The sequence below is a fragment of the Ananas comosus genome, unplaced genomic scaffold (assembly GCF_001540865.1).
Source record: "Ananas comosus cultivar F153 unplaced genomic scaffold, ASM154086v1, whole genome shotgun sequence".
Lineage (NCBI taxonomy): Eukaryota > Viridiplantae > Streptophyta > Magnoliopsida > Poales > Bromeliaceae > Ananas > Ananas comosus.
The window spans coordinates 1-105,977 of record NW_017893350.1 but is presented as its reverse complement, the minus strand read 5'-3'; the positions used below and the strand labels follow the sequence as shown (position 1 = coordinate 105,977).

General features: G+C 42.8%; 1 protein-coding gene and 1 long non-coding RNA gene across 4 annotated transcripts; one reads left to right on the top strand and one right to left on the bottom strand.

The window, feature by feature from the left end:
* Positions 1 to 8,720: 8,720 nt before the first annotated feature.
* Positions 8,721 to 54,609, bottom strand: LOC109705743 (monocopper oxidase-like protein SKU5). 3 transcript variants are annotated; one of them, XM_020226520.1, is made up of 9 exons: positions 54,162 to 54,609; positions 39,243 to 39,352; positions 38,898 to 39,168; positions 38,679 to 38,817; positions 12,760 to 13,123; positions 12,225 to 12,275; positions 11,740 to 11,818; positions 9,385 to 9,584; positions 8,721 to 9,108 (listed from the first exon to the last, which is right to left on the bottom strand). In XM_020226520.1, the coding sequence occupies exons 1-9, from the start codon at positions 54,315 to 54,317 to the stop codon at positions 8,991 to 8,993; spliced, it is 1,488 nt and encodes a 495-aa protein (XP_020082109.1). In that variant the 5' UTR covers positions 54,318 to 54,609; the 3' UTR covers positions 8,721 to 8,990. The 3 variants fall into 3 exon arrangements, with proteins under 3 accessions (XP_020082109.1, XP_020082106.1, XP_020082108.1); XM_020226517.1 differs by having other exon boundaries at positions 11,910 to 12,275; positions 54,162 to 54,607; XM_020226519.1 differs by having other exon boundaries at positions 9,030 to 9,263; positions 11,910 to 12,275; positions 54,162 to 54,605.
* Positions 54,610 to 61,576: 6,967 nt separating this feature from the next.
* LOC109705742 lies at positions 61,577 to 70,252 on the top strand. The gene is made up of 4 exons (XR_002214862.1): positions 61,577 to 61,613; positions 61,708 to 61,868; positions 69,931 to 69,985; positions 70,074 to 70,252. It is a non-coding gene; the product is annotated as an uncharacterized LOC109705742 (long non-coding RNA).
* Positions 70,253 to 105,977: the final 35,725 nt, after the last annotated feature.

The following is a 105,977-nucleotide window of genomic DNA, read 5'->3' as shown; positions in this document are numbered from 1 at the left end:
CCGATCCTCCTCCGGATGTGTGATTTGTGGCGGTTCCCACCAGGCGCGGCGATGTGCGCTGCGTGATGGACGGTGTATCCGTTGTGGACAGCCAGGCCATATGCGGGACGAGTGCCCGCGAGGTGAGAGTCAGGCCTTGATGCTGGCGACGGCCCATTCCTCTCTGGGACAGCCTGCAGGTGTGCCACCTGCGGCATGGTCGGGGGAGCGGCCGTTGAGGACAATGCGACCGGAGGGTTCGCGGCGAGCGCCAAGTGGCCATGGATATGCGACCCAGGTTGATGAACCTACTGCCATCGATGATGCCGTTGCAGGTATGAGTTAATTACATAAGCATATGCTTTTGCATAATCTCAAATTGATGCATTGCATGCATTTATCATACGATCAGCACCTACTAATTACATATTGCATAGTAGGGACCGAGTGGTCGGGTAGGTAAGCACCCGAGCATGCTTGTATCGTAAGAGTGTGGCGCCTGCTGGAGCAGGTAGCCAAATGGGACTAGCAAATCGCTAGCGATGGTTCTTGGACGAAGAATGGGACTCGTGGTGAACGTGAAATGGTGGAGCGACTCTCAAGGCAATGGGTGTCGAATTGCGAGAGTTGCGTCGTGACATTGCGAATACCCGAGTGGCTTGAGCATCTCGGATGTTGTTTCGATAGATCGAACAGTGAAAGTAGAATCACTGTTGAGAGAGCGGTTGATTGTGGCCAAGTTTGGCCTGTGGGCCTAGTAGTACCTCGAATTGAGGCGGACGAGTTGTTGCTCGTGTGGCCGGTGCGCATGGGCTAAGCTCCCTGATGCTGGACTTTGTGTCAGACGTCGTAGAGGCATAGAGCGCTCGAGTATAGATACTCGTGGAGTGCAGTTTCGATTCAGCCGGTCGAGTGAATTGGCAGTAGCACTTCAGCAGGGCTAAGTGTGAAGCGGGCCATGGATCACTCGTGAGGGCTGGTGGCTCGCACTAGGTACTTAGGAGCCGGTAGAGTGTGTAGCTCTATAGAGCATGTCGTATAGGACGACGTTGACGGGTAGTGCTTGGGGACGATCCGTGCCCGGACCATTCGTGGACTGTGGAGCCTGGGCCCGTTTGGCAGGCGCAGTCAGCTGTGAGAGACAGCGGCCCGATACCTATAGGTAGGGCGGAGAGTTTTGGTCAGGATGGTAGTCCGAGCTTAGATCCGAGTACGTGGAATGTCACGTGTTAGATCGTGAGATCGATGACACACCGAGTGTGTGGTGACCCAACCCGAGGACATAATGTGGTTTGGGGTCTTGGTTGCTCCTGGTTGGAGTGTGTGCGTGTAAGGAAGTGAATTCTCGAAACTCGAGGATTAGACTTCGACCAGAATCGACTAGTTGTCGAGTGCGTAGGCTTCGGAAAGTCCGAAGGTGTTTATAATGCGTAAAGTGCATTAAGGAAGGGCCCGCGAGAGCACCAAGTGCAAAACTTGCACTGGAGCAGAAATGCTCTCGGGGACCGGTCCCTGGCAGGGAGGGACCGGTTCCATCAGGCCGGGTTGCGGAGGTCTCTGATGAGACCGGTCCCTGGTGGGCAGGGACCGGTTCCCGAACGTTGGCCTGGCGAGACTTAGCCAAATTTGGCTAAGTCCCGAGAATGCAGCTCTCGGGAACCGGTCTCTCGGACAAAGACCGGTCTCCCGGGGACCGGTCTCTCAGGGCAAGGACCGGTTCCCGAACGCGAAATCCCCTCTGCTCGAAATGGCAGCTTTCGGGGACCGGTCTCCCCGAGCTGGGACCGGTCCCTCGCTGCGAAAATGCCCAGAGAGGGCTGATCATAAAGGTGAAAAGTTGAGGGGGCTATTTGCAAAATGGCCTTTATTAGAGGTGGGGGACCCCTCTCACTCTCTCTCAGCTGCTCTCCCTCTCTCTCTCTCACACTCTTTCCCTTTCTCTCTCTAGGAAAGAAAAGAAAAGAAAGAGAAGAAGAAGAAGAAGAAGAAGAGGAAGGAGAAGAAGGGAAGAAAGAAGAAGAAAGAGAAGGAGAAGACTAAGAAGAAGAAGACATCTTCTTCTCTCCCTCTCCCTCAAGCTTGAAGAAACCTTGTAAAGGGGTAAGCTCTAAACCCTTTAATGGTGTTTCTAGGGTTTTGGGTTTTAGGGTTTAGAATTGGTTCAAATGGAACCTATTAGGGATAAATGGAAGGTTCGAGCTCGCAATCGAAGCTCGCACCGTGGATTTCCCTCTCGTTGCCATTCTAGGGCACGGATTGGGGTTTTGGGAAATTTAGGGTTTTGATCTATTTTAATAGGTCGTAAACCAAATTGCTAGGTCTCAAAACGCGTCGGCGAAGACGGTTTGCCGATCCGACAAGCGGGTGCGGAGTTATCGCCGAATCGGGTACTCGAGGGCTCGCTTTGCCCCGAGGAGTTTAGGCGGCGTGCAAGAACCGCGACGTCGGGTTTTCTATCATCGCGGCGTCGCCAAGAGGTGGGTGGTGTCCATCCCGAAGCAATCGGGCTCCCTCCTATGTCTTAGTACATTTCGACCTTGCATCTTGTGTTATTGCATTATAGGATTAGTATGCATTGCCTTTCCTTATGTTTTTCCTTGATGGTATCGTAGCGTACATTGGATATTTGATATATTGGATTGATAAGGATTGGGTCGAGATTGTGAATCCTATAATGTAGAGAAAATGATGAACTATGAACGAGTGGCATCTAGTCAATAGTAAACAAATAAACGAGTGGCATTTGGTTGATAGTAAGCAAAAGAACAATGATACCTATGAGTCATAGTGTATGCGAAACCTATGGACTATGTGATGGTTGTGACCCTAGAGGACAGGGTATCCTCGAGCTTAGAGGATTGGATCATGCTCACGGTCTGTTAAATCTTGTGATGGAAGCCCCACACAAGTAGTGCGCTCCGGATGTTGGTCACGCCAGGGATTGCCTATATGGCCCCGCCAGACGGTCTCGGGTCCGTAGTGTGAGTTGATTCTCCCTACGTGTCGAGATGGCTAGTGAGCTGTAGGCGAGCCTTCGGGTAAGCCATGAGATTAATGAACAAGTAAATGAGGTTAATGAACGAGTGAATAGCTTCACCTTTGGACATGATGACAGGATAGTTGCGTACCAATTCATTGGACATGCATTCATATATCTATGATTGGGCATAGTAGAATAGCTTCATTTCCGTCATTTACAGCTTCCTTATCTATCTATCCATCTATTGGTATATCTACTTGTGCCCGCTTGGACCTAGTGGGGAGATCGGCGGAGTCGGCGGCCGAACCCACTGGGAACTAAGGAAGTTAGTTCTCACCCCCATTTTTACCACAGGTTCCAGTTCGGGTATCCCCGGTGAGCGTGAGGATCGCGGTAAGGGCCCGGCGTTCTAGTCGCATTAGCTACCTCCTTTTCTTGCATTAGCCGTCACCCCTTTTGTATTTGAGAGTAGATGTTGTATAGGGTGAGGGTTGAGTGCTTGTATTTATATTTTGGAAGAATGTAAAAGATGTATCTAAATGTAGTAAATCAAATGAATGTAATAGATAGTCTCTTCTCTCTTATGTACTTGTATATGTTTCTATACTTATATCTTGCTCTTGTTTATAGCACTAGTGGTGCTTACTGATCGTGTATTTATGAATTGATTCCTGGGTAAATTCTTATGCACGATCTGTTGGTTAGCCTTGGACGGACAGGGGAAGTCCTATCCGTTCGGCGTCTGTTTGACGCGCCCGGGCCGAGCCAAATTGGTAGCGGTCTCGGGGCGTGACAGTGCGAATTCTCCAATGAGAATGTCGCCTGATGATGATTAGGTCTACGATGCGAGCGAGAGACGCTATGCGTAGTTGCGACGGGTTTTGGCAGTAGGCCTACGTGGTGTTGGTGACCGTTGGTCCACCTGTGGAAGCCGACGTAATCGGTTTAGCCCAAGGATTTAAGTGCCGTGGCACGGGGTCGTGTCGGAAACTTGCCGGCACGGTATGGCACGGTGCGTGCCGAGCCGTGCCGATGCGTGCCGGTCAAAAATAATCTTGTGTGCCGACACATAATAGCATGAAATATTTATTTTCTTTAGCAACAAAATATTCTAACTATTTATTATGTCTTTTTATCACATCTTTTGAACTTTATTGAGGAAATTACTTACTAATTTAAAAAATAGAGGGTTTTGAGCTGTGCCATTGGCACGGGGTCTGTATCGTGCCGTTATCTTGTTGGCACGGTACGGTACGGTGGATACGGTGCGTGCCGATAGGCACTTAAAACCTTGGTTTAGCCGATAACTCCGTGGAGGAGTTGGAATAGAGAAGTGAATTCTCAAAATGCGGGAGTTGGACTTCGCTCAAGATCAACTAATTGTCGAGTGGGAGTGCTTCGTAAAAGCCGAGGAAGTCGAATGCACCAAAAGTGCATTGCAAAGGAGTCCGCGAGAGCAAATGGTGCAAGAATCTGCACTTGGCAGATTTGCTCTCGGGGACCGGTCCCAGGAGGGAAGGACCGGTTCCCGAACGTTGTCTACGCGAGCTTGCTCTCGGGGACCGGTCCCAGGAGGGAGGGACCGGTTGCCCCGAGGCTGAGGGCTGTGGCAAGCGCGAGGCAACCGGTCCCTAGGCCAGAGGGACCGGTTCCCGAACACGTGAGATTGAGGAGGTCCCTCTGGGACCGGTCCCAGGCAGGGAGAGACCGGTCCCCGAGCATGAAACTTGCCCAGGCAGGCTGGGTTATGTTGGAAAACTTGGAGATAACGCTCTTTCGTGGATTGAAGTTCGAGAGATGTGCCGCGGTAGGCCATCTCGTGGTTGAGCGATTTGAGATTAGAAGTGGCCATTGAGAGATAAGGGAAAGTGGTCTCCTGGAGACACTTGAATACCGAATAGCCACATGGAGTTGTGGACAATGCTCTCTTGTGGATTAAGAATCGAGATATGCCGGGGTAGGCCATCTCGCGGTAGAGCAAGGTCCAAATGTGATTGGAGCACTCGCGATGGGTCAATGCACCAATGATATTGCTTCTAAGCAATGCCGGTAATTTAATCGGAGTGTGTTCCCTGACAAGGTGTGGGATGCAGAGAAGAGTTCTTGCATGCCAGATGGTGAATGGTGTTGGAGCGCGTAGAGTCGTTGAGCTTCGACTTGCGCACCACCAAGGATGACGGAGACTCGTAATGCACTTTCGGAGTTTCGCTTAGCAAATGTGAGTGAATCTAGTCTCACATCCTTCGTAGTGGGCCATTGGGTGATTCTAATGAGTAAAAGGCCACTCCGAGATGGAAAAGTGCATTGGAATCTTCGATCGCTCGATAAAGCGAATTGGAGTATTAATTGGGTTGAAGTGAGTTAGTTTCGGAGACGAAACTCTTCTAAGGAGGGGAGGATGTAAGGTACCGGACTTCTAAAACTATTAAGTTACGGTGTACATTCGATTGGAGAGCTATTTGAATGGTTCCGGTGAAGTTCGGTGAAGTTCGGGAGCTATCGGGCGTTTCGGTGCGCGTAGGTGCGGAAACGGAACCCAAAAGGCTAGGTTGGGCCATGAGCTAAATCCGGCATAGCAAGGATGGAAAGATGATGAAAACATGTTTGAAAACATGTTTGGAGAGTCTCGGTTCGATTTGAGACGAATCGGAGGTCAAACGAACGAAAACGAGCGAAAATGGAGCGAAAACGGACGAAGCTGAAAATTGGCTAAGTCTGGGCTGGAGGTCTCTCTGGGACCGGTCCCAGGCAAAGAGACCGGTCTCTCAGAGACCGGTCCCTCATGCAGAGACCGATCCCCGAACCCCGAAAATGCCCAGTTCGGGCTGTTGCAAGAGAGGCTTTGTTGAGGGGTTTTCTTGCAAATGTTACATGGGTTAAGTGTATAGAGAGGAGTAGAACCTCTCTCTCTCTCTTTCCCTCACCGTTTCAACCCCAAAACCCTCCCTCTCTCTCTCTAGAAAGAAAAGAAGGGGAAGAAGAAGAAGAAGAAGGAGGAGAAGGAGATGGTGGAGAAGAAGAAGAGCAAGGTGGAGCTTCATCTTCTCATCTTCTTCCTCTCCATTGGGCTAGCTTGAGAGGTAAGCTTGCTACTCCCTCTCATGGTAGATCTCTAGAAATAGGTCTAAATGCTCTAGAAATGGTTTGATTAGTGTTCTAGCAAGCTTAATAGACGTTTAATGCTTGAATCTAGAGTTCGAATGGTGGTTTTTGCCGTAGTCGCAAACTAGGGCTCAAAAATGAGATTTTTGTAAATAGATGGGTTTGATCTCAAATAACCCCCTGGAAACCTAATTGATAGGTAACGAAACACGTTGGCGAAGACGGTTCGGCAATCCGACGAGCCGTTACAAAGATATTGAAGAAACGGACGCTTGGAGCTTCGTTTCCGCCTGGAGGGCCGAGGCGACGTCCATAAATCGTGAAATTGGGTCCCGAGCATCGTAACGGCGAGGCGAAGATCGTTAGCACTTGAAACGGCAAAGCGACGCGCTCTTGGAGAGCAACTGTGAGATCGGGCCCAAACGGGTGCCGAGTGCCGCGGGAGGCCGATTGCAAGTGACGACGAGCAATCGGAACGCGAGTTAAGGTGGGTTGTGTTTACCGAAGCGACTAGGTCGCCCTTTATGTCTAAGATGATTAAGAATCCACGTTGATGCATATGAATGTAAATGAGGCATATAGATGATGCATATAAATGTAAATAATGCATGTTAATAATATGATGTAGAATACATGCTAGTGATAACGCAAGTGATATGTATGTGTGCATTGGAATGTATGCTAGGTGCATGTAACATCATGTGAGCATGTTAGATAAGATGCATGTGCATATGGACTCGATATGACAAATAGGATATCAAGTAGATCGAGTGGCATTAACCTAGTGTTAATAAACATAGGTCGAACATAGATGACATTGAACCTAGTGTTGTTGAACCTAGGATAAATAACGAGTGGCATCTAACCTAGTGTTAAAGAACATAGGTTGAGTATGAACCTAGAGTCGGGATCTAGGTGTGTGGCATCTAACCTAGTGTTAAAGAACATAGGTTGAGAACTGAACCTAGAGTTAAGGTAAACCTAGGTTGTGAAATTGAGGCATTAGACCTAGAGTCAGTTGGACCTAGGGTGGAAAGTGCATTGGACCTAGATAGGTCAATAGTATAGGGTTGGATATGGACCCTTGACTTGTGAAGTCGATTCCGGAATCCCAGTACTTGTGAACTCAATAGTTCTTGGACCGCGGGTGTATGCGGCGATGTTCCTCTCCCACCGGAAAGAACTTTGAGGATTATGACTAAGCAAGAACAAAGAGCGCTAGGGTGTACGGCATGTTCCTCTCCCTATCGGGGATCTTGGCTATGGGTGTACGCGGCTATGTTTCCTCTCCCACTAGCGGATCCCTGACCACGGTGCACGGACCTTCGGGCGGACCGTTGGGCGATGTGGTTCTTGGCTTGCAGGCTGAGGTGCATGCGACAGGATCCTTCACCTCGAGCCGGGCAGAGCGCGGATTATCCGCTGTTGATTGACTCGAGGCCGAGTCGGGTGGCTAGCTGGAATAAGGTAGATAGAACCTTGAGGGCTAGTGGTAAATGTGATAACCTAAGGTAGTAGAACCTTAGAGTTGGATGACATAAGCTAAGATTAGCGAGAGTGATTGTAGAATCAATAATTCTACTAGTTGTTGCATATATTCATGTTGCATATATTCCTGTTGCATATAGCATAGCATCGTTGCAGTCGTGAGGCAAAGCAAGGTAAAGTTAGTTGCATGTTTATGATATACACATCTATCTGTTTATTGGACTAACTTGTATTTGTCTCCCTTGGATCTGTTGGTCGAGCTCCTCCCTTGGGTGGCCGTACCCACTGGGAACCATGGAGTTGGTTCTCACCCCACGTTGTTTTGGGGTTTTACAGGTTCGCACGTGAGCGGCGCGGCGGCGCGAGGCAAGGGCGTAGCTCCATAGATAGCGCCCTACCCCCAGAGACTAGAGCTAGCAGTATCCCGTCGACGTAGCTTAGGGGTATAGAAAATGAAAGCAAGCAATTGTATCAAATTGTAATCAATAAATGTTGTAAAAACTTAATTGTATTGGAAGTTGAATGTAATGGAATTGTGATGTAAAATGAATGGATGTAATATTATAGGATATGTTTATGTTGATTGATACCTTCCTGATGCAATTCTGTTTGCTGAGTACTGTTCCTGATTGGAACCTTTGTATTGTACTTGTTGCGACGCCTAGGACGTACAGGAAAAACTGTCTGTTTGGCGGTCTGTTGGCGTGCCCGAACCGGACCAAATCTGGGAGCGGTCGCGGGGCATGACAGTACCTCTCATCAAAATTTTATGAAATTCAACACATAAAATGTCGCATTTTTTTTGCAAAAAAAACCCATAACTAATCAGTTGCCCTCTTGTGGTTTCTCTCCAAACCACGCTTTTCCAACGCAAAATTGCAGTAAGATTTCTCCCACCACTTGCGGCGCTATTAGATCTTAAAAGTGGCAATTTAGTTTCATTCAAAACCGTCCATTTAGACAGAAATAATCCAACTTTTTCATAATTTATATTTAAAATCTCAATTTCTACATTGACCTTCAAATAAAATGATTAATAACTCAGGTAGATTCATTTCTCTAGACAACAAGTGACCGATGTTGACGTTCAACCTAAGTGGTTCATAATTGTATCTCAAATATTTTAGAAACCTTCAACCCATTGAAAATAAGAAAGGAATTTATGAAGGAATTTGCTCTCAATTAACAAATAACCTATGCACCCACACCAAAAATATTAGATAATGCAAATCGTACAGGAAATGACCTGATGAGATTACTCCCATCAGTACCAAATTCCGAGATACAGTCGAACAAGAGTGAATGCAGAGCAAGGCCTAGACAAAGTTCTTAATTTAGAACTATACAACAAAAGTTATATGTTAAATCTATTCTGTGTATCTTCGACCGGCCCCCTACAGTATATTGCCGTATACAACCTCATCAGGTGCATTTTCGCCTGTTAAGAATTCAGTGAGGGAGAGATGAAGAGACTTGATGATAATCTCATCTTTATGAACCTCTTGACAGAAATGGAACCAACTTCAATGTCATTTTTTTTTTCCCCCGATATTGTTTTTCTGCATGTTGTGCCATTCATAAATTAATCACACAAAAGTCTCGAAAATCTTACAACCAAATGCTAAACCAAGCTATAAGCAGCGGAATCGAAATCATTCTGCATGAGTTTGCAAATGGCGATGCTTCGGAGAACCTAAATTTGTGGGATTGCTCTCTGCAATGGAGAACACAAAATACTAACTATAACAGAGCTTTTAATAGAAGTATTGCAACAATTTTCAATTAAAAAATTGATCTTATATAAGAACGTCCATAAGGATAAATTAGAAACTCACTTCTGTAAACTTGAGAGCGCACCGCAGAAGATAGCATTGTCGGGCAAAGGAAGCTCAGTCTTATTGCTAATCTCCGGGTTGACCACACTTATATATACTTCCTGTCCCAGGTACCAAGTGTTGAGATTCTCGGCTCTTAAATTCCATATCCCCACATTGTCAAGATACACTAGAATGGCGGTCCATGCTCCGGGAAATACCTGCACTTTGAATATGTGCTTCATTCACATAATGAAATGAAACTATTGAGAATGCTAGAATGTTAAGAAAATAAAAATAGAATTCAAAAATTATTAATTCCTTAAAAAGTTCTATGAATTATATGATCTTTTTTGTGAAAGAAGACAACATTAGATTAGTTACGTGAAGACAATTAAAATAACACTAGAATTAGAATTGAAAACAAGTGGATGTCTGAACAGGAATAAGTAAATATATGAATGAATATGCTCAGGTTCTAGCAGCCTGATTTTCATATTAGATATGGTTTTCATATTTAGATATGAGAACTACTCCCCCCCCACCCCCCCACCCACCACCAAAAAAAAAGAAAAGAAAGAGTCAATAGCAGTGAACAAGCTTAGCTTAAAGAAATACCAGTACTAATGCTGATTCGGACTGTCTGGCGTTAAAACCTGGTCGAAATTTAGTTAAGGTCCATTGAAACAATTTGGACTTGGATTCAGTAAAACAACTATAACTAGGTGCTCTGGCATCCGTTTTGGATGTGCAGCCCCAATCCGGAAAGAACTTTTCAAGCCCAACGCCCCAGGGTAAATTACTTCACAATTGTTAGTGCTAGTAGGCTAGGTCGTTACATGTACCACCTCTATATGCTTTAGATCACAACATATCCAAGTCCACCTGTTTCTTAGATGAAACCTTAATCAGCCTTCCACCTTCTATTGACTCTTTTTAACTAAGCAAATAACCTGGAGCAGGAAAAATAGAGAGTGGCTACATAAAATTGGGACTGATAAATTACTTGTTAGAAACTGAAACGTAACTAGAGAGCTCATATGAGAAATTTAAGTTTTAAAATTTATTAAAATAGCACGAAATAGAGCTTATCAAGTATGAAAGGTCTTTGGAGCCATTAATAATGACATTTGATGAAGGCACATATAAGTGGGGCTGACCATCCATAGTGACCCTAATTGTGGGTTTTAAGGTTGCTCAGCCTCTTTTCCTCTGTCTTGATCATAGGCATGTCAATGGGTATAGATAACCAAGATTTTATCTGAACCCAAACCCGAATGGGGCGGGTTTAACCGAAGCTAAATGGGTATATTGAGGTTTTTTATTCGGGTTCTATTTCAGGTTTGAATTTTTACACCTCGTCAAGTTTGGGTGCAGTTTCAGGTTTCAATTTTTTCTTGAGGGTTTTGGGTTTTGCAAAAACCACCCCCATACCAACCCATCCCTACTTGATCAAATTACAACCGTGCCCATTAGCAATTACATAACCTCACAATGATGTCATCAGAATTCTCAAAATCCCGCTCATCTAGTAGGGTAAGCCATTTAGAATCTTCTCCTAGAAGATGGAAAGTAGCCTTGAATAGCTACATGTTAACGAAATCATGTGCTTATTGATGATGTAGTAATGTTTGCAATTCACAGGGCTTGAGAAGTTGGCAAAAACTCCAAGAAACATGTAGTAAAAGCCTAAAAGGGATTATAGGTTGATCCACAATAAACAAAGGCTTTAGTCAAACTATATCAACACCAAGATATAATATAGGCAAAACCCTAAGATATACATATTATATAGAGCCTACTTAAAGACATAATTAGTGGCAAGTTCACTGAAAACAACACAAAAGTCAAAGCTGATCCCTGAAAAATATTATTAGGGAAATTCTGTTTTAAGTTTTAAAAAAACCACATATTTTAACGTCCAAGCAACTGAAGGCAACATTTTAACTCATATATTTAGAAGGAGACCAAAATTGAAACTAATTTCCAAGTCATATAATTAGGGAAACATTCAACACACTTACAAAATTAGAGTAAACAGCTCAAACATTAAATTGATGGCCATTCCATCCAACTCTTTATAGTGCCTTATCCATGTACATTGCACATATGCCACTAGTTATACAGTGTAAAATTTAAAGCAACCTGTAAAATGCAATGGTTTACAGGAAATCTTTTTTTATCCCAATTTCTTTTATCACACTCAGATCTTTTAGTCGATGGTGTCCAGAGAGTAATTAATGTAGATTTTAGAGTCAGAGGAAGTTTAGTCCCCTGAAAAATGAGAGGCCTAGCCAAACACATTCTCCTAAGCTCTTGGCCATCACCACAAGCATTACATAAGAAAATCAAGTTCAATGAATACCAACTGAATACCTGCACTGTGCTTCGAGCAACCCCATCCCATTTGTTGTATGTACCTCGGCTATTCTCCGTCCAGGTTCCAAAATCCATTCTGTAACAAATTCCAAATTATGCAAAAAGGAAAAAGGATCAAATTCTCCTTAAATACAGGCTGCGAGTGTGCTCAGTAGTTTGAATATTACCCCACAACAAAGAAGGCGTAGCCATCCAAGTGGTAGCTTTGAATAGTACTCCCATTGTTCTGGAATATAATTTCCATAAAACCCTTGTAAGTGCCATTTATAATGGATGTGTCAACTTTTGCAGGTCTATTCATCATATGGTTTGGGAAATCCAACTTATACACTCCAGGCACATTAAATAGCTGTGCAAGCTTTAAGGGTGTCTGAGGGGCAATATAGGAAATACCATTCAAAGTAGTTCGTAACTGCCCATTTATAAGCTCAGGAGGCCTATTCAGTAGTGCATACACATCAGTGACAGTGATCTGACCATACCGAAATGATCCCTGTGGATTGGGTCGTGCAGCACTCGCTGAGACATTCCATCTGAAATTGATTAGACAAGGAATTACAAACTGAAACTATCTTCACTGAGGATACGAATAAACATTTGCCAATGAAATCAAGTTAATGTAGCATTTAGAAACTCAAAGAAAACAAAAATAGAAAAGAGGCGTTACACATGAATCCCTGGAAAATCAATTTTCGTATATACCCTAAAAGAAAAACTATATACCCCTTGATGAGCACTTTCCTACAAAAACATCCTTAAGTTGGGATCTCGTGCAATTTATGGGGGAAGCCGGTTTTGCATCAAAAAATGCTTTTCAAATAGGGCATTTTGAATAAAAGGGTGAATATATGTTTTCTCCAGAGAAGTATGGAAAAGTCATATTCTGCAAGAATATATATATGTAATTAATTAATTTTATAAGGGTATATACCTATGTAATTAGGTAATTTTATTTGTACATGCATAAATTTATTGAATAGACAAAATTGAATGCATATAAACCAAAATCCAGCATACCTGATAGACCTTGCTTGATTCATTGAGAAGTAGGTATCACCCTCGTTCGGTCCATCAGGAAGTGGACCTGAAGCAGGACTAATGGAATTAGAGTAGTGTAAAATACCAACCCCAGTCAGTTTGTCTCGGGTGCTTGCATCAACAAATCGGGCACTTGCCACTATGTAGTAATCATTGCTAGCATTTTGATCCATCGTGACCAAGAAAGAGAACGATTGACCCACATGGATATCCATGTTAGTATAGTTCTGTTGAACAGTGTACGACCCTTCCGTCTCCACAAGGAGCAGGTTGTGATTTTGGATTCTGAAATTTAGACTGGTTGAGATGCCCACATTGTGGACTCTGATCCGGTATGTCTTTCCTGGAATGTAAAAGTAATTTTAGTAAGCTATTCTAGAGAAAAATAATAAAGCTTATAAACTTACAATAGGAAATCGTAATAAAAAAATTAATATAATAGTTTTCAGTAATCATTATTCTCTAAGGCCCCATTTGGTTTGGAGGATAAGCGGGGATAACGAAAGTTATCCCCGCTATTCCGTTTGCGTTATCCCCGCTATTCCGCCAAACGGGGTGATGTTTTACAGGGATATTTTATCCCGGTCAAACATTGCTACTCCCGGTTATCCTAGAATAGCAAAGGATTTGCTATTCCACCATTTTGGTGGAATAGTGCTATTCCAATGCTTAATTTCAAACTTAATTAAAATTACAAATTGCATTAAAACTAAATTATATAAATATAATATGTTATATATTATAATACATTATTTTTATTATAAAATTATTAATTATACTATATTAATACATATTATTTATATTTAAATATTATAATAAATTTTATAATAAATTATATTTAAATATTATAATAAATTCTTTTTATTAAATTTAAGTTTAAGTAGAATTTTAAAAAAATTTATAAATTTATTATAATAAATTATTTTTATTAATTGTTCCCACCCCTATTCTTATTTTAAAAATTTTAAATTTTTGAAATTTATAATTTGTAATTTCAAAATTAAAGTTTATAATTTTAAATTTTAAATTTAAATTTTGATATTTTAAATATTTGAAATTTAAAATTTTATATTTTATATTTTTCAAACTTAAATTTGATCTTACATTTAAAGTTTGAAATTTAAAATTTTGAATTTAAAATTTGAGATTTTAAATTTAAAATATTAATTTCAAATTTTAAAGTTTCAAAGTTAAAATTTTAAATTTTAAAAATTTAAATTCAAATATAATAAGAGGGTAATATGATTATTTTTTATTTATAAAACCCACTATCCTTCTTATTCCATCTAACCTAACGAAACACAATTCTTTTTATTCCCAGGAATAACCTAATTTTCATCCAAACGCAAAATTGATCTAATCTCCGCTTATACCTCAATTTATACATACCTATCCCTAGAATAGCCACTTTTTGCATATCCCCGAACCAAACGATACCTAAAAGCTTAAGCTGGCAAAGAACGGTGTTTATATATTTTCATAGTTAACAGTGAGTAATTTGTGCTAGACCTATATAAGGATCTGAACCATGTCTGAACAGATCGATTTGTTTTGGCTGCAATAGTTCGATTAAAGCAGCTAGACAGAAAGTAGCAACAAAAACAACAAGAGGAAAAGTAAAATTGCCTCTAAATGCTGTAAGACAATCATAGCCCACGATATACTAAGTAGAAAATGATGACAACATCCAAATTTCCAATGTTACGGGAGGTGGTTGGTGCTTTGTTGGCAGTCAAGGTACTGCATAGCGCTGGTACATAAGCCATCTACATATGATAGATATACAATAAAAAGCTATCAAATATAGTAAATACAAAGATACGCGCCAAATAAGAAAAATGAATGACAAATTATTGCACCTTTCACTTGAAATACATATTTATTGTAGTACTAGAAAACTATTTACTATTTACATTAGTAAATTTAGTAACATGGTCCCTATACTTTTCGTTTCGGGCAGTTAACAAATAGTTTTTTTGGGTAAAATGACAGTTCAATCCTGAATGAAGTAGACTGAAATCAGTTAGTCATTTTACAGCTGAAGAATAAAATGATCATTTACACCAGAAGACTTCTTTGGTGGTTAGGGCTATACATCAAAATATGTGAAAGTTCTGAGACTATAGTTGACCAAGTTGTTGGGATAGTACAAGGACTATCCGGACATTATACACATAAAAAATGACTGATCATTTAGCGCCAATGCTCTCTTTAGAGCTACAAAGTACAAGGTATTCATCTATTCTTAACAACACTTCTTGTGCATGATTTACAGGGTTAAACTTTTCTCCCATACAAATTATACAACAAATGTTTTGCATGCAAATATAGAAGAGATAAAATAATGGAAAATTTAGTAACAAAATCTCATTTGGTTATACTTAGTAGTGTTGATGGCACAAGGTGTGTCACTCTGCCACTAGCACAGCACAACATGGCGTGCCGCTATTTGCCAAGCACGGTACAGCATCGGCATGCTTTCGTGCCAACACATGATACGCTTATGTGCCGAAAGATACGCATGACCTCCTACTAGCACGCTTTGGCACGAACTTATTTTAGTTTTTTTTTTGTTCCAATAAACTCTTATAACATTATTTTGAAAATTTTAATCAAATAATTATGAATATTTGCTATATATAGCTTACTATACAATCAATTAACATATTTGTAAGTTTTTTTCGATATAAAGTACAACTATACTTGATGAAGAATAGAAATTATTACAGCTTGGAATCTTTTGACCATATTATAATCTTTCTTTTATAAAATACAAAAAAGATAATTTTAAAATTATTTTAAAAATTATTTGAAAAATTATTTTAAAAAGTATTTGAAAAAATAATTTTTAATTAATTTTTTAAAAAATTATTAGATCTATCAAAAAAATTAAACAATAAATTATATGACAAATAAATTAAATAAATTTAAGTATTAATTGATTTAATTTAGCTTTTAATTTTATCAGTATTTTCAATCTTCTAGCACAAAAATAAATTTTCATGTTTGATGTGCCTCAAAATTTGTTTATTTAGTTCAATTTTGTTCCCCTAATTTGTCAAAAAGTTTTGCAGTACGACAAATTTTGATAAAATAATTTGTGAAGAAAAAATGGATGTCTATAGTGGAGCGGAGAGCTCGAGCCAATAGATCGGGCTTGGGGCAAAGCCCCTTGCGGTATGGATCGAATATATAAATTAAAATTTTGTCCGTATATTGATAAACGACAAAATTAAATTATAATTTTTTGACTTACCAAACCGGTAGATCTTCGATTTGCAATATCTTTAGGGGATGTAGTGTACCAAAGATGCTTCGGATACCTCAAAAGAAAAAAAAAAGCAAATGCCAAAAAAAAGCAAAAAAGCGAAAAAAAAAAAAAGGAGTGCCGCGGCACCCACCCGGGTATTGCGTTGTTTCGCATGATACCCTGGTGTGTGCCGCGGCACCGTAGGGGGGGTCCGAGACCCCCCTAAACTGTGCCCCCTTCTTGGGGGCACGGTACGTGCCGCCTCGTGCCGTACAACACGAGGCGGCACTTTAAACCTTGATTAATATAACAAAATTATAATCTAATTTGATAAATGCAACTTATAATATTTAAAAAGCCAAAATACAATTTATTTGATTTCTACTTTTATAATAAAATTCTATAAATACAGTGCAAAAAAAAATAGTTATACACCTGATATATAAGATAATCTCTCCCTTACAACTTATTGATTATTAGTGATAGGACATCTGATATATATATATATATATATATAGAATTGAGATCCTATGCTTTTAAAAGTACCAAGTTATTGGTGCTTGTAGATTTTTTGCCATTGGATTAAGAGATGTGCGGTTAGGATGACGTGGGCCCCCTAGGATTGAGAGGGTGGTTGGTTGAATAGTATAATCTAACGGATGAAAATGATCAAAGGTGTAGATCTAACGGTAAAAAATTTACAAGTACCAAATGCTTGGTGCTTTTACAAGCACCATAACCGGACTCTATTTTATATATATATATATATATATATATATATATATATATATATATACACACACACACACACACAGAGAGAAAGAGAGAGAGAGAGAGAGAGAGAGAGAGAAGGGCTACTATACTATTATCAGTATAGAGCTCTTAGTACTCATAAGTTGTTTCAATGATGGAGATTCTGAATTGATGATTCACACCGTTAAATATGACATTTTAAACTTCTAGAAAATTAATTTCGTAATTTTTGAAATTATAATAAAGTCTATCAACCGGGCATAAAATGAACAGTCAAAATTGAACGGCATCCTAAAAATGGATGATCGAATCCATCAATTTAAGATCGGAGTTATTGATCTTTATCTAGATAGTAAGTAGAATTTTTTTATCAAAAAATCAACCAATTCTGATTCTTTTACACCGTTAAACTAGCATGTATCCCATACTGGCCGTTAAAAGTTATCAATTTTGAAATCTAAATAGTGTCGGAAAATTATGAAATTTGATTTCTAGAAGTTTCAAATACTCTAAATCATGTTTAACGGTATTGATCGTTAATCTGAAAGTTCTAGCATTGAAATTGACTTATGAGTAGAAAGGCGATCGTACTCATATATACACACACACACACACACATATATATATATATAATTGAGCTAGAATACACCTAGAAGCACCAACACCTTGGTGCTTCTAGGTTTCTAACCCTTAGATCTACCCTTTGACTATTAATAGCTTTTAGATCAAACACTATTCCACCTATCACCATCATCCTACCCCTACATTACTCCATCCATGTAATACACCGGACCTTTGCAAATTACGAGGTTCGAATGTTTGATCTGAGTTCTGACCTATGGCTCGTATTGTAAGGAAGTGAATTCTCGAAATCCGAGGATTGTACTTCATCCAGGACCGACTAATTGTCCAAAGTATACCCTTTGTGGGAGTTGAGAATGTCCAAAACACAAAAAGTGCTTTGGAGTTGAGTCCGCGAGAGCAAATGGTGCAAACCGCATCATTGGGCTGATGATACTCTCGGGGACCGGTCTCTGGAGGTGAGAGACCGGTTCCACTGGCTGGTTGTAGCGGGGTTGCATGATGCAACCGGTCCCTGGTAGGGAGGAACCGGTTCCCGAACGTGGTCCCAGCGGGAATTGCCAAAAATTGGCTAAGTCCTGAAAATTGAGCTCTCGGGGACCGGTCTCTCAGGTGAGGACCGGTCTCCCGGGGAGAGACCGATTCCCGAACGCGTGCGCCCGAGGGAAGCTCTCGGGGAGACCGGTCCCTCCGCGCGAGAACTGCCCAGTGAGGGCAGTGCACAGAAGTGAAAGTTGAGGGACTTTTATGCAAAATGGCTTTTATTTGAATGGGCTGAGCCCTCTCTCTCCCTCACACCCATCTCATTTCACTCTCTCTCACTCTCTTTCTCTCTTGCTCTCTCTCTCTCTCTAGAAAAGAAAGGAGAAGAAGAAGAACAAGAAGGAAAGGAAGGAAAAGAAGAGGAAGATAAGGAAAGAGAAGAAGAAGGAGATCAAGAGGAAGGCTTTGAGCACCTCCATCTCCCTCTCCTCTTCCCATTGGTGTAGTTCAAGAGGTAAGCTACAAACCCTAGCTTTGTATACTTAGGGTTTTTGGGTTTTTATGCTTTGGAATGGGTCAAATGGACCCCAAGCATACTTCTAAGTAGATCAATCCCATGAATCTAGGGTTTTATTAGTGGGTTGCTATATGTGCAACCTAGGGCTCCAAATGGGGGCATTTTGTAAAGTATGAGATTGATCTCATTTGAGGCCTTGTAAACCTAATCGATAGGTGCCCAAACGCGGGGGCGAAGCCGATTTCGCAATTCGTCAAGAGGGCTTGGAGCTATCGGCGAATTACGGTCGTTTCGGCACTATCTTGGACCAAGGAAGGCTAAAGCCTTTTCGTAAAGCTCACTGAGGAGCGTTTTTGGGGCCTCTACGTTGATTAAAAATGGGGGGTGCCATCCCGAAGCTTTCGAACTCCTTTCTATGTCTTAGATTGCATTTAATCTCATCTCTTCATGTTACATTGTAGGATTGCATAGTAGCACCATTCCTTATGCTTTCTAAATGATAATCTAGTGTACTTGGAACGCTTGGTACTAATAGGTGAGGATGGTCGGAATGTGTGAATCCTATGATGCTAAAGATAGAATGAACCGATCGGGTGGTTGATGACATAGAAAGTAGTTTAATGTTAAAGAACAAACGAGTGACATTCAAACATTGAATGATAATGAGTGGTATTAATGTAGTGTAAATGCACTAGAGGTCGATGGACCTAGGGATAGGTGGATCCCTTAGAAAATGCCTAGTGAACAATGAATTTAGAAACGGCTAAATAGCTTGCATGAATGTTAGGAACAAAGGTGTGGAGAGGATTTGATTAGGTTGTTGACCCTAGTTGTAGGGGGTATCTCACTTGGAAAAGGATTAGATCTAGCTCACAGTCTGCGTTTGGGATGGATATAGCCATCCAAATCCCCACATGGAGGGATTGCGTTGAGTACTCCGGAGTGTCGCGCGACTAGGACCACTTGGAGGTCCGGACCACATGGAGTCCGCAGCGTCCCGGGCTTGGGTGCCACTTGGGAGCTCCCTCCCCACTTGGGATTGAAAGGTGAGTTATGGCGAGCCCTAGGGCTGCCACAGATTGGGTAATGGAAAGATTAAAGGTTTTAACAATTATTATACATAGGCTATTCGAACTTGGATCGAATTTGTTAGCATGTAGAAAACCTTCATTATATGATGCATGCATTCATATTCATGATTATGGGCATAGTAGCCAAGTTTCCTACTATCGCATCATTACAGCGTTTTCGGATCATCTATCATCTATCTATCTGTTGTTACTTGTCCCAGTTGGACCTTAGTGGGAGCATCGGCCAGGAGTCGGCGGCCGAGCCCACTGGGAACTATGGAAGATAGTTCTCACCCCACTCTATATCTAGTGGTAGGTACAGGATTGCCGAGAGAGGACCGCGGCAAGGGCATCGCGCCCGATCAGTGAGACCGTGGTAGTGTAGTAGCTTTCCTTTTTGCATTAGTCACCTATGTATTGAGAGAGATCATTGTAGGTGAGGATTTGAGAGCTATGTATTTTGGATGAAAAATGTAATCATTTAAAGATAATGATGGAAATGAGAATGACGGAACTATTGTAATAGTTAGCAGAGTACTCTTTTTATTTCACTTGTTTATCTTGTGGATCGCTTGCTCTTTGTATTTGTTGGCACTGTTTGTGCCCTTGTGAATGTGTATGCTTAGAATTTAATTTCCTGGGTAAATTCTTGTACACATTCTTGTTGTTAAGCCTTGGGCGGACAGGGGAGGTGCTGTCCGTTCGGCGGCCCGTCGCCGCGACCGAACCGTGCCAAATTGGTAGTGGTTTCGGGGCGGGGCTTGACACGTATCCCGAGATTTATGGTATTTTAAGTAGCGCTAAGGCCACCAAAGAGAAGGACTTAGGCTGCTCTCGGGTTGCCTCTGCAGGGCTGTGTACCGGTACAGCCTTGATGGTTGTACCGGTACAGCCTTAATTGTTGTACCGGTAGTCCGGTACAGCCTTGATTGTTGTACCGGTACAGAAAGTGTACCGGTACACCTTGATGGTTGTACCGGTACAGATGTGGTGAACTGCCAACCCGAGGCTCGGGTTTGCATTTTCGCAAGATTTGTACCGGTACACTTTCTCGTGTACCGGTACACTTTGGCAGATTCTGAACAGTTTGAACTGCAGGGGTGTTTTTGCAATTGTAGCACTTCTATATCATCACCCACGCCCCTTTGCTACTTCCGTGAGCTTGGGAACAGAGGAAAGAAGGTAGGGGAGCCCTCCACTCCAGCTCTTTCATTTTCTTTTGATTTTTAGCTTGGGTTTTTGAAGTTAATCTCATCTTTTTGCTTCTTTTCTCCTTCTTGGTGCTATTTCCACCATGGGAGAAGCCCTAGCTTGGTGTTTGGAGCTTGTGGCAAGGAAGAACTTCAACCCTAGCTTGCTTGGAGCCCTGTCTTGGAGCACTTGAGAGGTTAGTATCTTGTTTCTAGCCTTTGTTTCATGTTTTGGTAGATTTTACCCTTGGGAACCCTAGATGTGAGACTTAGGGTTTATTATGGGGATTTTGGATTTGTAGCTTCTTGAACCTAATTGATGAGTTTAGAACTTTTTTTAGGTTAGATTAGAAGGCCTCTAACTCCCTTTTGGAGATCGAGAGAGCTATCTTCGCTTTCGGTGAGTTTTCTTCACCTTAGCTTGTGTTGTTTAATGATCGAGCTTACGATTGTTCGTAACGTTAGTGTATCCCTCCTTTTGTGACCTTTAGGGTACTAAGAGAGTGGTGGACACCTTCGTCAGAGCAAACAAAAGGTTTCGAGAAGTTTCGGTGGGTTTGACTTCATGAAACCGGGGCAAATTGCCCCCTATGAGTGTTATACTCGTCGTAACGTTAATATTCATGCATATTCATGCTAGATAGAATTTCTATGAATTTTAGAATACTTAAAATGCATGCCTTATGTATTACAAAAATTTCACTCTATATAGTAGAGCATTCTGGGGGTTTTTGCATGCAAGTGAGAGTATTCATGTTAGCAATGGGGAAACTTGTCTCCTATGTTCAAAATGACTTAAATTATGTATTCATGATCACCAAAATCATGCTTGGACTTGTTGGACAAAAGTGCCATGAAGGGGCACTTGAGCTAGTAAACTATGAAACTGCAACATAGAGACATAGTGATAGGCCATTGGACATCGACTATATTCCGTGTTTTAGACATGATGACATAGTGATAGGCCATCGACACAGTTGCTATATTCTATGTTTTAGACATGATGACTTGAGACTTGAGACTTGAGACAGACATATATGCTTACTTGCCTTTGTGCTCATTCGCACATGCTTGTGAGGGTCACTCCCTACAAGCCGGCACTCCGAAGATAACCATCGCGATACATACTCGCCGTCCGGGATTGGGTGCCGAAGTGGATTGCCGTGGACAAGACTCATTCCTAAAGTGGGGATGTTGACTACCACGTGGCTATTAGGCACGGCACCGGCCAGACAGCCTACGGGTGGGTCTTCAAGCCAGACAGCCTTCGGGTGGGTCTTACAAGATTTAAACTTTAAGTAGTTAACATGCCAAGTAGATATTGACTAGAATAGTAAACAATGACATTGTACTATTTAGCTCGTAGACATTATGTTAGTTACACTCATGTAATTACATGTTACAGTAGCTTCATTACTTATGCAAATTCATGCTAAGTAGAGACATCTTGTGGTAGCTAGTTCACATGTTTATTTACATGTCGTTCATATCGCTATTACTTGTTTACTTACCTTTAGCTCTTTTGGGCCTAGTGGTGCTTTTCACTGAAGTCAGTAATTGCCCACTGGGAACTATTAATTAATAGTTCTCACGCCCCCTGTTTTATGGTTTTATTTCAGAGCCTTCAGCACCGGCGGAGGCACGGGATCGCGGCAAGGGTGTCGACCAGCTAGATAGCAGGGAGCTACTTGCTCTTAGGTGGTTTACTCTTTCTTTTGTTGTAGTAGAGAAAATTTTGTACCATGTATAGAGACCACCTATGTACTCTTTTAGCACTTATTCTGTGACATCTCTTGTATTACTTATGACTTCTATTTAGTGGTTTTGGACTTCTTTTACCTTATCATGTTGTAGAAATCTAGATGTACTTTGCTCTGATATCGCTAGATCTCTTCGTATTATTATTTTATTTATTGCTTTATCGTAGACGCCTTATATATTTTAGACATATGGCGGGTCTGGACACGTGCCGGGCGGGCTTCCGCTGGGTCCCGGGGCGTGACAGATTAATTTGGTATCAGAGCCTAGGGTTGAGTCTTAGGGGACCTAGCAAATCTTAGGCTGGTTGGACTATAGGAAATAGGCTCGTGAGGGACGAGGTCTATTTGACTTGTAAGCGAAAATATCTTGATTGGGTATCCTTGATAACTCTAGAAAGTGGAGTTAAATCGAAGTGTATAGCTTCTAACTTCGCGGAGGGTTACGTGGGCGGTCGACAACGTAATATCGGGAGTTAGTAAAGAGCACTTCCTTACTTTCGCATGATTTGGGTATTATCTACTTGAGCGGGGACTCGATAGCGTGAGTTTTACTAACTTGCGCTTTTATGATGTTGTAGTGCGATGCCGATCACTCGCTCTCAATCTGCTGGAGCGGATAATGCGGCACACTTGGAGAAGGTTGAGACCTCCGCTACTTCCAGATCCGGCAAGGTCCGTGAGTTGAGGGGCCAGCTTGCGGCCCTCACTGATATGGTGGCACAGCAGACGGAGGCAGCGCGCCGACAGGAAGCGCAGATGAAGCGTCTGGAGGACCTCCTACTACAGCAGGCGGAGGCTCGAGAGACACAGGCTCCTACGCCACCCGCACCGGTGGAGGTAGTTGCACCCCGAGGGTCGTTCCCTGCACTCGACACATCTCGGACGGCGCCTGTGGCAGCACCACAGGAGGAGGCGATTGCGGCACCACCAACTCAGGTGCCTCCGGCGGTGGCAATTTTTCCCATGACGGTTTCTGCAGAGGAGAGGGACAGATTGATGGAGCGCCTCAACGAGTTCAAGAGGTGCAGTCCCCGGATCTTCGACGGAGAAAAGGTCGACCACTGGATCGTGGAGAAGTGGTTGATGCATATGGAGAAATTCTTCCGCGACACCTTCGTGGAGGAGAGGGATCGAGTTTGGCTCGCCACTCACCACCTGGACGGCGAGGCCTATCGCTAGTGGTTGGATCTTCAGGAGAACCCCCGCACCGACTTGGCGGCTATTATTTGGAAGAAGTTCAATGAGCTTCTTTTGGCAAACTACTTCCCGACCAGCGTCAAGAGGAAGATGGAGCAGAACTTACGCAATTTGCGCCAGGGAGACCGGACTGTAGCCGAGTATGAGAGGGAGTTTTCTCGGCTTCTGCATTGCGTGCCTTTCGTCGTGCGGGACAACGAGCACAAGGCCCGCATTTTCGAGCGGGGGTTGCGACCGTCGATTTTCCGGTTTGTGCAATCCTCTAACCTCCAAACCTACCGGGAGGTGGTGGATCACGCGCTCATTGTGGAGAGCAGCGCGGCGGATGTTCAGAAGAGGCGAGAGGCCTTGGATAAAGGCAAGGGTAAGAGGCCCGCGGCTGAGGGTGCGAGCCAGACGCACTTTAGAAGGCCGCCGAAGCACCCTCGGAGCCAGCAGCGTCGGCGCCGCTCGGCAGCGCAGCGAGGAGGTTCTGATCGTCGCCTGCCTTCCCAGTGTGTGATCTGCGGTGGTCCTCACTACCCACCGCAGTGTCCACAGCGGGCGGGCAGGTGCTACCAGTGTGGCTAGGAGGGCCACATACGGACTGAGAGCCCAAGAGGTTCGTCACCGGCACCGTCGACTGTATCGACACCGGCCCTACCAGCCACCAGCCAGGGGACTCCATCGGCGCAGTACCAACCTGGGCGGCCATCCGTCCAGCGTCAAACCGAGGGATCTCGACAGGCCCGAGTGGGCGTTTGTATGCCGCTCAGATCGAGGAGGCGGCAGCAGCCGAGGATGTGATTGCAAGTATCATTTTACTTGATGGCATTAGAGTTCGTACATTATTTGATACCGGTGCATCGCATTCATTCATAGATCGGCTGTTTGCCGAGTTACATGGCATCCCATTGATTTCTTTGTTGCATCCGGGACATGTTGTTGTACCCGACCACATTTTGGATATTAGAGAATATTGCCCCAGTTGCCCTGTTCAGGTAGGAGACTGGATTATGCCCGTGGATTTGCTAGCTTTGCGCAAGCTGGGGGATTTCGATGTGGTTTTGGGCATGGATTAGCTAACTAAGTATTATGCCACAATCGATTGTAAGAATCGCACGGTTACTTTTAGAGAACCGGGGCAGACTGAGGTGGTGTTTAGTGGATGCCGGAGTTCGCTTTTTGCGATGACGATCAGCTCGTCTCGAGCAAGACAGCTAATCAGCAGAGGTTGCGTAGCCTATTTGGCTAGTGTTGTGCTGAGGGGCGATGATGACACCCCTAGGATTGAGAATATCCTGGTGGTGCGGCAGTTTCAGAACGTGTTTCCAGCTGAGCTACCGTGTAAGGAAGTGAATTTTCGAAATCGGAGAGTTGTACTTCGTCCAGGATCGACTGCTTGTCGAGTATTCTTCGGGAAAGCTAAAGTTGTCCAAAACACAAAGTGCATTGGAAACGTGTCCGCGAGAGCAAACAGTGCAAAAACCTGCACTTGGCAGATTTACTCTCGGGGACGGGTCCCTAGTAGGAAGAGACCGGTGCCATCGGCTGGTGGTTGCAGGGTTGCTTATGCAACCGGTCCCTGGCAGGAAGGGACCGGTTCCCGAACGCGGCACCAGCGAGAAAAGCCAAAATTTGGCTAACCCGAAAATCCAGCTCTCGGGAACCGGTCTCTCAGGTAGGAACCGGTTTCCCGAGGACCGGTCTCTCAGGGAGAAACCGGTTTCCGAACGCGTGATAGCTGGGGAGGCTCTCGAGGACCGGTCCCAGGTCGGGGGACTGGTCCCTCTGGGCGAAAAATGCCCAGTGAGGGCTGTGTACAGGGTAAATAGTTGAGGGGCTAAAATGAATTTTGTTACATTTGAGAGGCATATGGGCTCTTTCTCTCTCTCTCCCTCAGCCTCTCATTCCACCCTCTCTTGCTCCCTCTCTCTTTCTCTAGAAAGAAAAGGAGAAGAAAGAAAAGAGAAAGAGAAGAGGAAAGAAAGGAAGGAGGAGAAGAAGGAGAAGAAGGAGATCAAGCTAGAGAAGGCTTGGAGCATCTTTCTCTCTTCCTCTCTTCTCCATTGGTGTAGCTCAAGAGGTAAGTTACAAACCCTAGCTTGTAGAACTTAGGGTTTTTAGGTTTTGAGCTTTTGAAATGAGGTCAAATGAACTTCTAGCACCATTGTTGGTGGATTAGAGCTAGAGGCTAGGGTTCATGGTGCAAATAGCAAGATGGAACTCTAAGGCACCCAAAAAGGGGTTTTTGGTAAAGTATGAGATTGATCTCATTTGAGGCCTTATAAACCTAATTGCTAGGTGTCTAAACGCGGGGGCGAACTCGGAATTTCGATTCGTCGACCGGGAGAAAAACTATCGGCAAAATAAGGCCGATTGAGCATTGTTTTGGACCAAGGAGGCCAAGACCTCATCGTAATGTTCGGCGAGAGGCATTTCTAGAACCTCTACAGCGAGAAAAGGTGGGGGGTGTCATCCCGAAACAACCGAGCTCTTTTCTATGTCTTAGAATAGCATAATCTCATCTCTTGCATGTTGTATTGTAGGATTGCATTTTAATGCCTTTTCCTTATGCTTCTAAATGTTAACCTAGTGTACATGGAATACTTGGTGAAAATGGATAGGTAAGGATTGGGTCGGAACGTAGATCCTATAGTGCTAAAGGAAAGAGATGGACACGATGGTTGTTTGGTGACATAGAAAATGGCATCTAAGTGTTTAAAGAACATATTGAGTGGCATTAAAGTAGTGTACTTGACACTAGAGGGTTTGAGAACCTAGGGATAGGTGGATCCTTTAGAAAATGCCTTGTGAACAATGAATTTAGTAAAGCTAAATGCAATTTCATGATGGTCGGATTAAATAAGTTCCGAGCGATGTTGGCCCTAATTCGTAGGGTATCCTCACATGGAGAGGACATAGACGAGTTTGGATTGTGATGTTGGCCCTAGATGGTAGAGTATCCTCACGTGAAGGATAGATCAAGCTCACGGTCTGTTATTTGGGGTGGTATAGCCATCCATATCCTCACATAGAGAGGATTGTCGTCGAGTACTCCGAAGTGTCGGGCGATAGGGACCACATGGAGGTCCACAGACATCCCGGATTTGGGGGCACATGGAGCTCCCCTACCCAATTGGGATGGAAAAATGAGTTGAGGGCGAACCCAAGGGTCTCGCCATAGATTGGTTAAATGGAAAACAAGTACTGTCATTGAACATTATTATTCGAACATGGATCGAACTTGTTAGCATGGTAGTAAAACCTTACTATATGATGCATGCATTCATTACACATGATTATGGGCATAGTAGCATAGATTTCCTATTATGTCATTTACAGCTTTCAGATATCTATCTATCTACTTGTTGTTACTTGTGCCCACTTAGACCTAGTAGGAAGACCGGCGGAGTCGGCGGCCAAGCCCACTGGGAACTATGGAAGATAGTTCTCACCCCACTCTATTTCCAGTGGTAGGTATAGGGTTGCCGAGAGAGGACCGCGGCAAGGGCATCGCCCCCGAGCAGTGAGACCGTGGTAGTATAGTTGCTTTCCTTTTTGCATTAGCACACCTATGTATTTGAGAGTTTCATGTAGGTGAGGTTGGAGAGCTATATATTTTGGATGATCAAATGTAATCATTGTGAGAAAAGATGTAAATGTAAAAGAATGCAAAACTATTGCAATAGTTAGTAAAATACTCTCTTTATTTCACTTGTATATCCCGTGGATTGCTTGCTCTTAGTTGTTGGCACTATTTGTGCCTCGTTGAATGTGTATGCTTAGAATTTGAATTCCTGGGTAAATTCTTATACACATTCCTGTTGTTGAGCCTTGGGCGGACAGGGGAGGTGCTGTCCGTTCGGCGTCCGCTCGCCGCGCCTGAATCGCGCCAAATTGGTAGGGGTTTCGGGGTGGGGGCGTGACATACCGGGTATGCCCCCTAATAGGGAGATTGAGTGTGCTGGATCTCGTCCCTGGGACTACCCCAATCTCAAGGGCACCCTATAGGATGGCATCGGCAGAGCTGAAGGAGCTGAGGGCACAGCTGCAGGATTTGTTGGATAAAGGCTTCATTAGACCGAGCGTCTCGCCTTGGGAAGCGCCAGTTTTGTTCGTCAAGAAGAAGGACGGATCTTTACGCCTATGTGTGGATTATCGTGAAATTAATAAAGTCACGATCACGAACAAGTATCCGTTGCCAAGGATCGACGACTTGTTTGATCAGCTTCAGGGATCGTGTGTGTATTCCAAGATAGACTTGCAGTCGGAATACCACCAATTAAAGATCAAACCCGAGGATGTATCGAAGACGGCTTTTAGAACACGGTATGGACATTATGAGTTCACTGTTATACCGTTCGGGCTTACTAACGCCCCGGCAGCTTTTATGGATCTAATGAACCGTGTTTTCAAGCCTTATCTAGACAGGTTCGTCGTGGTGTTCATCGATGGCATCTTGGTTTATTCCCGAAGTGATGCAGATCATGAGGAACATTTGAGGCTTGTACTTTAAATACTTCGAGAAAAGGATCTCTATGCCAAGTTGAAAAAGTGTGAATTTTGGCTCCGTGAGGTAGCTTTCCGTGGACATCTGATTTCGGGATCGGGCATTGCAGTGGATCCTAAGAAGATTGAGGCTATCAAGGATTGATCGAGACCTACGAGCGTCACGGAGATACGGAGCTTTCTTGGATTGGCCAGTTACTACCGAAGATTTGTCGAGGGGTTCGCTAAGTTATCTACTCCCCTCATGAGACTCACGCATAAAGGTGTCAAGTTCATTTGGAACGATGCGTTTGAAAAGAGCTTTCAAGAGTTGAATTGGAGATTGACGACCGCCCCGATCCTAACCCTGCCGGTTGCTGGAGCAGGGTATGTGGTTTATAGTGATGCTTCACTCAATGGATTAGGTTGTGTATTGATGCAGAATGGCAAGGTGATCGCGTATGCTTCTCGCCAACTGAAGGAGTATGAACGGAGCTATCCTACACATGATCTTGAGTTGGCGGCCGTAGTCTTTGCGTTGAAGCTATGACGCCACTACCTCTATGGCGAGCGATGTGAAGTATACACGGATCACAAGAGCTTGAAGTATTTATTCACTCAAAAGGAGTTGAACTTGAGACAGCGCAGATGGTTGGAGCTGCTTAAAGATTATGATCTAACGATTCTCTACTACCCGGGCAAGGCTAATGTGGTGGCGGATGCGCTAAGTAGGAAGTCAACGGAGAACTTAGCGATGTATGTTGTTACTCAACTGCAGTTGATCGAGCAAATGAAGCGGTTGGAGTTAGAGGTGGTGACTCCAGACACACCTTTGAGGTTGATGACCATGGCAGTGCAACCTACACTATTGGATAGAATTAAAGAAAAGCAAACTTCCGATGTGGAGTTGCAAAAGATTCGAGAGAAAATGGTTGAAGGTTGCACCGGCGACTTCCTTGTAGATGATCAAGGATTGATGCGTTTTCGTAAACGGTTGTGTGCCTGCGAATTCGGAAATCAAAGAGGACATTCTTCGAGAAGCACACCGGGCACCGTATGCTATACATCCGGGAGGCACTAAAATGTATAAGGATTTGAAATTGCTCTATTGATGGCCCGGAATGAAAAAGGACGTTGGCGAGTTCGTAGCTCGCTGTCTAACTTGCCAACAAGTAAAGGCAGAGCATCGATTACCCGCTAGGAAACTTCAAAGTTTGCCTATCCTCGTGTGGAAGTGGGAGAAGATCACCATAGACTTCGTGACAGGATTGCCTCGCTCTTAGGTCGGGCATGACGTTATTTGGGTGATCGTGGATAGGTTGACGAAGCCGGCTGTAAGGAAGTGAATTCTCGAAATACGAGAGTTGGACTTCGTTTAGAATCGACCAAGGGTCGTGTTGGTGAGCTTCGGAAAGGCCGAAGATGTCTAAATCACCAAAAGGGCCTTAGAGGTGAGTCCACGAGAGCAAATAGTGCAAAACCTGCACTGGGTAGAAATTGCTCTCTGGGACCGGTCCCTGGCAGGGAGAGACCGGTCCCATCGGCTGATGGTTGCGAGGATCCTTGAGACAACCGGTCCCTGGCAGGAAGGGACCAGTCCCCGAACGCGACGCCGGCGAGAGAAAACCAAAATTGGCTAAGTCCCGAAGTCCCCACTCTCGGGAACCGGTCTCTCAGAAGGAACCGGTCTCCCGGGGACCAATCTCTCTGGGAGAGACCGGTTCCCGAACGCGCACCCCAGCCTGAGGGCTCTCGGGGACCGGTCCCAGGTCGGGGAAACCGGTCCCTCCACGCGCAGACTGCCCAGTGAGGGCTGTGCAGAGGATTAAAAGTTGAGGAAGCCAGCTGGATATTGTTACATTAGAGGGCTTATAGGTCCCTCTCTCCCCCTTATTCTCTCATTCCACTCTCTCCCTCACATACTCCTCTCTTTCTTTCTCTAGAAAGGAAAGAACAAAGGAGAGGAAGAAGAAGAAAGGAGAAGGAAAAGAAAGAAGAAAAGAAAGGAGAAGAAGAAGGAGATCAAGCTAAGAAGGCTTTTGGACCTCTCCCTCTTCCTCTCTTTCTCTCTTTGGAGCTAACCTAGAGGTAAGCTTCCAACCCTAGCTTGTGAAACTTAGGGTTTGGGTTTTGGCTTTTGGGATGAGGCCAAATGGACCTCTAGCACCATGAATGGTGAGATTGAAGCTAGAAACCTAGGGTTTTGAGATGGGTTTAGCTTGGTGCTAACCCTAGGGCACCCAAATTAGGGTTTTTGGAAAAGTAAAGGATTGATCTCATTTGACCCTCCTCTAACCTAATTGCTAGGTGTCTAAACGCAAGGGCGAAGTCGGATTTTTGATTCGTCAAGCGGGCGAAAAGATATCGGCGAAACAAAGACAACCAAGCTTCATTTCGACCTAAGAGGTCGAGACGTCGTCGTAACGTTCGTTGGAGAGCATTTCTAGAGCCTCCATATCCTCAAAAGGTGGGGGGTGTCTACCCGAAGCATCCGGGTTTCTTTTTATGTCTAAGTTATATATATGCTTGATCATATTGCATTATAAGATTAGTAGATAGTTGCAAATTCTAATTCGTTGCATGCTTCTTAGTAGTGTAACTATGAGTTGGACACATGGACTAGGGTAGCATGAGGATTGGATCTTGTGACATGGGAATCCTATAATGGCATAAAGAGCCGAACTTGGACATATGATAGCCTAGTAGAGTGGCATTGAACTAGTGTAGTTGGAACACTAATTGGACGAGTGGCATGTCAACTAGTTAAACAACATTACTACAATGACTGAACGAGTGGCATCGAGTCTAGTGTAGTAAACATGACATGGTCCTTAGGATAGTAGAGATCCCGGCATCTAGGATGCATTGTATATGGTGCAGCAGAGACACTCTGACCCTTGTAGATAGGGTGTCCTCTTATGAGGATTAGATCATACTCACTAGTCTGTTTTCACTGTCGGTGGTCACTCCACTATGGCACGAATCTCCGAAGTACTCCACTAGGGGCAGACGTAATTGTCCCGCAGACGGTCTCGGTGTGCGAGTGCAGCTTCTCCTCACCTATGAGATTGAGAGTGAGTCGAGGGCATAACCTACGGATTAGCCAAGTAGATTGGATAATAAATATGAAATGCATAGTAGACTTGCATTATTACCTTGAGTAGACAGCGTATGTTGTAGTTTGCATTGCTATGTACTTTTCTATACTCATGACATGATACTAGCATAATAGTAGTTGTTGCATGCATCGTTATCATTGGTGGCATGATAGAGTAGTTGCAGTTTATTTCTCTATCTATCTATCTATCTCTCTATCTGTGCCAGCTTAGACCTAGTGGAAAAACCGGCGGAGTCGCCGGACGAACCCACTAGGAACTATATTTATATAGTTCTCACCCCGTGTGGTTTTGGAGTACAGGTACACACAGGGGCTAGCCGAGCGAGGATCGCGGCAAGGGCATAGCGCCCTGAGTGAGTAGTTAGTAGCTTTCCTTTTGCATATAGAATACCCTCGTGTACTAGAAGATGTATATTTTGGATAGGCATTGGAGAGCTATGATGTTTTTTGGGAAAAACATGTATTTACATTTTGGAAGATGAAAATATAATGTAACCAAATGATGTAACTATTGAATTGTTGTAATAGTTAGACTATCTCTCTTTATACACTTGTACATTTACTTGTGGTTCTTGCTCTTAGTTGTATTGCACTTGTGTGCATCGTATTGATCATGTATATTATTTAAACATTTCCTGGGCGCTTAATTATACTTGATCTAGTTGTTTAGCCTTGGGCGGACAGGGGAGGTCCTGTCCGTTCGGCGTCCGTCCGCCGCACCCGGACCGGACCAAATTGGTAGCGGTTTCGGGGCGGGGGCGTGACATCGGCGCACTTCGTACCTATTCATACGACTTGGTCTGGGGAGAAGCTCGCACAAGTGTACCTTGATGAGATTGTGCGACTTCACGGAGTGCCTACTTCGATTGTATCTGATCGAGACACTTGGTTTGTGTCTCACTTTTGGAGGAGTCTGCAGGACGCCTTAGGCACCCGATTAGATTTCAGCACTGCTTTCCACCCTCAGAGTGATGGGCAGTCGGAGCGCACTATTCAGACCTTAGAGGATATGCTCCGGGCTTATGTGATTGACTTCCAGGGAGGATGGACGCGGCATCTACCGATGGCGGAGTTTGCTTACAACAAAAGTTATCAAGCAAGCATCAAGATGGTGCCCTTCGAAGCACTTTATGGACCGAAGTGTAGATCGCCACTTCATTAGAGTAAAGTTGGCGAGAGATTGGTTTTAGGCCCTGATGTGCTCTAGGAAGCTGAGGATAAGGTTCGAATTGCTCGGGAGCGACTTTTGACGGCACAGAGTAGACAGAGGAGCTAGCGTATCGACTTGCTCTACCACCAAACCTATCGGGCGTGCACAACGTCTTTCAGGTATCGGTCCTTCGGAAGTACGTCTTCGACCCGACTCATGTGTTGGATGCTACACCTGTGGAGTTGGGGGATGATCTGAGCTTCGAGGAGCAACCAATGAAGATCTTGGCTTGCGAGGTGCGTAAACTGCGGAATCGGGACATTCCGTATGTGAAGGTTCTTTGGAGCAACCACGGGGAGCGAGAGGCCACGTGGGAGCTTGAGAGCGCCTTGCAGGAGCGCTATCCCCATCTCTTTCAGATGGAGTCTTGAGGTATGTTGCTTTCGAGTTTCGCAGACGAAACTTCCTTTTAGGAGGGGTGAATGTAACACACTGGACCTTTGCAAATTGCAAAGTTCGAGTGTTTGATCTGAGTTCTGAACTTTTCCGGGTATTCTGGAGGGTCGTTGACAGTGTTCCAACCTATGGCTCGTATCCCGAGATTTATGGTATTTTAAGTAGCGCTAAGGCCACCAAAGAGGAGGACTTAGGCTGCTCTCGGATTGCCTCTGCAGGGCTGTGTACCGATACAGCCTTGACGGTTGTACCGATACAAAGTATACCGGTACACCTTGATGGTTGTACCGGTACAGATGTGGTGAAGTGCCAACCCGAGGCTCGGGTTTGCATTTTTGCGGGATTTGTACCGGTACACTTTTCCGTGTACCGGTACACTTTGGCAAATTCTGAGCAGTTTGAACTGTAGGGGTGTTTTTGCAATTGTAGCACTTCTATATCATCACCCACGCCCGCTGCTTCCCTGAGCTTGGGAACAGAGGAAAGAAGGTAGGGGAGCCCTCCACTCCATCTCTTTCATTTCCTTTTGATTTTTAGCTTAGGTTTTTGAAGTTAATCTCATCTTTTTGCTTCTTTTCTCCTTCTTAGTGCTATTTCCACCATGGGAGAAGCCCTAGCTTGGTGTTTAGAGCTTGTGGCAAGGAAGAACTTTAACCCTAGCTTGCTTGGAGCCTTGTCTTGGAGTTCTTGAGAGGTTAGTATCTTGTTTCTAACCTTTGATTCATGTTTTGGTAGATTTTACCCTTGGGAACCCTAGATGTGAGACTTAGGGTTTATTATGGGGATTTTGGATTTGTAGCTTCTTGAACCTAATTGATGGGTTTAGAACCTTTGTTTAGGTTGGATTAGAAGGCCTCTAACTCCCTTTTGGAGATCGAGAGAGCTATCTTCGCTTTCGGTGAGTTTTCTTCACCTTAGCTTGTGTTGTTTAATGATCGAGCTTACGATTGTTCGTAACGTTCGTGTATCCCTCCTTTTGTGACCCTTAGGGTACTAGAAGAGTGGTGGACACCTTCGTCGAAGCAAACAAAGGGTTTCGAGAAGTTTCGGTGGGTTTGACTTCATGAAACCGGGGCAAATTGCCCCCTATGGGTTTTATACTCGTCGTAACGTTAATATTTATGCATATTCATACTAGATAGAATTTCTATGAATTTTAGAATACTTAAAATGCATGCCTTATGTATTATGAAAATTTCACTCTATATAGTAGAGCATTCTGGGTGTTTTCGCATGCAAGCGAGAGTATTCATGTTAGCAATGGAGAAACTTGTCTCCTATGTTCAAAATGACTTAAATTATGTATTCATGATCACCAAAATCATGCTTGGACTTGTTGGACAAAAGTGCCATGAAGGGGCACTTGAGCTAGTAAACTATGAAACTGCAACATAGAGACATAGTGATAGGCCATTGGACATCGACTATATTCCGTGTTTTAGACATGATGACATAGTGATAGGCCATCGACACAGTTGCTATATTCTATGTTTTAGGCATGATGACTTGAGACTTGAGACAGACATATATGCTTACTTGCCTTTGTGCTCATTCGCACATGCTTGTGAGGGTCGCTCCCTACAAGCCGACACTCCGGAGATAGCCATCGCGATACATACTTGCCATGCGGGATTGGACGCCGAAGTAGATTGCCGTGGGCAAGGCTCATTCCTAGAGTGGCGATGTTAACTACCACAGGGCCATTAGGCACGGCACCGGCCAGACAGCCTACGGGTGGGTCTTCAGGTCAGACAACCTTCGGATAGGTCTTACAAGATTTAAACTTTAAGTAATTAACATGCCAAGTGGACATTAACTAGAATAGTAAATAATGACATTGTACTATTTAGCTCGTGGATATTATGTTAGTTACACTCATGTATTTACATGTTACAGTGGCTTCATTACTTATGCAAATTCATGCTAAGTAGAGACATCTTGTGGTAGCTAGTTCATATGTTTATTTACATGTCGTTTATATCACTTTTACTTGTTTACTTACCTTTAGCTCTTTTGCGCCAAGTGGTGTTTTTCACTTAAGTTAGTAATTGCCTACTGGGAACTATTAATTAATAGTTCTCACGCCCCCTATTTTATGGTTTTATTTCAGAGACTTCAACACCGGCGGAGGCACTGGATCGTGGCAAGGGTGTCGCCTAGCTAGATAGCAGGGAGCTACTTGCTCTTAGGTGGTTTACTCTTTCTTTTGTTGTAGTAGAGAGATGTTTGTACCATGTATAGAGACCACCTATATACTCTTTTAGCACTTGTTCTCGGACATCTCTTGTATTACTTATGACTTCTATTTAGTGGTTTTTTACTTCTTTTACCTTATCATGCTGTAGAAATCTAGATGTACTTTGCTCTGATATCGCTAGATCTCTTCGTATTATTGTTTTATTTATTGCTTTATCGTAGACGCCTTATATGTTTTAGACATATGGCGGGTCTGGACACGTGCCGGGCGGGCTTCCGCTAGGTCCCGGGGCGTGACAATCCAAGGGCTACAACGGGAGTATTCTAGCTCAACTCTATATATATATAGAGAGAGAGAGAGAAAGAGAGAGAGACTACTATGCTTCAGGAAGAGCGCAGCCTTCCGTGTTTTCAGGTTGTTTTCCATGTTGCGACTTTCGAATCATTGATTGGCTCTGTTAAACTTAATCTAGAGTATTTGAAGTACCTAGAAAATAAATTTTATAATTTTTCAATATCATTTGCCTAGTGATCGAAAGGGCTCAAAATCAATAATTTTAATGGCCGTAGTGAGTCGTTTGCAAGTTTAACGGTGCAGAAATATCCAAATCACGTGAAATTTTGATAGAAAATTCTTTATACTATATAAAACAAGATCAATATCTTTGATCTAAAATTTTAATGTCATATTATCACGTTTTTAAGATTTTTATTTTCAGCCGTTGATTTTGAGCCCCTTCGTTCACTAGGCAAATAATATCGAAAAATCGCATAATTTATTTGCTAGGTATTTCAAATACACTAGATCAAGTTTAACGGAGCCGATCGACGATTCGAAAGTCGCAACATGGAAAACAACCTAGAAGCACGAAAGGCTCCGTGCTTTTCCAGAAGCATAGTAGCCTCACTATATATATATATATATATATATATATATATATAGAGAACTAGGCTAGAATACTATTAACAGCACAAATGACTTAGTGCTATTAAGTTTTCTACCTTTGGATTAAAAGATGTGCGGTTAGGATGATGTGAGCCCCCTAGGGTTGAGTGGGTGGTTGGTTGAATAGTATAATCGAACGGATGAAAATGATAAAAGAGGTAAATCTAACGGCAGAAAACTTGATAACACCAAATGCTTCGTGCTATCGATAGCATCCCAGTCGGACTCTATATATATATATATATAGATATATATAGGCTAAATTACAGAAAACTCCCCTGTAATAACCCCTTTTTCACTTTCCCCCCCTGCACTTTAAAAACCTACACTTTGCCCCCTTGTAAAATGAAAAATGTTCATAGGGGGGTCACGGTGTGTAAAATGATCATTTTGCCCCTCGCCATTTTCGTCTTCTTCCTCATCTTCCTCAACCGCCCCTTCGATCGGTCGCGATTCCTACCTCAATCGGCCGCGATTTCTCTCCATTTCTTTCTCCACCTACTCCCCTTCTCCTCCTGCACCCTCGCCGCCCCTCGATTTCGACAATAGTAAAGAGGAAATCGAGGTGAGTGTTGATGGAGAGGTAGGAAAGGGCAACGAGGACGAAGGCGAGGCGGCGGAGGAGGGCGAAGGGGATGTGGGCGAGGGCGAGGTAGTGGAGGACGGCAAGGCGGCGAGGCAGCAAGCCGGAGGGAGGCGAAGCAACAATGAAGAGGGTGGAGGGGTATTTTCGGCATAAAAAAATATTTTATAACGGAACCTAACGGTAGGGGGTGAAGTGCACATTTTTCATTTTACAAAGGGGCAAAGTGTAGGTTTTTAAATGTCAGGGGGGGAAAGTGAAAAAGCGGGTTATTACAAGGAGGTTTTCTGTAATTTAGCCATATATATATATATAACTAGGCTGGAATGCTATCAATAGCACCAAGTTGTTGGTGCTATTAGGTTTTCTGCCCTTGGATGAAGAAATGTACGGTTAATATGATGTGGGCCCCCTAGGGTTGAGTGAGTTGTTGGTTGAATAATATAATCAAACGGGTGAAAATAGTCAAAGTGTTAAATCTAACGGCGAAAAACTCGATAGCACCAAGTGCTTGATGCTATCGATAGTATTCCAGCCGGACTCTATATATATATATATAGAATTATGCTACTATACTATCAATAGTACCAAGCACCTTGGTACTATTGAGTTTTCGGCCGTTGGATGAAAAGATGTAGGGTTAGGATGATAGTAGTCCCCGGTTAAATTAATAATGGTCCCCTAGGGTTGAGTGAGTGGTAGGTTTAATAGTATAATCTAACGAGTGGAAATGATCAAAGGGTAGATCTAACGGTAGAAAACTCAATAGTACCAAGGACTTGGTACTATCGATAGTATAGTAGCCGGACTCTATATATATATATATATATATATATACTAGTTGAGTGTACGTGCAAATACACGTAATAATTATTTTAATTTATTTCAAATCAATATAAATTTGTACATTATACTTATCCGAATATTTACAATAAAAATTATATTGTATAAATTCATATGTTATATTTTATTAGAAAATATTTGCAATATTTTACAACATTTTTTTTTTATATACATCGAATATTTTTATATATTTTTCTATTTTTGATTAATCTAAAATTTAAGTATGTGTTTTAAACTAAAAGCGTCGAAATTTAATTAACATTTACTTTAAATTTTAAAATTAAATTTTGATCTACTGTAATTAAAAAAATTTAATTATTAATTCAAATTTGATATCAAAAATTAAATTTAATTCACGATTTAAACTCAATTTTTAATTTTAATATAAAATAGATGGATAGGAATGTTATTTTTTAGCAAATTGATCATAATCATTTATTTTTATTTGAGATATTTTTTAATAAATTGATTATAACTGTTCGTAGGATTGGATTTATAGATGGATAGGAATGCTATCTTTTAGTAGATTGATCATAATTGTTCATTCTTATTTGAGATTTGAGATATTTTTTAACAAATTGATCATAATCATTCGTAGAGAATATATTTTTATTCCTTTTTTCAATAACGCCTGTCATTGTAAGAATTTCTATACGCTTTTATATATATATATATATATATATATATATATATATGGTAATTCGTATTAGATGTAAGGCATGAACCAATGGGAGCTTGCCGCATGTCCCATAAAAATTTTTGATGCTTCCATTGCACCGTAAATCAACTCTAAAATGTGCATCAAAAATAAATTTCTCCAATACAATAAATTATTTAAATATTTTATATTATATTATATTTTATAGTATTAATAAATACTATCTACCCGCCGCGAAGCGCGGGCCCTTCACTAGTAGAATCAAAAATTCAGGAAACCAATCCTAAGTTCACTTGTACAGTCCAGTATAGGCACTATCACTCGTTTCTTTAATCTGGTTGCTATAATAGTACAAATAAAACAAAAACTAATGGATTCCTTTACCTCCCCACTCATCGTACAAATCCCAGTCATAGTACTAATCAATCATAGCTAGAGAAAATATTCCAGCAGAAATCATGCAGTGTTTGGCTGGATCTCTCAAATCAATTGTTCTATCCAAAATGCAACCTAAATGGTACACTATTACAAGCTGAAGTTATGCAAAAGTATATTCAAGAAAAGTCTTTCTGGTATGTTAACCAACTGACAACAAAGAAAAACCTGATTTCCAATTAAAAACACCTTTTCCAAATTGCTACACGGTGCTATGATAAAGATAGTTGAAGTAGCTCACCTGGATCAACATTTATTCTCTCAAAACTGATGCCATCTTGAACAACCGAATCATTGTAACGATATGGACCAAACCCATTTATAAGGACGCCATCAGGAATGCCAAGATCATTCCCATCGTCAAGGATTTTCCTTAGGTTCTGAAAACCAATGTTAGAAAAATTGAGTTATTCATAAAAACTAAGCATACTACCCATTTCAGAAGAAAATTTCATCTGACCTTGTAGTCTTTACTGTACCAATCGCTGATAAAGATTGTGATATCGCCATCAGGTGTCCCAAAGGGTAAGGGAATCACATCTCTGTTGTTTATAATAATTCCACCATAACCACCCGCAGCTCTCTGAAAATTGATAGAAGGGAAATAAAAGAAGCTCCCAATCTGATCTTTGACCTGGAACTCATATGTCCAATTCCAACCAGAAGGGATGGGGCAATTTGTTCCCAAAACACCATCCTGCCAAGAGTTCTTTCTTTGTTGCAACCCATTCCTAAGCCAAAAAATGAGATATTATTCAATAACAGCATCAAAGAGGAACAAAGAAGAGAAAATCCAAGCACATACCAGGTGACAAGAAAAGGCTCATCTAAGTTGTTTTTGATATTTACAACAACATTCCAGTTTGTTGTGACACTCACAATCGGTCCTGGATACTGCCCATTGATGGCAATGACCTGCACTTTTACCATAAGGTCAATCAATTGCTATGGTCAACCAATAAATTTCAGCGATAGAAGTTTGAAGCAAAGTTTAGAAGCAAGAGAAAACTAGGAAAGCTTCAGTAATTACAAAAGTTGTGGCCTTGTGAATAATATTCTGTCAAACATAAAGTACAACGGTCTTGTGTATTGGACGTATCTCAAGCTCATTTTGACTTCTCTGACTTCTCTGAGAATGTGTATCTAGGGACAGCCATTCATCACAAAAGACCAGAGTAAACTCTCTGAACTTCGGAGCACAAAATACATCAAAGTAAATTTAAAAAATATAAGGTACAGCATACTGGCATTAGCACCCTGGCTTCTAAGCCATTTGAGCTTTGTGGTCAAATACTCACATTATCAAGTTAGCTGACAGGTTCTTTACATTTTAGTAAAACACATCACAACTATTATAAAAAACAGGGCCCAACAAACAACATTAATGAAACTTGTGGTGACTCCCTTTGCTAGTATAATAGGATGTGATGAAAAGTACTAAATGCTTGTCTGGTGACCAAACAAATTATCCAATGATAAATTGTGCACTATGGGGATTTCATTATGTGATATGATATAGGAGTATGCTTTTAGTCCCTCACAAAGTGCGGGCAGCCAGATTTGTTAAGAATGCAGTAGTTTATTTTATTATGAGAAAATGACTTGAAAGCTGATTGCAATATGCTGTTATAGACATCTAAGCATGCTCCTTATTTACCAAATACAACAAGTTCCTTGAAGACGTACCGAAAAAGAAGTTCATCGATACAAACAGGCTCTAATGTTCGTAAATTCTAACATGAAACTCCTATTTCTTGGTAACAGTACCTTAAATCATGGGGGAATTTTAGAGTGTTACTTCTTGATTTAAACCTCTAATGCCCAACTATTATGTTTTGAACATTAAGCTCATTTCAACTATTATTATTTTAAAAATTACTATTATTTTAAAGAAGAGAGGGCACGTTACAGAAGTGGGCCTAAGCAATTGCCTACAGCTTTCCTTCCATCAACAAAAACTCTATCATCTTCTTTTCCCACTTCCAATTTTATTTCACGAGATTTACGATTGAGATCCCTAAAGTCTAAATACGACCAACCTAGCACTCCACTGAAACCGTGCCAACAAAGGAGATTTGGGAATTCCGAGGGAATTGTATTGCTAGAGCAAATCACCAATAGCCTAATCATGGAGGGGCAATTTCCCAGGCCAACCCTGTTCTGATTTAGTTCATAGTAAAGTTAATTCTATATTATTTATTTACATATTTTATTTTGTTGGTAAAATTAAATTCAGTAAAAATCAGGTCACTTAGTTTCCAACATACTATAACTAAGTGGAAGAGATCAGCACAAACAGTCACTAGCACAAAATATCATGTTCTCCAAGATAAGACAATGATTGAATAGCAAGCAGCATCACTTTTGAGTTAGTTGCAGCTAAATGCGCTTTCAAATTATCAAATTTCAAAATCAAATAACCCCCAATTTGACCCCCCAAAAAAGTAAACAAAAATAAAGGAAGCAATTTCAAAAAGATTCCATAGTTTCTTTTGTTAGATTTTGAGAGTCAAAAGCTCTTATATTGTGTTTCTATATAATGCAATATGTATTGCATATTTCTAAAGTAATAAACAAATTTACGAATCATGCAAAGGTCCAAGATCTTACATAAGTATTTTTGTCAAGCCCATTCTCTATGTGGCTTCTTGGATTTCCACCATTTCGTGTGCCTAAGTTAGAGAATCATTTGCATGGCATAGGGGATCTAAACTTTGTCTGACAGTTTGACTCAGTTACATATAGCACATAGTTGGCTCGAATTGGGTTCTTACTAGAAATTATTGATCTTGATCCAACCATTCCATGGATTGTCATGACACATGACCTGCTGCGTGTTATAAAAATGTGAGCTTATTTGATGCCTACTCTTCTTCCATCATTCTTTTATGAAATGTAACCTCATACCTAGTGGTATTAACAAGTAGTTGACAATGGCGTCGAATTTGTAACTACTATATTTGAGTTCTCTCCTCAAATCAACTCTTAGTTGTTACCTTTATTAATAAAGTTGATTTTCGCCTAATCTCATTAGTAAAGAGAATATATTGTCCAGTAGCACTGATGAGATGCAACCTTGTGTGATCATACATGATATTTATGAGGTATGGCTAAAAGTTTGACAGGCATGACTTGTTATCTCACATTTATATTGAGAGGCAATTGATTCACTTTATCTTCTTAGGAATCTTTGAGATGATTCAAAATTGTTGCATCTGGTTCACATATACTAGGAATTTATATGATAATACTATATAATGGAAGTAATCAAATAAACCCAAATAGGCTCAATCAAATTACTCGGAGGGGTGCTAGCCCTATATTATCAAGTAATCAGTGTTTTCCTCAAAATTCTGTGTTTGGTTCGAGAACAAATTTTGGGGATAACTTTTTATTGTTTTCAAGAATAAAGGATATCTCACGACAACTGAGAATAAGTTCTAAATTGCGTTTGAATGTTGTTTGTTTTATTCTTGGAGGATATCCCAATATGGGGACACATTACGGGGGGGCCCGCAGGACCCCCAGTGCCGCGATACCCGCTAGGTATCGCGCGAGATAGCACGATACGCTAGTGGGTATCGCGGCATAGTATTGTTGCCGACCAGTTTTTTCTTTTTCCTATTGTGGGGCTTTTTTTGCTATTGTGGATTTTTTTTTCAAATCCAATCTGTACCACGGGGTGGCCAAACTCTCCGTTTCCACCACAAACATCTATTTTTTTTCTTCACAAATTCTTTTTTCAAAATTTATCGCACTGCAAAGCTTTCGGCGAATTAGGGCATAAAATTGAACTCGATAACCAAATTTCGAGGCACATCTAGCATAAAATTTTATATTTTTTGAGTTAGAAGATTGAAAATACTGATAAAATTAAAGCTAAATTAAATCAATTGATATTTAAAATTATTTAATTTATTTGTCATATAATTTATTGCTTAATTTTTATAGATAAATCTAACAAATTTTTATGATGGACCGCAACGATCTAGTGGAATTAAGCAGTCATCTCTCTGTAAAGATATAAATTTTATATAATTATTGTACTTGTGAATTTTATTATTGTATTTTAATTTTTATTCTCTATAAGGTATAGTTGTACTTTTCATATAAAAAAGCTTATCAGTATGTTAATTGGTGAGTATATGCAACGACCTGACCCGACCCGCTCCACTAGCAATAATAACTTATTGGATCCAAGCCACCGGCCTAAAATGCTTAAACCTAGTTATTATTACTAGCACGGAGGCCTCATATATTCTAATCAAAATCTTTTTTTTCATCCGATATGGAACTATTGGGATTTGGGAAGTTACAAACTCCCTCCATTTAGATCCTTACGTCCTCGTAAGGTCCAAACCCAGATTACAGACAGACCAAAATTACCAAGCGATATGAGATTCTAGAAGTGGCTCCTACGGGTTCAAAAGGTGGCTCCCATCAAACCCGTTGGTGTAGCATTTTGTCCCGCATAGCACTTAGCTCTCACACTTCCGGCTGGTATACGGCTCTGATACCATTTGTAACAACCCGACTTGCTAGTAATAATAACTCAAACCACAGGCCCAAAATGCTTAAGACCAATTATTATCAGTAACGTGGAGGCTTCATATATTCTAATCAGAATCATTTTCCCATCCGATGTGGGACTATTGGGGCATTACAGTATAGTAAGCCAATATTCATAATTATTTGACTAAACCTTCCAAAATAATACTATAAGAACTTATTGGGATCAAAAAAACTAAAATAAGCCCGTATCAAAGCATGCCATTAGGAGGTCGTGCGTTTCCATCGGCACGCAAGTGTGCCTATACCATACCATGCCAGGCAAACAACGGCATGCCCCCGTGCCACGGCACTTTAATCCTTGCTCGACGCAACATATTGAAGATTACAAATCAAACTAAAGTAGATATTGTTAGGATTTGGTGAGATTTGTAGTTAAACCCTAAGTTAAATTAACATGGTTATTTAAATCTATAAAAAATAAGTTCAGTACAATTTAAATTAGAAATCCTTAATAACTAGGATTGGTTACATTATAGTGGGTGCATTATATATTGTCCAATTATGGCTATGTGAGTGGTATGGTTTGAGAGAAAAACTGTGAGTTGTCCGCCCCAACGTGGGCATGATTTGTATGCACGTGCAGGGTTGCATAGGAGAGAATAGCTAATTAGTGAATTAGCAAGAGGACATGAGCGGCTTTTGTGGTCGTGTGTCATTGGTATACTTTGTGCATAAGCGCACCGAAAGAGATAAGCCTTTGGAGTTTGAAGACAAGAGAGTGAGAGAGATTTAGAAAGAGGGCTCAAATTGAAACTACTTTGTGCAAAAAAGGAGTCGGGTGTAATTCTTTTCTTGATTAGTGAATATTATTTTACCTACATTTTCTATTTGGTTTTTTCTCTTTTGTGGTTGTGTTATTTCTTGGCGAGGAAACGGATTTATGGTAAGAACCCATTTGAACGCTTCCACTGCGAACTTTCAACAACTGGTACTAGAGTAAATAAAGGATTTACAACAATCAGTATCAAAGCAAGTTGCGAATTCTCAACACTAAGGAACTACCTTTCACTTTTAAGGTAATCAGTTGTTTCACATGGTATCAAAGGAAAAGGTCCCAAGTTCAAATCATACTAGACTCCTAGTTTCTTTTATTTTCCTCTCATTCAATTCTAATCATCTCTTAGATGGTTGGGGGGCCTAGCAAAATGTCTCGAGGCCAAACATAAGGGAGAGTGTTGAAATTTTTTTTTATTAAAACACCATGTTGTCGAAAAAATGCACAACCGACACATAGCACACTCTAGTTGGTCCACCTCTCGATGTCTCTTCGATTAAAGGCTAGATCTAACTTTGTCTCAAGCTCAAATCAGAGAGGGAACAATCTAATTGGGTTTCTCTTAACTCGAAGAGGGTTTTGCCCTAAGAGGTGACTCGAGGCTTAAAGTACTAGCCAAACTGCGTTGCTTTTGGCCTTTCAGTTCTTAGCCGTTGATCTGGGCTTGAGATCAAGTAAAGAAAACCGCTAAAATAAGATGACTTCCAAGGTAAATGACTACACGCAGCAGAGGCGTGCCACGCGAATAAGTGTCGACGGTAAAAAGCGAGGATTCGGCGATGGTTGGATTGGTTGTGGTCAATCGGCGCTGTAGAGGGTGATGCTTTGAGGGGACTACAACCACACCTAGGGTACATTATGCCTACTCCAAGTACAAGATGAAAAGTAGAATTTTGTTGTTGATGATGATCCCCCACCTCCGTAGTCCCTATTCCCTCTTTACATCCCTCGATTCTCTAGCAAAGCAATAATTAAGGCGACATCCACAAGGCAGTTATTCGTTATTTCCTTAAATCCCTCTAGGAAACCACACATGTTTTAAGATGTCTGCATCCACTTTTTGAATTTACAATTTCAAACATAGTTCAAACTTGGCTTTTCGGGCCTTGCCGAAACCTCACCAAAACTGAACCTTTTCTACAAAGCCACTATCCGAAATGGTCTACAGTATAGTTGTCTATTGAAACTTGGATCTTACATTGAAGCCTTTATCGGCACTATGTATTTCTCTCAGATTCATTTTTGGCTCGGTGTCAAAATTTGGTGTCAACACACTAATCTTTGACAACTTAAGCTTTAGAGTACTCGGTTGTTTGCAACACTAGCGAGTAAGAACAAAAACAAGAAGGATAAGAAGGGGGTAAACAAAGCAGTTAATAGCCATTTTTAAGTAGTAAAGGAATTGGAAGAAAAGGCCTTAGCTTTTCCATAGGGACCAAAGTCTTGAGATAAGGGGGAGCTGAAGTCGTGACGAAAAGAGAATGACCATGGCGGCTTAGGTTTCAACCGAAGGAACGCGAAGCATTGCAAGATGTTAGGGTTACCGAAACGACTAGAAATTAGAAGAAGCTTGGAGAAGCTTCCCGACAAAAAAAGAGATTTAAAACAACAAAAAAGGATATTTAAAATCTATAGAAAATGGGCCTGTCACACTCCGGCACCGTCACTTTGGTCGGTTCGGGCACACGCACAGATCGCCGAACGGACAGAGTTTCTCCTGTCCGCCCAAGGCGTAAACAAAACAGGTACAATGATTTTCACCCAGGAAAAACAACATCATATAGTTCTGCACGAGGGCATATCACAAGAGCAGAATTCACACTAACTATTACAACATTCCATCATTCACATTTTAACATTCTCCCATCAATTTACAATTTCGTTCTTTCCTTACAAGATACATCATTTACAACATACATTTACAATCTTTTATCGCTGTACATAGGTGACCTACACTTGGTGACCCTACTATCTACGACGCGACGCCCACGTCTCGATACGGTGCTGCTCCGCTAATGGTGGCTCTAAAACAACAGGGGTTGAGAACTAAAAGAAGTTCCCAGTAGGTTCGACCATCGACCTCGCTGACTTTCCTACTAGGTCCAATAAGGCATGGTAATACGAAAGGAGATAGCAATACGATATATAAGCAACTGAATACGTAGTCTACCACTACAAAACATACAACATGCAACAATGACCACTACTATGTCTTACAATAAGGACTGAATGTCATGGTCCAATATGTTCAACGGTGTCCATTACACACTCTTGACCCAATTCATTCTTAACCAAATCGGGGCTTCTCACAAGACCAAGCCCAACTCACAAAAATATCATGATTGACAACATGCGATTTCACTATGCTCACTCTCTACATAAAATGCAATAAGATACAATATGGTCAATCAACATGTTTCTTTCCTCTCTGACCCAATCATAACAGCTCACCCATAAGTCAAGCCACAACTCACATCGCCAAGTAGAGAGGAGGTCTTTCACTCTCAAGCCGCCATCTTGGTCGTCTGCCGGGAGGCACCGTCGTGATCCTCTCCCGCTTCGTGTGACACTCCGTAGCTCACGGCTTGGATGTCGTGATCTCCACAAGCCCAGTACAGACTATGTGCATGTGAGTATAATCCCGTCCGCCTACCGTGGACCTACCACCTACCGGTGGGAACAACAAATGTCATGAAAATCTATTTCAATCTTTCGCATGTTCAACAACATCATAGCACTAGATATCACGCTACATATGCACCGACCCAATATTTTCCACATATACTCGAGAATTTACTTAACTCATGTCGCGTGCATCAATCGGATATACAAACACCACACTATGTGGACACAAGCAACTATGCAATGCTTCATGGACTATGTCCACACATTCATGCAATAACATCTAGTATCTCACTTGTTTCAATGTCCATCATTTATTTTCTATGTCCAATCCACTAGTTTTCCTCTACTAGTTCAACATGTCACTAGGGTTCATATGTCTCTAAATTCATGCATTCTAAGTTTCAAGTTATCACCACAATTATTCAAATTTACATCATAAGAGGCATGCAAGTTTCTATGATAAGAAAATACTTGAACCCTACCATACATAATCAATACATATATATGTTCAACAAAGAGAATTAGATATAGGAAGAAATCCAACCATTTCGGAGAGCACCACCCACCTTCGCTAACTACCAATTGCTAGGATTTCCAAGCAATTCGATTTCCGACGTCGATTCGGCACTTTTCGGCGCAAACAAAAGAAATCCCTCAATTTCGGCTTGATTTCCTCAATCGACCACCGAAACGTTGCTACTCTTCGACTCGAAGCTACTAGGCATTCTTCTACAACCTACAATTAAGGAATTGCTAGATCAATTTAGATCAAAACCCTACAAATCCGAAAGCACCTTTTCGAAGCCCTTAAAACCAATTTTTCTCAAAATAACCCCAAAATCCTTGTGGTTCATACAATATCTTGGTTAGAATTATGTAGGTGTTCCAAATATCTCATTTTTGAAGGATTTACATAAAACCCCATCTTAAATCTCAAAACCTCACCTTTGACTCCTTGCTCTCCACATACTTTCTTGCACAAGAGGTTGCTTCACCCCTAAGCAAGCTCAATCTCCTCCAAACTTCACTCCTTGGAGAGAGCTCTAAAGAAAGAAGTGAAAAAGTTAGAGAATGAGAGAAGAGGGTTTAGAAAGAGTGAGAGACCTTTCTCTTATGCTAGTGGAAGAGAAATGTGTTTTTGCTTCTTATATGACTTTTTTTGTCTCTTATGTGAGTGGGCGAGAAATGAGGAGGAAAGTGGGTTAGAGCTTATCCATAAGCCCCAACACAATTGCAACATAACCCCATGTGAAAACACCATTTTCCACTTAATCCACAAACTTTGCCCAATTTAGCCAATGTTTTGGGAAGTGTATAGAAATTCAGTACACTACATTCTCCCCACAATAAAAATAGTTTCGTCCGCGAAAACTTAGATTTATACCTCAACTCCACGTGGCTTTCATTATTCCAAAGTCTCATAAAGAGCACTTCACTTTGCTTTAATCTGCCACGGGTTAAAACTACATCGTTCTCGCGACGAGTCCACACAAACACTCCGCTCATGAGTCCGACTCCATCTCATCAATAATGCCGGATTCGGCGACTGGTGACTTCACCAACAAGGCGAGAGGTACGACCGAGCCTTCGCTCCTATGTTCACAACCCTCAGTCCTTCTATCCACAACCAATGCTCTCTTATACTACAAGAGCCATCAGCTAAACCGCATATCTCGGTTTGTCACGGATGGTTTATAGACCAAAATTCTCACGTAGGCCAACTTCCTAAATCCATCTCAACATCACGCAACGTCTCTCACTCGCAAGCATAGACCCAATTATCACTTGGCGAAATCTTCACCTGAGACTTTACACACAAGTCCAACCATGAGCAACCAAGACCCCAAACCACTACAAGTCCTCGGGTTGGGTCACATCTACACCCTCAGTGTATTACCGATCATATGGCCTCACACGTGGCATTCCACATTCTCGGGTCATAGCTCGGGCTATCGCCCCGACCATAAGTCTTTGCCCCACCCTCAGGTCTCGGGCCGCTGTTACACACAGCCGACTGGACCTATCCATACGGCCCCAGGCTCCACAGTCCACACAATGTCCGGACACGGATCGTCCCCAAGCAACACCCGACATCGTCATCTCACACGACACGCTCTATCGAGCAACACATATCCCTATCGGCTTCTAAACACCTAGTGCGAGCCACAAGCCCTTCGAGCTGTTCTTGACCCCCTTCACATGTATCGCTTGGACGATCTCTAATGAGGTCTGGACTGGAAAGGTAGGCGGTGTCAGGGACTTAGAATAATTCTGTGGCAGCCCGGTCCTGGCCCAACTCTGCTAGCGAAAACGGGTTGAATCGGGTTGTTAAAGAGACCCAAACCCAACCCGCTATGGGAAACTCAAGGGTTGCAAAACTGCCATGAGTTATGGAGTGACTTTTAGGCTTTTGGCTATTATGAGGGCTCATTATGTATTAGTGGGTGTGTTGAGTGGCTAGATTCAATGTACCTAGAAGCCTATAAATAGTGGGGTTGGCTAAGGCCAAAGCACACAAGAGAGAGTTTTTGTGTGCTGTAATCTCTTTTTCTAAGTAGTGTAGTACTTAGCTTTTTGAGAGAACCTCTGTCTCTTTCTCTTGTTTCTTCCTCTTTGCATATTTAGTCGTAGGACGCGAAAGTCCGGGCTAGCAACAGGGACAAAGGCCTGTCCATCTCTGCAAAGAAAGGTGGGCGCTGTACGGGCTTTGCGAATGAAAACGCTTAGTCCCCGACAGTTGGTATCAGAGCCAGTTCGAGCAAGGAACCATGTCATCATCCGATGCGAGAGTTGTCGACGTTGGGGTTGACCCTCCAAAGCAGCCCTCCAAGCGGGGAAAGAGCAAAGACTCTCGGCCAATCACGAGGGATTCTGCGCCGTTGGAGGACCGCCTTGCGCTGTTGGAGGACATAATATCGAAAATGGGTGAAAAGTACACCGAAATGGCTGATTCCTTTAACTCTTTTAACGAAGATGTCCGCAGCATGGAGAAAAGTGTCGCTACTGCCATGGCGACCTTTTAAAGTGAACTTGAAAAGCTCCAAGGCAACATAACTCGTCGTGACGAGGAGCGAAAGAACCTGATTGAGGAGCTCATTGCTCGAGTCGCCGAGGTCGAGGACCTCAAGACGAGAGTGACTGTCACGCCCCGCAACCGCCAATTTGGTTGGTTTGGGTACGTCCAACAGACGCCAAACAGACAGAACCTTCCCTGTCCGCTCAAGGCTCAACAACATCAATCATGTACATTTAGTTGCCCAGGTAAACATAAACAACATACATGAACAATGCGAGTACTGATGATACAAGCGAGAGCAAGAGAGAAACTAGCTATTACATTCACATTCAACCATTTACATCATTTGGTTTACATGTTCTTCTCATACTACATATACAACTCTCCAAAAGTAACCTCACTCAATATACATCATATCTCTCACATACACATGGTACTCTAATGCAAAAGGAGGCAACTAACTAGGGCGCTATGCCCTTATCGCGATCATCTGCTGGTCCACTCGAGCTAGCCCTACAACAAAGTGGGATGAGAACTAATAATAGTTCCCAGTGGGTTCGGCCGCCGACTCCGCCGATCTTGTCTAAGCAGGCATAAGTAGGGATATAAACAGGATAATGAAATCTGCTAACATAATAATGAAATCTACTATCATACTACTATGCCTCAATCAACATGATATGAATAAAGTATCTACATAGCAATAAAATCAACTATCATACTACTATGTCTTAATCAACATGATATGAATGAAGTATCTACATATGCTTGTCACCCAATCATCTTGGCTAACCCGAAGGTTACGCCCCAACTCACAACTAAATCCCATAGGTGAGAAGACTCTGTGCTACGCACACCCGAGACCGTCTGCTGGATAATTACGTTAACCCATCGTGTGACAACTCCGGAACTCACTGCTTGGATGGAGCGACCACCGCCAAGCTAGAACAGACTAAGTGAGTATGATCCGATCCTCTCAACTCGAGGATACTCTGCCAACTAGGGTTAATAGCAAACTCGGAAAAATCCACCAATCCCAGTATTCATGTCACAAGTGTCTCTACTACACTAGTTTCACATGCCACATATCAACAACTCGAGAAATCGCCTATCCCTATGTTCATGTCATAGTGTCACTACTACACTAGTTCCAAATGCCACTCTTCTATGTCATTTTCTGATTCAAGTTCATCATTGTTCCTAGCACTATAGGATTCCATGTCAAGACCCAATCCTCATGCATCCACTAGATCATGTGTTCAACTCACATTTCTACTTCTACAATGGAGGCATGCAAGGAATTGAAATACAACTATCCAACATATCCTATAATACATAATATCAACATATGAAATGTATGCTCAACAATACAACATAGACATAGAAAGAAGTTCGACTGCTTCGGATAGCACCCCCCACCTTCTGGTGATGCCGCGATGCTAGAATCCTAGTCTCGCAATTTATGGACGACGTTTCGACTCGACTCCACGCAAACGAACCGAAAATCGTACTTTTCCTCAACGATTTGTCGCACGCTCATAGGAACTTCAATTCGAGTTGCCTACAATGTCGATTTTACCTTCAATTAGAGTTACATAGGCTCAATTTAGATCAAACCCATCTATGATCAAAAGCCCTTTTTCGAAACCCTAGAATCCATTATTGCAAAAGTACACATAACAACCATGGATTTAGGCAATAGTCTAGCATAACATCACCTAGGGTTTCCATTCACCTCATTTCTAAAGGATTTAGACCAATCTCTAACCATTCACCATTAGAGCACATGGAGCTTACCTCAAACAAACTTCCTTCTTGAGCTAAGGAAGAAGAAGAGGAAGAAGCTCCACCTCCAACCACCCCCCTTCACTATTCTCCTCCTCTTAGCACCAACCCTAGAAGAGATAGAGAAGCTTAGAGAGAGAGAAAGAGAGAGACACTTTTTCTCTTATGTTGGGTCAAGTGAGGGAAATGAGGGAGGAGAATGAAGACCCCACTCATATAACCCTTTATGAGCACAATTGCACCCAACACCCTCTACAACACAAGCTGCCTGAACTGGCTGTTTTCGGCTACGGGGTCCGGACCCTGCACAAGGTCCGGACCCCGAGAGCTTTCTAACTTCGAAAATTTCTGGGAATTTTCTCCAAAGCTCTCCAAGGCCCTTCAATACCCTTAGAAGCCATTTCGACACATTCGGACCTTTCCGAAGCGTCCAAAACCCACCTTTGGTCAATTTCGACCGAAGTTCGATTTTACGCGTCAAGGATTTATTACCTTACAGTGACGATCCTTGAAAAGGCGGTGGCGCGTGGCCATGAACCCCAAAGAGAGTCCCTTCGAAGGTACGTGTCCCTGAGCCTCAAAACTTTAGGAGTACCCGCGATGAGGAGATCGACAATTTTCTGTAGCACATGGAGCGCTAATTCAAGGCGTTGCGGCTGGACGACGAGGAGGAGAAAGTCTCGGCTGCGTCCATGTACCTAGCTGACGACACGATGCTGTGGTGGCGTCGGCGTTCTGTAGAGGCCGAGAAGGGCCAATGCGTATGCGTGAGCTCAAGGCACAGTTCTACCCCGAGCACGTCGAGCATCTTGCGAGGAAGCAACTTCGACGGCTCAAACACACCGGGACGCTCAAGGAGTATGTCAAGAAATACTCCAAGTTGATGATGTCCATCACCAATATGGCGGAGGAAGATCGCTTATTCTTATTCCTCGACGAGCTCCAACCTTGGGCGAACAAGGAGTTTGTGGGGCGCGACATCAAGGACGTGGCCTCCGCAATTGCCTTGGCAAAAAAACTGCCCAAGTACAAGCGGGCGGATTCAACTCGCAGCAAGGCGCCCAAAGCGAGCAAGGCTAAAGGTGGAGAAGACCGTCACGACCAGAAGAAACGCAGGGGCCGCGAGAGGGGTCCTGTGCCGCCGCCGAAGAAATTGACGTGCTACATCTGCGACGAGAACTATTGGGCGAGGGACTGCCTAAAGAAGAAGCAGGTAAATGTAGTCCAGACTGAGCAGGCTGAGGGCAATGCAGAACCGACGAAGATGGGCGCGCTCAGGCTCGTCAAAGCAGTTCAGGGGCTAGCAAGCAGCAGCAAGCCCCTCAACAAGGAGCTTCTATACATCGATGTGACCCTTAACAGCAGGGCCACACGAGCATTGGTGGACACGGAAGCTACTCACAACTTTGTTGCCGAGGTAGAGGCCAAACGGATAGGCCTTCCCCTTGAGAAGGATGCTAGCAGGATCAAGGCCGTCAACTCTGATGCGCAACCTGTTGCGGACGTGGCCAAGGGTGTGGCCATTGCGGTAGGACCTTGGAGAGGCACCGCAAACTTCACCGCTGCACCCATCGACGACTTCCAAGGCGCCGACAAGAACCTGTTACCAATATGATAGAACACATAAGGCCCAGGCCCAAGCAACGATGGAAATTGGGCTTGAGTTGGACCCAAAGTGAAGAGAAGGAACAATCGGCCTAACCTGAAGGCTCATAACCTTCTCGGGATTAAGGCGCCAAGGCCCAAATTCATTTTGTTACTTCTTTTTACAATCTAGTCTAACAAGTTGTACAAATTACAATTCCATCGATGGCGTAAAGAGTAGTATAGATATCAGATGTAAAATGTAAAAGTCATAGGTGAATCGAATACAAATTTTTCCCCAAACTCCATCGTCTTCCTCCTCCACTCTCACTCTGCTACTCCAATCCTTGCTCAATTTCCTCTCCTCCCTCAACTCGGATCTCTTCCCCTCCCCCTCAATCTCCTCCATTCTCTCCCAATCCTTCCCCAAATCTCTAACTCTTCCAAATCCCTATCGCAGCATCAATTCTCAGGGAAGATCCAAGCAGATCGGGCTAATACTCAGCTTCGTTGCAACCCTCAGCTCGCAACAGTGTCACCACAGCAGGTTGCAATCTGTTCAGGTCTTAACATTGTTTCACAACTTAAACCCAAGATAGTCGAGCTTGAGAGATAAAAGAGGAGCTGTGGAGCTTCATCAAAAAAGCCACTAATCAAATAAACAAGCAAAACACCGGTAGATTATAAGTTTATAGCCACCAAAATGATTTCAAAAGCTACGCTTGACATGTGTGGCAAAGTATGTTATGAGTGTTGAAAAATTTTCCGGAGAAGGTGTTCAAGAGGATTTGAGGGTGCCTGCGTATCCACGAATTATCTAGCTTGCTGTATCGGGAGGACCAATTCCTCAGAAACCCGTGCACTTTAGAGGACAGTAAGTGCTGCTTCACACCACAATACCTCCAGTTCCACAGCAGCTTATGCCGTAATTAAGTAGAGTCGTCCTTAACTGCATTCACCTCCCCCTTGCGCAGCTTAGCTTGCATCATGTAAAGGGTGCTTTCTTTCTTGCCTCTTGCTACCATTTGGTGACCTTCCATTTCCCGTCACCCTTATGTCGCTGACACCATGTTAAAAGAACGTAGAACAACCTTTGTTCCCAAAAGTTTAAGCTATCAGACATAACGGTGGTTTGAACATTCATATTCAAGAGAGACTTCACTCCACTGAGCTTATAATACAAACCTAACATCCATTGATCAAGCAATGCTTGACTAATCTAATCTTAAAACAAGAAGCGAGATTAAATGGAGCGATTTCGGGAAGGAAACAAGAGAACCTTGGGAAATGCGTGTTGATTGATTATATGATAAAAGGAAAAAAGAAAAAAAAAAAGGGGGTGGTGGGGGGGATTCAGGATTCGAAACCTCCTGCTTAACTCCGAGAGGAGAGGCGGAGACGTAGGAGACCTCCCATTCGAAGTAGGCGTAGGGATCTCCTCCGAGAGAGCCCTCGACGAGCAAAACGAGGATACAGAAGAGGAGGAAACTCACAGACGAGGACGTCGAAGAGAGCATACTCATACTGTGCGTCTGTGCGTCGCTGCTTCTTCCCCCTCCCTTTCTTTACTCTCGAGCTCCTTCGCCAGCTCCGAGGAGAGTGCGCGGAACTCTTCCGTGTAACGTCTGTACATGATATGATATATCGCAGTCCTAGTGGGGGGGCATGTGGGGCCCGCACGGGCGTTTGCGCGGAAGAGTTATCGGCGATAAAGGGCCGGGGAGAAACAGGGCGGCGGCGATCTCGTGCCCCTTTTTCCGTTCTTTTCTTTATTATTAATTTTATATAATTTTAATGCTTTTGAATTTTGAAAACAGCACGCAGGCGCAGCCCAGCCCACGGTTCTGTTCTGATTTTTTAAATTAGTGATTCGCTGGCCGGTTGGATTTGTGCTTCGGCTTCGAGTCCAGGCTTGGGACCCACCTACGTGGAGTGGAGGGCGTACTCGTGATAATCACGCGACGAGATTAACGAAGGAAATCAGCTTTTGGGCGGTCCTTCGAACACGAGCCTGTAAATTTAATCTCAGGGGCTGTTTGGTTATACCTAAAATTGAGAAAAAAAAATTTGTAGGAAAAAAATTAAATTTTAATTACAGTTGTTTAGTTAAATGGTTGAAAGGAAAAAATACTTTTTTTTATTATGTATTCTATATATTATTTATTTATAATTTATAATAATTAATAGGCTATATATTACTATTATAATTTATATTTATAAATTAAATATATTAAAATTATATAATATGATAAATATATAATGTTGGCATTCGGTTAAATCGAATCGGGTATGTCCATAAACGGGTTCGATCCGACGGATATTATGTTATCTAATTGGATTAGAATTAATCTCACTTTCAAATTTGAAAGCTAGTTAGAGATAAATCCTAGTCATATTAGGATAATAATTAATAATCGATTTGGCCTTATCTCTAATGTTATTAGGATTTTGGAATCCCTTATAAATATGCGGGCGATCCCACATAACAAAAGGTACAAGAACGGAAAAAAAAAAAAAGAGAATAAGAAAACGAAAGAGAGAAACCACATCCTCCATCAACCTATTATTCTAAGAGGGATTTGAACGGTGAATTTGTGATCGTGCTCGTTTGTAGTTCGATCCATCGCGAATTTGGAACGTAAGAAAATTTAATCAAGGACGATCAAAGGACACGTGAATCAATCTCGACGATGCAGGCTCATCGAGTTGTAACGCGAATCGCTTCCAAAAAATGTACGAACTAATACTTCCGCTGCGTTCTATATTGGTATCAGAGCCTTTTTGGTTGATTTCGTGGTCTTAATACATCCTTTAATGAGATTACATGCGTTAAAATTAGATCTACCATATTTTAGATTTTTTCTTGCATGTATGTAAGCGTTAATGGCAGTTTTTTCAAAAGTAGATAACTTTGCTTGATTTTCTTCACATCTTAAAGCACCTATGTTATAAATTAAATCAACAAAATTTGATTTGATATGGTTTTGTATTTTGAAAGAAAAACGAAACCCTAAATCGAAACTTTGGGGATAGCTTGTTTGATGTGTGATGCATATCCCATTGTGAAAATTGTATGTTTTGGAAGAGCTCCTCACAAGCTTTCCATCGATATATTTCTTGCATGAATCGGAGTTCTAAATTTCGAAATATGATTTTTTGAAGTTTATCTAAAAAAAAAAAATTACTGTTCCGGTCATGGAGCGGCGTGGGGGTGCATGTCGGCCGCACCGGCCATGCGGGCCTAGCGCGGGCCGCACGTCGCATGCTAGCCCTGCGCAAGTCGTGGGCCCCGCGAGTCGCGGGGGCCGCGCCCAGGCCACGCGGGCTGCGCAGGATGTAGGCCGCGCAGGCCACGCGAGTTGTGCGCAGGCCGAGCGCCGCGCGTAGGCCACAGGCCACGCGGGCCACGCGGGCGGTGTGCAGGCTGAGCAGCCCTCGCGGGCTGCGCGCAGGCTGAGCAGCCCTCGCGGGCCACGTGCAGGCCGCGGGCCATGGGGGCCATGCGCGGGCCGCGTGTTGGCTGCGCGCCGCGCGCAGGCCACCCCACCCGGCGCGGGCCTCCTGGGCCGTGCGGGCCTCGCTGGCCTCACGGGCCGAGCNCTCAGGCCGCGCCCTGCGCACAGGCTGCGCAGCCCGCGCGGGCCGCACGCAGGCCACACGTTTGCGGGCCATACGGCCCTTGCGGGCCAACGCGCCTGCCAGCCGCGTAGGCAGACCCATGAAGGGGCCCGCTGTCACTCAGACCTGCAGAGATTTATTTTATTTTATTTTATTTTTTTTGCATATACAATTCTTGTTCATGAATAATATGTTTTTGAGACATATAATGCATGCATGATGAATATTATGATATATTTTTTATGATGTATAGATAAAATTTATTGTCATAATGCATGCCTTATTAAGTGGGCTTTCCTTTTGGTTGAGTAAATTATATGCTTTTACTCCCAAACATTTTTGTGCATCTTAATTATATAATTTAAAAAAAAAATTGACATATGGTGTGTGATGTGATTACGAGCATAGCGAAATTTTTCTTTACGCATGTATGATCTATTTTTTAATTTATTTAATTAGAGATGCGACAAAATTGAATACATGTATCGTGTACTAATTTTAAAATATTCTTTTCTGCGCATTGCATGAACAAAGTGAGATTTGATGGCTTCCAAACAAATTGTTGCGGATTTAAATAAGGGCGAGAAATTGGATGGTGACAATTATGATATTTGGTATCGTAAAATTCAATATGTTCTCGCTGAGCAAGAGGTTCTAGAAAACTTGAGTAATAAAATGGGCCTACCCGCAGAGGGCATCGGTGCCCAGGCTCACCGAGATATGAAAGCCTATAATAATTGGCTCAAAAAAGATCGCATTGCTCGCATCACGTTGCTGAGCAGTATGCAGAATGATCTCTTGTGCGAGTGTGAGCAGTATCCGACTAGGTATGACATGTGGGAGGCTCTCAAAGCAAAATTTGGTGCAACTTCGGCTACAAGGTTGCGCAGTCTGACTATGCGGTTTGACAGTTATAAAAAGCATGCCGATCAGACTATGAAACAGCACGTTAGAACAATGTCGAACATAATTCGCGAATTAAAGTCGGCCGGCGGCACCTTGACTGATGAGCAGCATATTCAAGCTATGATTCGCTCCCTTCCCAATTCGTGGGAACATATGCGAGTAAATTTGACCCATAATGACAATATCAAAACTTTTGAGGTTGTTGCACGGCATTTGGAGTGGAGGAGAAGCGCCTTGAGGCTATTAAAACTCCAACTGCCAATGCTGCTGAGTCAAACTTTCGCAGGACATCTGGGTTTAAGCGAAAGAGGACTACTGGGGCTCAAAATCGTAGCGGATCCGCGCCTAAGAACGCGAAGAGCACTAAAAGAAAGAGAAGCAAACGAGTTGGCAAGAAGGACAAGTCAAAGATGACTTGTTTCAACTGCAATTAGCTCGGACACTTCACTCGTGATTGTACTGAACCGAAGAAGGTACATCTCTATCCCGATTCTCGCTCTTTTGTTTCTTCTAACACGTTTGTTGCTGAATCTCTTCCTGTGTGGATTGTAGACTCAAGAGCAACAGACCATGTAGCGAGGGATCAGAGGGGATTCGTCGAGTACCGTCGTGTGCCTGCTGGGAGCAGAAGAGTATACATGGGGAACGATTCAAGTGTCGATGTGTTAGGCGTTGGCACATACAAGTTGATCATACAAGGTGGTCGAACTTTATACCTACATGATGTACTTTATGCTCCAAGAATATGGCGGAACTTATTTTCTATTCTTGCTATGCTACAGTTAGGTTTTTCTTTTCGTTTTGAGAGCGATGTAGTTAAGATTCATCTTGAAACTATTTATTATGGGAGAGGTTTTATGTCAAATGGTTTTATGGTTTTGGACATTGATTATAATATTAATAATAGTGATTCTTTTTCCCTGCTATCTTCTGTTGAGAATGATCACAATGTTTCAATTAAATGGCATGCACGTCTTGGTCATATTGGGCAGGATAGAATGACTAGATTAGTTAGAGACGGGTTTTTGAGCTCGCTCACTAAAGTCGACCTGCCCACATGTGAACATTGTTTAGTGGAAAAAGCGACCCGAAAACCATTTAATAAAGCTTTTAGGGCAGGATTTCCTTTACAATTGATCCATTTCGACATTTATGGCCCAATGAGTGTGAGGGCAAGACATGGTGCTTTTTACTTCATCACATTTATATATGACCATACGCGCTTCGGTCATGTTTATCTGATCTCCCATAAGTCTGAAGCATTGGATTGTTTCAGACGTTATATAAATGAGGTTGAGAATCAGTTAAATATGAAAATTAAATGCTTAAGAACTGATCGAGGTCGCGAGTATCTATCTGAACAATTTAAAAAATTGTGTGATGAAAAGGGAATAATCAGGCAGCTGACAATTCATAGCACTCCGCAGCAAAATGGTGTAGCGGAGAGAAGAAATCGCACCTTGCTTGACATGGTTAGGTCAATGATGGCGCAAGCAAATTTGCCTGTCTCTTTTTGGGGAGACGCATTGTTAACTGCTGCCTACATTCTTAATCGTGTACCCTCCAAAACAGTATCTTCCACTCCTTATGAATTATGGACTGGCAGGAAACCAATTTTGGAGCACCTGCGTCCTTGGGGTTCGGCAGCTTATGTACACAACACTTCTCACAAGTATGGAAAGTTGAGTCCTAGCACTACAACAAAACTAGGTTGTAGAGACTTTTTTGGGACACTTTAGTATAAGTGTCCCACGATATGTTCAAAAACTTAAAATTAGAAAAAAAAAAAAACTAACAAGGTCCAAATAAAAACCTCAATTACAAAGAAAAAAAGAAAAAAAAAGAAAAGAGAACAAAAGGGGGTCGTATCCCTCTTCTCCCTTCACCCGACCTCTCGAAACCCTAGAGAGGCCCTTGCTCTCCTCCTCCTCCTCCGACGTAGCCCCTTCCCTGTGTCGACCTCACAGGAACGCCTCAACGTCGACCTCTTCTCTCTCTTCCCTCTCCTCCCCCTCTCCGAGCTCGAGCTCCGCATGGTGCGGTGGATATCTCTTTGTTGAAATTTATGCCATGGGGGCTTCCACGATCCCTTCCTTCTTAGGGTTTTCTACGGCGTCGCCATGGAGGCGGCGGCGGCGGCCGAGCCCGTGCGCTCCGCCGCGCGCGGCGGAGGAGCAAGTCTGCGTGCGGCGGCGCACCCTAGAGGCGATGCTCGAGCAGTGCCAGAGAACGCTCGAGATGCTTAAGAATGCCGATCTCAAACCCGATCCCGACGCGGGAGACGAGATTGGGAGCAAGGGTTCAGCGGGGGAACAGGAGGAGGAGGAGGAAGAGGAAGAGGAGGTGTGATCACGTGCCCCAAGCTCCGTCGATTACGAAACCGACGAGATGAGGACACGAAACTCTAGAGATATTTCGATTCGTTTATTGATCTTATGCTGAATGGATCGAAATTTGATGGTTTTTTACGAAGTTTGTTCGAGATCACAAAATTTTTCTTGGTAAAAAAGCAATAACCTTGCTTGTGGTGAGCATGTGATTGATTTGGTCTCTGTTACTGTTTCAATCTAACCCTGCTTAGATTGAATTTTCTGCTTATGGTGAGCACGCCACAGCAGAAACATTGCTGGTATCTGGCAGACGGTTCCGTCGCCGTCGACGGCACGGCGCTCTTCGCCACGAGAGACTGGTACCTTCTCCCTTTTGATGCGCGAGGCAACTGAGTTTTTGTTTAAATTTCGATCTAGGGTTCTAGATTTGTAGCTCTGGTAAGCATTTGAGAAATAGAAAATTCTAGTGCTTCTGTTGTAACAGGAAACACAAATGAGATTATGAGCTTCAGAAGCTCTAGTTTGGCGCTTCTACTGCTGCTGTAGGAAAAATTTGTTGAAGGGATTTTAATATATTGCTTAGAAGAAGATGAAGTTTACTCTTAGGCGACTTGGTGGCATATCAAGCATCAGGAACAGGACATTTGAAACTCTTGGAGGTTAATTACCTCCATGAAGTATTAAATTTTTAGTACAAATTAACCAATCCCCCCACTCGCGCCACCCCCCTCCCCTCCCCAAACAAAAAAAAGAACAAACACACACGCATATACTACGCTTCAATATTGTGCTATAAGTTCTGAGCTCTTAGTATAATTTACTTTTACTTTTTTGGCAATGAATCATTTGTCATGTCTTTGTGTATCTGCGCATAATATCTTAGGAAGAGCAGGGAATTAAAGAGTCAAAATTGTATTAAATAATACAAATCATATCAAGGGGCTATTCTTGTGCTGGTATTTCATTTCCATTTTATTTGAGTCTTTCAAGCAACGTCATTTCACTTATTAATTCAGAAATTTTATTCTGTTCAAAGGCATAAGAAGTAAAACATTCTTGATCTTTTCCTGGGTCAGAACCAAGATTCCTGTAGAGAAAACAATCATTCATAGGATAAGGTATTGGTGTTTAGAAATCAAATTAGCTTCCACTTCAAGGCCTTTGAAGATCTTTGCTATCTACTAGTAAATGACTATATTTTTAACTAGAGAACCTGAAAATTCCTCAACTAGTTTATCATGCTTACTCTGCCGCTTCATCTTAAATCCAATTCATATAACTTAGTTGGGGGAAATTGCACTATCTGGTTACTGAACTGGTGGTGAAATTTTGTTTAGATTATTAGACTTTGATCTGTTGCAATTGAGTCATTGGACTCCAAATTTCATTTAATTTGGTCACTCCATCAAACTCAGGTTAATGGGTTAATATCTCTAGTGTGGATTGTGGAATGGTGCGTCGGCTGGTTCAGTTGCCGCTTCATCTTAAATATAATAATGTTCAGCTTCATCTTAAATCTAGTAGTGTTTAGCCATCAAGTTCGGTGATTGACGGTGTAATTTTAATTACATTATGATTACGTTGGACATCACTGTTTGATTGCGTTTTTTTAACATCCGTGATGAGTTATTGTTCTTCCTATCTAACTAATTAGGGACATTTTCTGGTCATTAAACTGGTAATTAAGTGGGCCTTATTTGTTGGATCTTTATCTCTGTTCTGGAGCTGCTGCAGAGTTTATATCAGTAACTAGTTTCATCTTTGCTACTCCATTCTCTGTTACGACGTTAGCTTATGGTGTGAGAAACGTGAGAATTGCTACTCTCTATTCTTAGCCATTTCTTTCTTCGTTCCTCAAAAGTTCTTTATTGACAAGGGGTATATTTGTGGAACTACATGTTGTCTGAATTATTGAATGAATGCAAGCCGATGAGGACGCTGCAGACGCTTCGACTATAATAGGAAGTAAGCTATATGAATGACTCTTTTCTTTTCTGTGCTTGAGATACCATCATTCTAGTTCAATAACAATGTTTAGCCTAACCCTGCCATATCGCAGTTCCTCTAAAGACGTCGCACGTGAAATTTGTTCTTCACAAGGAATGTCTGTTTGGTCAACGGTTTCTTCTCGTTGGCGATGACCCGAATATCAGTTCTTGGGATCCATCAAAAGCCATTCCTTTGGAATGGTCTGATGGCCATGTGTGGACAACTGAGCTGGTAAGTTTAAGAGATCCCATACTCTCTACTGCTTAACATTATTAGTTCAATTACTTTTTAAGTATTTGATCTGGTACTGTAATACACTGAACTTTCGCAAATTGCAGAGTTCGAGTGTGTGGATTAAAATGTGGAACTATCCTACATATTCTAAATGACTTGGACAAGTTTTTGAACAAGTTAAAGAGTGATTGGAGGGTTTAAAGTAAGAAAGTGCGCTGATCTGGCGAAATCAGCAGTTTTCTGCTTGGTGTACCGGTACAGCCATCATGGTGTACCGGTACACAATGGTAAAACGTGGCAGCAAGGCTAATTTGGTAATTTCATATTTGATCCCTATCTATTTGATTCCAGCACGACCCTGGAGGCTCAGTGGAGGCTGCTAGGCTCAGAGAAAGCTCCTTTCACTTTCTCTCTCTCTCTCTAGGGTTTTTCTCTCTCTACATAGAATTCGACGATTTCGCTCGTTTTCGTCGCAACGTTGGTTTTCCGCGGATTACGAGCGTCGCATAGCTTATATGGACGTATGAGGGAGTATTTTGGAGAGCTTTTCGCAACTTTGGACCAGTAGAGTACTGGTTGGATGTTCGATAAGGTAATCGACTCAAATTTTTTTTTTTGTTATCGACGTTCTAGTCGTCAAATTGAGTATTGATTTCGGATTTTTGCTTCTCGCTGTGCTAGACTGAGGTTTCAGCAATTAAAGATGAGTTATTTAGCTGTGAATTAATCTCCTTAGACCAGGGTTATGCTACTTTGAAACTTGATAGAAATAATTAGCTAATTATGAAGCTAGTTCGGATCTATATGAAGTTTAATCAGGTAACTAATACAGTTTGGAAATGATTCCTTCGCAGCAGGTTTTTGAACCATTTTGAGCTTACTTGGTGACCTTAGGGACTGATCTAGATGTGTTCTAACCTGAGGTAAGCAGGAATTTCAGTTAGAAAACTGAATTCGCAAAATTTCGACTATATTTCTTAGTATTTGACGATTTTGTTGCCGTTTTGGAATGGTTCACAGCGGGCTTGCAACGGACCTTCGGATTATATCCGGCTGATGCGTGAGGGATTTTGGAAGCTTAACTTGAAGTATTAACTGAGCCAAAACAGGAATTTAAGCTATTACTATGTACTAAGTGCAATTGCGCCGAAATTGGACATTTCGGTTGTAGTTTTGATACGATATTTATGCTTTGTGTTCAGCAGGATTGAGACCTAGTGGAGCTGATCCTCGGGACTCCTTTGGACTGATTTGAACTTAGTACTAGGTGGGTTTGACCTAACCAGAGCAAGTGAAGCTCCCCTATGTTCTATATGTAACTATAGAATCGGTTTAGTAGCGCATTTTTATGATTATGCGATTAATAAAGGGTTTGATATATCATCATAACATTTCTTTGAACCTCTATGAAGTAGAGTGGACACACACATGCATAAAGTATTTATGTTCATGTTTAATTCAGTTGAATGACATTCTGGTACAAGTTACTATGTTCCTAGAACGTAGAGAACAATGACATGCTCGTCACTTTATTGATTATAAAGTTGAGAACAAGAACATGTTTTATGACTATAATGGTAGTGCCATGATAGTAGAAAGTTTCTAATGCCATATGTAAATCAGCATTACTCTCACATGTTATTAATCTAGTGGATACTAGTTGTTGTCAATATTGGTTATATTGAAATTCCGATCAAAGGATCCAGAGCGAGAATATTGTGAGCTAAATTGTGATAGTTGAGACATGTTGGACTGTGGACTTTGCTTGCATGCCATCGTGCTCATTCGCACACGCTTGTGAGGGTAGCTCCCTACAAGCCGGCACTCCGGATGTAAGGAAGTGAATTCTCGAAACTCGAGGATTAGACTTCGATTAGAATCGACTAGTGGTCGAGTGCGTAATCTTCGGAAAGTCCGAAGGTGATCTTAATGCATAAAGTGCATTAAGGAGAGGTCTGCGAGAGCACGAGTGCAAAACTTGCACTGGAGCAGAAATGCTCTCGGGGACCGGTCCCTGGCGGAGAGGGACCGGTCCCATCAGGCTGGGTTGCGGAGGTCTCTGATGAGACCGGTCCCTGCCCTGATGGGCAGGGACCGGTTCCCGAACGTTGGCCTGGCGAGACTTAGCCAAAATTTGGCTAAGTCCCGAGAATGCAGCTCTCGGGAACCGGTCTCTCGGACAAGGACCGGTCTCCNAGGGGAGGTCCTGTCCGTTCGGCGTCTGTTCGACGCGCCCGGGGCCGAACCAAATTGGTAGCGGTCACGGGGTGTGACACCGGAGTTGGCCTACGCGACAGTTGCTCGCCCGTGCGGGATTGGGTGCCGAACTGGATTGCCGTGGGGAGTGTATACTACCACAGGGCCATTAGGCACGGCGCAAGCTGGACTACCTTGTGTAGGTCCTGATAAATGAAAAAGGAAAACTTACTAAATGACATTTGACAGCAATGAATATTTTCCAGTTACAGTGTACAGTAGTTACTTACACATTCGTGCTTATGTTCATGTTGTATTCATGCTTGCAGTAGTTGCTAAGCTTTATGTATTCAGTTGATTCATTACTGTAGAAAGTATTATTACATGTTGCTTACATGTTTATTACTTGTTAGCATTGGAAATATATCATGCAAAATTACTGCTTTTATTTTCATTTAGCACATCATGAGCCTAGTGGTGTAATTCGCCGAGGCTGGCGGCTTACCCACTGGGAACTATTGTTAATAGTTCTCATGCCCTTTTGGTGGTTGTTTTTACAGAGTCATCTACAGGAGAGACTAGGGATCGTGGCAAGGGAGTCGCGTCTAGCTAGATATTGCTAGGAGCATGCTAGTNAATTCTCGAAACTCGAGGATTAGACTTCGATTAGAATCGACTAGTGGTCGAGTGCGTAATCTTCGGAAAGTCCGAAGGTGATCTTAATGCATAAAGTGCATTAAGGAGAGGTCTGCGAGAGCACGAGTGCAAAACTTGCACTGGAGCAGAAATGCTCTCGGGGACCGGTCCCTGGCGGAGAGGGACCGGTCCCATCAGGCTGGGTTGCGGAGGTCTCTGATGAGACCGGTCCCTGCCCTGATGGGCAGGGACCGGTTCCCGAACGTTGGCCTGGCGAGACTTAGCCAAAATTTGGCTAAGTCCCGAGAATGCAGCTCTCGGGAACCGGTCTCTCGGACAAGGACCGGTCCCCCGGGGACCGGTCTCTCAGGCAAGGACCGGTTCGCGAACGCGAAAATCCCTCTGCTCGAAATGGCAACCTTCGGGGACCGGTCTCCCCGAGCTGGGACCGGTCCCTCACTGCGAAAATGCCCAGAGAGGGCTGGTTCAGAGAGTGAAAAGTTGGGGGGGCTATTTGCAAAATGGCCTTTATTAGAGGTGGGGGACCCCTCTCTCTCCCTCTCAGCTGCTCTTTCTCTCTCTCTTTCACACTCTTTCCCTTTCTCTCTCTAGAAAGAAACGAAGGAGAAGAAGAAGGAGAAGAAAGAAAAGAAAGAAAAGAAAGAAAAGAAGAAGAAGTGGAAGGAGAAGTCTAAGAAAAAGAAGAAGAAGGTCTTCTTCCCTCTCTCCTTCAAGTTAGGGCAAGCTTGGAGCTTGGCTTAGAGGTAAACTCCAAAGCCACTTATGGTAGGTTTCTTAGGGTTGGGTTTTGTTGCTTAGAATTGGTTCAAATGGAACCTATTAGGGGTAAATAGAAGGTTCGAGCTCGAAATCGAAGCTCGCACCACGGATTTCTCCGTTGTTGAGACCTAGGGCTTAGAATTGGGATTTTGGCAAATCTAGGGTTTCGATCTAATTTGTTGGGTCGCTAACCTAATTGCTAGGTCTCTGAACGCGTCGGCGAAGACGGTTTGCCGATTCGACGAGCGAGTGCGGAGTTATCGCCGAACTGGGTACTCGAGGGCTTGCTTCGCCCCGAGGAGTTAAAGCGACGTGCAAGGACCACAACGTCGAGTTTTCTACCATCACGGCATCGCCAAGAGGTGGGTGGTGACCATCCCGAAGCAATCGGGCTCCCTTCTATGTCTAAGTACATTTTGATTCTGCATCTTGTATTATTGCATTATAGGATTATTGTGCATTGCCTTTCCTTATGCCTTCCTGTATGATATCGTAGCATGTATTGGATACTTGATATAGAGGATTGGTGAGGATTGGGTCGAGTTTTGTGAATCCTATAGTGTGGAGAAAATGATGGGCTCGATGGTTAGTCTAATGATGAACAAAGAACGAGTGACATCTAGTCGATAGTAAACCATGAACGAGTGGCATCTAGTCGATAGCGAACAAATGGACAATTGGCAATCTAGTTAATAGTGTATGTGAAACCTATGGACTATATAATGATTGTAACCCTAGAGGATAGGGTATTCTCGAGATGAGGATTGGATCATGCTCACGGTCTGTTTTAAATCTTGTGATGGAAGCCCCACACAAGTAGTGCGCTCCGGATGTTGGTCACGTGGGATTGCCTATCTTGGGTCCCAAGGGATTTGCCTATTTGGCCCCGCCAGACGGTCTCGGTTCATAGTGCGAGTTGACCCTCCCTACCTTCGAGATGGCTAGTGAGCTGTAGGCGAGCCTTCGGGTAAGCCACGAGATTGATGAACAAGTAAATGAGATAAACGAACGAGGGAATAGCTTTATCTTTGGACATGATAACAGGTTAGTTGCTTACCTATTTCATTGTGCATGCATCATATATTTATGATTGGGCATAGTAGAATAGCTTTACTCCTGCCATTTACAGCTTTTCCTATTATCTATCTATTGGTAATTCTACTTGTGCCCGCTTGGACCTAGTGGGGAGATCGGCGGAGTCGGCGGCCGAACCCACTGGGAACTAAGGAAGTTAGTTCTCACCCCCATTTTACTACAGGTTCCAGTTCGGGTGCCCCCGGTGAGCGTGAGGATCGCGGTAAGGGCCCGGCGTTCTAGTCGCATTAGCTACCTCCCTTTTGTATTAGCTATCACCCCTTTTGATATTGGAGAGTAGATGATGTATAGGGTGAGGTTCGAGTGATTGTATTTATGTTTTCTTGGGAGAAAGTAAAGGATGTAATTAAATATGTATATTTATGTCAACTGAATGTAATAGATAGCTCTTCTCTCTTATGTACTTGTATATTTTCTATACTCGTATCTTGCTCTTGGTTGTCTGCAGCTAGTTGGTGTCCTTGATCGTGTATATTATGAATTGATTCCTGGTAAATTCTGATACAATTTGATCTGTTGGTTAGTCTTGGCACGCGAAGGAGTCTGTGCCGTTCGGCGGTCTGCTTGAACACTGCCGGGGCGAACGCCAATTGGTAGCGGTCGAGGTGGACACCGGAGTTGGCCTACGCGACAGTTGCATCGACCCGTGCGGGATTGGCGGCACGAACTTGGATTTTGCGTGGGAGTGCATATACTACACAGGGCCATTAGGCCACGGCGCAAGCTTGGAATTCTTGTGGGGGTCCTGGAATAAATGAAAAAAGGAAAACTTACTAAAATGAATTTGACAGCAATGGAATATTTTCAGTTACTAGTGTACAGTTAGAGTACGCTTACTATACACATTTCGCTGCTTATGTTCATGTTGTATTCATGCTCTTGCAGTTAGAGTATGCTAAGTTAATATGGTTATTAGTTGATTCAATTAACATGTAGAAAGTATTATTACATATGCTTACAATGTTTATTTATTAGTTAGATTGAAAAATTATATCAATGCAAAAATTTGCTTTTATTTTCATTTAGACAATTCATGAGCCTAAGTGGTGTAATTCGCAGAGTGCTTGGCGGCTACACTGGGAACTATTGTTAATAGTTTCATGCCTTTTGGTAGGTTGTTCTCTCTACAGAGTACTACTTCAGGAGAGGATAGGGATCGTCAGGCAATGGGGTCGGTCCTAGCTATGATATTGCTAGGAGCGAATGCTAGGTTCGTATTCCTTGCTACTCGGGCTTTTTACAAAATGGCCGAGGGTGAAATGTTTCCTATGTATCAGAGAGATATCATTGTATCTACTTTTGTTACCCAGTGGGTAAATGTTAATATTTGGACCGGTGAACACAGTATGTCGATTATTCTTTTGACGAGATTTTTGGATGTATTTTTCTTTTGTATTTTTAGTATAAGTCTATATCGACTTGTAACTTTGCTCTGTGATATAGAGATAGGATTTCGTATGGGTTACTTTCCTGTCGATTTGACTTTGTAGAGCCTTATATAATAAGCGTGTTATGCGATCCACCACAGATAATACCGGCGTCTTGTGACGTCTACGGATATGATCGCGTGGTTACCCTGGGGGTGACAGGTACTTTCATTCAGGATTTAACCACATCAAAGTGAATAGGTGATATTATTACGATGCTGAGAATTTCATCATATCAGTATGATCTTTTTTGCCTTGTCTTCAAAGTGCATTAGAAGTTTGCGAATATGATTTAAAAAATAAGGAGTAAAATGATTTTCAATTAAGTATTTAAATGATATCGATTTTAAGCTTAATCATGTTGTTGATCTATTCAATATGCAATAAGACATAACAAACGATGTTTTGGATCTGATAAGCTGATTAGCATCATTAAGCTTAATTTCTGTTAGAGCACTTTCTTTATACTGAATTGTGATATCGGATGGTTGCAATGATTTGTTGATACATCGATGATTATGTTAGTAGATTGTTCTTTTGAATTATAGGGATTTATATATGATGTAATTTTTGAGGTTGGGAAACTGTCGGCCTGAACTCTAATGACGAGAAATGACATTGGATGTTATTTCTAATATGGTTTAGATTGAATGTGGAGGGACTGTCGTTATTAGGCTGGGATAACTTATACGGAGTCAGTATCTGCATCTAAACTTTTAGTTTCTGACCAGGGAACTTTCACGCTTCATGCGCTGGAAAACATTCACTGCAAAGAGTTAGAAAGTCGCGACCATTCTAGAGATAATGACCTGACGCCGAAATGCTTTCTACCGAGAGCACTATCAGCAATGAGCGATTTCTTGATCAACGCATCCATGAGCGTTTCACGAAAGTGATCGATTTGTAACCATCTTTCTGTCCCTTAAATTAATATGGTCTGAAATTTCGCTGTTAACTTAATATGGTGTTGCTGAAATTTTCTTTCATTTAAGTATAGGTGCTTGAATTTTTCATTTAATCTTTATCATACATTCTTTATGAAGGTCCTTATCTGAATTCAGTTGACATTTGTTTGGACAGAAATTTCTGGGTCGATGCGTATCGATTTGAATTCTTATATTCCTATTTGTCATTTTAGCTAAAATTAGCACACAAGATCTGATTTCTTGCGGCAGCTTATCTATATTGTTTTTTCATGTTGGTAGTGCAGTTCATTCGGTAGTACTTTTTACTTGAAATTGAATTTATTGGCAGATGTTTAGTGCTGGCTCGATTAAACTAACTGATATTTCTGCACGTACTGACCTAATCTAAGGCAAGGTGAGCATTTATTTGCAAAATATATCTTATATTTCTTGAAATTAAGATGTCTTTTGCTCGTTTTAGCTCTAACTTAATTGGTTTTATATTTTCCATCTATCTTTTAAGTGAATTGATATTTGAGGGTAATCTCTTTTGTCCTTTTGAACCATAAAATGTAGGATATTTCAGGACAATCTCTTTTGTCCTTTTGAACCATAAAACTTGTCCCAAAAAAGAGTTCACCAATCTTAGGATGTTATCCTGGTTTCAAAGTTTTGGTGGTCAAAGTTCCTAAGTTCATATATGGTGGGGGACCACAACTTTTGTTGTTTCTGATAAAGTGATACAATATTAAATGATACAATGTGTCCTAGTTTTTTGGCTCTTTTGTTGTTCTCTTTTTATTGGTGCCATATGCTTCATGAGTTGTGGTAAATTATTAAGTGCAATAGATTGGGGAGTCACCATCTTAATTACTACTTGTATACGAAATGGAGATGCATGCATTAAATTGGATTTTGAGTCTGATAATCTATCACCTTTAAAATGTCTTGCTTATTGTTGGATAATGTCTTTTTTTAAGATGAAATGATTATTTAATACTAGAAAATTTATTCGTTTAGGTTTCAGACGCATCTAGCGCTCGTAATATGCATCAATAATCTCGTTGCCCTTCAGGTAAAAATTAAACTTATCTTAATTTGTTTTCATGTTAAAAGATTGTTTGACTAATCTTTTATTAATTTCAATATTGTTGAATTTGTAGGTTCAACATCTTAATTGCCAAGTTCACTAAGACTGGATCTGATATGATATTATTAGTTTTTATTTTTATTTCTCTTTCTCTTGGGTTAAAAAGCTAGAAATTGTTGTTACTGTGATTTATGACTAAATACTCATTTAAAGATATATGGATAGTACTTTGAGACATTTTGGTATTAATTAGTATGACTACAAAACTTCTTTTATATGCTTTCTTTGTTAATACAAATCAAGGCGAATAAAATTAAAGATATGCTTGATGATAATTATTGTGGAGTGGTATTACATTTTAAAAACTGTGATGCATCAAGAAAAAATAGGATATTTTTTAAAAAATGGGACAGTTATAAAGTGTCGCTGAAATTAAAAAAAAAAGTGTTGCTAGAATATTATTTTGCATCACTTTTATGTGCTGCTAAAAGCTTAAATAAGTGTCGGTATATTAGTAGCACTCTTTTTAGGTTATACCGACATTCTTAAAAAGTGTCACTATATACCTAGCGACGCCACATATAGCAACACTTTTTAAAAGCGTTGGTAATTTAGCTAGCAGCACTTTTTCTGATCTGTACCGACACTTAAAAATGTCGCTATATACCGTTTTTGTTGTAGTATAGAGGAAGGAAGTTTATCTTTATAAGATACCCTGAGCAGTCTAAGGGATATGTGTTCATCGGAAAGCAGCCAGATGGAAGTTTGACTGAGATTGAGTCATGAGATGTTGAATTCCTCGAGGAGGATTTTCCTTATAGAAGTGAGGTTCGAAATGAAATTGAGTTCCATGAGATGGATGACTCTGACATTGGCGCTTCTATTCGTTCAGTCGAGGGAGAGGAGGCGACTCCGATACCTCCTGGGGATAGTGGGAGCGACTTGCCTTTAGATAAGAAGCCTCAACTTCGTAGGAGCGCACGTGTGGGCGTTCCCCGTCGTCGTTTTGAGATTGAGGGGGAGGCTTTTATGGTTGCTGCACATGATGATGATGAGCCTAAATCTTTCCAAGAGGCTCTCTCATTACCTACTCATAAGGAATGGTTGGATGCAATGATGGAGGAAATAGAATCGATGAAGTCAAATCATGTCTCGGACTTGGTTGACTTGCCACCAGGGCGCAAAACAATCGGGAATAAATGGGTTCTCAAGATTAAGCGCAAGGCAGATGGTTCTATCGATAGGTACAAGGCTCGCCTAGTAGCAAAGGGTTTTACCCAACGAGAAGGCGTTGATTACGAAGAAACTTTTTCTCCTGTTGTAAGGTTTGCTTCGATCCGTCTGATCTTGGCCATTGTCGCATATTTGGATTTGGAACTTTACCAAATGGACGTTAAAACTGCATTTCTCAATGGAGAACTGGATGAGGAGATCTATATGGATCAGCCTACTGGCTTCTCTGTAAAGGGTGAGGAGCATAAAGTTTGTAAGCTCCGACGATCCATTTATGGATTGAAGCAGTCCTCCAGACAGTGGTATATTCGATTTCATCGAGCCATCACTGAAGATGGGTTTACGATGATTGAAGAAGATCACTGTGTGTATGTTAAACGGTCCAAAGGATTTTTTCTAATCCTTTCCTTATATGTTGATGACATCCTATTGGCCGGGAATAATAAGGAGATGATTGTCGCCACTCAGACGTGGTTGTCCTCTATTTTTGAAATGAAGGACATGGGTGAAGCGAATTATGTGCTCGGAGTTAAGATCCTACGAGATCGTTCAAAGAAACTTTTAGGTCTGTCTCAAGAGACTTACCTAAGAAAAGTTTTAGAACGATTTCAGATGCACAATTGCAAACCCATTAACACTCCTATTGCTAAAGGTGAAAGTTTGAACCTTAAACAGTGCTCTAAAACTTCTGAAGAGAAGGATAAGATGAATCGGATCCCATATGCTAATGCGGTCGGAAGCCTAATGTATGCTATGATGTGTACTCGGCCTGATATATGCTATGCCGTGGGCCTGGTTAGCCGTTTTGAGTCCAATCCGGGATTGGACCACTCGAAGGCTGTTAAAAGAATACTTCCTTACCTCAGAGGTACGATAGATTATATGCTGTGCTATCAAGGTATGGATTTACATGTCATCGGTTATAGCGATGCGGATTGGGCTGGTGACCTAGATGAGCGTAAGTCGACCTCAGGATATGCATTCTTGCTTGGCAATGGCGCCATAACTTGGAGTAGTAAGAAACAGACCTGCATAGCTCTTTCCACCATGGAGGCGGAGTTCGTGGCGTGTTCTGTAGCAGCCTAGGAGGCTATCTGGTTGAGAAGGTTCCTTCGAGATATTGGGATTGTCGCTTGTACTTTCGTTCCTGTAATGATCTATTGTGATAGTATGGCAGCGATTGCATACACAAAGGACCCGAAATATCATGGCAAGACAAAGCACATCGACTTAAAGTATCACTTTGTTCGTGAGGCAGTGGCGCAGAAGGAAATAATCCTGTAACACATCTCTACAAGTCGCATGGTGGCAGATCCTCTGACTAAGCCTATTGTTAGAGAATCTTTTTTGGCTCCTGTTAAAGCTCTTAGACTCCGTAGGATTTGATTTTGTAGACAGTTGATTATTTTTTTATAATTTTTTGGTTATTTAATTACAAATTATTATTTTGGCAAAGATATTTGGTAAAATTAGTACATGTGCATTGTTATTAAACTGATTAATAGTATGTCATAGGCTGATTGGCCCTCTCACACGGGCAATCATTCTTTCCGGCGCTGTAGAGAGCGAGCGAAAATTGAGGCATTAATGGAAGTCGCCTTGGTTGGCACCAAGATGAGGTCATTAATGAGACCGTATACGAATAGTCCCACGATTCGTATGGCCTGTATATTAAGAGCCGGATGTGAGATCACCGTTTGACGCTTGAGATAGTGAGCAAATGGAGAACTCAGGCTAGACACTCCAGGAGTGACTGAGCTAAGATCCATATGACATTGAGAAAGACATACGCTTATTGGGATTCTCTGAAATCCGTTTATTACATTCACGAAAATCCATATTTTCAAATGTAATAAAAATACTGAACCATATAACTATCTAAGCTATAACAACTGAAATAATAAGGGTAATAACTATACCGAAATAACCTGGGTCGGAAGCTCTATCGACCGCTACACACGTACCTCACGTCTCGTCCCACTACTCATCGCCTGCAATACCTGAAAAATGGTGGGGGAGGTGAGAACATGTAAACATGTCTCCCCTCCCACCAGAGTGTGCGTCCCGGCTACCGCAAGCGATGAAGGGCGCAGGTCCGGAGTAACTCACCGGATCAGGAGACGAGCCTAATAACAACATTAGGCTGTCAGGTGGGAAAAACTTTACTTTAGTAGTCGCAAATAATAAGGTAAAGAGCAGATATACCGAATAAAAGTTGCAATAAACTGAAGAAAGTAAGAACCTACGACTGGATTAAACGGCTACCGTTACTGTACTGTTGGACCGGAAAGCATACATAATATCTACCTATAGTAGCACAAGACAACTATAAAGTAAGAACTGTAAATATTGCTGCACGATTGCTACTAGTAGACATATTGCGTCAAACGGTCAAGAGTCCAAAAGTACCCAATCTGGACCAATAGCTTTCTTGGTCAGCACGCCAGACCTTCAAAGCCAATGCACTACTACTCTCCCGTGCAATATAACCCCTTAGGAGCTCACGGGTTGTCACCATTCAAACCACTGGTTTCGGAAAGAGCACTCCTGCGGTGGATCCGACGCCAGTGTTTCGTCTGAAATGCGTCGAGTAATCGGGCGTCAATGCATATGCTGCAATGATCAACCCTGTCGGCAAACCAGCCCGGAAACAATCCTTGCCCCCAGGGTCCCGCGCCCATCGACACGCATAGTCGTCGTCAACTGTAAAGAAGCACAAGAAGCCGAACCACTCAGATCTAATCTTAGCGATGAGGCCAACATCGACATCCTGCTTCAAACATAGTGCAAAATACTGCTTCAATGAACCACACAAGGAACTGAGCCATAGATCAACTAGGTATGAACTCGACCAATCAGTCACAAGTACACGGATATGAAACTCGACCAATCAGTCACAAGTATAGGATATGAAAAAAAACGGGCTGCGACAATCCACTATCCAAGTATAGGATATGAGCTGTAAAGTATAATCATCCGTCGAAGCTAACCGCGACAATCCCACACCTCGAGGGGACTATACGACTCAGCGGTATAGACAACAAAGGATCGAGGAACTCAGCCGAATAGGTCACAAATATGGAAGACTAGGAATCGAGCGACTAGGATCGTTAAGTCTAAGATTAATTACAGAATCGCTTCTCTATAATATAAAACAGGGGTTATTGGCAGAATAGATAAGTAGCGAGCAACAATTGGAAAAATGGTATCACATACAGATAGACTATTTTCCTACACATGATTTACTAAGCATTGGAAAATTGTAGTAGAGTATAATCAAACAACAAGTGGGGGTGTATGTAAGGATAGAGCGTGCAAACCTCAACATTATAATTTATAGCTGGATATAACAAATAGCCAATGGGTACAGAACCATCACCGAGCATTGCACCACGAGTCAACAAGTCGAGATCGAGTAAGTCGCCACCTGTACAACTGTCGCGGCTCTGTCTCCTGGACTGCAAGAGAGCAGTCAACAGGACCTAAGTAGAGATCACTGGGGTAGTGTCTAACCAACAGCTAAAGAAACCCTAAAGATAACCCCACACATTAAACCCGGGAACGAGAATCGGTTTCCCAAAACTGACTAATTACCGAAAAAAACCGGAAAGTCCCGAAAACGGCGCACCGGAACTTCACCGGTCGCTCCCAGTCGTTTCCGAAACCCACGAAACGATTCTGGATCGGTGACCAGACCATAAGGAGTCCAGCGACGAAACAAATGATCCCCAGTATGCTGTCGGAAGAATTTCGGAATCGAAAAACGCATTCTGATCGCGCGGATTTCCCGCGAAAAACGCTCGGAAATGCATTTTCGGATCCTCGCAATAGGACTCCGGGCTTGCGACATAGTCCAGAGGTCACCACAACTCATCCTGCCTGCAAACGCAGCCTGAACGACTAAGTGTCCCATAAAAGCCTTCCGCAATACTCCGAAATCACTATTAGTTATTATAGCCTCGAAGTTTCGGCGCTCCCCTTTATGGTCTGTTTACACACACTAGGAGTCATTCAAGTTCAAACGACACGGGCCTACTGACAACAGGGTCTAGGGCGTGCGGAGGCCGTTGGCTCGCTTTTCGGAGCAATTTGACGGCCACTGATTTAGTTAGGAACGCACAATCGACAGCGAGTTCAACGAAAAATGCGCACTGAAACTAAAATGCTTCAATTTTAACACATTCGCACGCTCACGAGACCCTAAATGAGGTGCAGCACTAGTGATCAGCCTGACAAAGATCACCGTGCTTTACCTCCGGAGGCATCAGGATCGCCTCGGTATCGCCGGGAAACAACGCACAGCCCGAACAGACAGTAGCCAAGAAAGGCTGCACGGAGCGACATCGAGCCGAAATAGCACAGTCGGGGGCCTTCCGACGTGAACCAAGCGGTTGAGCACGGTGAAATCAGGCGATGAGTCCGCGATCATCTGCTCCCTTCCGCATAGGATCGGAGAAGCCTGAAAAGCACAGTAACATCAACCCACGTAACTAAGCCATATTTTCGGGCTTGAGCGTGGCTGGAGCCAGCTATGCTCTACGGCCGGCTAATCGGCGGCCCGGCGGCGGCGCAGGTGGCTAGGATTGGGTGCGGGAAGGAAGAGCAACAAGGTGCTCACTCAAGTAGCGGCTGCGGGAAGTGGCCGTAGCGCGTACGGCTCGTAGGCGGCTGCGGCGCCGGCGGAGTCAAACGAAGCCCGCATCCAGCTAGGCTCGGGTTTCCAAGGAGCTACGGCCCACGGCGCGGTCGGGCGCGGCTCCGGGACGGCGGCGGAGGGGTTGTTGAGGCCGGAGGGACGGCGGCACGGAGTGGTCGGGCACTGGTGGCACGTGGCGAGAATTAAGCGCGAGTCACGATCGGCGCGCACAAGTCTGGGCGCGGGGTGGTCGAGCGGTGACGGGCGGCTCGCATGGCGGCAGGGTGGTAGGCGGCGATACCGGCGAAGGGACGGGGTCGCCGAGGCGATGGTGCCCAGGCGACGCTCAGCGGAAGCGGGCTCAGGCGCGGGCGGCCCGCGGGGAGGCGCCACGCAGGCCTAGTGTCTGGGCCTCGGCCAGGGAGCAGCAGACCAGACTCGACCTCGAAGACCAATTCCGGCCAGCTAAGGTGCGCGGCGCTCGGCGACGCCGGGACGTGGGCAGGCTTCGATGAAAGTCGGCGTCGACGCTCGCATGGTCGCAGGCGAGTTGCCGCTGCGACGCTCGGCCGTGCGGCTCTTACACGAGAAAGAAAGAGACGAGATGCACAGAGAGAGAAATGGAGAGAGAGAAGAAGGTGGCCATGCTGGCTGCTGTGGCCGGCCGGAGCCCGCGTCGGCGGCAGGGTCAGGCTGGCGTGCAGCTTAGCGGCAGGGCGGGGTAAAGGTGAGTGGGCGCAAAAAGGGAGAACTAAGGTTAGGGTATTCACGAAGCCAGGCTTCCAACACACACACATATTTATAATATATAGTACCTAATATATATATATATTATATATGATATGTGGACATTATGCAATTTAGTCCCTTAAGTACAGAAATATTTTCTATCTCAAGCTTCCAACGCGTGCAAATATGCGGCGAATACACCTTTCCAATCAAATTCACGACAAACGGCACAATAATTCGCACTTTTCGTGAAATTATCGTTGCAACACCGACCTTCTCGGCTCGATCAACGTGGCACGATCTACTCGGAAGATACGGTCCCCGTCAGATTTCGGCGAACGGGGCTTGGACAGTGCGGCATCTAGCACCTCGGAGGACACAAAGCTACGATTTCGTTCACGCACGATCGACGAACGGATTTCACGACAATAATCAATCTTTCTTTCCAATGACAGGAATAACACATAAAATACATATAAAACATGTATTTTTGGATTTTCTCGAAATTCGTGCATCAAACTCAAAATCCGTTAGCGCCAGTAGTTCGAGAATAGCTGAACCGGTCGAAACGAGCTATTGGATCGCTATGAACAGAGTCCGATACCCGTAGAAAGCCAACTCTACTCCGTGGCTTCACCGAAAAACCGGAGTTACTATTCACTTAAATGAAAACTAATAATCGCGTAACTTCTCCGTTTTAGCTCATTTTCTCCTGAAACTTGACGAGTGCTTATGTAATTAAATTACAGACATAAACATCATCAACAGAGAGTTTAGTAGGACTGTAAAAATCTCAGTCCTTACATCTAGGGCATCACGAGTTTAATATTTTTTCCTTTTTGAGGGTTGATTTCTCCATGCTGGCCGGATGCGGTTTCTTGTATAGAGCTCCTAAAATGCAGGTTGACTCGGCGGTCGCACTGTTCATTTTCCTATATGAATAGAATTAATAGTAGTGTGATGTTGAGGAAGTTGTTACGATGGCATCGATTCCGTCATGTGCGAGTGGGAGATATTGGCATTCGGTTAAATCGAATCGGGTACGCCCATAAGCGGGTTCGATCCGACGGATATTATGTTATCTAATTGGATTGGAATTAATCTCGCTTTCAAATTGGAAAGCTAGTTAGAGATAAATTCTAGTCATATTAGGATAACAATTAATAACCGATTTGGTCTTATCTCTTATGCTATTAGGATTTTGGAACCCTTTATAAATATGTGGGCGATCCCACATAACAAAAGGTACAAGAACGGAAAAATAAAAGAGAATAAGAAAACGAAAGAGAGAAACCACATCCTCCGTCAACCTATAATTCTAAGAAGGACTTGAACAATGGATTTGTGATCGTGCTCATTTGTAGTTCGATCCATCGCGAGTTTGGAACGTGAGAAGATTTAATCAAGGACGATCAAAGGACACGTGAATCAACCTCGACGATCCGGGCTCATCGAGTTGTAACGCGAATCGCTTCCGAAAAAGGTACGAACTAATACTTTCGCTGCGTTCTACATATAATTTTATAAATAAAAATATAAATTAGTTTTTCTTTACGGTTGTTTGATTGAAAGGAAAAAAACGAAAAATTTATAAATAATACATTATTATATATATTTTCTTATTATATATATTATTTATATATAATAATTATCATATTATATATATTAGTATTATAATTTATATTTATAAACAAAATATATTTAAAATATATTATTCGTAATATAATATATAATAGTGCTTTTTTGAGAGATAGGTAGCACGCTACCTGTTTCGTTTATTTTATTTAGAAACAAACTTAGCTGGAAATATGAATCAATTAGGATTCGAACTTGGGTCTCGGATACTAACCATCAAGCCCTTTGCCACTTGCTCTAGGAACGGTCGGTAGTACATATTTAATACTATAAAATAACATTATTATCTATTTATAAATAATATTTATATGATAAAATATTATATAATAAATATATTTATATTAAAATAAAATATTTTCTTTAAAATATAAATAAATAAATATATTTTTTTATATAGGGCTTTTTTGGATTTGGCCCCCTCAAGATATATTTTTTTACAAATAGCCCATCAAATTTATAATTGTAAATTTGGCCATATCCTCGCCACGCAGGCACCTACGTGGCGAATGGGAAGAAGGGGAATATAGGTATGGAACACGATGAACCATTCATTATGTTTAGACACGATGAATGATTCACCGTGTTCAACTTAATAAATTGGCCCCAGCCCTGCTCACATGGTGCCTACGCGGTAGGGGTAAGGTCATTTTTGTAAATATAAATTTGCTGAGGCTATTTGTAAAATAAATTTTTTCCTGGAGGCCAAATGCAAAAACAAGCCTTATATATATTTTATATAAAAGAAAACAAGGGGGAGAGAGAGAGGTCCACCGTGGACCTCGTTGACCTCTCTCTCTCTCTCTCACGGTCCACGAGGTAGGGTGTGCCTCGTGGACCGCGCGCATGCTGCCCCCTCCCCTCCCAAACGCGGTGATTTTTGGACCGAAGTTTTCGTTTTCCGCTCAAAACAAGCGGGAAACGAAAACGCCACTTTTCCTCACAATTCGTAAAAAAATTTTCCGACAAAATTTTTTTACGGCCAAACAAACACTGAAATTTTAGTTTTTCACCGAATTTTTTTTTTAAGTTGATTTTACGACGAAACAAACGCACCCTTAACTAACTGCTAGCTTTTCACAAGAAATTACTGCATGCATGTGTTGCCGATTGCACCTAGCTAGGGATGGTAAAATTAGAGCACATCCGGTTGACCCAATTTAATTAGTCCAACTTGAAAAATAAACAAATCTGGGCAAATAATTCATTTTAAAAAATCAGGTCTGAATAAATTATTTTATTTGAATTAAAATTCGGGTTGGGTCTGAAAATAAAAATTTGCCGGATTTCACACCAAAACACTACAACAAAAACGGTCTATAGCGACACTTTTAAATGTAGGTACATGTCAAAAAAGTGCTGCTAGCTAAAATTACCGACACTTTTAAAAAGTGTTGCTATATGTGGGGTCGCTTGGTATATAGTGACAGTTAAAGAGTGTCGCTATAACCTAAAAGAATGCTGCTAATTTACCAATACTTATTTAAGCTTTTAGCAACTGCCGAAACTCTATCTCGTTGGCTGCGGTGGCGGAGGAGGACGACAGTAAAAGCTCTTCATCTAGAATTTCAGTGGATTGAGTGAAGAGAGAAGAAAAGATGGTAATCAATTTTTCTTTTTTTTTTTCTTTTCTGTTTGTAATCGGGCCAAATGGACTGGATGTGGTGGGTTGAGTAGAGTAATCTTTTATTTTTTGTTGGATTGGGCTTTATATTTAGGCATTAGTAGATATGTTTTTAAGTTTTAGTATAAATGGGACACTTACTCAAAAGTGTCCCAAATATGTGTCCCTAGAACCTAATTCTGTTGTAGTGAAAGTTTATATTCTAAAATAAAATCATATTAGATTATTTCTTAATTTTAGATAGTTTACTTTAAAAAGATTATGATTACAATATTTTCATTTTAAATATACAAATTCCAAATTTAAATTTAAATATAATATATATTTGTTTTTTTTAATTTTATCTTAAAATTGGATCCATTCAGATTTGGATCAAAACATCTGTATTTTAAATTGCGTCTGAACCCAAGCACAATATATTGTCTAAAATCGAATTTGGACACAGTGAATATTTGTCACCCTTAATTGCGCTATACGTACAACACCACTAAAATAATACTATACTACTTTCGAAATTAATATTTGATTTATCAGACTTGTTCGATGATGTAACATATATATGGATCGAATAATATCTTCCTATATCACTGATTTTTAAAATCTTAGGTCATTTTTGAATACATAAATATCTTATTCAGAATATATCTTTGATTTACTCACGAAGTCGTAAATATTTGGAAGATGAGAAATGAAATCAGACGGCCAGTATGGAATAATATATTTCACTATCTAGTCAATTTTTTGAAATGAGATAAATTATTTTGTCGGTAAAATATATTATCCTATCAAATTTTAAATGTTAAGATTTTTCAATGAGTAAAATTCAAATTTTTGTCTCCAATCATACAAGAAAAAATTTACATAGAAAGCTATTCAAGAATAGCTTATTCCAACATTTAAATAGAACTTTATATATATAATTTTTAGGCTAAATTACATAAAACCTCCCTATCAATACTCGCTTTTTTACTTTTTCTCGTGTCATTCAAAAACCTTCACTTTGCCCTCTTAAAAAATAAAAAATTTTCACTTCGGCCCCTGCCGTTAGTATTCCGTTAGGTTCTATATCTTATTTTTTATACCCAAAATACTCCTGAAATCCTCATCCATGCCCTCGGCCGCCGCCTCGTCCTTCGCCGCCTCGCACTCGCCCACCCCTCTATCTTTGCCTAGACAAACGTCCTCGCTCTCCTCCGCCGCCGGGATGAGCAAGAATGGGGGGAGGATGGGAAAGGAGATGAAGAAGATGAGAATAATTTGGTCACTTTATCACATCATACCTTCCTACGAACATTTTTTATTTTTTAATGGGGCAAAATGTAAGTTTTTGAATGATAGGAGAAAAAGTGAAAAAATGGGTATTGACATGACGGTTTTGTGTAATTTAGCCTAATTTTTTTTACATAAAGTTTATAGAATATTATAAACACTATTTTTTTAATTAGATTTTGATTATTAGAAGTTGAACATTCGAAAGAGTGCTTTATAAACAAGTACATTGGCAATGGTTTTCAACATTTACAAAGGCCTGCTTGTTTTACTGAAACTGGACTTTGGGTTGAAAAGGAGTTCCATAAAACTATTTCTCTTTCACTGTTTGTTTTATAGCTATGGAAATGAAGTTTTTTCAGTTTTGCTTTTTTTTTTGGCAAGAAGTGCATGATGTAAAACTATAATTTAAGTATAAATATTAAGTAACTTAATAAATAATAAATTATAATATAATAAATAACAATAATATAATTATATTTCTATATAATAAAAAAAATTAATCTAAAACAACTAATTTTTTTATACTTATAATAATACAATAATAAAATTATAAAGTAAAAAAAAAAATACTTAACTAACCAATTTACATCATATTTTAAATGTATAAACTACATGAAGAAAATATTAAAACTTAACTATTCAATTTTTATATCATATTTTAAATATGCAAACTAAAAAAAAGAGTAATTAGTAAAATAATTAAATATATTTAAATATAACTAGAATTATCTTTTTATATTATTTTATTATTTTTTCTTCACTTTTCTTCATTGTAATTGATTTTGGCCTTGGGTAGGATTAAGTCAATTACGCTGTTTTGGATAACTCAAGTTTCGACTATATTTTTGTTACGGCAAATTAAACAACGAAAGTGGTCGTTAACGGTCGAAAATAACGTCATCCTTCTCTATTTTCACTCAAATAAAGGGACCCAAAGAACAATAACCTTGGAACATTGATGTGTACGACATAATTTAAGTAAGTTAGTGAGACGTTAAAGTCTATAAATGCAATCATAAAAATTAAAGATAAGTACTTGAGTGATTCGTATTTTGATGCCTCCCTTCAGGTGTAAAACGGAATGTGTCGCACAAACAAGATTCATGGGCTTGCCACCAAACCGAGTAGAATCTCGTGTTTGGGTCGTGCATTGTCAGCAGAGCACAACTCGTACAGCCGTACTGTTGGTAAAGCTACGTAAAATTGCATTTTTTTTTTTTTTTTTTTCATTCACTGTGCGCTAAGAAAGATACGCATGGCTACTACACATAAATAAAATTGAGTAGTGCTACAGGTACACCCCTCTAGGGGGTGTACATCCTACAACCGGTAAATCCAACGGCTGAGAACAATAAAATTTAGGAAAAAAAGTGATGATAACTTCACTTCCCTTTTTTTCCTACTTTTTCTCTCTTTCCCTCTATTCCTCTAGGGTTCCCTCTGCTCCCTCCTCTTTTTCTTCATCTCTACTTCCTCTCTCTCTTCTTTCATCCTTAGCTGATTCTTCGACGAACTCGTGTTGTGCGGCCATCCGTACGTTCTCTTCCTCCACTTTCGGCTGGAGTTCTAAAGTTGCGATCCTTAACCCCATCCGCGCGTATGCCCACACGAAGGCAATCTGAGTAAATTGTAATTTTTTCCTTTAATTTGAATGCATTTTTTTATTTGAACTAATTAAAGAACTTATTTCTTCATTTAAACTCATTGCTTCACTTATTTTTTCAATATTTTGTAGCATTTTTGAGTAAATTAATATTTTTTAATTATGGTGAATTATTTTACTATTTTCTCACTGATTCGGACTATGATCAACTAGTTAACAGATGATGAATTTTTATTATAATTCTATTTTATTGAAAATTTTATATGCTTAACCACTTTTTGGTGTTAATAGGATTTTCCTTTTTTGAGTAGGTGGATGTATAGGTCATTGATTACTGTTTTTCTGAATTTTGTAAAGCTTAATTTTGTTTTATCTGAAGCAATATTATTGATATTTCACCTAGTAATTTTTCTCCATGATTTCGTATTCATGTCTCTCTGTCACAGTGATATGAAGTTTTTTTTATTTATAGCTTTTATTTTTTAGTTATTTAACAGTGCATAAGAGTAAAAATTGGTAAAGTAAATATTGATTGTGTGATTATTTTGTTTGCTTAAAATGTTATAATAAAATGCTTGTATTATTTTCTTTCGCCTCAATGATACATTTTTAGGGCTTAGTAGAATGATGCCTATACATCATAACTTTAAAAGTATCGATTTGGATAAATATTTTGCCCCCTCACCATTATTCCAGTTTTGTATTGCCGACTATATATGATGTGTTACATGCTACCAATTTTCTTAAATGTATAGGCAGACTGATAATTTTAATTGATAATTTTTGAAATGGATGAAGAAAGAAACAATGAGGTCGGAGACGTAAATATTTCGGCACAAGAAATTGGAATGGCTTTTGTTAATTTTGAAGCAATTTTTAATTTAGATAAGCATTATGCATAACTATTAGGATTTGGAATTGTAAAAAGGTCAACTAAAATAACTAATGGGAAGGCTACGTATATAATAATCGCATGCTCTCGTCATAGAAAAGTGCATCAGAGCGTAACTAATCTTTGTCCTCGTCCATCGGTAGTGAAGACAAACTGTCCTGCGAGGATAAATATGGTAATAAATTCGGATTCATCTTGTGTAATAAGCAAAATTAAACTTGAGCATAATCACATCCTAAGTTCTTATAAGTCTCGATTTTTTTCCTGTAATCGAGTTATAGATCGAAGCGTCACGAGGCGGCTTGATCTTAATGATCATGCCGGAATTAGATTAAATAAAAGTTTTAATTCTTTTGTTGTTGAGGCTGGTGGGTATGAAAACTTAACATTTGGAGAGAAAGATGCTCGTAATTATATTGAAAAAGTTCGCTGGTTACGACTTGGTGAAAGTGACAGCAAAGCAATTTGTAATTATTTTAGAGGAATGCAAGAAAGAAATGCAAACTTTTTTTATGCCATAAATCTAGACAATGATCCTCAACTTCGTAATGTATTTTGGGCAGATGCTCGGAGTAGAGCAGTGTATGAATGTTTCGGAGATATAATTACTTTCGATTCGACATATCTAACAAATAAGTACGATATGCCATTTGCTCCTCGTTGGTGTTAATCATCATGGATAGTCAATTTTGTTGGGTTGCGGCCTACTCTCTGCTAAAGATACAGGTTCGTTTGTATGGCTCTTTTGGAATTAGTTGTCATGTATGTCCGAGCGTGCCTCCAAAGCAATAATCACTAATCAAGACAAAGTGATGCAAAATGCTATAGCACTCGTCTTTCCTGATACTCGGAATCAATGGTGCTTATAGCAAATAACAAAGAAGATACCGGATAGGCTAAGAAGCTATGGTGAATATCATTCGATTAAGAGCGTTATGATGGATGCTATTTATTAATCACCGACAGAAGTTGAATTTGAGAAAAAATGGAAAAGAATGATAGCTTGTTATGGACTTCAAAATAATGAATGGTTGTCACATGTGCGAGGAAAGACGTACATGGATTTCAGTTTATGTGAAGGATACATTTTGGGCTAGAATGTCCACGACACAGTGAAGCAAAAATATGCATTCATTTTTTGATGGGTATGTGAACTCGAAAACTTCGTTAAAATAATTTGTTGAGCAATATGAAAGCGTTATAAAGAATAAAACTGAAAAAGAAGTAGAATTAAACTACAAATCATTCAGCTCAGTCATCCTGTATATCAACCGTTATGCATTTGAGAAGCAATTTCAAGATGTGTACACGATTGCGAAATTTAGAGAATTTTAGGCAGAGCTGAAGGAATTAATGCATTGCGAGACATCCTTACTGTCTTCGAAGGGCACTGCACATTCTTATCAAGTTAATTTTATGTCGACATTCAATTGCTGTCCTAATTTATAGAAAGTTAATGATTGTCTCAAATTCTTACATATTAACACGATAGAGGAAGGACGTCAGACAAAGGTATACCCGGGTGAAGACATGGCATAAGAACTTAGGGAGCACCACTAAAATTTATCGATATGAAGAAGTATGTAGTCATATGTAGGACATTGTGACATAGCTGCTGAGTCCGATGAGAAATGTGAAGTAATATTACGTACGTTGCAAGATTTGAAAATCAAATTGGAAACTTCATCATCCAAGGGGAGCAATGATGTCAAATGTTCACCGATTATGGTAACACCTTCGATTGGTGCATTGGATGTTAGAAGTAACGATCGGAGAGTACTGATCCCGCTTCCAGTTCGCAGTAAAGGTCGCCCGCAAAGCAAAAGAAAAGAGTTGATGACCGATAAAGTTGTACGATGATTGAAGATGAAAGCCAATAAGCAACAAGTATATCTCGATCTACGTCAATCAATTTTGTGTTGGATTCTAATTTACGGTAGACGACAATGATTGATAATTCTTCACGATATATTTTAACAAGTTGGGCAACATTGTGGGGGGGGGGGATATATAATGGTGAATGTTTCATCTATAATCGTGTCTCATCATCACAGTCGGCATCCTCCCAACATAGTGTAAATAATGCCGAATCCCTTTGGATTTGGATTCGGTTCCTTATTTCGACACCAATGGCTTGGTCTCAACTGTCCAGAGCCTTTAATCTCGGGTTAACCGCTTGATTTCTCTAACTACTTTAAGGTTTTTTTACGAAAGAAGTCAGCATCTTCTCATTAGATGGTCTCCTTTTGGAGAACGCCTTACCAGCCCCCCTGGCTTCTTACCTAGTTTGAAGCCATTCAAGATCAACTGGTCTCTTCTCGCGCAGGCGAATATTCCAATGTGCGGTTTCTCTACTAGCCACTCGAGACTTGCACATCGGTTTGAAGACTCGCTCCAATTTGAGGCCTAGTACGAAAGTGTACGTGGCATGTTAGTTCGGATTCGTTCAAGCTCTTCCAGCCCCAGCTAAATTCTTTACGGACAACATTGCCCGTGGCCGTCCTCCTATAAAGAGTACAGCCAAAGCCGATCGGATCTCGGCTATGGGAAATTGTCTTTGACGTTTCTTCAAACTCGTGAGCTTCCAGCCAAATTACTCGGGGGTATTAGATTATCGCTTCACCAGGGCTTGGGAAGCTTTTTGTGAACAGCATTTTCCAAAATCATGCTTCCTGTCTTTCGTAAAATTTTTCATACAGAAGGTGCGTGCTATCTTTCAGTCAATTTGATTTCGTTCTTCTTTCTTTCCTTTGTTGATTTATTCTATTTTTAATTGATTCTATAGATAAGGAATCTTTACCCGATTTCCCAGAACAAGAAGGTTCGGGCAAAACTTCAGACGAAGATCTTGGGGATTCGCCTCGCTTATCAACGGTAAATCCTGTTCCTCAGTATACATTCTTTTACCAAATATTTTCTCGACTAACATATCCTTTTCAGTTAGTTCTGCTTCTACTTCATCGGCCCAACATCCTGACAAGCGGCTGATAAAGGCTGATCAACCAACCCAACAGCCGCAGTAGAAGCGGCGCAAAAACTGTTGCAATCAAAATTCGTCCTCTCTCTCCCCCTATGCCGACTGAAGATATATCCTCGACGGAAATCCCACCGATTGACACTTTAGCCAAGGGAGTGGATCCGTTCAATCTACTCCTATCGACCTAGTATCAGTTGAGGTAAATCCTCAATCTATCCTGATTGATTCTTCTTCTTCTCATTCTCCAATTGGATCACCTCTGCTATCTCCTTTGGTCAAATAGGCACCTTCGGGAAGGGTTTTGCATGCTCGCTTTGCTTCATCTTTGGAGCAAGCGATGTCTGATGTCGGGAGGTAAGCTCGCCAGGAAGCTCGCTTCGACAAGAAATAGAAAGCGGAGAGAAAACAGGTGGAAATAGGTAAAGAAGTTGAAAGAGATAAGAAAAAAGAAGAAGAAGAGAAGAAAAAGAAGGCTAGCCAGAAGGAGAGAGAGGAAAGAAGAAAAAAAATAAAGATCGAAAAACAGAAGAAAATGGACGAAAGAAAAAAAGAAAGAAGTACAGAAGAAAAAGGAGGAAGAAGAACAAAGGATAGAGCAGGAAAGGAAAAGACAAGAAGAGAAAGAAAAGGAGAAAGACAAAGAGAGGGAGAATGTTAGAGCACCGGGAGAAGTAGAAATAGACTTGTTAGAAAATTGTGTACAGTAAAAACGCAGCGGAAAAAGAAATCAAACAAATTTGATTTTTAAAAACTCTTAAGATCCGATCTCAAGAACAACGCAAGTAGGATCCCTCATGTTCTTTAAGATTAAATGAGAAAAGCAAGATCCAATCTTTACCTTTGAACCGGTAGATCTTCACCGAATTTGATGATCATGGAATTAGGTTCTCTTAAAGCCGCACACGTGTCCCACCTATATAAGTACCCACACGAGGTTGGTGATTTGATCGATGTAGTGTCTCTGGGGTTAGCTATCGGACTGACTGCAGCATTAGTGGCTTGTTAATATATCTATAGAGTATCGGGATGAGTCAGAGGCGTTTTGGCGCAAAATAGATGCCAAAATGGACTCAGAGCTGTGAGAGTTGGAGTTCGACACTGAAATCTACAAAAGCAGGATTTCGAGTGTTAAGTACCGATACCTGAGAGGTGTACCGGTACCCCAGAGGGATTACTTGAGTTGTTGCTCTCGGGTTTGCGTAGCTTGGCGTCGAGTACCGGTACCTATTGGTGAGTACCGATACCGGCACCGGGTACTGGTACTGCATCGGTTAGTACCGGCACACAGTGCGTGCGGGTTGCTGGCTGAGTGCCGATTACCGGTACCCAAGTTGAGTACCAGTACCCAGTCGGCAGATTTGAGTTGGTAAGGGGTCTTTTGGTCATTTTGTTGTGACGATATTTCCAACCGACCCCCCTAGCTTGTATATAGGTTCTGGGAGCTTGGAGAACGTGGTTACTTCTCCTCTTTCCCTCTCTCTAGCTTGTATACTCCGTTCACTGAGAAGTTGAGGGTCAACCTCATTTCGTTCCTCGGAGCTTTGGAGGGTTGCGCGTGCATCGTGGTTGATTCCGGTTGAGCCCGTTGGAGTTCGAGCTAGCGCGGGGTTGCTTCTATCGACTTCTAGTCGGTGTTGGACGAGCATTCGAGGTGGGTTATTGTTTACCAAAATCGTCGAAATTCCTCCTAAGTCGTAGAGTGTCAGCATATGTTTTCTTATGTTGATTATCATGTTTAGTAGCTCGAATTCTTAGATTTGCATCTTTTATGAAATTTGAATTTGGAGCATCATCTAATGACTTTAGATGAATTTTATATGCTGAATTAGGATTTGACTTAGGAGTAAACCTACACTGTCACTTTCGAATTGTTAACAGATTTAGTTTCAGGAGCTAATTTCGTTATTGTATCACCGCTGTTAGTGCGTCATGGATACTTAGATTAGGGTAAGTTGAGTTTACCCTCGTGCTGAGGAGCCGAGCTTGTTTTACAGTAGAGTTTGGACTGTTCCGTGCTATCGGGTGCCGTCGGGGCTGACGGTGGATCCGGATGTTTACATCTTGTCTCAGATTGTGCTGAGGGCACGTAAACCTTGGTTGCTAGACTAGTTTGACCCATTTACATTGACTATAGCCTGTATGAGCCTGATTGAGCTCGACAGAGACACGCTTGCATACTCGGTTGGGTTGCTCCCATGAATGCCGCTCCGGAGTGAGGCTTTACTTGCGTTATTGTCGCAGTAGCCCCGTTTGGGCAGTTTTTGGACCGGCCACCCCTGTGGGTGGTGTGCGGTGTAGATTAGATACAGGCTGGACGGGCCAGTCAGCAGTCCTTTGAGATTGGGTTAGTGTGTAGTTAGTGATGCATTTTTTATGTCTACAGTGAGCCTAGGTTGGATAGCGGTAGTATAGTGGCATATAGCTGGAGTTCTTCCAGCTTTTTTACTATCCTTTACCTATTTGTGCCTTGTATTGTAGACTTAGTGGGTGGGCCGTTGAGGTCGGTGACGGTACCCACTGAGAACTTCTCCGTTTTGCAATAGTTCTCACACCCAGTTGTTGCCACCTTTTTGCAGAGCCTTTGTCTGCTACTGCTGTTGTTGATTCAGACAGTGGTAAGGGAGTCACAAGCTAGATCCCTGCCGTCTGTGGTCCCTGTGCTAGAGGAGTACCCTTGCAGGGGTAGTTTTGGGATGTCACCTTGTACATACCGTTATGTGAGTTACTCGCTGGAGCAAGGTTGTACTGTGGGTTTTTGTATGTACAGTGGACCCGTTTATGTTTTTCTATTTATATGTTTCAGCTTTCGCAGCTCTATACTTCTGGTTATAGCTATGATTTGTTTACAGATACAGCTATCGCCTCGTATACTCAGGAAATTTTCATTGTATACGGGTTTGTTGGCGTGCCCGGAGAAACGTACGTGGTAATCTGGGGCGTGACAATCGATGCCCTCATCGGGGTGCTAGCTCCCTTGCAAAGGACGTCCTTCTTGCTAAAAGATGGAAAAGAGTGGAGAAGAGAGATGAGGGCTAGGATTTTCTAAAAACTCCCGTATATTATAGAGGGATATAATTCTCTTTTCAATAATATAATAACCATTAAGGATAATTACAAATTTAGATTTAAATTTAACCTTTTCTTATTTGGTTAGCTCGTTCAAATCCTAATTTGATTCGATTTGAACTTTATCTTAATTTGATCATATTAAAATAATAATGCAATATTTGCACAAGTCCTCTTATAATTTACTAACTATTAGTAAGGCCTCTCTTATAACGTTTACACTTTAATAGCACTAATTTGTAATAATTACGAATTAGTCCAATTATCAACATATTGACAATTAGGTCCTCCGACGATTCAAAAATTGCGATCTAGCTATCTGATCAATCACAACCTCTTATGTGTGTGACCCCATACGTTCTATTCTATATGGTAGTGAGATATATTTTGATCACTATCAACAATATCACTGAAACTCTTTTCAGTGGATCGGAATAATTCCAACTCAGCCCAATAAGAATTATCGATCATTTAAATAATTCTCATAAGTCTCACAATCCTCCAGTGACGCCTAGCAGCATATAGTGACATTTAAGTAGAATGGAATACTGAACCTCTTGGTGCAGTTACTGTATGATACAATCATTTTATCATGAGTCCTGACTAGACGGAGGTCATGGAATAACTCGTCAAACCCCATTGTCTGTCATATGTCAAATTTATTCGACTCAAGTTTCTAATATCAGAAACTCTTTTTGCGCTATTAACTCTGTTCTGGCCAAGGTCTTCTAAACTCGGTCTCATAAATCACATAGGACTAACACCCCTATCTACCAAGGGAGATAGATTCTATATAAGTGCACATCCTATTCCTACATTGAACCTACTGCAGCCAATATGCACCGCAAGGACCCGAATGGCTAGTGTAAGGAAGTGAATTCTCGAAATCCGAGAGTTGTACTTCGTCCTGGATCGACTACTTGTCGAGTGAGTATCCTTCGGGAAAGCTAAGGTTATCCAAAACACAAAAAGTGCATTGGAAATGTGTCTGCGAGAGCATATAGTGCAAAACTTGCACTGGGCTAAAATTGCTCTCGGGGACCGGTCCTTGGCAGGGAGAGACCGGTCCCCGAGGCTGGGGGTTGCTGGGGATCTTTGATGCAACCGGTCCCTGGCTGAGGGGACCGGTCAGCGAGAGAAGGCCAAGTCCTGAAAATCGAGCTCTCGGGGACCGGTCTCTCAGGCAAAGACCGGTCTCCCGAGGACCGGTCTCCCGGGGAGAGACCGGTTCCCGAACGCGAGAAAGGCCCCTGGCAGCATGGGCTGCTCTCGGGGACCAGTCCCAAGTCGGGGAGACCGGTCCCTCCGCGCGAATTTTGCCCAGTGAGGGCAGTGCAATGGATGAAAAGTTGAGGGGCTAAATTGGATTTTGTTACAATAGAGGGGTATGTAGACCCTCTCTCTCTCCCTCAGCCTCTCATTCTCTCTCCCTCTCACTTTCTTTTGCTCTCTCTCTCTCTCTAGAAAGGAAAAGAAGGAGAAGGAAAAAGAGGAGAAGAAGAGACCAAAGAGAAGGCTTTGGACATCTCCATCTTCCTCTCCTCTTCCTTTGGAGCTAACCTAGAGGTAAGCTCTTGAACCCTAACATGTAGAATCTAGGGTTTTTGGGTTTTGAGCTTTTGAGATGAGGTCAAATGGACTTCTAGCACCATTGTTGGTGGATTAGAGCTAGAGGCTAGGGTTTCATGGTACAAATGGCATGATGCTAACCCTAGGGCACCCAAAATGGGATTTTTAGAAATAGATGAGATTGATCTCATTTGAGGCCTTGTAAACCTAATTGCTAGGTATCCAAACGCGTTGGCGGAGTCGGAATTTCGATTTGTCGAGCGGGTGTAGAGATATCGGCAAAGTAGGATCGACCTAGCTTCGTTTCCCCCAAATAGGCGGAGAACAAGTGGTTTGAAGTGCCGAGGAACACTTCTAGGACCTCCATAGCGATTATCGACTACAAAAGGTAGGGGGTGTCATCCCGAAGCAACCAGACTCCTTTCTATGTCTTAGAAATACATAATTTGCATCTCTTGCATATTGCATTGTAGGATTGCATTGTAGTACCTTTCCTTATGCTTTCTAATTGATAACCTAGTGTACATGGAATGCTTGGTGACTTGGATAGGTGAGGATTGGGTCGGAACATGAATCCTAGTGCTAAAGAAAGGAGATGAAACACGATGGGTGTTTGGTGACATAGAAAGTAGCGTTTAAATGCTAAAGAACAAACGAGTGGCATCAAATGATAAAGAACATATCGAGTGGCATTAATGTAGTGTATTTGATACTAGAGGTTGATGGACCTAGGGATAGGTGGATCCCTTAGAAAATGCCTTGTGAACAATGAATTTAGAAAAGCTAAATAGCATTGCATGAATGTCGGGAACAGATGATTCCGCGAGAGATGTTGACCCTAGTTCATAGGGTATCCTCACATGGAGAGGATATAGACGAGTGTCTATTGAGATGTTGGCCCTAGAGGTAGGATGTCCCCACATGGAGGGGATGGATCATGCTCACAGTCTGCTTTTGGGGTGGTATAGCCATCCATATCCCCACATGGAGGGGATTGTCGTCGAGTACTCCGGAGTGTCGAGCGATTTGGACCACTTGGAGGTCCGGACCACTTGGAGGTCCGCAGACGGTCCCGGGTTCGGGGGCACATGGAGCTCCCCACCCAATGGGATGACAAAGTGAGTCGAGGGCGAACCCAAGGGCTTCGCCACAGATTGGGTAAATGAACAGTTAACAATGTCATGGAACATTATCATTCGAACATGGATCGAATTTGTTAGCATGATAGTAAACCTTTACTATATGATGCATGCATTCATTATACATGATTATGGGCATAGTAGCATAGTATTCTTTTATGCCTTTACAGCTTTCAGATATCTATCTATCTATCTATTTGTTGTTACTTGTGACCACTTGGACCTAGTGGGGAGATCGGCGGAGTCGGCGGCCGAGCCCACTGGGAACTATGGAAGATAGTTCTCACCCCACTCTATTTCCAGTGGTAGGTACAGGTCTACCGAGCGAGGACCGCGGCAAGGGCATCGCGCCCGACCAGTGAGACCGTGGTAGTATAGTAGCTTTCCTTTTTGCATTAGCACACCTATGTATTGAGAGAAATTCATGTAGGTGAGGTTGGAAAGCTATGTATTTTGAGGATTGAATGTATTCATTTTGAGAAAGGATGTAAATGCAAACTATTGTAATAGTTAGTAAAGTACTCTTTTTATTTCACTTGTTTCTACTTGTGGATTACTTGCTCTTCTTGTTATTGGCACTGTTTGTGCCATCGTTGAATGTGTATGTTTAGAATTTGAAATTTCTGGATAAATTCTTGTACACATTCCTGTTGTTGAGCCTTGGGCGGACAGGAGAGGTGCTATCCGTTCGGCGGTCCGCCCGCCGCGCCCGAATCATGCCAAATTGGTAGTGGTTTCCGGGCGGGGCGTGACAACTAGGGACCAAGTGTATGTACAGTCAAACTACAGTAACCTCATTGTGAATAGCCGAGGCACCACAGGTCAAAGGACCAGTCACACTACTGCAACATTGAGTAAGTTACTGACGAGTGAGTAGATATCCAAGTAACTTTTCGCGTTGGTCACGCTCGGTACCCTTGTTCTCTAACAACCACCTGCATATAGGGGTGTAATGTAGGCCATGCCGGGCCGGCACGGCCCACATTTGTCGGGCCGAAACGGGCTAGTGGCCAGCCCGTTCCGGCCCGGATTCAATTTCGGACCGTGCCGGGCCGGGCCCGAGCTACCTCGCCCCCGGCCCGGCACGGCCCTTCGGCCCAGAAGGCACGGGCTGTGCCGGGCCGGGCCGTGCTTCAGGCCGGCCTTTTAAAATATTTATTTTTTAATTTTTTTAAAATTTTAGTTTAAATTTGATTAAATATACTATTTATAGTTTAAAATTTAGTTTGAAATTTATAAAAATAATCATAATATAGTAAATATTTAATTTTTTTAAAAAATAAATAAATTTGTATTATTTTTTTTGAAAAAAATCAAATGGGAGGATTTCAGGGGAAGAGGTGGGGTTTCGCCTTTCCGGGAGGGTTCTCGGAGGGAAAGGCGGGAGGAGACCAGGCACCGGAGAGTCAGGAGGATGGAGTTGGAAATGGCTGGACAAAGTGGGAAGTTCATCACGAGGTCGGGAGGTTAGGGGCGCCGGGAGTCGAGGCCATAGGTTGCCCGAATGGGGGGCTCACGGCGGCAGGCCTACGAGGCCGTGCGGAGGTACCAGAGCAGGAGGCCATGGTTGCCTATCTCTTGCCAAGGCTCACCTTAGGAGAGGCTCCTGGGAGGAGGGCTTCCTGATGGGAGAGAGGAAAGCCACTCTCCCCCAGATATCAGGCCCAGCCCAAGGATTTCTATGGCCTTGGGTATCCCGGCGTGCTGCCTGCTGCACAACCTAAAACGGTCGTGCCATGCCGGTCTTCCCGCATCCCCTCCGGCCCGCCACGGCACAGGCCCGTTTCGGGCCGTGCCGTGCGAGGCCGTTGGGTCACAGAGGAGCGGCCCAGCACGGCCCGAAGGCTCGGGCCGGGTCGGCCCTACAGCACTGTAGCACTAGTGCCGGGCTGTCGCACGGCCCGAGGCCGTGCCGGGCCGGGCGGCCCACGTGCTGCCCAGCCCGTTTTACACCCTTACCTGCATATTCGCTTCAGTGTCCCCACACTGTCGACTCGGGACTCGTCTACCCAAAAAAGAAAGCAATCTATGCACCAATCTTACCGGATCAATCACCGTCCCCATGATGATCTATCGATCGGGAGCATTTAGGAATTAATCACCAGTAACACATCTCAAATTATCAACTTTTGGGAATATATGTCATCATCTTATTAATTCCTTGGACGATTCATGTTGTAAGGACTGAGATTTTTGGCAGTGTAACTAAACTCTGTGTTGATGATGTTTTTGTGTGTAATTTAATTACATAAATACTCGTCAAGTTTAAGGAGAAAACGAGTTAGGATGGAGAAGTTACGCGACCCGTACTAATCACTTAAAGTGAATAGTAACTTCGGTTTCCGGAGAAGCCAATATGTGGAGATGGCTTCTGGCGTGTATCGAACTCCGTTCATAGCAATCCAATAGCTCGTTTTTAATGTTCTGACTATTCTGGAACCATTGGCACTGACGAATTTTAGAACTGACGCACGATTTTTGAGAAACTATAGATACATGTATTCTATGTATTGGTGCGTAGTTTTGCCTTTTGGAGAGAGGATGAGTTTCGTCGTGAATTGGCGACCAAATCGGACGAAACAAAATGGTAGATTCGATGCCCCAGTCGTGCTGAACGCGTTGGCATGATTCGATCAGAAATCTGATCGACGGATCTTCGGGAATCGCGAATTGTTCGCTAAGAAGTCGAAATTGGCAAAACAGAAAATCTGAGAAAAAACCCAATATTTTATGCACCGTTTTGCGTGATTTCGAATGTCGAGGTGCGTATGCGTAAATCGCTTATGCTGTGAAGGACTTGGCTTGAATTATGCAGCTGGGGAGAACTAAAGTGCAATTTTGCCAAACTATATAAAAGCTATGTTAGGGTTTCATGTAGTAAACCCTAACCCTAGCTAATCCACTACCCTAGCTGTGCCCCAAGCCGACTCCACTACCTCCCAGCACCCTGCTGCTCGCACCTCGGCCGCTGGCGAGCTTCTCTGGCCGCCGGAGAAGGCCTACAATTGCTTCCCTCCACCATTCTCTCCTCCTGGTGCCACACTCTTGGCTGTGGACCTCTAGAAGTCGGCCACACACGTCGAAGCTCCACCCCTTGGCCGAGATCCCTCTCCGGCGCCATCCCCGCCGGCTTCCACCGTCCGCCGTCCGCGAGCACCGCCGGCGTCGCCTGTGCCATCCGCGGCCAGCCCGGGTCAGCTCGGGCCGAGCTCAGCTAAGCTCGAGGCCTGCATGTTGTTGCTGCCCTAGCTTGGCCTGCCGCCCTTCCTGGGCCTCCGGTGACCTTCGTTCGCCGTCACCGCCGTCCCCGCGGGGCCCCGGCCGCCGCCCAGATCCCTGCGGTGGCCTAGACCTAGCTCGGGCCGAGCCTGGGCCCGCACAGCCTCGGCGCGCCGTCGCCGCCCACCGTTGGGCGCGCCGCCTACCCTTGGCCTCCGGCGACTGACCGCCGTCGCCTGTGCGATCCGCGGCCAGCCCGGGTCAGCTCGGGTCGAGCTCAGCTAAGCTCGAGGCCTGCATGTTGTTGCTGCCCTAGCTTGGCCTGCCGCCCTTCCTGGGCCTCCGGTGACCTTCGTTCGCCGTCACCGCCGTCCCCGCGGGGCCCCGGCCGCCGCCCAGATCCCTGCGGTGGCCTAGACCTAGCTCGGGCCGAGCCTGGGCCCGCACAGCCTCGGCGCGCCGTCGCCGCCCACCGTTGGGCGCGCCGCCTACCCTTGGCCTCCGGCGACTGACCGCCGTCGCCTGTGCGATCCGCGGCCAGCCCGGGTCAGCTCGGGTCGAGCTCAGCTAAGCTCGAGGCCTGCATGTTGTTGCTGCCCTAGCTTGGCCTGCCGCCCTTCCTGGGCCTCCGGTGACCTTCGTTCGCCGTCGCCGCCGTCCCCGCGGGGCCTCGGTCGCCGCCCAGATCCCTGTGGTGGCCCAGACCTAGCTCGGGCCGAGCTTGGGCCCGCACAGCCTCGGCGCGCCGTCGCCGCCCACCGTTGGGCGCGCCGCCTACCCTTGGCCTCCGGCGACTGATCGCCGTCGCCCCGGCGCTCCCCCGGCTGCTGCGTGACAGCCACTGCACCGTGAACTCGAGCCGAGGTTGCTTGGGCTCGTGCCGCTCCACCGAGCCACCGGCCGCCTCCCGTCGCCGGCCAGCACGTGCCCGGCCCCCCTCCGACCGGCTGTAGCCTCCCCCAGCCGGCGCGTTCACCGCCCGGCCGTCGCCGGCCTATCCTGTAGTGCTTCCACTGGTTTCGGTAAGCTTTGTTTGTGTTATCTTAGCACTGTTTGGGGTTCCGGATGCTTTTCCGGCGATCCGAGGACACCCCAACACTCCTGGAAGGATCTATGATTCGTGCTGAACATCGTGCTCACCTTTGTTGGGGTGAGCGATTTTTCGATTTGCGTGTTAAACACAGTGTAGGCGCGGTCCATGCTATTTTATTGAACTTCGCGTCGCTCGCGCGCTTGCCACAGTGGCCGGTCGTGCTCCGAAGTGTGAACACGGCCTCTGGCACGTTGAGACCTGACAGCGGGTGTCTCGGCCTGTTCAGAAAATCCTCGATTTGCGCTGACGGGCCATAAAACCCCAAAAATCACATAAAATGATGTGATTTTATGTAGTTGCAGCGGTTTTCTGCAATTGTACTTTGCGTGGTTGCTGTTGGCAGCGTGTATGAGCAGCGGGTGACCTCTGGACTGGTTGTCCAAGGCCCCAGGCCTTTTCGGAAATCAGATGTTGATTTTAGGTGCGTTTTTCGACGAAATTTGCCGATAGAATGCGTTTTCAGTTCGGAATTCTTCCGATGGTGCCTCACGGTAATTTGTATAATTGCTGAGCCTTATTGGCTAGTCGCGTCATTTCGAGGGTTCAAAAACGACGGGTGAACGACCGTGGGTTCCGGTGTCGAATTCGACACTTCCGGGAACCCGGATCGGAATGATTATTCGACGATAATCGTTTCGATGTGAGGCGATGTGTTTGCTGCCAAGTCGCACGAATAATTATATTTAGTGGTAGCGGGTGACTCGTAGAACGAGTCGGTGAGTTTTGAGATAGTTCGTGGGTCTCGGCGGAGTCCCGGTGCGATTTTCGGGACTTCCGGCGTGTTACGGCAATCAGTTTGGGAAACCGATTCCCGTGGGTTTACATGTGGGGTGGACCCTTCGTAGGTCCGGTTGATACTTCCTCTGCAGTCGGAAGTCCAGTACCGTATACGTACAGGTAGGTACTTCGACCCGAAGTCGGTACAGTGGTGCACGCTCGGTAACATTCCTTTCACCCTTTCCTTGTTATTTATCTAGCATGTTATATGTTGAGCTTAGCACCTATACCATATCTCTTTATTGCTCTACTTAGTTGGTTGCATACCCAGTATCATGTTTTAGAAGTAGAGCGGTTCTATGATTATTTGTGAGATTTATGACCTAGTCGGTCAGTGCGTTGCATCTGGTATCGTGACCTAGTTGGTCGGTTCTTATATTGCGTATTTGTGACCTATTCGGTCGGCTTATTGCATTGTTATCGTGACCTACTTGGTCGGTTGGACTATTTGATCTACGGTCGGTTTACCCTGAGGGGTAGGATTGCCGGCTAGTGGCTGGCGGCTAGTTCTGTATACCGATGCATAATGTGACAACCTTGTGACCTATTGTCGGTCCTTGTGCATATATTGTCACGCCTCGGGACCCAGCGGAAGCCCGCCCGGTGCGTGCCTAGACCCGCCATATGAACATATAAGGCATCTACAACCAAGTGATAATTAAACAACAATGAAAGCGCATCAAGAAGAATCAGAGCATACAACAACTAGATTCTAGAATAAGAAAGTAAATATAAGAATTAATCCACTAACATAAATCATAAGGTCGTACATCATAAAATCCCAAAATATAAGTGCTAATGATACAATAGTAGTGGTCTCTATACATGGATACAAAAACACTCACTCTCTACAATAATACAAAAATAGTGAGATGAACCACCTAGATCAAGTACTCCTCGCTATTTAGCTAGTAGCGATTCCTTTATCACGATCCCGAGCCTCTCCCGGGGTGGAAGGCTCTGTAAGAAAACAACAAACAGGAGGCGTGAGAACTATTGATCAATAGTTTCCAGTGGGCAATTGCTGACCTCAGCGAAATGCACTACTAGGCTAAAAGGCAAAAGTAGTATGTTCAACTTTTAAAAAGAAAGAACAACATGTATATAAAACATGAATTAAACTTACTAACTACTATGCCTCTACTTTAGCATGAATTTCCACAATTATAAATGCTATTCTAACATGAATATGCATAAGTATAACCAACATGATGTCCACAAGTGCAACTAGTAAATTGTCATTGTTACTAATTTGCCTAATGTCTACTTTGCATTTTAATTCAATAGTGTTCCGTTCATATAGGACCTACCCGTGAGTAGTCCAGCTTGCGCCGTGCATAATGGCCTCGTGGTAGTCAACATTCCTACCCTAGGAATGAGCCTCTCCCACGGCATCCCATTTTGGCGCCCAATCTTGCACGGGCGAGCTTATGTAGCGATGGCTATCTCCGGAGTGCCGGCTTGTGGGGAGCGACCCTCGTAAGCATGTGCAAATGAGCACAATGGAAAGCAAGCATAATCATCCGTCTCAAGTCCAATGTCATCATGTCTAAAACATGATATAAGAGCTAGTGACCCCAAAGGCCTATCATTATTTCATCTTGTAGAAGTGAAACATTTGCTATGTTGAATGCCCCTTTATGGCATTTTTGTCCACCATGTCACACAAGAGTTCTAAGTCCAAGAGCATGTTATTCTCGTCCTTTTCATTACATGAAACATGATTCCAAACCATAAAATAGAATGCTAACCATATGCATAGCTACAATGCACATATCTCTCTTTACTACATAGAGGCAATTTGTCATAAAACATAGCACATGTATTTTAAACATTCTAAAATTCACATATGCTCTATCTAGCATGAATATACATGAATTTTTATTTTTAGAACAAGGAAAATAACATAGGGGGGATTTCACCTATTTTGGTGAGGTCAAACCCACACAGAGCTCTTCGGAACCCTTCGTTCATGCAAAAGAAGGTATCCACTTGTAATATACCGAAACTTCGGTAAATAAATATTGAACTTTAGTCAAATTGACCAAAGTGCGAGGTTGGTATACTTTGAAAGGGCCGGAGGCGTCAAAAAGGGTAAAAGTGCATTGTTGGGGGTTTTCGAGAGCTAAAGAATAAAAAATCTGCTTACTGCAGCTTTTGAGCTCTCGGGGACCGGTCCCTAGCAGGGAGAGACCGGTCCTCAAATGCGAAAAATCCCAGAGATGGAAAAATCGGCTAAGTCCCAGAAAACCAGCTCTCGGGAACCGGTCCTTGCGGGGAGAGACCGATCCCCGAGAGATCAGTCTCTCTGGGAGAGACCGGTTGCATCTTGCGTGAGCCCTACTGACCGCGGGGAGAGCTTTCTGGGATCGGTCCCCTGCTTGAGAGACCGGTCCCCGAGCCCGAAAACTGCCGAGTCTGGGTAGTGTAACAGGATTAAAGTTGAGGGGCCTAAATGCAAAAGTAACATGAGAGGGCTATGTATGAGGGGTTATGGGACATTTTCTCTCATTCTCTCCCTCTCACACACTTTCTTTTCCCTTTCTCTCTCTAGAAGGCAAGAAGAAGAAGGAAAGGAAAAGAAAGAGAAGGAAGGTGTAGAAGAAGGCAAGGGAGTGGAGCTACTCCCTCTTCTTCCTCCTTGGTGCAAAAAAGTGAAGCTTTTAGAGGTAAGCTTCAACCTCTTTCATGGTAGAACCCTAAGTAGTGTTTTGATAGAGTTAAAAATGGTTTTAGTAGAATCTCTTGAGTATTTGAAGCTTTCTTTTGCTTCCTAATGAGATGAAAACCTAGGGTTTGATATATGTTGAAGCTAGGGCACCCAAATTGGGGCTTTTGCTTGTGAGGGTTTCAAAGCTAAATTGACCCTCTAGAAATCTAATTGGGGGTATTTCCGACGCGTTGGTGCGCTCGGTTTAACGTTACGAAAAGCCTATGCAGAGATATAAGCAAAAAGGGCCTAATTTGGCTTCGTTTTACCGTAGGTAGCGAACTAGGCGGCTAAAAATCCGGAGAAAATCGCTGTAGCACCCTAGCAAACCTACGAGGTGGGTGGTGCTTTCCAAACTTGTTGAAATTCCTTTTATATCTAATGTGTCACTTTCTTGAGCATGTGAGCAAATGTTTGTGCATATATTGTGGGGTAAATGAGATGATAGTCATGTGAAGTGCATGTTGTGAGTACAATTTGCATAATGAGATGGTTGAGAACCAATAAGAATGTAATAACCCTATATGTGCATGTAAAGAGACAAGAGTTGAGAATAGTTAAAGAACAAGTGACATGTGACATGAGGACAATGTAATGTTAAGAACAAAAGCTAGAGTTAGCATCAAATGTGTGGCATCAAAGAACAAAAGCTAGAGTTAGCAACAATTGTGGCCTAAAGAACAATAGAGTTAGTGTAATGACATGATCGAGAACAAAGAATGCCAAGAACTTGAGATTGAGACACAATGACATACAACCTTAGAGCTAAGGGTCATTTGTGCATAATTTTCTTAGAGTTAAGGAATGGATTGAACTGAACATCCTTTGAGTTAAGGATTTGATCATACTCGCTATAAGTCCTTGCTTGAGGGTGGTCGCTCCCCCTTGGGCAATGCGCTCTGGAGTTTGTCATCACTGGGTTGGTGCTATTCCCCAGAGGACGGTCCCAACGGGAGGAAGCTGAGGGCCCGTTAAATGGAATTTTGAGTTGGTAGGTTATGGAACCCCGCGGGAGGAAGATGAGGGCCCAACGGGTTAGCCAAGAGATTGGGTAAAAGAATAGTGTTGGTTGAGGTGAAACCCACGGGTTGAGGCGAAACCCACGGGTCAAAGAACTTGCATTCTTCATGAGTTTTACATTGAGCATTCTTATTGACAGCTTTGTTCAGGCATATTAGCTACATATGTATAGTTAGTTACTTATCTTATTCTTTCTATTATGCCTGAGTTAGACCTAGTGGGAAAGTCGGTGAGATTGGGGCCGAACCTACTGGGAACTTTGTTGTAGTTCTCACCCCACTATTTCCACAGAGCCGGGACCGAGTGAGCTAGCGAGTGACCGCGGTAAAGGTATCGCATCGTAGACAGAGGCAACCCGAGTCAGGTTTTATATTTTGTTAGTAGCTTACCCTTCTATTTTCTTTTGTATTTGAAGATGCTGATGTATAAAGCAAAGAAAGAAAAGAATGTAATGTGTTATTATGAGCAAATGTGATGTAAAAAGAAATGATGAAAAGCAATGTAAAGAATCATGAATGTAAATGGTTTAAAGTAAATCATTTTACGCGTATGTTGTTAGTTTCCTTTATTTCACTCATGGCTATTGCTTACCCTCGCGTAAGCCATTGTGTATGTTTCCGCTAGTGCTCTTCTTAACTTGAAATTGTACAGGTGATGAGCCTTAGGCGGACAGGAGAAACTTTGTCCGTTCGGCGTCTGTTCGACGTGCCCGGTCCGACCCAAATTGGTATCGGTCCTGGGGCGTGACACCACTAGCCTCCTAACTCCCTAAAGGAAATTCTACAAGGGTTAGACGCAACGAATGAACACCCCAAAGATCAAACTTCAACCAACCCAAGAAAAGGGCAAAAACTCACATCGTATGGTGAACATCTCTCACAATTTCCAAATGAGAGCTAGAACCCTTCTAATCCAACCCAAATGAAGGTTCTACACCTATCAATTAAGCCCCAAAAGCCACAAATCAAAAATCCCCAAATAAAACCCTAAATTCTCATTTCTAGGTTTTCATTATGAAAATCCACCAAAATATAGATTAAATGAGGGAAACAAGCTATTAACCTCTTTAGAAGCTTCAAACTAAACTTGGAATGAGCTAGGGTTGAAGATCTCTCCTCGAACAAGCTCCAATCCAAGCTCCAAGACTTCTCTTATGGTGGAAATAGCACCAAGAAGCAAAAATAAGCAAAATGAGGAGATTAATCCTAAAAAATCCCAACAAAAAGAAAGAAAAATCAAAGAGGGGAAGAGGAGAGCTCTCCTACCTTGATCTCCACTGGTTCCAAGCTCAGGGAACACAAGAGGGGCGTGGGATGCTTTATAGAGTTGCTACAATTACAAAAACACCCCTCAAAATAAGCAGTCTGCGAACTGCACTGTACCGGTACGCGGGAAAAAGTACCGGTACTAAGCAGCAGTCTGCGCAAACCCGAGCCTCGGGTTGGCGAGAAAATACACTTGGTACCGGTACCAGCCTGATGCAGTACCGGTACCACCTCCAGTACCGATACGGGCCCGATGCAGTACCGGTACTCTGCTCTGTAGAGGCAAACCCGAGAGCAGCCCAACTTCCTCATTTTTGGGACTTTGGTGCTAAGTTTTCACCCTCGCTCCTCGGGATGCGAGTCATAGGTCGGAACACTGTCTACGACCCTCCATAATACCTGGAAAAACTCATAACACAGATCAAACACTCAAACCTTGCAATTTGCTAAAGTTTAGTGTGTTACATTCTCCTCTCCTAAAAAGGAGTTTTGTCCGTGAAACTAAAAAGCAAAGTATCTCAAGACTCCATCTGAAAGAGATGGGGATAGCGCTTCTGCTGTAAGGGAAGTGAATTCTCGAAATTCGGGGATTAGACTTTGTCAGGAATCGACTAATTGTCGAGTGTGTGAGCTTCGGAAAGTCCGAAGGTGGTTATAATGCATGAAGTGCCTTAAGGAAAGGTCCGTGAGAGCACCAGTGCAAAAGCTGCACTGGAGTAGAAATGCTCTCGGGGACCGGTCCCTGGCAGGGAGGGATCGGTCCCATCGGGCTGGGCTGCGGGGGTCTCTGATGAGACCGGTCCCTGGCAGGCAGGGACCGGTTCCCGAACATTAGCCCAGCGAGAATTGGCCGGAATTTGGCTAAGTCCCGAGAACCCAGCTCTCGGGAACCGGTCTCTCGGACAAGGACCGGTCTCCCGGGGACCGGTCTCTCAGGCAAGGACCGGTTCCCGAACGCGAAATCCCTTCTGCCTGGTTGTGCAGCTTTCGGGGACCGGTCTCCCCGACCTGGGACCAGTCCCTCACTGCGAAAATAGCCCAGGGAGGGCTGTTTGGTAGATGGAAAGTTGAGGGGTTTAATTGCAAAATGGCTTATAAGAGAGGCTAGGGGACCCTCCTCTCCCTCTCAGTTGCTCTCTCCCTCTCTCACACTCTTTCCCTCTCTCTCTCTAGAAAGAAAAAGAAGGAGAAGAAGAAGAGAAAGGAAAAGAAGAGAAGAAGAGGAAGAAAAAGAATGAGAAGTCTAGGAAGAGGAAGAAGACATCACCTTCTCTCCCTCTCTCAAGCTTGGGGCTTGGTTTTAGAGGTAAGCTCTACACCCTTTGATGGTATTTCTATGGTTTGGGGGTTTTATGGTTTAGAAGTGGTTCAAATGGAACTTATTGAAGCTAAGGAGAAGGTTCGAGCTCGAAATGGAAGCTCGCACCGCGGATTTCTCCAGTATCGAGATCTAGTGCTTCGATTTGGGATTTTGGCAAATCTAGGGTTTTGATCTAAATTGAGAGGTTGTAAACCTAATTGCTAGGTGCCTGAACGTGTCGGCGAAGACGGTTCGTCGATCCGTCGAGTGGGTGCGGAGTTATCGCCAAAGAAGACCTTCGAAGCTTCGTTCTCGCATAGAAAGCCAACGAGGCGTCGAAATGTCGGCGAATTGCATTTGGAGAGTCACGGCATCACCACGAGGTGGGGGAGTGCCATCCCGAAGCAGTCAAACTGCTTTCTATGTCTGAGTACTAATGTCGATCAATTACATATTGTGATATAGCATTATAGGATGTTAAATGTGATTGTACATATCCTTGCATGCTAGTGATAGTTCGGATCGTGGATACAATGAATGAGAACCTAGTATGCATGAGTTGAACACTATGAGATAGTGGACCCTATATATGAGGAATATGTCTATGTGAGTAAGAACCTAGTGTATTGGAAACTAGTGTATCAAGAACTTGTTAAGGGAACGAGTGGCATCTAGTTAACCTTAAACATTGAACGAGTGGCATTAAGTAGTGCAAGAATGCCATGAGAACACTAGTATAGTTGAGATACTATGTTGCTATCAACCCTAGCTGGTTAGGGTGTACCCAGTTATGGGATTGGATCGAGCTCACTTAGCCTATCTGCACCTGTGGAGGTAGCTCCTCACAGGTAGTGCACTCCGGAGTTCGGCACGCGAGGGGGCCAGTGTAGTGCCCTTGGACCAGCGTAGTGTCCGCAGGTGGTCTCGGGGTAGGTGAATAGCTAGCCACTTCCCCTATGAGACTTAGAGATGTGAGACTGTGAGCGAACCACGCGTTCGCCGAGAGATTGGATAATTGGATGAATGATTTCATTATTGAGCATGGTAGTATGTTAGCCAGCCTTCTTACTATGAGTTCCATGCATGCATCATACTGGATTGAGGCATTGATAGATTGTCGTTCGTAGTTGCTCATTACTGTTAATGTTTTCAGTTTTATATATACCTATCTATCTGCATATCTATCTGTGCCTGCTTAGACCTAGTGGGGAGATCGGGAGAGTCGGCGGCCGAACCCACTGGAAACTATTCGTAGTTCTCACTCCACCATATTGCAGGTCCGAGTTCGAGCGCCCCTGGTGAGGATCGCGGCAAGGGTGCAGCATCCTAGTGGTACATGTTTATAGCTAGCTTACTTCCTTATGCATTAGATACACCCTGTACCCATTTTGAGAGTAGATTGATGTATAGGGTGAGGTTCTGAGAGGATTGTATATATTGTACAGGTTTGGGAAGAATGCAAGATGTAATAATTGTATAAAGTTTAATGAGTTAATACTTAAGTATATCTCTCTTTTCCACTTGTATGCTTTACTTGTTTGCTTGCTCTTGCGATAAGCATTGTTTGTGCTCTCGTTGTTGTTACATGATTGTGTATGTGTTCAAGTTGTTTTCCTGGGAACTTGCTGTACACAATCTAGTCGTTGAAGCCTTGGGCGGGCAGGGGAGGTGCTGTCCGTCTGGCGGTCCGTCCGCCGCGCCNGGCGGTCCGTCCGCCGCGCCCGAACCGTGCCAAAGTGGTAGTGGTCTCGGGGCGGGGGCGTGACAGTTGTGGTATCAGAGTGCAAGTGAGAGCAAGCAAAAGAGAGAGAGTCTAGGACTGACCTAGGAGACTCTAGGATGGTGAACTTTAAGGATCATAGGTGCGTGAGTGCGACGTGAACCTAAGACGCGGCGGAAGTTGATCGATTGGGTCGAAGTCGGTGTTGATGCTCTAGTAGCTGCTAGAGATGACTTGAGTGGTACTAGTCCTTGGCTTAAGGCGGTTGTGTTGGCGGCCGACAACACAATGTCGAGAGTCAAGAACGGGTACACTTGTGAGCTTCCGTCTGATTTGTCTAATTAAGTTGTATCATTTCGTAACTGCGAAGACGTTGTTGGGTTAAGATATTAACCGATTGTTCGCGTTTCAGGAGCTAATGGCACCGAAGAGACGCTACGTGTGTAGGATGTTAGGTCCTATGTGTTGGCAAGTTTCGTGGGTCGAGTCGGAGTCTTGAAG

Coding starts and splice junctions, on each gene's coding strand:
- LOC109705743 (XM_020226517.1), bottom strand. CDS start 54,317: ATGAGTATGCTCTCTTCGACGTCCTCGTCTGTGAGTTTCCTCCTCTTC. Junction 39,169..39,242: donor GAGCCTTTTCTTGTCACCTG/GTATGTGCTTGG, acceptor TTTTTGGCTTAG/GAATGGGTTGCAACAAAGAA. Junction 9,585..11,739: donor TTGCTCGAAGCACAGTGCAG/GTATTCAGTTGG, acceptor TTCAAAGTGCAG/GTATTTCCCGGAGCATGGAC.